The 144,179-nt window shown below is 37.8% G+C and overlaps 4 protein-coding genes across 6 annotated transcripts; 2 read left to right on the top strand and 2 right to left on the bottom strand.

The window, feature by feature from the left end:
• The first annotated feature begins 1,896 nt into the window (after positions 1–1,896).
• CTBS (chitobiase) lies at positions 1,897–29,671 on the top strand. Of its 2 annotated transcripts, none has more exons than XM_063697464.1 (7): positions 1,897–1,988; positions 13,820–13,958; positions 14,402–14,610; positions 18,528–18,699; positions 20,709–20,806; positions 21,127–21,288; positions 29,008–29,671. In XM_063697464.1, the coding sequence occupies exons 1-7, from the start codon at positions 1,923–1,925 to the stop codon at positions 29,206–29,208; spliced, it is 1,047 nt and encodes a 348-aa protein (XP_063553534.1). In that variant the 5' UTR covers positions 1,897–1,922; the 3' UTR covers positions 29,209–29,671. The 2 variants fall into 2 exon arrangements, with proteins under 2 accessions (XP_063553534.1, XP_004026102.1); XM_004026053.5 differs by lacking the exon at positions 1,897–1,988 and adding an exon at positions 10,057–10,297.
• On the bottom strand, positions 17,433–74,321 carry SPATA1 (spermatogenesis associated 1). The gene is made up of 13 exons (XM_055380474.2): positions 74,173–74,321; positions 64,300–64,471; positions 59,715–59,821; positions 57,901–58,018; positions 54,667–54,720; positions 54,340–54,571; positions 47,016–47,113; positions 40,125–40,227; positions 38,418–38,543; positions 35,238–35,416; positions 33,672–33,770; positions 31,085–31,173; positions 17,433–18,679 (listed from the first exon to the last, which is right to left on the bottom strand). Exons 2-12 carry the CDS (start codon positions 64,399–64,401, stop codon positions 31,108–31,110), a joined length of 1,284 nt encoding a protein of 427 aa, XP_055236449.2. The 5' UTR covers positions 64,402–64,471; positions 74,173–74,321; the 3' UTR covers positions 17,433–18,679; positions 31,085–31,107.
• A 20-nt stretch (positions 74,322–74,341) lies between these two features.
• Positions 74,342–82,412, top strand: GNG5 (G protein subunit gamma 5). Of its 2 annotated transcripts, XM_019022923.3 has the most exons (3): positions 74,440–74,579; positions 78,607–78,751; positions 82,192–82,412. In XM_019022923.3, exons 1-2 carry the CDS (start codon positions 74,499–74,501, stop codon positions 78,730–78,732), a joined length of 207 nt encoding a protein of 68 aa, XP_018878468.2. In that variant the 5' UTR covers positions 74,440–74,498; the 3' UTR covers positions 78,733–78,751; positions 82,192–82,412. The 2 variants fall into 2 exon arrangements, with proteins under 2 accessions (XP_055207419.1, XP_018878468.2); XM_055351444.2 differs by lacking the exon at positions 78,607–78,751 and having other exon boundaries at positions 74,342–74,579.
• RPF1 (ribosome production factor 1 homolog) lies at positions 82,398–102,244 on the bottom strand. The gene is made up of 9 exons (XM_004026048.5): positions 101,542–102,244; positions 100,038–100,094; positions 98,055–98,135; positions 91,310–91,405; positions 90,566–90,719; positions 85,276–85,358; positions 84,670–84,851; positions 84,363–84,489; positions 82,398–83,308 (listed from the first exon to the last, which is right to left on the bottom strand). The coding sequence occupies exons 1-9, from the start codon at positions 101,767–101,769 to the stop codon at positions 83,267–83,269; spliced, it is 1,050 nt and encodes a 349-aa protein (XP_004026097.1). The 5' UTR covers positions 101,770–102,244; the 3' UTR covers positions 82,398–83,266.
• Positions 102,245–144,179: the final 41,935 nt, after the last annotated feature.

Consider the following 144,179-nt stretch of genomic DNA (forward strand, 5'->3'; position numbering starts at 1 on the left):
TGGGTTTGGCAAGCCCTTCAGGAAATTCTAATGCATGCTCAGGTTTGAGAGTATTCTTCATTCAGAACATCTGGGGTGAAGACCAAGATGTGCATCTAACTGGCACCTAGGTGACACTGATGCTTCAGGTCAGGGACTACATTTTAAGAACGACTGCTGTATAGGCTCTGAGCCTCTTTTGGGGGAGCTAAGACTGACCCATATAAAAGAATTAGAGATCAGTTAAGTCTCTGAAGTTGTAGGGAGGCGCCTGAGTGCAGCAATGAGAAACGATAAAGCACAGAAGACTGAAACTAGAGTGAAGCCAAGAGGCTGAAGTGGGAGGGAGCCTCGCAGCTTGAGACACAAAGGAGGCCAAGTGCCGACCACCCCGCTGCAGAGAAGGGCCTGCAGGGTGGAAATACAGACTTGTCCAGATTAGGCCAGATCACAGAGAAATGGTAAAGTCCGGCAGAGGAATTCGGACTTGATTCAGGAGTTCCTGCTGGTTCTGAAGCAGGAAAATGACAAGTGGCCTCAGGGAATTAGAAAGGTCAGTCTTGGTAAATTTAAGAAGAAAGTGAAGCGGCTACGTTGTGTGGGGTGAATACCCGTGGTTCATTGTCTCGCACCAAGAAAATTTAGGATAGGGACACACATGAGGAGTTTAGGAGTGGAAGTTTAATACGCAAAAGAAAAAGAAAGGAGAAAGGAAAACAGCTCTCTCTAGGGAGAGAGAGGGGACTTCCCAGAGGAAAGACTGGCTGGCAGTGGACTCGCAGGATTTTATAGTCAGGCTTGAGAAGGCATTGTCTGATTTACATAGGGCTCACAGATTGGTTCAGTCAGGCGTGATGTTTACATAGTGCAGGGGAAGGCTGGTGGGCCCCACCCTAATCTTATCATGCAAATCAACTTTCCCCTTGGCCTGAGCCATCTTGTCTGCTCCTTACTGTACATATGGCTGGCAGAGAAGGGAGAAGGGAGCCACCATTCTGAACATGATTGGCACAACTGCCGGCATCTATGTCTGCAGCTTGATTTTACAGGCTGCTGTTTGTTAGAAAGGAAAATGATTTGGGGCTGCTTTTCATTAAAAGGAAAACCTTACCGAGGACTTCCATACCCTCACTATCTGCCTAAGTAATTTCTTCTTAACTCCTCTATCAAAAGCAACTGGAGAAAAGGCTGCAGTCAGGAAAGCTTGGAGGCAGCAAGCAGGATGCGGCTGTAAGAGCCTGTGCAGGCCTTGAAGTCAGCCAGATGGCACGGTGGAGGCCCAGCTTCACCATTGCGGTCACTTGCTTCTTGGGCAGTCATCCTATGTGCTTAGCTTGATTATCTGTAAAATAGGGTTGAGAATCATCCCTGCCTTACATGGCCGTTACTACCAACTAAGAAGGATTTGAATTAGCATCATAGCAGGTAATGGAGAGGAAAAAGTTAAACAAAACAAAACAAAACCCAAAATCCTCTCTAGGCACTGAGCTTAAGAATATGAAAGAATGATGATACCAACAACCACAAAGAAGACTTCAGAATGAGGAAAATAAATCCAGTTTTCTCTCAGAAACTGTATTTCAAACTACACTTTTCAAATCTACCAAAAGTAGAAATATATTAATTCATTCTTGTTTCTAGTTAGCTTAAGTATTATCTTCTCCTAAGAGAGCTAAAGTGAAATCTTTGTTTCGATAATTGGTTCTGGGAAGAGAATTTACATCTTTTAAATTTTTATTGGTGTTTGGGGGGTGTTAAAATAAATGTAAACTCATGTTGTAATTAGTATTTTAATTGTTATTATTTTCTGGGGTCTGTGGTGTTTAATTTCCTTTATAGCCATGAAGAGAATGTTTATTCCTACTGATGTTTAAAGAAGAGCATCCCCAAAGACACATAGTCACTTTCAAAATGTTCTTTTCTTCTAGGATCCACTGGTGTTGATGAATGGAGTAATCCACAAGCCAGAGGATCTGGTGGAAACATCGGTGCTCACACATCACATTCCGGTAGGAAAACGCAGTGCTCCACATGAATTTGTAATCCATGAGTTTGGACCTCTGAGCTAACTTTATTTAAATTTATTTTGTCTTTATTTTGTTTTTTACTGGGAAATCACAAAACATATTTAACTGGATATTTGGTAATGTGAAAATAATGTCATCCCATCAATTTTAAGGTTTTCTAACATCCCATTTTGAGATTTGGAAAAGAATGACCTTAAATGTGCCAAACCCAATACATTTTGAATTTCAAAAATCTTTAAATTTTACAAAAAGTAAAAACTTATTAAGCACTTATTGTGTGCCAAGCACTGTGTTGAGTCTGGGGGATACTAAGCAAGTGGTTGTAAATCACCGTCTGGGTTCTTGCAGGCTTCTGGGATGAGGAGACAGCTGATAGGTGAAAAGGCCACCTGGCTTTCCTCACTCCCTGAGCCTCTATCTACCCCGGCAGCTGGGCTTCCTTAACTCTCATGCGTTATGCTCAGTTCTGTCCTAGGCAGTGGAAGAAATCCTTCCTAGGCAAGGTGCATAAGAAGGTCTTGAGGCCGGGCGCGGTGGCTCACGCCTGTAATCCCAGCACTTTGGGAGGCCGAGGTGGGCGGATCACGAGGTCAGGAGATCGAGACCACGGTGAAACCCCATCTCTACTAAAAATACAAAAAATTAGCCGGGCGCAGTGGCGGGCGCCTGTAGTCCCAGCTACTCGGGAGGCTGAGGCAGGAGAATGGCGTGAACCCGGGAGGCGGAGCTTGCAGTGAGCCGAGATTGCACCACTGCACTCCAGCCTGGGCGACAGAGCGAAACTCCGTCTCAAAAAAAAAAAAAAAAAAAGAAGGTCTTGATGTCATGAACACTTAGGCATAGGATTCAGCCAGTGTTGCTCCTCCATTATCATGTCAGCATTGCCACTTTTTTCACTCTGACCCGCTTTGTTAGCATTCCTGATACTATTTTCCATTCCTTAAGCCATTATTTCTGAAATTAATTTTCTGAATTGTTCCTCAGGAGTTGGGCTTCCTGACCCCTGTAACCCACTGTCCCAGGGGACTGAATCTCTCACAGCTCCTGTCTGAGGTCCCAGTGCTTTTCATCCTCAAACTTTTCGTTGGTCAAATGCCACTAATTGGCCAGCTGCAGTGGCTCATATCTAGTGTTTTGGGAGGATGAGGATGGAGGATTGCTTGAGGCCAGGAGGAATTTGACACCAGCCTGGGAAACATAGTGAGACCTCCATCTCTACAAAACAAAATAAAAATTACACTAACTTTCTACCCCACTCCTACTGGGATGGTCATCTGAGATCTTGGTCCTATTTAGACTACATATAAAGGGCTTGATTCTTGCTTGTTTTTTCTTATCTTATAGAGCTCACTCTTAGACCACACTGACACCTCCACATCTGCACTCATGTCCCCATGTAGCAATTTCATTCAGCAGGAATGTTTTTACCCTCTTAGTGGCAGGTAGAGGGATAGGTGCTGGGGATAAAACTGCACCGGGATCATCTCTGCTCTCAAGCAGTGCACAGGCTAGTGGAGAAGACAGACAACATCATTGCTTTCTTTGATTATTCTTTCCTCCAACCCCCACATCTACCACATCAACGAGTCTTCCCACCTGTTCCTACAGAAGATATTCTTTATCAGCCAACATATCCAGATGACAACTGCTGCCAGCCTGGTTTGAGCCACCTTGAAATCTCATGGGAACGCTGAGAAATAATCAAAATATTTAACAACTGCTAATGGCACAGCATGGTGCCAACCAACTGCATCCAGTCAGCAAATGTTGGCCATAAAGAATCCAGGCCACAGTACCAGTATTTGCCAGCTAAATATTAGCCCTGCATCTGCACTCCAATAGCTTATCTGGTCTCTTCCACAAGCCTCTCTGTAATCATCTTTCATACACCAGTCAGAATGATCTTTTAAAAATGTAAATCAGACTAAGCTACTTCCCTGCTTAAAACCTTCCAAAGATTTTCTTCCCATTTCTCTCAGAAAAGAAAAATATAAAAAAAAATTATAAATAAATGTTTAAAAATGTACTTAGGTCTTCTTTAACGTCTTTCAGTAAGTTTTAGGATTTTCTCCATAAACATTTGCACAGATAGACATGTCATATTTGTCCCTAAGTTCCACATATATTTAGCTATTATAAATAGTATCTTTTTAATATTAATTTTATTTCGGTTTGTAGTGCATTTGATTTAGGTTGACTTAATATATAGCGACCTTGCTAAACTCTTACATCTAGTAATTTATTAAGGATTCTTTTATCTTTTAGATTTTTTATGTAGTTATTTTTATCTTTGGTGAATAATGACTATTTCTTTCTTTTCAATGTTTATGCCTTTTCTTTCTTTCACTTGTGTTCACTGGTAAGTACAATACTGATTAGAAGTGGTGATAATGAGAACCTTTACTTGTTCTTGATTTTAAGGGGAATGCTATTATGATATCCCCATTGAGTATGATGTTTACAAAATGATTTGGGTTCTTTTTCTATTGTTCCTTCTATTCTCAATTTACTAAGAATTTTTTTGGTGAACCAATACTGAATTTTATCTAATGCCTTTTCTGCATTTAAGGGATACCATGTTTCTATGTGGAGCACATACATTCATTCATTTCCATGAAGCAGAGCTGCTGGTTCATAGAGGATGTGTATCTTAAAGTTCAGTAAATAATGCCAAACTACTTTTCAAAATGATTATTTTATACTCTACCATCAGCCATGTATAAAGTTTCTGTTGTTTCACATCCTTGTCAATAGCTGGTATTACCAGTCTTTTTAATTTTAGCCATGCCAATGAGTATGTAGTGGTATCTAATTGTGGTTTTAGTTCACATTTCCCTGGTTACCAAGATTAAGCATCTTTTCATATGTTTATTGAACATACAGATATCCTCTTTTGTAAAGTGTTCTGATTTCCTAGCCATTTTCCTCTAGATTGTTTACTTTTTTCTTTGAATTTATATGAGTTCTTTATATATTCTTCACACCAGTCCATTGTTGGTTATACATTTTACAAATAATACCTTGTTCCATACTGTGGCTTTTTACTCTCTTGTGTTTTCTGATAAACAGTTCTTAAATATTGAGTAGCCAAATGTATTGATTTTTTCCCTTTGTAGTTAATAGTTTTCGGGCTTCATGTAAGGGTTTATTCTCTAGAGATCATGAAATACTCTCTATATTATTTTCTGATAACTTTGTTGTTTTGCCTTTTACATTTAAGTCTAGAAATCACCTAGAGTTGTTCGTATATGGTGTGAGGTAGAGGTCAAGTTTCAGGTTTTTTCCATATTAATATCCAGTTGTCACAACATTATCTTTTTTCTGCTGCTCTGCAGTGATTCCTTTGTCATTAATCAAGTGTATACACATGGATCTTTTGTGAGTTCTCTACTCTGTGCCATTGGTTCATTTGTTTATCCTTGTACCAATAGTGAGTGGAATTTATTACTTAATCTTTTTAAGTCTTGAGAATATGTAGAAGACTTCCCACCTTGTTCTTGAGCAATGTCACAACTATTTTTATATTTTCTTATATATTTTAGAATCAGCTTATCAAATTCCACCAAAACTAAACAGAAAAAAGAAAAATGAAATAACAATCCTCCTCCCCCAACAAATATTTCATGTTTTATTTGCTTACATCTTCTAACATTTCACTAATGTTTTATACTTTATTGAATATATACTTTTCTATGTAGAGGTCTTACATTCTTGCACATTATATTTATTCCTAAATTTTTTATATTTTATGTAGCTATTGTATATTTGTTATTTGCTCTATGGCATGCTACCATGAATCAATGGATCAACTAGATGGACATAAAGTGTTAGAATTGTGAATTTTTTTTTTTTTTTTTGACAGAGTCTCACTTTGTCACTCAGGCTGGAGTGCAGTGGCATGATCTGGGCTCACAGCACCCTCTGCCTCCCGGGTTCAAGCAATTCTCCTGCATCAGCCTCCCAAGCAGCTGGGATTACAGGCATGCACCACCACACCCAGCTAATTTTTGTATTTTTAGTAGAGATGGGGTTTCCCCATATTGGCCAGGCTGGTCACGAACTCCTGACCTTGTGATCCACCCGCCTCTGCCTCCCAAAGTGCTGGGATTACAGGTGTGAGCCACCACGCCCGGCCCACATGAATGGTTTTAATAAAGCATTTAATTAGATATGGTTAAGTTGTCAAAAACAAACATTTCTGCTTGGCTTAAAAATGTTATAACACAGGGTTGGATGCAGTGGCTCATGCCTGTAATTCCAGCACATTGGAAGGCCAAGACAGAAGGACTCCTTGAGCACAGGAGTTCCAGACCAGCCTGAGCAACATAGCAAAACCTCACCTCTACTAAAATAAATAAATAAATACATAAAAGCCAGGCATGATGGCATGTACCTGTAGTCCTAGCTACTCAGGAGGCTGAGGTGCGAGGATTGCTGGACCCCAGGAGATGGAGGCTGCTGTGAGCTTGATCAAGTCACTGCACTCTAGCCTGGGTGACAGAGACCCTGTCTGGAAAAAAAAAGTGATAACACAAAACTTGCATATGAATGTTTATAGCAGCTTTATTCATAATTTTCAAAACTTGAAAGCAACCAAGATGTCCTTCAGTAGGTGAATGGATATTGACATCAGGGGTTTTTCTGGACAAATCATACACCCAGATCACCCTACAGTGAAATTCAAAAAAGTGATAACACAAAATCCATTCAGTAGGTGAATAGATACATCAGGGGTTTTCTGGACAAATCATACACCCAGATCACCCTACAGTGAAATTCAAAGTTAAAAGCACCAGCTATCTACTTGGAGCTTCCTCTCTTTGTACTTTTTAATTTTTACTTTTAATCATGGACAGCAACCAAGAAAATCCAATAATGTAGAAGGAAGAGACCCAAACAACAGACAAAGGAATATGGAGGAAGCAGATGCTGCAGGATTGGATTAACTGTAGTACGTCCAAACAATGAAGTATTATTCAGTGCTAAAAAGAAATGAGCAATCAAGCCATGAAGGGACATGGAGGAACCATAAATGTGTATTACTAAGTGAAGGAAGCCAATCTGAAAAGCTATATACTGTAAGATTCCAACTATGTGACATTCTGGAAAAGGCAAAACTATGGAGACAGTGTAAAAATCTGTGGATGCCAGTGGTTAGCGAGGAGAGAGGAATGAATAGGTAGAGCACAGATAATTTTGAGGGCAGTGAAACTATTCTGTATGATACTATAATGCTGGATACACATCATTATACATTTGTCAAAACCCATAGAATGTACAGCACCAATATAAAATTCAATACAAATATGTAGGAATTCCTCATTTGGTTAGTATGCAGAAAAGAGTTACCATAACAGGCCTAAGACTGCTATCTTTAGAAAGGCCTGCTTCCTAAAGGTTGGCCTGTAGGTGGATTTGGGAGTGTTCCTGCTGTTCCCTGAGTCTCTAGTGAGCTTCCATGGCAGACAGCCCTTCACACATGTTACAACGTGATGCTTGTGCTTGGCTTCCTCCTGTCTTTTTCTTGTGCACTTTTCCCTTTGCTGCTTTTGCTTCATATTCTTCTGCTGTAATAAATCTTAACTGTGAGTACAACTGAGTCCTATGAGTTCTTTTAGTGCATCACTGAACCTGGAGGTGAACTTAGGGATCCCTAACACAGGTAGATATGTGTTTTCTTCTGTGTCACAGAATACAGTCTGATTCTATGAGTCAGAAGGCTCTTTTCCTTGAAAACTCGATTCAGTGCAACCATTCATGTTAAAAACACAGTTACATTTCAGTATCATGAGGGATTGGTTCCAGGACTCCCAGATACCAAAATCCATGGATGCTCAAGTCCCTTATATAAAATGGCATAATCTATGCACATCCTCCTGTACTTTAAATAATCTCTAGATTAATTATAATAATACAATGTAATGCTATGTTGACAGTGCTCTTGCCGTATTTTTATTTGCATTTTTAAATTGCTGTATTATTTGTTATTTTTAAATACTGTTATCTGACATTAGTTAAAACCATGGACGTGGAACCTCTGGTTTTGGAGGTTCAATTGTACTTTTTTTTTTTTTTTTTGAGACAGGATCTTGTTTTGTCACCCAGGCTGGAGTGCAGTGGCATGATCATAGTTCACTTCAGCCTCAACCTCCCGGCTTCAAGCAATCCTCTAATCTCAGCCTCCCGAGCAGCTGGGACTACAAGCTTTTACCACCACACTGGCACACAGGGCTAATTTTTTGCTTTTTATTTTTTGTAGAGACAGGGTCTATGTTCCCCAGCTGGTCTCAAACTCCTGCCCTCAAGTAATCCTCCTGCCTTGGCCTGCCAAAGTTATGCAATTGCAGGTGTGAGCCACAGTGCCTGGCCCAGCTTTTCATTCTGAAAACGCGTATTCTTCAGTCCTGGAGCCTTGATAATTACTTATTTCTTCTCTTTTTTTTTTTTTTTTTTGAGACAGAGTCTCACTCTGTTGCTGAGGCTGGAGTGCAGTGGTGTGATCTCTGCAACCTCCACCTCCCAGGTTCAAGCGATTCTCCTGCCTCAGCCTTCCCAGTAGCTGGGATTACAGGTGTCTGCCGCGATGCCCAGATAATTTTTGTATTTTTAGTACAGATGGGGTTTCACAATGTTGGCCAGGCTGGTCTCAAACTCCTGAGCTCAAGTGATCTGCCCACCTCGGCCTCCCACAGTGCTGGGATTACAAGCATGAACCACTGTGCCCAGCCCAAATTACTTATTTCTTCTTATTTGTACTACGCTGCTTCTCAAGCACCCTTAAGAATTATTTATTTCATCCCCTCTGTACTGCGTTTTCCAATTTTCTTATCTTTCAGAGTTTTTGCTCTACATTCCTCAGTGTTATCTTCTACTAATAGTTTTTTCACTTCTTTCTTATTTCTAGTAACTTTTAAAAATCCCCTACCCCCTTTATTGCACCCTGTTGTGGCTTCATCTTCTCTTATTTTTCTGGGGCTATTATGAGAATTTTTAAAAGTGTTCTCCCTGCAGCATCTGCTTCCTCCATATTCCTTGGTCTGTTGTTTGGGTCCCTTCTTTCTACATTATTGGATTTTTTTGGTTGCTGTCCATGATTAAAAGTAAAAATTAAAAAGTACAAAGAGAGGAAGCTCCAAGTAGATAGCTGGTGCTTTTAACTTTGAATTTCACTGTAGGGTGATCTGGGTGTATGATTTGTCCAGAAAACCCGATGTCAGTATCTTTGCTCAGCCTCTTAGGTTAATCAGATAGCGAGGGGTTTCAGTTTTCAGTAGGCATAAAGCCACTTATTCTCCGTTTTAGGTGGAATACCCACTCAGCAGAGAATTTATCCCCTTCAGGGAATTCAGCCGGGGTGGGAGCCTGTGGGTGGGAAAGAGGGGCAGCTGCCCAGAGACATGAAGCTGGAAAAAGGATCTAGCGATCAGAGTCCTTGAGCAGCCTTCGACTAATCTCCCCCTTTTCCGATTTACCTCTCATACTCATACTTGTGCTCTCCAGCTTCCAACATTTTGTTGCTGTTATCTCTTTGTCCTTGTGTTTACGTTGTTAAACTTGATTTTTAACAGGAGAGTAGGCAAAATTAGATGCTTGAATTCAAACCACGATCTTAACTAAGACCTGATATCCGTAAGAAAAAATTTTTGGTATTCCAGCTTTCTTTTGAGTAGCAAAAGAAAAACAAAGTCTTTGGGCCACTCCAACCATGTTACTCAGTAGGCCCTTCCAAAGACACCCACTTCTCCATTTTGGGGATCCCCTTGTACCTTCAGACTCCACAAGGAGTACACGACCAGCCACGACAAAACGAGATGCAGACTATTGGGAGGACTATAAACGGTAGGGGTGATACCCATTTGAGTCCACGAACGGCCCTCTCGGCGCCGCAGACACTGGCTGTCCCCCGAGACGCTCCAGCAGCCACTTAACTTCACCCACCTGTAGCGCCCGGGGGCGCTCGAAGCCCGACCTCCCACGCCCGCCCCGGAGCCCCGCCCCTCAGCCCCGCCCCTCCCCGCCCCTCCCGACTCTCCCCGCCCCTTCTGCCCCGACGCGCAGCAGGCCCCGCCCACCCAGGCGATAGGAACCCACTCCGGCCCGCTACAGCTGCTGCCATGTCCCGGCCGCAGCTTCGACGCTGGCGCCTCGTCTCTAGCCCGCCGAGCGGCGTCCCGGGTCTAGCGCTGCTGGCGCTGCTGGCGCTGCTGGCGCTGCGGCTCGCGGCCGGGACCGACTGCCCATGCCCGGAGCCTGAGCTCTGCCGCCCAATTCGCCACCATCCAGATTTCGAGGTCAGCGCCTTCCTCTGCTCCTCTAGGTCTGGGCTTCAGGGCACGAAGAGAAGTTAGGGTAGAACGGAGCCCCAAGGAGAGGTGCCGTGGGCGCCGAAACCAGCTTTGCCCACTCGATGAGGGCCTTCCTGTTTACGGATCCTTCAATTTATAGATGAGGAAGCTCGGGCTCAGAGAAGTTGAGTAACTCCTCAGGCCTCACAGCCTGTAAGTGCCTGCGTAGGCAGGCGAGTGTTCAAACCAGATCTGCCTCCTAAGGCAAGCTCCTTTCATTCCCCTGCTGTGCCTCTGCGGAAGCACTCTGGGTGTAAAAAGCAAACAAGGTAGGATAATCCATTTCTGTTTCCAAGGAACGAGGATTTCGTTTGAAAGAATCTCAGCACTCCAACAGTACATTAGAATGCAGAGTATTTTGCTTACCTTTAGTTTTCTATACCTGCTAGCCCTTTCCTTTAAAGTACCTCAAAACCACCCATGAAGAGTGGTAAAAAAAAATAGCTTTCAGTACATTTTCCTTCTATCTACATAACAATTTGTAAGGCTTCTGGCAACTTTAATCAAACACCTTCTGGAGCAATATTAAAACCACCTGACTGCCCACTTCGATGACTGAAAGCAGGAATTGGATGACATCAGGAAGGTCCAAAGGCTTAATCCAAAGAACGATTCTTTTGTAGAAATAGGCATGATTCCTAGTTCTTAATCTAGTACATTAATCTGAGGCAGAACACTTAGATGCCAGTAAAAAAGTGTATATACATGACTTAGGAGAAGAAATAAAAATGGTGAAAGTGTTTATGGAGAACCTGCCTAGTGTGGAAACCTAACATCTTATTAAAAGAAAGATTTCAGACAAAGTAGGATAACCTTTTTTATTTGAGCAAAGAACAACTTATGAATCGGCAGTACTTAAACCAGAAGGGGTTCAGAGAGGTCTGCTTTAGTAGCATGGACTTTTATAGGCTGAACAGGGAAGCAAAGGAAAATAATTACTTGGTTGGCTATGACTGTTTGCCTTATTTAGCTATGACTTGGTGGAAAATTACTAGTTAGAGGTTAGTTGGCAGTTTCTGATAGGTTAAGCTTAAGTTTCCTTTCACTGTTGACCTTGGGCTGGAGTTTGCTTAAGCAGGAAATCCAAGGCAGTTGGAGCTGTTTCAGCATAATGGCCTCCCAATTAAAATGTTTTATACAATCTGAGGCCCAGCGCGGTGGTAGAGGCAGTGGGGACAGTAGCTGTAAAAGTTAAACCAGACATTTCTTAATTTTCTCAATCTCTTTTTGAGATTGAGCAGCACTTTGTGAGGCCAAGGTGGGTGGATCACTTGAGGTCAGGAATTCGAGAACAGCCTGGCCAACAAGGTGAAACCCCGTCTCTACTAAAAATACAAAAATTAGCTGGGCGTGGTGGCGGGCACATGTAATCCGAACTACTTGGGAGGCTGAGGCAGGAGAATCGCTTGAACCTGGGAGGCGGAGCGGGAGGCGGAAGGTTGCAGTTAGCCAAGATCACGCCACTGCACTCCAGCCTGGGCGACAGAGCAAGACTATGTCTCAAAAAAGAAAAAAAAAAAAAACCTGAAAGATTTATTGTAGTACCCAATACTTAGTGGGTTAGGCAATATCTGTGGGCACTTTGAAAACCAACTATTCAAAGAAGCAAAATTATGCTTATTTGTATCTTCATGGTAAATGGTCTTTTTCTCTACTGGCGTTTTCTATGTTTTTCAAACACAAAAACTAGACTACATGGCATTTTCACCTTATATTTTCAATTAGTTCACCCAGCTTTTTTTTTTTTTAAGGGTATCTGTTATATCACAGGCTCTTAGTATTTTTTAAACAAATAGAATCTTAATTATCAGAACTAAAATAGAAGTTTTGATAGAAATATGAGTCAGAAAACAATGGGCCACTTAATTTCACATTATGAATTTTTATTATTTCAGTGGGCAATTGCTTAGCAGAAAAAATGAGTTATGCATAATTCCGAAAAGTTAAAAAAAATTAAAAAAAATTAAGAAATGCCTGGTTTAACTTTTACAGCTACTATCCCCACAGCCTCTCCCTCATTCATTCCCCTCACAAGGACCCAGTGATCTCTTTTGTAATGCATATCCCCTGAATTAAAACTCTAATTGATTCCCACTGATCCCAAGATAAAATACAACATCTTCAGTGGTCTTGGAAGTCCTACTTAATCTTTCCACTACCGACTTTAAAGGTTTTATCCAGTTCCACATACTTGCAGGATTTCTGTGCTCTACCTACATTGACCTTTTTCAGTTCCAGAATCTCAGAATTCTCCTGAGGTGTAGCGACCTTTGGGCTTTCCCTTCCCTCAGTTGAGAATGCAATCTTTTGTCCATAGGTACATCTCTTCCATCATTCTGCTGATTTCAGCCCTCTCCGAAAGTGTGTAGTCCTCAGAAAAGTTTTCGTGCTCCATCTGGCTAGCAGGTCCCCTTTATATGCTGGCATGGCCCCCTGTAACCCCTACAGTGCTTAATACCATTGTAATTAAGTAGTTAACTCCTTACTGGACCTGGTCTCTCTCATTAATCTTTATCTCCTTAGAGCCTAGCAAAATACTCTCCTTGCACCTTATTGGAAATTCAGTAAATATTTGCCAAATCAATGAATTAATGCCTTGGAATAAAATAAAAATAATCAGTGAGGCTTCTGTGCTTCTTGAATTAACTGTGGGAAGAAAATATCAGAGAAACACAACATCAGGTGCCTTAGAATTTGACCTAGGTACTATTCTAAGATGCTAGCTTCACCAAACAAACAAACAAAAAACAGTAAATGTAGTATTTATGGCTCCATCCGCAGTAGCCAGAAACTTGAGTATTATCAAACTTCTCTCCTTTGATTACTCATTCGATTAGTCACAAAGTCCTGTCAATTTTGCCTCCTTAGGATCTTCCAGATCTGTTCACTTAACTCCACTGCTCCACAATTTTAGTTGAGGTCACCATCATCTCTTACTTGGATTCCTCCAACAGTTTCTGTATTCTGCCTCCAGTTTTGGTGTCTCTTTAATCCTTTTCCCACTGCAGCTGAAAATATTTTTCTAAAATGCATACCTTCCCCTTTTAAAAATGCTTTTATTCTCTCCCTTTACCTCAGGATAAACAAGGTAGTACTAACTTCTCAACAGAGCTTATGAGGCCTTTCATGATTTAATCCATGCCTACCACTCTCTGGTCCTTCACTAATGCTCTCTCCCCAAATTCTAGACGTCGGCCATACTAAATATTTAGTTATGCAACCACCATGTTGTCTCTGCCTCCAGGCCTTGGCACTTGCCACTCTTCCTTCCTGGCCCATCCTTCCCCTCTTTCCCAGCCTGGCTAATTACCCCTGCCACCAATTATCTTGGGACCCCTATGTCTTATGCACTTGTACTCTCACTGCCACCATAGTGTTTGGTGTATGGTGATGTTTGATGAACGGTATTTTGGACGGTCAGCATAATATTCTTGGTTTAAATGATGGTGCTCATCCTTGTTCTGGCAGGTCTTTGTGTTTGATGTTGGACAGAAAACTTGGAAATCTTATGATTGGTCACAGATTACAACTGTGGCAACATTTGGAAAATATGACTCAGAACTTATGTGCTATGCTCATTCAAAAGGAGCCAGAGTAGTACTTAAAGGTATGTTGTTTCCAGATCTATGTGTCCAGCAATTGGGAAATTTATCTGTATCACTTGCTATAGTCCCGACTTTCCAAAAAATTCCTTTTATGTTTATCTGTTTTTGTTAGGATCCTATAATTAATCTTAGATACTGTGTAATTCATTTCACAAACACAGATCTTTTTAAAAGAATTAAACCACTGTATGGTTTTGAGCAAAATGTTAACTGCCAAATTAGCCTTATGACCTTTACTTAATCATAGTCCACAATTTCTGTTTCTAACTTCAGAACAATTTTACTAATGATTTATAATGGTTATTTTGGAGATTCATGAGTAATGGCTTTCTGTTACTTTGGTATATTCTTTCTCCATTTGGAAAACTTCAGTTAAGGGCTTAGTCTTCCAATATAATGAAATGTTTTTGCATACATGTTCAAAAGATATATACTTCTTCCACAGGAGATGTATCCTTAAAGGATATCATTGATCCTGCTTTCAGAGCATCCTGGATAGCTCAAAAACTTAATTTGGCCAAAACACAATATATGGATGGAATTAATATAGATATAGAGCAAGAAGTTAATTGTTTATCACCTGAATATGATGCATTAACTGCTTTAGTCAAAGAAACTACAGACTCTTTCCATCGTGAAATTGAGGGATCACAGGTAAAAACTCATTTATTTTTTGGAAACCTCATATTTTCCATATCAGAATATACTCATGAGGGTATAACTAATATAATCTTTGTTTTATAGTAATGCAATGGGAAAGAGTTTCGGCACTTATTTCCTAAAAAATTTTTCTGGAGCCTTTGGTGTTCTTATTTAAGGAATTTTAAAGCACTAAATCTATTCTCTATTCACATCAAAATACAACACTGGGATTACCCCACTACTTGCCTTGTAGCACAGTTAGAAGTGTTAGGCAATGGGAGAACAAAAATCAAGGGGGGGCCTAACCAGCTTTTACCAATGCAGGACAGAAACAACCCAGGAGTAGAGGTAGTTCTGGGGAAGTGTATCACTTGCTCCACAGTCTCTGAATTACTTGCACCCAAGGCCCAGTAAAGCTTAAAGGACTAACTACACAGAACTGTGACAGCTATAACAATAGGCAGTGTGCTTCCCCACTGCCATAATGAACATGATTAGAGCAGAAGGTAACAACACAAGCTATCTTGCCAGACAACAGATGGGTAACAGAGGATAATGTGAACCCAGATCAGTGATCCTCAAACTTGGCCACATATCAAAATAACCATAGGTCTTAAGAAAAAGTAAACATGTGTTTACTTTTCCACACACATGCACACTGTGAACTCACTCCCAGAAATGATTTTTCAAAAGGTTTTGGGTAATCCCAGAGCCCACAATTTTAAAAAAGTTTCATTGGTGATTATAGTTAAGAAGTAATAGGCTAGACAATGAGTTTTTTTGAAGACGGGGTGCAGCTCCTTGATATCTAACAGAATGCTTAAAAATGTATTCCAGTATAGAGCATTATGAGTATTGTAAACCAGTGATTCCTAAACCTGTCTCAGAATTACCTGAGAGTGCTTGTTTAAAATATCCTGAGTGTATTAGTTTGTTCTCACATTGCTATAAAGAAATACCTGAGACTGGGTAATTTATAAAGACAATAGGTTTAATTGGCTCACGGTTCTGCAGGCTATACAGGAAGCATAATGCTGACATCTGCTTGGCTTTTGGGAGGCCTCAGGAAAACTTACAGTCATGGTGGAAGGCAAAGTGGGATCAGCACTTCAAACAGCCAGAGAAGGAGAAAGAGAGAGGGTGGGGAGGTGCCACACACTTTTAAACAATCAGATCTCGTGAGAACTCTATCACAAGAACAGCACTGGAGGGGGGAAATCTGCCCCTGTAATCCAGTTACCTCCTACCAGGCCCTACCTCCAACATTGGGGATTACGATTCAACATGAGATTTGGGCGGGGACACAGATCCAAACCATATCACTGAGATTGACTCAGTAGGTCTGGGATAGAGCTTAGAGAACTGTATTTTTGCCAAGTGTCCTAGGTGATTCTGGTAGAGTTGGTCATCATGAATTTGAAAATTACAGGTAAAATAATTTGAGAATTACTGGTAAAATAATAAGCAATATGAGGACTGACATTTCTGTGGTTTTATGCAAATAGGGAAGATCTGTCAGTATGGAATTCAACTTGTCAGGAGAGTACAATGTAGATTAAGAATAGCAAATAGCTGGCATACAGGCCACAATACCCCTTCTCCTCCTCACACATTTTGGCCTCAGAAACTTTTCCTTCATTCTCTAGATAGTGATTACTAATAGGTTAGAATTGATGTGTGGAATATATGGGAAACAACCTATTTGACAATCCTGATTAAGCTGTAGTGAAAGAGCAGAGAGGAAGAGATTGAGCAAAATCCTTGCAGTAGGAATATCTCTTTCTGTCTCTTGAGAGGTGAGGAGAACAATTTGGGCTACATGTCAAGTTCATGTTAGGTGAATTAGTGGGAGGGACAGTTGCAAAGGTAGGCCAGATTGTGGAAGATCCAGAATGTCAGGCTGAGGACTGTGCATTTTATTCTGTGTGTAATGGGTTATGTGTGTAAAATAGTGTTTGGGGAAACTATTCTGTAGGAGTATGTAAAACTAGATGAGAAAGGAAGATGAGTAAGGACTGCTAACTGAACAATACAGTATCAAGGGATTTAGTTTGGATTTGGATGATGACATAATCCTAAATCAGCAAGTGTACAATAAATACATATTAAATGAATTAATTAATGGAAAGGAAGGGGCAGAACAACTGTGAGATGCCACCCAAAGGGAGACGTGAGGTTAGATTTTGGAAGTAAGGGAAGAAAGAATTAGAAAATGGCCCCAAAGTTTTTAAACTGGTAACCAACAAAAAATGACTAGATAATCTAGAGGGGGGAATGAGTTTTGGGAATAAGATAATAACTTTAGTTTACAGAATTGTGGTCACAGAATTAAAGAGCTACAAATAAATGCCTTGAAGAGTTCTTTCCACACCCTCATTTTTATAGGTGGGAAAAATTCAGATGCTTTAATTGACTTAGCAGTGATACAGACCTAACTATAAGACAGCTGACACTAGCACCCAAGTCTTTTGCTTTCTTGTCTAATATAATAATAGTACCATCTCAAAAATATGAGATTAACTGTGAGAGAAAATCCTGGTGAAAACACTCTTACAAAATGGATTTGAAATTTACTTGCTTAGAGGTAGTCATTTATTTTTCTCTATTACTATAATATACCTCTCATTTTGTAATAAGAGGCAGTGATAAAATAGGAACAGATATGTAATAATTTTATTTCATAACTTATTTTGTTGGAAAACTACTGAGCAAAGCTTATAATTGTAAAGTGCTAATATTCAGGGAATTATAAAGGGAACTTTGAAGAAGTCCTAAAAAGAGTTTTGCTAGAATAAATTGTTCAAAGTATAAAAATGTTACCTAAAGTATCTCAGTTTTTAAAATAATCAGTGTTTATTGAGTGCCTAATTAAGGGGGGAAAACAACCTTTAATGAAGTTTTAGAACATTTGTACACGTATAAAATAAGGCTAATTAATATTTGGTTAAGGCAATAAACATAAAGAGACACATTCTTGTTGAAGGCTGGCTCACTATTCAGAATGAAAGATAAGGCTGGGTGTGGTGGCTCACGCCTGTAAGCACTTTGGGAGGCTGAGGTCGGCAGATCAGCTGAGGTCAGGAGTTTGAGACCAGCCTGGGCAACATGGCAAAACCCTGTCTCTACTAAAAATACAAAAAAATTAGCTGGGCGTGGTGGCGCATGCCTGTAATCCCAGCTATGTGGGAGGCTGAGGCAGGAGAATCACTTGAACCCAGGAGGCAGAGGTTGCAGTGAGCTGAGATTGCGCCACTGCACTCCACCCTGGGTGACAGACCAAGACTCCATCCCCCCAAAAAAAGAAAGATAATACTCAAAATTTATTTGAATATTTCCATAAAATAAGATCATTTAAATGATTTATTCAACATTTTGACTTGATTAATCTATACCTGTAGGCCGTAAGACACCACTATTATCTTAACTGTAATATTGGGCCAAATCTACCATATAAGGTGATTGTGAATCGGGCTGAAACTCCTAACCCAGTCAGGTTGTGCCAACAGGTGACATATTTAACCTGCACAATATTTTAAAAACTTTTGTATTTGAATTCTTTTAGGGTGCCTTTACTCTCTAGTTGCTCAGGGGCATCACCATACCCTGTTGTCATTATACCTGCTTCTTTTAATCAGCTGAGGTACCAGCCTAGCATTTGAAGACATTTTGAGTTTGAAGGCCATCTTCTATATAGTGTCTTGCTCCTGGTCATTGTATGTCCAAATATATGTCTGACTCAGTCAAGTGTAAGCAAAAAATATTTCTTAGAATGGTTCAAGTTCTATGTGTGTCAAACCCTACATTCATATACTGTAAGCAGTTCCTTTTCCTTGTGTAGTATAAGGTAAAAAATATATATAATTTTAAAACTCTGACATAATATGCACACTTGATCATATTACATAAAATAGTAAGATTTTTTTCCACAGGTAACCTTTGATGTAGCTTGGTCTCCAAAGAACATAGACAGAAGATGCTATAATTATACTGGAATCGCAGATGCTTGTGACTTCCTCTTTGTGATGTCTTATGATGAACAAAGTCAGATCTGGTCAGAATGTATTGCAGCAGCCAATGCTCCCTATAATCAGACATTAACTGGTAAGACTCTAAACATGGTCATTTATTAATAATATTAATAATATTCTATAAATCAAAATATTAAGATGTTTTTAGTATTTCTAAGTTATATGTATACGTTTTTCAATTGTAAGGCTTGCTTCAAACATGTAAAAATCACTTAATTGAAAGCTTTAAAGTTTACAAAAAGTTTTAAAGTTTTGATTTTCACTTAATTCTTCCAACAATCTTGTGGTATAGGTATATTTCTAGATGAGATAAAAAGAATTAACTGCTCATGACTGCATAACTATTAAGTATTATATAGTTGGGGCTTAATCAGGTATTCTCATTTCTGGTCTGATATTCTTGTCATGAAATCACATGCTTATCTAGAATTTGACAGGATATTTTTGTTGAAATAACCAGTGTTAAATAATAGCAAAGATAGATATGGTTGGGCACCTTCATTGCATGATTAATAGGATAGGCATTAACTTCTTTTAGTATCTGTGATAAATTAAAAAGTATATTCCTATTAGAATTTGAGTACTTTTGACCTGTCATTCATATGATGTAGGCTTTGCATTATCCTCTTCAAAGTTTGGATTGGTTTGTATTCCATCAGTCAACTAAATAAAAGATTGCTTGTTCTTTTGTTTTTTTTTTTCAATTTTTATTTTTTTGAGCAGGATCTCACTCCATCACCCAGGCTGGAGTGCAGTGGCATGATCAGGGCTCACTGCAGCCTCAACCTCACAAGCTCAGCCTTAGCCTCCTGAGTAGCTGGGACTACGGGTGCATGCCACCATGCCCAGCTAATATTTTCATTTTTTTCTTTTTCTGAGACAGTCTTGCTTTGTTGCCCAGGCTGGAGTGCAGTGGCACTATGATAGCCCACTGTAACCTCAACCTCCTGGGCTTAAGTGATCCCCCAACCTCAGCCCCCTGAGTAGCTGGATATACAGGCATGCACCACCATGCCCAGCTAATTTACAAAAGATTTTTTTTTTAAGGAGATGGAGTCATACTATGTTGCCCAGGCTGGCCGCAAGTGATCCTCCCACCTCAGCCTCCCAAAGAGCTTCAATTACAGGCATGAGCCATTGTGCCTAGCCACATACCTATTTAAAGTTGAAAAATAACTTATTCTGTTAAAATTACGAAGTAATTATTAATTGAGGGTTCCCAAACTGTGTTTCAGGAAAGACATTATAATTATGTTCTATCAATAAAAGGTTCAAGCCTTGGGAGGCTGAGGTGGGAAGATCACATGAGGCCAGAAGTTCAAGCCAGCCTGAGCAACATAGGGATACTCTGTATCATAAATAAATCAACAACCAAACTAAATAAACCAATATGTTTGGGAACTGATACATACCCCACCCCATTTTTGGTTATTTAATAGTACATAATAACATTAAAGGCTCTAAAAAGTAATAAAGTTATTTAGCTGAACATTCTAGGTAATCTGTGAATATGTCTTGGTGGAAAAACATGTTTTGCAGCATTGGGCAAGAAAAGGACTGATAGTTCCAGGGATTTGTTCATTTTTCTCTTTGTTTCCTCCCACTATAGATGACACATTTCTTATCCCCAGCTTACTTACAGAATATTTGCAAAACATGGAACACTTGTACTTTGTAAGAAACTCTGAGACCATCACTGCTAGAAAGTTAAGATTTATAAAACTTTTTTGAAACTTTAGAATCTAGAGTATCAAGTATATCATGTCTTAGAATTAATAGATATAATTAGCATACTTTCCTGAAATGTGTCATTCTTCCTAGAATTAGATTTTGTGAATATTTTATTTCAGTATGATCTTAATTGTTTTGAATGTTTTCTCCTATTCAAAGAGAAATGGTTTAGAAAGCAAGATATAGAATTTATGGTTCTTAAGGGATGTTTTATAACATATTAAACACTATTACTCTTTTTTATAAATGTACTTGTTTTTACAAACAGATTCTGAACGGTTGCATAGCTTGTATGAACACATTGACATATGAAGAGAAACAAATATGCTTTTTCTCTCCCTGCTTGACTAGGATATAATGACTACATCAAGATGAGCATTAATCCTAAGAAACTTGTAATGGGTGTTCCTTGGTATGGTTATGATTATACCTGCCTGAATCTGTCTGAGGTAGGAACAGTCATTTGTTACATAATTTTTATTATCTATTATACTTTTTAGAGTCTCTCTGTTTTCATTAGAAATATATAAACTTTAGAATTTCTGAAATATAGTTTGAGATAAAAATTATTTATTTTTACTTAATTCTATGAAAGCTTATGATTATCATACATTTTCATTTAATAATGAAATTTATTTTAACCTTTTTTCTGTATAGTCAGGTTTTCTATGGTATATGTTTTATTTCTAAATAATTTATATATTTTTGGTTTGGCTTGTAAGAATTGCATAATTGATAATATATAACATGAGCACTTTTGCATTTCTAGGATCATGTTTGTACCATTGCAAAAGTCCCTTTCCGGGGGGCTCCTTGTAGTGACGCTGCAGGACATCAGGTGCCCTACAAAACGATCATGAAGCAAATAAATAGTTCTATTTCTGGAAACCTATGGGATAAAGATCAGCAGGCTCCTTATTATAACTATAAAGTAAGACTTTTCGTAAGTTATGAGCATTTATTCTATTAGTTTTTGTAATTATTTTCATAATTAGATGTTTGATATCAAGAATTTCTATCAGTTTTCTTTTAGGGCATAACATGCAGACTGCTATTTACATGAGTAAACTTGTCTTTGAATCTGTAATCAGGAACTTTAGTTCCCTGGCGAGCAATTGGAGTTTTGCTAATAGTGAATCTACTCTGCTTGGGCCACTTGTCATTTAGATGATGCCATAAAAATGTGCATATCACAAACAGGATTTCTGTAACAGTTGACAATTATGTTAGGATGACTGTTGATTTTGAATCGGTTTTGGGCCAAAATAGGTTACTATCTCTGAAAGCCTCCATTTCAAAGTGGCCTACAGATTCTGATGAGACTTACATAGGGAGGAATGAGGCTGAGAACAGAAGAGGTGTCATAATCGACTTTACAATGGAAAAACTATCATTTTCAATTTATTTTATAATTAAATTATAAAGCAATGTCAAAACTTACAAAAATATTACATAAAGGAAACCTGAAGAAATACACTAAGTGATTAGCAATTCTGTCAAGTAGTGTTTAATAGGAATTGCTATACCAAAATGGCAAAGAAAAGTTATAGTTTTCATAATTTACCTTTAACATTATAAAGGCTCTTCCACAGCTCAAAAATCTAAGTACAAATCCTCTTTGAATTTATTTCAGATTATGTTACTTTAAAAGGAGTACTAAAATGATATAAATGAAGTTCAGCAAGGATTTATATTCTTAATTAATGGTCTGGTACCCATTTATAAAAAAATGACTGCAAACACACTACATGTCATAAATTATAATTGATATACATGTGTATGCCTCCACAGAGAGCTTTAGTGTAGAGCTTTCTAAACTTTGGAACTGAAAGTATATACCTATTAGTGAAACTAGAGTGTATTGTAATCTTATCTTTCCTAAACAGTGTTTATATTAGTCTGTCCTGGGAACTGTTAATATTACACACACGGATGCACATGTGTGCAAAATATACACATGTGTGCCATGGCCAAATATATTTAGAAAAACACTATATACTGTACGCCCCTCTTGGAGATTTATAACAACAATTATATTAATGGGTTTGAGAAGTGCTGTAATACATAAGGCAGTTTAATTGTTTGACATATAATCTTGTTTCACAGCATTCTTAGAAACATGGAGTTCTTAGAAACAGTGTTTCATGGATATGGTTTGTTAAAAGTTATGGTATCCAATTACATATACAGGCATACCTTAGAGATATTGCAGAGTCAGTTCTAGACCACCACAATAAAGTAAATATAGCAATAAAGCAAGTGACATGAATTTTTTGTTTCCCTGTGCATATAAAAGTTATGTTTATACTATACTGTAGTCTGTTAAGTGTGTAATAGCATTATGTCTAAAAAAAGTACATACCTTAATTTAAAAATACTTTATTGCTAAAAAAAATGATAACGATCATCTGAGCCTTTAGCAAGTTATAACCTGCTTGCTGGAAGAGTGTCTTGCCTTGTCATTGATGGCTGCTGACTGATCAGGGTGGTGGTTGCTGAAGGTTGGGGTGGCTATGGCAATTTCTTAAAATAAGACAACAGTGAAGTTTGCCACGTCAATTGACTCTTCCTTTCACGAAAGATTTCTGTGTAAAACGTGATGCTATTTGATTGCATTTTACCCACAGTAGAACTTCTTTCAAAATTGGAGTCAACCCCATCAAACCCTGCTGCTGCTTTATTAATAAGTTTATAGAATATTCTAAATCCTTTGCTGTTATTTGAACAATGTTCACAGCATTTTACCAGGAATAGATTCCATTCTCAAGAAACCACTTTCTTTGCGTATTCATAAGAAGTAGCTCCTCATCTATTCAAATTTTATCATGAGATTGTAGCAATTTAGTCACATATTTAGGATTCACCTCCAATTCTAATTCTCTTGCTGTTTCCACTACCTCTACAGTTACTTCCTTCACTGAAGTCTTGAACCCCTCAATGTCATCCATGAGGGTTGTAACCCACTTCTTCCAAACTCCTGTTAATGTTGATATTTTGACCTCCTCCCATGCGTGAATCATGAATGTTCTTAATGGCATCTAGAATGGTGAATCCTTTCCAAAAAGCTTTCAGTTTAGTTTGGCCAGATCCATGAAAGGAGTTACTGTCTTTGGCTGCTACAGCCTTACAAAATCTATTTCTTAATTAATAAGAGTTAAAAGTTGAAATTACTCCTTGTTTCATGGGCTGCAGAATGGATGTTGTGTTAGCAGGCATGAAAATAACATTCATCTTGTGTTCTCCATCAGAGCTCTTGGGTGACCAAGTGCATTGTCAATGAGCAGTAATATTTTGAAAGAAATCTCTTTTTTTTCTTAGTACATCTCAGCAGTGGGCTTAAGATATTCAGTAAACAGATGTGCTGTGAGCCAGCCTTTGTTATTCCATTTATAGATCACAGGCAGAGTCAATTTAGCATAATTCTTAAGTGCCATAGGATTTTTGGAATGGTAAATGAACACTGGCTTCAACTTAAAGTTACCACCCTCATTAGTCCCTAACAAGAGAATCAGCCTGAACTTTGAGCTTTAAAGCCAGGTATTGACTTCTCCTGTCTAGCTAGCAAAGTCTTAAATGGCATCATCTTCTTCCAATATAAGATTTATTTGAAGAAAGGGATCTCTGCCTTTTAAAATGTGTTTGATCATAATTTTACCCGACATGGGAGGTTTCAGAATGAAAACCCAAAGATACAGGAAAAACTGTCCATTTTTGTGCTTAGGTTCAACGAAGTATGGACAGCTATGTAGAACTGTGATCAGAATAAAGGGCATGAGCTAATGCAAACAGACTGAGTGGGAAAACTCAGCAAGGACTGTCTGTTCAGATTTTTCTTGGCCTCTCTGTGAAGGATTTCTTCTCATGGGTATGGGGTAGGACCTCTCTGGAATGAGGGTCTTAATTTCTTTATGGCCAGCTATTACACAGAAAGGTGGTGGTGGGAAAGGTTAGAGTAACATTTTTAGACTTTATGGCTGGTTTTGGGGAAAAGAGGCTCTGGTTTCTATGACCCATTTTAGGGAAGAGGGATTCTAGTTTCTCTTTCTTTCTTTCTTTCCTTTCTTTCTTTCCTTTTTTTCTTTCTTTTTTTTTTTTTTTGAGACAGAGTCTTGCTCTGTCGCCCAGGCTGTAGTGCAGTGGCGCCCTCTGGGTTCACTGCACCCTCTGCCTCCTGGGTTCAAGCAATTCTACTCCTCAGCTTCCCCCATAGGTGGGATTACAGGTGCCCACCACTATGCCGGGCTAATTTTTATATTTTTAGTAGAGATGGAGTTTCACTATGTAGGTCAGTCTGGTCTCAAACTCCTGACCTCAAGTGATCCGCCTACCTTGGCCTCCCAAAGGCCTGAGATTACACGCATGGGCCACTGCACCTGGCCAACACATTGTTTAAGGTCTTAGAATTCAGGAAACATTTTGGTGAGCCTTGAAGGCCATTTAATGTCACTTTAGAAAACAATCTAATTATAACTGTTTTCTTTCTCTTTTTTATTCATTGCAAAATTCCCATTGTAAGGTTATTAGTCTAATTTCAATATCATTATTAAGTCTTTTTTTTCTGAGATGGAGTATCGCTCCATCACCCAGGCAGGAGTGCAGTGGCACAATCTCAGTTCACTGCAACCTCTGCCTCCTAGGTGTAAGTGAGTCTCGTGCCTTAGCCTCCCAAGTGTCTGGGGTTATAGGGATGCCCTACCATGCCCGGCTAATTTTTTGTATTTTTAGTAGAGATGTGGTTTCACCATGTTGGCCAGGCTGGTTTGAAACTCCTGACTTCAAGTGATCCTCCCATCCGGCCTTCCAAAGTGTTGGCATTACAGGTGTGAGCTACCGCGCCTAGCCAAATATTGTTATTAAGTCTTATATGGGCAGTTCATGGTGCCCACAAACAATTACAATAGTAGCATCAAAGACCACTGATTGCAGATCATCATAACAGATATAATAATAATAATGAAAAAGTTTGGAATATTTTAAGAATTGCCAAAATGTGACACAGAGACACAAAATGAGCACTTGCTGTTGGAAAAATGGCACCAGTAGACTTGTTCAATAGAGTTGCCATAAACCTTCAATTTGCAAAAAATTTAATGTCTGCAAAGCACAATAAAGCAAAGTACAATAAAATGAGGTATGCCTGTAATTTAAAAATATGTAACATAGAATCTTAGGACAGTATATACTACCATATACTGTTTCTTTGTAATCCTGACCTTAGTAATCTGTGGCTTGTTTTTTCGTTAATGAATGTGAAAATGCAGGAACACATTCTTCTTTTTTTTTTAGACGAGGTTTTGCTCTGTCACCCAGGATGGAATGCAGTGGCACAATCATGGCTCACTGCAGCCTTGACCTCTTGGGCTCAAGCAATCCTCCTGCCTCAGCCTACCAAGTAGCTAGGACCATAGGCGTGTGCCATCATGCCAGGCTGATTTTTTTACTTTTTGTAGAGACAGGGTCTTTCTATATTGCCCAGGCTGGTCTTGAACTCCTGGCCTCAAGTGATTCTCCCACCTTGGCCTCCCAAAATGCTGGGATTACAGGTGTGAGCCACTGCACTTGGCCTCTTTTTTTTTTTTTTTAATTAAAAAAAAGTTTAATGGCAGGCAAAAATTATCTGTATTTATGGTGTAGAAGATGATGTTTTGATATATCTATACATTGTGAAATGGCTAAATCAAGTTATTTAACATATGTATTACCTCACATACCATTTTTTAAATGGTAAGAACACTTAAAATCCATTCTCTTAGGAATTTTCAACATAATACATTGTTATTAACTATAGTTACCACGGGATACAGTAGATTTCTTGTATTTATTGTTCCTAATTGAAAATTTGTGTCTTTTGAAATATCTATTCTTCCCACCCCCAGCCTCTGGTAACCACCTTTTTACTCTGTTTCTATGAAGAAACACATTCTTTAGGTCTTAGAATTCAGGAAACATTTTGGTGAGCATTGAAGGCCATTTAATGCCACTTTAGAAAAAAATCTAGTTATAACTGTTTCCTTCCTCTTTTTTTTTTTTTTGAGATGGAGTCTCACTATGTTGCCCACGCTGGTGTGCAATGGCGCGATCTTGGCTCACTGCAAGCTCCGCCTCCCGGGTTCACGCCATTCTCCTGCCTCAGCCTCCCAAGTAGCTGGGACTACAGGCGCCCGCCACCAAGCCTGTTAGCCAGGATGGTCTTGATCTCCTGACCTCATGATCTGCCCACCTTGGCCTCCCAAAGGGCTGGGATTATAGGTGTGAGCCACCGCGCCCAGCCTCCTTCCTCTTTTTTTTTTTTTTTTTTTTTGAGATGGAGTTTTGTTCTTTTCGCCCAGGCTGGAGTGCAGTGGCACGATCTCGGCTGACTGTGCCCTCCGCCTCCTGGGTTCAAGCAATTCTCCTGCCTCAGCGTCCTGAGTAGCTGGGATTACAGGCATGCATCACCACACCCAGCTAATTTTTGTATTTGTAGTAGAGACAGGGTTTCACCATTTTGGCCAGGCTGGTCTTGAACTCCTGACCTCAGGTGATTCACCCATCTTGGCCTCCCAAAATGCTGGGATTACAGGCATAAACCATCGCGCCTGGCCCCCTCTTTTTTATTAATTACAAAATTCTATAGCAACATGAATCAAGTTTCTGTTTTATTTGAAGAGAATCACTCTATTGGGCTGTTTCAGCAATAGCAGCTCATCTTGGACTCAATATTCTGGAAAGCAAATATGCCTTAACCATGCATAAATTAGTCTTACATGTGCTTAGTTTTTGCCCTTTGATCCTTTACAATTTTGAGACATTTGAATTTCTTAATAATATCAAAAAGGCTCAAAGTACTAGCTAGAATGATGGCAAAATTCAAAGGTATATGTCTTTGGATTTGCCCCTGAATCTTCAATAATCTGTCATATTTAAGTACTTAAGTATTAAGTATTTAAGTAAGTTCTACAAGTTGCCTTTTAATAATGAATCACAACTATTACTAGGGCATGCATGGCTTTGTCTAGTTCTAAAAATGTTAAAGAATGGAATATAAGATATAGACTGAGATATGCTTGATTTTACAATTAGTCTACCATATTTAAATATGCCGCAGTGTATTCATTTACCAGGTGAATTATTTTCCTTCAAAGTGGTCTTTTTTTTTGAGATGGAGTCTTGCTCTGTCTCCAGGCTGGAGTGCAGTGGCGTGATCTCAGCTTACTGCAACCTCTGTCTCCTGGGTTCAAGCAATTCTCCTGCCTCAGCCTCCAGAGTAGCTGGGACTACAGGCATGCACCACCAAGCCCAGCTAATTTTTTTGTATTTTTAGTAGAGATGGGGTTTCACCATGTTGGCTAGGATGGTCTCAATCTCTCGACCTCATGATCTGCCTGCCTCGGCCTCCCAAAGTGCTGGTATTACAGGCATGAGCCACCGTGCCCGGCCCCAAAGTGGTCATCTTAAGAGACTATTCTAATTCCAGGAGTGCTGCTGTAAATATTACTGGCATTAATTCAGAAATGCCTTTAAGGAGTTTCCTAGATGTATATAAAAATAAGTAAATTATTTTTAGTCACAGGTCTTTCTATTTTTTATCTCCTATCTTTTTCACCTTCCTTTGCACTTTGTCCTAGATCTGCTCCTTTCCCTTTTCGTTTGTCTCTTATCCAATAGCTCATGTGCTGCCTGAGAGAGACTGTGTTAGTACTAGATAGAGGTAGTTGATTCTGGGCAGAAGGACTTTTTAGGGTGGAAGGTGAACATAAGACCAGAATCTAATTTATGGCTCATAATCAGGTGTATGTTAAGTCACCAATGAAGTGCAGACCTAACAGACTCTGAGAATGTATCTGTAAGACCTAGAAAAGGATGTACTTTTCTCCTCCATTGCCATTACCTTTTGATTTGGCTGATTCATCATAAACAAAATCTTCTGTAGACCTCCTAGCTAGGCACACTTCTAGCAACTACAGAGAATACAAAAAAGCACATAAACTGGTTTTAGAGGACCAGAGCATTGATTCCCCTTAACTTTGGTTGCACACCAGCATTATCTAATGAAACATTAAAACACCAAACAAATATATGCCCTAGCATTAACCCTGGAGAATTCTGATTCAATAGGTTTCATGTGGTGTGGGACCCAGGAATCTGTATTTTAAAAGCTCCGCAAGTGATTCAGATGTACGTCTTGGCTAATAATCACTGGCTAAGGGCAAGGAAAGAATCTTAGGACATGAAAAGGAGCTCAAGTAGAATCTATTAGGAGGCTCGTTTCTGTAATCTTTGCCATTGTTAAAAGTGCCATAAGCAATAATACCTAGAAAGTACAGATGTTCCTTGATTTATGATTGTATTGTGTCCTAATAAACCCATAAACATATGATAAGTTGAAAATGAACGAAATACCCTGATAAGTCCATCGTAAAGTCTAAAAATTGTAAGTTGAACCATTGTAAGTCGGGGACCATTTGTATCAAATATAGAACCATGGAATTATAGAATAGGAAAGTGTCATGCCCTAAAATTTTTATTTCATTGTATCCTTTTTGAATAACTGGATTTAGGAAACTTTTTTCCCTCTTACTGTACTGTATACTTCTTTTATTTTTCCCTTTCCTATGGTGCTGAATTGTACTAAATACTTTAAAATCTCCATTTTAATTTATTGATATAGGATCCTGGTGGCCACTTTCATCAAGTATGGTATGATAACCCTCAGAGTATTTCTTTAAAGGCAACATATATACAAAACTATCACTTACGGGGCATTGGCATGTGGAATGCAAACTGTCTTGACTACTCTGGAGATGCTGTAGCCAAACAGCAAACTGAAGAAATGTGGGAAGTCTTAAAGCCAAAGCTGTTACAGAGATGAACATCTTTTGTCAAACCATTAAGAGTTAGAAAAATGATCTGTATAAACAGATCTAGTTTCTTGCATTTTTATTATGTTGCTATATACTTTTGTTATCCGTATACTAAAAAAATAAAGAATAAATAAATGTTTTGATTGTTTGAATTTGAAAAATACACACAAATGTCCTCAGTATCCAGGAACATAAAGGCAAGAAGCAAGTCAACTTACCTATTAAATATTCCTCTATTAGATGTTTCAACACTATAATTTAATTGGGAAAAATTGCTTTCAGAATTTTATTATGCCATATTTCCCTTCATTATAGTAAAATATATGCTCACGAATCAATGCTGATTTTTAAAATATGTATAATCTGAAGTGGAAATTGTTTGCTTAGAGTTTTTAAAAACCTAGTCTTTGAAAAGCAGTTTGTACTATACTTTTCCCCCAACCCTCCAATAAATCTTAAATTTAAAACCTACAATGCAGTGTCTCCTCTTTAGGTTCATCAAACTGATGAAAATAATTTTTCTGCTTCCTGACTCCATATAGTATTTATATTCTCTGAGGTACTTGAACTAAACCTTTGGACAGTGAGTGAGAATTAAAAAGAATCCAGAAGATTAAATGTATTCACAAAATAGAAGAATGTAACAGTAATATTTTGAATTGGTAAGTTAGAACTACCTAATATTTTCCAACTACATTATTTTTATGAAGTTCATTTGTAAAATTTTTAATAATAGGAATAACTTGCAGTTGAACTTGATTCTGTTCACTGTCACACTTCTAATTATTCATTTCTTCATTTATGGACATATATAATTTATTTCTGGGCTAGCTTGCTTACATGGTTAAATTTTTCTTTCTACATCTGCAATCTATCTTTTTTATTTTTATTTTTTGTAGAGACAGGGTCTCGCTATGTTGTCCAGATGGGTCTCCAACTCCTGGGCTCAAGCACTCCTCCTGCCTTGGCTTCCTAAACAGCTGGGATTACAGGCATGAGCTGCATTGTGCTTTTAATGATCTAAAGACACTGATTAGCTTCTCAACTAGTTCTCTTTCTAAAAGATCAATTTTATACAAATAAGTTTTCTAAATGTAATAAAGTCTGTTTTCTTTCTCCAGGGAATTAAGAACAACATTGTGCTGCCCTTATTAGTTCCTAATTACAGATTAAAAATCTGTATCTTTGAACTCTAGATTTACATAAATCCTGGCTTCCCTGCACATTTTGCCCCTGTAAATTGGAATACATGATGATTGAACCATCTGTTATGAGAATATTACATTTCCTATTTACACAATTGTTTGTGACAGAGTAAAATCAACCATTTTCATAGTATATGTTGGATCACTGTTGTCTTCATATTTCTAAAATAAATCAATTAAAAATTTTAAATTCTTAGATGCTTATCTCTATCATAGCTCAGAATGCAACTTCAATACCCCCATTCTTTTATATTTCCAGATTTCTTTTAATTAAGATATAATGAACAAATTAAGTTAAATGGTCTGTATTTTCATGCAAATATATTAGTATTCATTAATATACATTTATTCTTTGCAAATAGATTTTATAGTTATATTAGCTCTTAAATTGTTAAATAAATTATTGAATTTTATTATTAAATTATTAAAATGAAAATTATAAAATTAGCACTGTAAAATAATATGTAAAGGACTTGAAATGTTAAAAATAACCAGTCATCATTTTGCTTTATATTACATCTAATATTTCCTGAAACATTTTGTAATACCCACATGGAAAGTGGAGAAAGAGAAACCTTGTGCTTTTTATAAAACATTGCCAAGGAGAATAATGGTTAAACAAATCTGTTCAAATACATATTTAAATTTTTTTACAAATAAAAGTTTTAAATTAACGTACCTAATTGAGATTGTAGAGATGTATTATTTTTTTTTCTGTGCCAGTTCAGTTTTCAATGTTCGTAAATCTGAAACTGCTTGTTTTCTCATCTATAAAAAGAATTACTTTTCAAAAATGAACTTCATCATACCCTTCTAAAAGTACATCATAGTTGTCATGTAAACAGGGTTTTTGTAACCGCTTTAACTGTCTTCTCTCATTTGGCTTCAGTGCTTTCAACTCCCACTGGATTACTACAGTAAATGTGTAGATTATGAATGCTGTTTAATAAGCATGCTTATCTACTGGTGAGATATGCTATAAGGTAACCTAGTTTATGAGTAGATAGGGACAATACAATTGAACTGTTCTAAAAACTAGAGTGAGAAAGAATTTTATGTTTTGCTTAAACTTCAAAACCTGTTGTTCTCAATGTGTAAAGAAAATAGTGAAAACAACAAGAAAACAAAATACAAAAAAACCCCTTAATTCCTAGCCCTTAGGAACTGAATAGATATTTCAGAAATATAGTGTTTACTCTGTGGCAAGCACTCTTCTAAGTGTATTAGTCTCTTATTTTTTTTTCAAAAATTTTACAGAATCAGATACTAGTATTTATCCCCATTTTACAGTTGAAATGGAGACCTTTAGAGGCTAAGTAACTTGCTCAAGATAAAAAACTAGTAAGTGAAGTGGGTACAGCCAGGATTCAAATTCAAACCACCTGGTACCAGAGCCCTTACTATTCCAAGTGTTGTCTGTGGACAGCAGCATTAGCATCAGTTGGGAGCTTGTTAGGTAGGAAGAATCTCAGGCTGCACCCAGACCTACTGAGTCAGATCCTGCATTTTTAAACAGGATCCTCAGATGATATATTAAACTTTGAGAAGCACTACTTATGCTATACTATCTCGAATGAATATGGTTGCAAGAGACTCAGGCTGGGTTTTTTTTTTTTTTGTCCCTTAGTTCTGAATCTTAAAGGTAGTGCTGTTTTGGGGAGATCATTCAGAAATCAATAAAACTTCTTAAATAATGTCTGTTATGTGTCAATCAGGCACTACGGTTAAATACAGGATTTTTCCCCCCAGCCTATAAGCTGAAAACTTTGTTCTCTTTTTTTCCCTCTTATTCCACTTGTCCTTACTGTTTTTGTATGAACAATTCTAATTTGAGTTCAAACCATGAGTGACATTTGTAATGTTAAAATATACAAAGATTACAAGTAATGCGCATGCTTTCCAGAAGAAAACAGCATGAGGGGAGTCATAATCCAAGCCTCTGGGGGCATTTTTATTACTCCTTCCTACTACCCAATTATTAAGTGTACAAGTTTACATATTGGCTTTATCTCCATATATTGAATAGACAGTTTTCCTTCATTGAACAAATTATTTTTTGAGTGCATATTTAACTGATATTTTGTTAAAAATTATCCTCTGCTCTTTTCCTTTTCTATTTTAAGTTTTAAGCTTCTCGGTGCCAAAGCAGGGCTTATTTAGCCTCGAGAATGCTGCTTGTAAAAAGAATCTAGAACTGCACTGTCCAGTATAGTAGAAGCCAGTTGCCATATGTAACTACTAAACTTAAATTAACTAAAATTAAATAAAATTTAAAATTCAGTTCCTCAGTCACACAAACTACATTTCAAGTGCTCAATATCAATAGGTGGCTAGTGGGTACCAATCTGACAGTGCAGGCATAGAACATTTCTATCATCACGTAAGTTCTGTTGGACAGTGCTAATTCTATTTTTTTATTTTTAAATTTATTTTTATTTTTATCTGAAACCGAGGACAGTACTGATTTTCTTTTTTCTTTTTCAAATTTTTTTAAAAGGAGCTAATTCTAGAATGCAGTCATTATTCTGTGTCATAAAGCTGTTTCTGATAAAGAAATGAGGGCATTCATATAATTATCATTCTCATTTTCCTGCCTTGCTATGGGTACTTGTATGAAAATGTATAATCTTCTGTTTTCTGTTCAACAAAAAAGCTTTTTAATACATATGTACTTCACAGATAATTTCTATGATGTAATTAGTTGTACACAGTTCTCACCAAATAGAGCATGCCCAGAAGCCTCTACTAAGCATCTGCTATACAAAAGGTCCCATGGGAGAAACAAAGTTAACTAAGGCATAGTCTCTGCCAGGAAGGAAACGTAACATCTAGTAGAAGACACATTATTCATATTTAAATAATAGAATACATATGAAAATAACCAGAAAAAATGAAACGATTACCCATGAAAAATTGTCAGTTCAGAGGAGAGCTCAGTGGTTTATCAGACTTAATAATTCTAATACAGGAAAACTACTTAAAAATTTTTTTGAGAATATATTGACTCACAGGTTCCTTTTCCTTTAATTCTTCCTAGTACAATTTTACTAAATTTTACTTTGGCTTTATTATATCATGCATCTTTTCACAGGTTTAGTTTTTCTTCTTGCATTTTTTTTCACCTATGCTCTTTACTGTTAAGGTAACAATTTTAATACAATCAATCCTGGCTACCCTTATATTATTGACACCCAAAGTTAAAACACCAAAATATTTTATTTCAAGATAAATGTTATAATGATCTGATTAGGAAAAATGTAAATTACCTTAACTTCTACTATGAGTTTCATTTTGTCAGTATCCAGTTTTCTCTTAAGCTGGTCAATTGCATGCTGTACCTCAGTGATCTGGATTATTAGGTAATTCTGTGTGGATAGATAGACATTTATTTAGTATAACATATAAACATTTTTATTTTTAACTGCCTTGTGAACATAAACTATGAAATGATAAAGATCAAAAGAGTAAATCATGAAAATAACCTATTCCGTAAAGTAAACTAAATTGCTTTGGAGAAATTACTGTTTGTTTCTGTTGATTTCTTGCATTTTAAGGAACACTTTCTCTAAAGTTACCATTAAATTAGCACCGTAAAAACCAACAACTATTACTATGAAAGGAATAATATCTTAGTTATTAGCAAGACTTTAAAATTGTCATAATGCTTTATCAGCTGAATCAGATTAGAATTATTTTAAAATACTTAATAATATGATACTATATTTTATATGCAAAAACTAATTTAATACAAGAAAACCTATTTAAAATAAGAAGACTTTTTGGTTTTTGTCCAGAAGAGTTTATGAGTTATAGTGGTCCTCGCTAAAGAAGTTATTTAAGAGTTTTAAACTGGTTTTGTGAAAAAATTCTTATATTGAACTGATTAAACAGTAAGATAAAGTATAAGCTATGCTAAAAAAAAAAGTACCAACTACTATGGACAAACCATTACTTAAGCCTATTTGGATTTTATATTAAATTTATTTAAAATAATAAACTTTTAATATTTCATCTTGTCTAAAGTTAAATCCTTACTTTTAATCATAGTTAACATATTTTAAAATTACTTTTGGATAAGTGGGATTGATCCAACCCAAATCAAATTGTTAAATGCCCTCTTGAATTTTTTTGTCTGTTATTTAATTATATGGTGGAATTAATAGTAAAATAAACTTCATGTCTCTGATTCAAGGCTGTGTCAAAAAAAAGAACTGATGAAAATTTCATAATTTCTTTAAATTCCTGGGTGTTATAAGCCCTCCCGCCACCACCACCAAATAACAGGACTATAGCAGACACTGTTTGTCCCCTGCCCTACTTCATCAGGTATTTGCCTCTTTCCCATAGAGTCAGGAAATGGACCCTGTCCCAGGTACAGAGGTAAATCCTAATTAGTCTGTAAGTCAGTCAGCATATAGCATTCCTTGGCAACTATTTCTTATCCAGGGGTAGGCCTAGTTGATCCCTTACCTAGGATAAAGGGAAAGATTTATATATTCCATGATTCAGAGAGAGGTTTCTCCCTGTTTGGGGATATAAAGCCCTACTTGCCACTGACCACTCTATTGCTACTATTAGAAGCAGTCTTACAATGAAATTAACACTGAAAATAACAGGAAGGAAATATCAGACCCCTTAAAGGCAACATTAAGCTGCTGACTGTATCTCCTCAGCAATGCTCCTCCTATTACCTAAGGTCATGAGTTTTTTTATTGTTTTAAGCAAGTTTAAGTCAAAGTTAGCCTAATGCATCTTGTGATACTACTAGCACTTATAAAGCATGTGTTTTGAACAGAACTTCTCTAACGGAAGGGGGACACATTTAGTAATACCTTGGAGTCTGTGATGTTTGCCAGATTCTTTGGTCTCATCTTGATCTCCCTGGCTTCAAGTTGCATGAGCAGTTTTTTATAGTAGAGTTCCAAATCTTCTCGAAGTTTTGTTAAAACCGCCTCCATTGATGCTGTAACTTTCTTTGTTTCCAAGTATTTTTTCTTCCAACCTTCGTAGGCTATTAAAAAAAAAAAAAAAAAAAGGAAAGGCCTTCGTTTGAGTATTAAAGGATTCAACTTTTCATCCTGGAAAGGATCCTAGAGCTAATGTCAATTTAAACCATTTTCCTCTTTCTCTCCTCTTCTCCTTTTTCTATATACTGAGGTCATTAGACCTGAGGAAGAAATGTTTTTTGGATTATAAGAGAACTTGTATAGAAATATAGTAATATATATATATATTTTATAGTAATATACATTACTATAAAAGTAATATATCTAAAAGTAATACATTGAATAGTAATATATATTATAAAAGCAATATATATACTTGTTATATATAGTAATCTATAACGTATATAAAACTATAACATATATACATATAACATATATAACTATAAAAGTAATATATATATGTTACTTTTTCCCATGATTATGGAAAACTAATCCAAAATTAATCGTTAGAAATTAAACACTACCAGTTTAACAAATTGCATTGATACCAATGAGATTCTAAATACAAACTTAATAGGAACACAAACTATACGCCAGTATACCGGAATTTGTTTAGTTTCTTTATCATAGAAACAAAAATCTCAAATTTAAAAATTCTACTTTATAGGGTGATTTAATTAAAATTATATAGCTACATGGAACTTTAGCTCAAGATTTTGGATATTTATCTCACGCTCTATTATCCAATCCCTTAGCAACTTCTACCGGTATTACTGCCAAAATACTTCTAGCATCTAGCACATTCCACCTTCTTCAATGCTACATCCTTAGTCAATATCATCTTTTACCAAGAAGTCTGCATTCTCTTTCTAACTGGTCTGTCTGCTTTCATTCTTGCCCCTGTACAGGGTATTCTATACAGCAGTCATTCTGATCTTTCTAAAATATTTTTTAAAATCATATAAATCCCTAGCTCAAAATCCTCTAGTGGCTTCCTACCTTGCTTAGAATAAAATCCAAAATCTTTGATTTGGCCCATTTATTCCTTGCTGACCTTTCTGATTTTATCCCCCTCTGCATTCTTCCTTACATAGTGTTTCAGTAGCACTGGTCTTATTTCAGGCCCTTAATACCACAATGTCATTCTTATTTCTTGACCTTGATATTTAGTGTTCCCTTTCTGCCTGCCTCCCTATTAATCAAATCTTAATCTTCTCAGAGATACTTTCTCTGAAAATTCTACCTAAAGCATCTCTTCCCTGCCTCATCACTCTTTACTATGCTCTTTTTAATTGAATTCTCAGCTCTGATCAAAGCTGATATTGTCTTACTTATTTGTTTATTGTCTGTCTCTTCCCATAGGGAAGCAAGCTCCTTATGGGCATGGCCATGTCTGTCTTGTTCACTGCTGTATCCCCAGCATTTAAAAGAGTGCCCGGCACATAGTAGGCTCAATAAATATTTTATGGCCAATACATACCTTTTATCTTGAAATATTCCTGTTGAAATAGGAAGTGATGGATCATTCCCATTTCATAAACAGAAAGGGTGAGGCACAAAGAGGGGAAGTAACTTGTCTAAGTAAAAGATAGATCTGGTGTTACAATACTGGTCCTGTGATTTTCAGTCCATTGTTCAAATCTGTCTGATAAAATTGCTTTTTTAACATTACCACAAGGCTGACTCATTGCCACCACTTTCAGCATAACACAGTGTAAAGCAGAATCTTGAGAAATATCTCCTGACATTGTCTATAACCTTCAATCAGTTCTAGTGCTGAAACAATTTTGCTGTAAATTGAGAATCCTAAAACCACTTAATTCCATAGATACCTTTTATCCTTATAATCCTCAAACACAACCCAAAACGGAGGCCTCTCAAATAATTTAGCAACTCTCAAGCCACCATCATGTACTGTCTTCATCCTGCCTCATCAGTCTACCAGTCCTAACAACACTGTTTCTAATTGTACTGCGAGAAAACTTACTTAACTTCCCTCATTCATTCACTTTTAAAAGCAAGGCACACACACACACATATCAAAAAATTAAGTACAGAAGAGTCCAAGGGACTCAAAGTGGGCTTCTACAGTAAGTGATATATAAGGTGATCTTGACTGACTAATAGGAAATAGGCAGGTAAACTGGGAAGAGGGTACCTCAAGGTAAGAGGAGAAGTAGATGGCAGAGGGAAAAGCATGCCCGAAGACCTAGAACCAAGAGTGTACTTCAGATCCTAGCATATCCAACACTTTTCCTGGAAGCCTCTCTTGATCTCTTCCATCTAATTTAGGTGTTCTCCCTTTGTATTCCTATCCATAGAACTTTGTAATTCCTTTATCATAGTTTTCATCAAGTTTTTTTTTTTTTTTTTGAGGCAGAGTCTTGCTTTGTCACCCATGCTGGAGTGCAGTGGCACAATCTCAGCTCACTGCAACTTCCGCCTCTGGATTCAAGCCATTCTCCTGCCTTAGCCTCTGCAGTCACTGGGGCTACAGGTGCCCACCACCACACCTGGCTAGGCTAATTTTTGTATTTTTAGTAGAGACGGAGTTTCGCCATGTTGGCCAGGCTGGTCTCGAACTCCTGACCTCAAATGATCCGCCTGCCTCGGCCTCCCAAAGTTCTGGGATTACAGGCATGAGCCACTGCGCTGGCAAGGATGTATCATTGATGCTTAACTTGCTTATCATTTCCCCACTGGACTGTAAGATCTATGTGGGCAGGGATAAGATTGTGTCTGTCTTAATAGTGTCTCCTAAGCCCCTAGAATAGTGGCCAGATTCAATAGGCATTTGATAAATGAATAGAAGAATTAATAAACAAGTTAATGAGTTTCAGTTATGAAAATATTTGAGTTTTAATTTTAAACCCTATGTAAAGCATTTATTCTATAGAGTTGCATAATAATTTCATGTTTTCTATATTGAACTTAATCATGTACCACTTAAACTAAAATAGTAAAACAGTAAATATTAATTATAACTTTATTATTTATTCTAAAAGGATCAATTCTGTAAAACTTAAGTTTTCTTTATAGTGATAAAAGGTATGTAATAAACTTTACCATGATATCGTTTTAATTTGCTTTGTTCAAATAGCTTTTCAACTGTTTTTACTAGTTCTTCTCTATTTCTTTCCAGATACCTTCTTTCTTCCTTTACTTGTTTCATTTGTTTGATAATCTTCTCTCCTAAAGAGATTATAAGTCATATTCATCAATGTCTCAAAGCTGAAAGATGGCTCATATCCTAAAATATGGAGTGTAAAACTTAAAAAATGTCTAAAGCAGCAAGAATAAATTTTATCCCAAACTGTTTTTCTTGCTACAGTATAGCATTTACCATGTGGAAAATGCAAAGGAGTCATTTCAGTTTCCAAGAGTGATATATAAGGGGATTTATAAAATAGTGTGTTTTTTCTGCATTTCATATATGTGTAGAAACTAGGTAAAGCTCAAGCAGTTATGCTGATATTCTTTGGTTTAACACTTTTGGTAAATTTATCTGGGATTCAAAATTATTGTACTTAAATCGTACATGGAAAATGTATATTTTAGGATTATATATATATGATATATATATATGATATATATATAAATATATATGATATATATAAATATATATGATATATATATAAATATATATGATATATATAAATATATATGATATATATATAAATATATATGATATATATATAAATATATATGATATATAAAAAATATATATATGATATATAAAAAAATATATATGATATATATAAAAATATATATGATATATATAAAAATATATATATAAATATATATGATATAAATATATATGATATATATATAAATATATATGATATATATATATATATATTTGAGATGGAGTCTCACTTTGTTGCTCAGGCTGGAGTGTAGTGGTGCGATACTGGCTCACTCCAACCTCTGTCTCCTGGGTTCAAGCGATTCTCCTGCCTCAGCCTTCTAAGTAGCTAGGACTATAAGCAGCTGCCACCATGCCTAATTTTTTTGTATTTTTTTGTATTTTTAGTAGAGATGGGGTTTCACCATGTTGGCCAGGCTGGTCTCGAACTCCTGATCTTGTGATCCACCCACCTCAGCCTCCCAAAGTGTGGGATTACAGGCATGAGCCACCATGCTTGGCCAGAATATATATTTTAAAATGAAATAATGTTGGTGACTAAACATATGTAGTAATAAATATAAAATCCCTGGGCCAAGTGCTGTGGCTCACACCTGTAATCCCAGCACTTTGGGAGGCCGAGATAGGTGGATCACTTGAGGCCAGGAGTTTGAGACCACCCTGGCCAACATGGTGAAATCCCGTCTCTACTAAAAATGCAAAAATTAGCCAGGCGTGGTGGTGCACGCCTGTAATCCCAGCTACTCGGGAGTCTGAGGCTGGAGAATTGCTTGAACCCGAGAGGCGGAGGTTGCAGTGAGCTGAGATCACGCCACTGCACTCTAGCCTGGGCAACAGAGTCAGACTCTGTCTAAAAAAAATAAAATAAAAATAAAATTCCTAGAATTTAACTTTTTTATTGTTGTAGAACATATTACATAACAAACTGTACCATTTAAAATATTTTTAAATGGTACAGTTCAGTGGCACAACATTCACATTGTTGTGAAACCATCACCACCACCCATCTCCAGAACTTATTTATCTTCTCAAACTGAAACTCTATACCCATTAAACAATAACTCCCCATTAACATTATTTACTTTACCTCACAGAATCATCTGAACTTACGATTGCACTATACTTACTTTCAGTTTGTAATAAAGATATATCAGTTATTCCTGAAGAAAGAACAGGTTGACAAGGAAGTGAAGGGTGATCTGGTAGGGTGATGTACTCTTTTTCAGCTATCTGTAAGCAAACATGAAAATGAGTAAGATCAGCTACACTGTCACATTCTTTTTTCACTTGCCTGTAGGTATTTGATAATGCAAACCAGAAATGCATTCTTTTTACTTAGTGGTGATGAACTCCAAATTTTGTATTTATAGCTGCAGATTCTCTCCCATGTTCTGGTCTCTGTATTCTATTACTTGGACATTATAAACAAGTACTTCAAACTTAAAATTTAAAAAAAATCTGTTATTTTTCTTTCTAAACATGATTTCCTTCCAAGATTTCTGGTCTCAGTTACCTGTTATGATAACTTTAAATATTTTCTAAGATGCCTATTAATTTTTTTTCATCTTGAGTCAATTTTGATTATATTTGCTTAGAAAATTGGTAGTTTTGTCACATGTCAAAATTTTAGCAGATAATTTTACATTTTATTCTAATATATCTTATCTCCTCTGTGTTTGTGTTTCTGTTGCCTTCATCTTTCCTAATTTTTGTGTTTCTACCTGATATGATTTGGATCTGTGTCCCCATCCAAATATCATGTCGAATTGTAATCCCTAAGTGTTGGAAGTGGGGCCTGGTGGGAGGTGATTGTATCATGGGGGCAGATTTCCCCATTGATACTGTTCTCCTGATAGTGAGTTTGTTCTTGTGAGATCTGATCATTTAAAAAGTGTGTGGCATCTCCCCCACTCCTTCCTCCTGCTCCAGCCTTGCTCCCCCTTTGCCTTCCACGGTGATTGAAAGCTCCCTGAGGCCTCCCCAGAAGCAGATGATGCCATGCTTCCTGTACAGCCTGCAGAACCATGAGCCAATTAAACCTCTTTTCTTTATAAATTACCCAGTCTCAGGTATTTTTTTATAGCAGTGTGAGAACAGACTAATATCTACCCTTTTCTGATGAATTACCTCAAGCCTTACCATGTTGATGTTTCTCCCACTATCACTTTATCGATCTTGAATTGTTTTCAATTATGCTTCGGTACCTCATTAGTTTTCACTTTTATCTTCATCAAGCTCTCACTTCTATTTTGTTTGTCTTACAGTTAGTCCCCGTTATTTGTAGCTTCACTTTCTGTGCTTTCAGTTACCCATGGTACAGTACAATAAGATACTTTTAGAGAGAGAGAGGCCACATTCACATAACTTTTATTATAGTATATTGTTATAATTGTTCTATTTTATTATTAGTTATTGTTTTTGTTATTGTTTACTGTGCCTACTTTATAAATTAAACTTTGTCATAGGTATATATGTACAGGAAAAAACACAGTATATATAGTATATATAGGGTTGAGTTCTATCTGTGTTTTCAGGCATCCACAGGGGGTCTTGGAACGACAGATAAAGGGCAGAGTACTGTATTATTTTTCTAGCTTATTTATTTTGTTATGTTATAAAGTTGAGTTCCCACAGGATAATGGCAGCCGCCTAAATTAGAATTGCTCCACAAATCTTCCAAACTACCATAAAAAGAAGCCAAGTAAAACCACCCAAATTTATGCCTACAACATAATTTGGGCACAGAATCCTTTACATATAAGTGAGGAAATAAAGACTACTAGATCAGAGTGTGGTCAGGAGTCCACATCTGAGCAGAGAGTCAGATATGGACTATGTGTCAGCACTGTACATAAATAATAGGAAACACCAATCACGAGTTAGCCTGGAAAGAGAGGGCTCTACCTGAAGTGGAAAAATAGAGCAAAGAAAAAAAACCTGGTAGATTCTATGAGGAATTCAAAAGAAAGGATTTGAAAAACACAGGGAGCCAGAGGCAGTAATCATGGGAAGACATAGCTTCTGGGAGAGAAGAAAATGCTTTGAAAGGGAGAGATGTCCTTGGGAGCCAGTTTGGTAAGAAAAAAGAAGAAAATGGCCAAGGCAAGAGCTCCACTGAACTAAGCTAGTGGAAAAGAATCCAAAGAAAACATACCCATTTCCCCAAAAGGCCCATTTACTTAAAAAAAGAAACATAAATAACTGCATTTCTTGGGAGGCCAAGGCGGGTGGATCACCTGAGGTCAGGAGTTCGAGACCAGCCCGGCCAACATGGTGAAACCCCGTCTCTACTAAAAATACAAAACTTAGCCAGGTGTGGTGTCGCACGCCTGTAATCCCAGCTACTCGGGAGGCAGGAGAATTGCTTGAACCTGGGAGACGGAGGTTGCAGGGAGCTGAGATCGTGCCATTGCAGTCAGGCCTGGGCGAGACAGCGAGACTCCATCTCAAGAAAAATGAAAATAAAACAACAACAACAAAAAACAAACAAACAAACAAACAAAAAAACCCCAAAAAACTGCATTTCACTACAGCAGCAGAAGAGGGTGCTCCTGATTTAAGAAACACAGTAAAGCCACCAAAACAACACTCCCTGTTCCTCTGTAAGAACACCTGTTATTACTGATAATGGAAAAATCCAACGCAAATAAACATGAACATCTATAAAATAATCTAGCACTCACGCAGTTACTTATGAAGAAAACCTCAAAACTGAGCAGTAAAATCAAAACAAACACGCCATGAAGCAGAGAAAAACTTAACAATGCTCCCAACATAGATTAAATATAATTAACTAAGCATTTGCAGATATTAATGAACACTATAAAACAGAAATTTTAAAATTTGTAATAAAAATGGAAAATAGGAAGGTGTGAAATGAAAATTGGCCAAACTCAAGAAATAAAGAAAAAGAAATTCTCTCAGAAATGAATAAATTAGCAGGTGTTCCAAGATGGAACATATATGACCAAAAATATAGTAAGAAAAACATAGAATAGAAATAAAAGGAGCCAAGAAAGTGAACCATAATGAAAAGAGTAAAATGGATCAGAATGAAAGTGGCAGATATAAAGGTAAAGAAGATCTAAGATAAGACTAATTGTTGCCCCTGAAAGAAAAACAAAACAAAACAATGAAACAGATCTATTTAAAATTATAATTTTAGAAAACATCCTTGAAATAAAACAATTTCTGATTTCTGATTTTCATATTGAAAGGGCCCACTGTGTACCTAGAAAAACCTGCTAAAACTATTACACATTAAAGGAATTCTCTGACCTTCCAGGCAAAAATACTCAAGTCAGTTTACAAAGAAAATCAAGTTGGCATCACACTTCTAAATTGTAACATATAAAGCAAGATATCAGTAGTGCAACGTTTACAAGAAACTCAAGGGAAATAAGCCAAGGATTTTATAGCCAGTCAAGCTATCCTTCAAGTAGTAAAGTATGAAGGCTCTAGAGCAGGAATTAGCACAGTTTTTCTGTAAAGGGCCAGAGAGTAAATAAATATGTGTGGGCCACATATGGTTTCTGTCATATATTCCTCTTTTTTTCAACTCTTTAAAAACATAAAACACCTTCCTAGCTCACAGGCCTTACTAAGCATGGTGCAGACCTTAGTCTGCCCATCCTTGCTCTACAGAAAGTTTTAAATGTGCAAGAACTAAGGGAATATTGTGCTTAGGATCTTTTCCTAGTATAGGCTGAGCATCTAACCAAGAAATCATTGAAAAATCTTCTGCAAAATAATTGGCAGTTAAGTGTTGAACATATTTAATTATAGCTCTGAGACTAAAACAAAAGTAAGGGTATAAGACTAAGTGAACGGTACAAAAAATTTATATTGTTTGACAAAGTAGAAATAACACAACTGAAAATAAACGAGAAGAAAAGGGAGGGAAAAAAGTGAAAGTAGAACAAGTTTTCTGATTGCCTCAAATATAACAAGGAGGAGTCAGAGCATAATTTTAGAGGCAGCAAACCAAAAGCAGAAGGACAAATTTTTAAAAAAGGAAAAAAGAGGGTCCAAAAATACTAGCTTAAGTGTATTACTATAAAGATAAATATTAGAACAAAAATAAAAATCTTTCTAAATACCAAGATGAAAAAAAACCCAAATAAATAGTAGAAGACACACAGTAAATATAAAATAAAATGACAAATCTGAGACTAAACATATCAGTCATATCAATTATATAAATGGACATGACTCATCTAACTAAATAAAAAAGACTTTCAGACTAGCTTACAAAGCAAAACCCAACTCTAGGCTGTACATAAGAGATACATCTAAAACAAAGTGACTCAGAAAGGCAGATAAAAAGGAGGGGAGTCGAGAATGGGAATATATCAAATAAATGCAAACAAAAAGAAAGCAGAGTATTTTGACATGCAGTAAGGAAGAATTCAGGCCAAAAAGGCATTAAATGAGCCGAAGAAAGATGCTTCATAATGCAAAAGTAATAATATTCACATAAGAACAACTTTGTGCCATATAACATATAGAAACACATAAAGCAGAAACCACAGGAGGTGTAAGCATAAATAGCAACACGGTAATAAAAGGAGATTCTAACATACCATTCTCAGTCCGAGACATAGAGAATGTGGAAAAAATTAAGAATATGGGATACTTAATGTATTCAGCAAGGTAAACCATAGACAAGCCACAAAGTAGAGGAAGATATTTGCAACACACATAAACATCAAAGGACTATCTTCCAGAGCATATTAAAAACTCCTACTAACCAGAAATAAATGGCAGACAACCCAATAGAAATACTTAAAACAGGTAATCCCCCCCCACAAAATGGTTATCAAAATGGGGTCCATACAATATAAGGGTAACCAGGGAAATTAAAAAATTCAAACCGCAGTTAAATAGCATTGAGCATCCACCAGAGTGCAAAACATTTTAAAGTATGAAGACAGTATGTATTATTGAGGATGTAGAGTAACAGGAAATGTCTTGGATTCCTAGTGGGAGCGTAAATTTGTATAATCATTTTGGAATACATTTTGGCATTATTTAAGTTATAGATAGGCATTTTCCAGCAATTCTACACATAAGTATATATTCCTCTCTTGTTTGTGTGTGCTGTTTATAATAGGTAAAATTTGGAAACAATAAAAGTATCCAGCAACAATATAACAACAATTATTTGCTGAAGATGGTATGCCTTTGCTCCCAAACCCAAGGGCTTAGAGCCGTGATTCTCCTACCAGGGCTTGTACAGACTCCATTCAGCGTTCCAATCTACTATACATCAAGCATCATTGGATAATCTGGACAGACATTAAAACACTAGTGGGCTGGGTGCAGTGGCTCATGCCTATAATCCCAACACTTTGGGAGGCTGAGGAGGGCCGATTGCTTGAGTCCAGGAATTGGAGACCAGCCTGGGCAACATGGAGAAACCCCAACTCTACAAAAAATACAAAAATTACCTGGGTGTGGTGGCATGTGTCTGTAGTCTCAGCTACTCAGGAGGCTAAGGTGGGAGGATGGATTGAGTCTGGGAGGTCAAGGCTGCAGTGAGCTGTGAACACTCCACTGCATTCCAGCCTGGGCAACAGAATGAGACCCTGTCTCAAAACAAAACCAAAACCAAAACCAATAACCCCCCAAGTGGCAGCATTGCTTGCAATCCCTCTGGGACCACCTTACGAGCCTTCTCTTGTTTAAGTCCCACTCAAAGTTGGCAGGCTTCTGATTCAGTTGGTTTAAATAAAAAATAGAGCAGCACATCCTAATGCAGTAAATCTCTCTACAAATCCCAAAAAAGGTCCACAAAGTGCTTTGTTTCATTCTCAATAGTAGCTGGGGCAAGGGGATACCTCAACATGTCGCAGACCATGGAGCTCCCTGAAATTTCTCTGAATTGATAGACTCCTAAATTTTCTTGCAGCTTATCTCCTACCCCCTAAGAAACATATGTCTTACCTAAGGTATCTAGATTATTTGGTATTTCCTGTTTATCAGGTCCAAGGGGATCATGATATGGTCAAGTTGCCTATAAACTAGATTACGACAAGGAGCCAAAATTGACACAGCCCTTAGGCAAAACAGTGAAGGTCTACTGCTATTCCTATTTGCTACTTTTGGTTTTCTCTGCTAATTGGGATGAAGAAAAAAGCATTTTCCAGATTAAGAATGGCGTAATAGGAGCATCAGGCTGTAATAATTTGTTCTAATAAAGAGACGATGTAAGGAGTAGCAGCTACAATTGTCACCACATGACACTAAGGCCCATTAATCTTCTCCACAGACCAACTAGGTGAGTTGAATGTGGCTATGACAGGAATAACCTTTTCTGCCATTTTCAAGTTTTGATCATGGCACAAAACCCACAATTCCTCCAGGAGGTTGGTAATGCTTTCTTTGGTTTACTATTTTGGTAATGAATAGGCCATTCCATCATATTTCACTTGGCCCTCTCTACTATAACATTCCTTATTGCCCATGCTGCAAGCGTCAGGGAGGCAGTATAAGGATTCTGCCATTTGCTGAGTAAGTCCTTCAAAGTACGCATTCATGAATTAAGGGAATGGCTACAGGGAGAATTTGCAAAGCCATTCAGCACACCAGAAGACTGATTTAGCTAAAACTTCACTTATTATCTGACCCCTCTAAACCTCCACCCTATTGGTGGAACACAGAGTTATTCAGGTCCCCAACGATCAGAATCACATCAAAGCCATTGCCATGAATCCTGAAAAGTATGGGTACCTCCCTTTCTCCATTGTAGTCATCTGGGTAAACAACCTCTCATCCCCTTAAGGAAGGTAAAGGAAATTTAGGAAGGTACGGAAATTTAGTCCATATTTGTGGCTGAGTGACAGGGTTTTTCCTCAAGGATACCTGGCCTCCCCTTCACTCAATAAGTTCTGGGTATGTAAACTGGCTAAGGTCTCGTAATTTAATAAGGGGATGTGAATCTTCACGTGGTTATTCAAGGTAGACGTCTATTTGTGAAGACTAAAAATAATTTTTGGTTATACAGACCAATAGCTTACTGGTAGCTTCAGTAAGCTATCCAATAGCTTATCCAATAGCTTATCCACTTCAGTCTCAGGAACATCATGATTAGTCTTAGGGACACCTTGGCAATTAACTATTGTCAAGGATTTCTTAATCATACATCCTTATGATCACTCTGGTACTGTTTTCTCTTATATAGTAAAATGCTGTAAACTGGCTTCTTCGGGGATACTGTCATCTCTAAAGAAATCAAGTAGGCCGGGCGTGGTGGCTCACGCCTGTAATTTCAGCACTTTGGGAGGCCGATGCAGGTGGATCACGAGGTCAGGAGTCCAAGACCAGCCTGGCCAAGATGGTGAAACTCTGTCTCTACTAAAACTACAAAAATTAGCTGGGCGCGGTGGCAGGTGCCTATAATCCCAGCTACTCGGCAGACTGAGGCAGGAGAATCGCTTGAACCTGGGTGGCAGAGGTTGCAGTGAGCTGAGATGGTGTCACTGCACTCCAGCCTAGGCAACAGAGTGAGACTTCGTCTCAAAAAAAAAAAAAAAGAAAAAACAAATCAAGTATAGTCCTATCTTCATTCCATGTGACACAAAACAGCCACTATAAGGTTTTTTAAAAGAATTCTGGGGTTGCCTTTCCAATATATTTCCCCAATGTCTGGTTAAAGAATTAAGTGGGCCGGGTGTGGTGACTCATGTCTGTAATCCTAGCACTTTGGGAGGCCGAGGAGGGCGGATCACGAGGTCAGGAGATCAAGACCATCCTGGCTAACACGGTGAAACACCGTCTGTACTAAAAATACAAAAAAATTAGCCAGGCGTGGTGGCGGGCACCTGTAGTCCCAACTACTCGGGAGGCTGAGGCAGGAGAATGGCGTGAACCCGGGGGGCGGAGCTTGCAGTGAGCGGACATAGCGCCACTGCACTCCAGCCTGGGCGACAGAGCGAGACTCCGTCTCAAAAGAAAAAAAAGTGGATGTAAATCTCCTCTTAACATTTTTATATCCCAGAGTCTTCGGATTTCTTGCTCTACTTTTTAACAAGAAATTCTTGGCATTCTAAATTTACTCAATATGAACCACCATATTGTCCAGGTTTCTGTCAGCCTCACTCAATTTAGCAAAATGTTTTTTACCACTCACAGTTGCTGGAGCTAGCACATTAAATCCAGAATCTCTGATAAGTGTATCCATATTATTAAACTTGAGCCAATTTAAAGTTATATTCTTTCATTCCTGCTCTGAATCTATTTCCAATAATATTTTTCTAAGTTTCTACTAGCACGAATTAACAAAATATTGCAGTTCTTTTGCAATAACCAGTCTGAGATTCTCATTTGTAAAAGTTTTTGGCCCATATCACACTTTCTGTACCAAATACTGAATCAGTTCAGTGCAGGTTTAAGCAGGAAGAAATGTAATAAAGGAAATTAAGTGTATCAGAAAGACTGGAGGAGCAGGTTCTAGGTTTGGTCTCCTAAAATGATGTTTCCATTAGTGAAATTACCATTGTTGAGGCCATCACCAGAACTATGCTGAAAGCAAGAAGCCATCATTATTATTGCCATTACAACTTCTCACACTCAGGAAGCTGGAGGAAAAAACACTTAATTCATAACAAAAATAGAAAGAAAGAGTAAAACTATTGTTATTCACAGATGACATGAATATGTACGTAGAAAGTCCTAAAGAATCTACAAAAAAAAACCTGATAGAACTAATTGAATTTAGCAAAATCTCAATAGATGAGTTCAATGTATAAAAATTAATTACATTTCTATAAACTAGCAACAATTAGAAAATAAAAATTTTAAAATACCATTCTATAGAAGCTTCAAAAATACCAAATATCTAAAAATAAATGTAATATTAAAAGATATAAGAGCAATACACTAAAACCACAGACACTGCTGAAAGAAACTAGTGACATAAATAGAGAAATATATTGTGTTCATAGATTAGAAGATTAAGTATAGTTAGGATGTAAGTTTTCCTCCCAAATTGACTGACAGATTCACGGTGATTTCACTCAAAATTCCAGTAGTCTTTTGGTAAGAAATTGACAAGCTGATTCTAAAATTTATATGAAAACACAAAGAATCTAGAATCACCAAAATGATCTTGAAAAAAAATTGACTTGGAAATCTTATGCTATCTGATAACAATAACTACTTATAAAGCCTCAGTAATGAAGATAATGTGGTATTGGCGTAAGGATTTTAAAAAATCATTGAGCAGAAAGGGAAGCTAGAAGTTGTCCTAGATCTTATAGAGTCAACTGGTTTTGAATAATGCAATAGGAAAAATAAAGTCTTAACAAATGGTGTAGGAGGTGGGTATCTGAGGATCTCAATTGAACCACAACCACAACCTCATTCTGTACATAAAATTTTGAGATTCGTGGTTCTCTTCAAATTACCTCTATTTAACAAAAATTATCACTGAGAATGCAAGAGAAAGGAGGTCCTGATTGTCTGAGGAGAAGGTATGACAGAGTTGTCTAGAAGAATAGTAATGGACCAAGAAAATGTAGTATATTTGTTGGCAGAATTAAAGACTCATTTGAAGTTTGTGATTTATTAACTATGGTTGGAATTTTGTCCAATGGGTATGAAAGACATAACCGTGGAAGAATTAATGTAACTTTCTGTGTTTTCATTTTCTCATCTGAAAATAGGGATAATAGTACCTCCACAAATAGTTGTTGAATTAAATGAATTAACATACATAAAGCATTTAGAATAGTGATTGGCTCAGTAAATGCTATCTAACTGGTTTTTGCTATGTTATTAGTAGTAGTATTTAGGTAGGTAGTTATTAAAATGGTTAAGACTGAACTCTGAAGCCAGTCTACACTATTTAGGATCTAAGCCCAGCTCTAGTACTTACTAACTATATAATATCACCTAGGAAAGCCATGGAACCTCTCTGTGCCTCAGTTTCCTCATCTGTAAAATGGGAATGATTACCATAACCTACCTCATGGAGTTTCCTTTATGGGGATTAAATGAGTCAGTATGTGTAAAATACTTAGAATAGTGCCTGGTAGTTGATGCTCATTGATAGCTATTATTTAAATTAGCATTGTTATCATTCTTAAGACTGTCCTAAATTCATCCTGCAAATATGTGCAAAATTCTCCTAGTCTTTCCATCATTTCTTGAGAATAAACTGGTAATGTGAATAGTGTTCATTAACTCGTTTAAACCAGTGCAATTCAAATTGGGTAACATATCCAAGGTCACACAGCTAGTAACTATAACATAAACAATTTACTACTATACTGCTTCTTAACACACTATATAATTCTGTTCTAAAGAGACAAGTTAATCAAGTACAGGTATTAATATATTAAATTACAAATTAGCTATGAAAGCTGCTAGTTAAGTATAGTTTGATGTACCTTTAAAACTAGTAATAAAATTTGAGAAGATAATCCAAAAAGGTGTTGGTGGATAACTTTTCCCCCATCTCATTTGGGCATATTGTTACCTTATTTATAAAAACAGAAAAATTGGACTACTATTGATTATGTTGATATTAGAAGTATGTTTCTGGAAAACTGAGACATTTTAATCTGCAGTTTCAGTTTAATCTTAGTAAAAATATTATGATGTTGCAATACCATGTTTAAACAAAAAATTTTAAATAGTACCTGATTGTCCTGTCTTCTACTGATAGATCAAAGTGTTTTCTAACAAACTGGGATATCTTCCAGGTTCCTCCTTGAACAAAGTTACACTAATTGGTCTGTGGATTGTTCCATCAGCCTCATTAAACATACAAAATTATATGTTGCACTGGCAACAGAGCGAGACTCCGTCTCAAAAAAAAAAAAAAAAAAAAAAGGCTTATTACCTGCATTCTTCCCAAACTTTATTATTTATTATAAATTTATTCTCTAAAATGTCACGTTTCAGAAGGGATAGCATCTTTTATCATTTTTGTACCATTACAGTTACTAAGAACACAGTAATTGATTATATATTATTTAATCATTGATGTTAAGACAGTTATTAATTTTCAACAAATATTTATTCAGGACTGTGGTCTAGGCACTGTGTTTGACTCTGAGTAAGCAGCAATAAATCCTTGTCCTAAAAAGAGTTTATAATATTTATAAAAATTTTTAAAAACTGGATTTCTTTCCAACAAAATGACAAACCACAGAGGAAACAAAAGCTCAAATCAAAACTATCGAAAAGAATTACTTATATTTGTTTGTGTGGTGATTTACAGATACAAAGCAGTTTCACATATGATATCCAATTTTGAACCTCACAATAAAGAATAATAATATTGAATGGGAAATCACCCTGCCAGATGTATAAAAAATATTAATGTCAGTACTAGTTCAGAAAATGGATAAAGTCTGAAAGTGGTCATGTATGTATAAGAATATATATATGAAAAAATATATATATAGTGTGGTAAAGGTGCCATTTGAAATCAGTGGGGAGGGAATGAATGATATTTTGGGATAACTGGAAATGCATTTGGAGGAAATCTATACTACCTCACTCTTTATTTTTTCCAAAATGTGGAGCAGAGAAACAAGGAGACAGAAAATATATGACATAATGGCAAGATTATGGTTCAACAGGAACTTTTAGACATTGCTGCTGGGTACTACCACTTTGGAAAACACATGGATGTTGTTTAGTGAAGTTGAACATGTACATGAACACGAACAATGAACAATGCCAATTCTCTTGCACATGCACATTTAGGACTTGTGTACAGAAATGTACATAACAGGATATTTGTAATAGTCCCAAGCTGCAAACAAACCAAATGTCCATCAGCCATAGAATAGACAAATAAATTGTAATGTAAATAAATTGTATGAGTATAAAATGGAATAGCACAACAATGAAAATAAATAGGTATGGTTGACCCTTACAATGTTGAGTAAGAGAAGCGAGTCCAAAATGATATACATAAATAAAATTCAAAACACACATAACTAAACTATATTATCAGGGATATATATCTCAGTTGTAAAACTACAAGGAATTCCTATGATCAAAAGAATCATAGAGTAAAAAGACAAACCACAAATTAAAGTTAAGAAAATAAATCAAAATAAGTACTACTACCAGCAATAAAGAGAAACATTACATGATATAGGGGTCAGTTTATCAAGAAGACATAATAATCCTAAATGTGCATGCACCTAATAACAGAGCTTCAAAATACAGAAAGCAAAAGTAAAGCAAGAAAACAACTACCACAAATATCAAAGTAGTAGTTATCTCTACTGGAGAAGGAAGAAGTGTGACCAGAGAAAAACATACAAGGTTTACAAGGTTGTTACCTTAGAAACAGCAGTTAAATTTCTAAAAATAATAATAGGACAAATGCATGAAACTGCATTTAGAAAAATGTTGCTCTGGCCTGGAGCGGTGGCTCACGCCTGTAATCCTAGCACTTTGAGAGGCCAAGGTGGGTGGATTACCTGAGGTCAGGAGTTCGAGACCACCCTGGCCAACATGGTGAAACCCTGCCTCTACTAAAAATACAAAAATTAGCTGGACATGGTGGTGTGCACCTGTAGTCCCAGGTACTTAGGGAGGCTGAGGCAGGAGATTTGCTTAAACCTGGGAGGCAGAGGCTGCAGTGAGCCGAGATTGTGCCACTGCACTCCAGCCTGGGCAACAGAGCAAGACTCCATCTCAAAAAGAAAAAAAAAATGTTGCTCATTGCACTATACATGATAGCAAAAACATTAATAAAGGGTTGGGGAAGTAAATTATGACACAGGGAATTCTATAATGACACAGATCTATATTTATTAATATGAAATGTTTATATTTTAATATAAGAGGCTTTAAGAGTCTGTATGTATCTTCATTTCTGAAAAGTAAAAATATATATTATTTATATATAAGAACTAAAAAATAATAACTGGAAGAATATACATCAGAATTCTAAGTAGTAGTAATCTCTGAGTAGTAAAATTATTGTCAGTCTTTATTTTCTTCTTTACATTTATTAGTAAAAGTATACTTTATACTTATTTTCTTCCTAATACTTACTGATGTTTCTAGAACTTTTAAAAATGAGCACACACTGGCCTCTCATTTAAAGCATACAAATAAAGCTGACTACAGTCTAAGAATCAATAGGAAAAAAATTAGTTTAACTTTTAACTTTTTTACCATATTACATTAAAAAATAAACTGTGAAGGAAAAGCAGATATACTAAACATTTACAAATGAAATGCATCCCCCAGATGTTGACTAAAGACAACATCTATTAAAGCTGTAGAATATAGTAGTTCTTAATCAGTTACATTTCTTGTATTCTAAATTTATTCTAATCCCAACAATGTTCCAAAGTTAGTACCTGCTTTCATCTTAGGTGCATTTAATATTTACTGTTTATTACTTGACACCCGTTAGATGCTCAGTGAGTTTAATTTTTATTTAAACATTTTAAATTACCTATCTTTTTTTCCTATTGATTCTTAGACTGTAGTTAGCTTTATTTATGTATTTATGAGTTTAATTTTTATTTAAAAATTTTAAATTACCTATCTTTTTTTTTTTTTTTTTTTGAGACAAAGTCTTGCTCTGTCACCCAGACTGGAGGGTGATAGTGCCATCTCAGCTCACTGCAACCTCCCCATCCCTGGCTCAAGCAATCCTCCCGCTTCAGTCTCCTGAGTAGCTGGGACTACAGGCATGTGCCACCAGACCTGGCTAACTTTTGTGTTTTTTCGTAGAGACAGGGTCTTGCCATGTTGCCCAAGCTGGTCTCAAACTCCTGGGCTCAAGTGATCCACCCACCTTGGCCTCCTAAAGTGCTTATTACAGATATAAGCCACCACTCCTGGCCCCTTATCACTTTTGAAGAATCGAGTTATTAGTAATTATTAGTAAATTGATAGGTGTAATCAGATAAAAATTTTAAAATTCTGTGAAATACGTATGTTCCCCAACATTAAAGTTTTTTTGTTGTTGTTGTTTGTTTTGGTTTGATACTGTTTTCCTGATCCTTCTGGTCTCTGAGTAATACCAAAGTTTTATGCAGTCACCTTTCCTTTCTCTTCCCCTGTAGCTTTACTTTTATCTAAAACTATTTTATTAAAAAACAAGTAAAGGTGGTGATGTTCATTTAAGTGCTGTAACTATTTTGATTTTGTTTTTATTTTAACATAGTACTTAAATTATTTTCTTTTCCTCCCATCTAGCAAAAATATTTTTTTAGAAATCCCCAAGTGGAATTGTAGCTTTCTTTTTAAACTGCCTATATTTGTAAGGCTAGGTTTGCTTAGGGTTTGCTTACAGACTTGACTGCTAAAATGTACTATAATAGCCTCTTTCTTTTTCCCATTCCAGTTTAAAATCACCTTCTTCCTGATTCTTGTTAGGAAGCTCTTTCAAAGTGTTTTCTAACAAACTGGGATCTCTTCCAGGTTCCTCCTTGAACAAAGTTACACTAATTGGTCTGTGGATTGTTCCATCAGCCTCATTAACACCATTATTAGTCTGCCGCTCATCTAAAATAACTGTTGATGATGGTGAATAAACATTTCCTAAATGGTCCATTACAGGAAGCAAATATAATTCTGGTTGAAGAGCCTAAAACATATAGGAAATTTTAAAAGTTAGTTTGCAATTAAAAGCAGTGCTCTAAGTTAAAAATTAGCATAAGTTTAAAATGTCACATTACATACATATGGAGGAGCAAATGATTTGAGTTTCAGTTCTGATTCTTGCTTTTCCTTCACCTAGAAATAAGTAATGAGAAAAAAATTAAAGCTTTTGCTACATTTTTTTCAATTATTTTTACCTCTACTTTTTTTGCAGAAGGCATGTATTTGTGGCAAATATAAAAATCAAATTTAAAAGCTATGGCTAGATTCTAGAAATGTAGAATATAATGTTACTTTTATTCACTGTACCAAACATAATAGAAATTCTATTCATTTATTAATAATAACTATGCCTATCACTTAAATGGACTTACTATGTCCCTGGCACTATTTTAAGTGCTTTACACTTAGTAAAGATTGTATACCTAGGAAATTTTCAAGTTGGGATTCAAAACCAGGTCATCTGACCCCAGAGTCCAACTTAGTAAACTTTATTTTATTTCCTACATATTCAACCCATAGAGTTCATTTGTTATTTATCTATTTATTTAACAAATATTGGGGGACTGGGCATGGTGACTCATGCCTGTAACCTCAGCACTTTGGGAGGCCAAGTTGGGCAGATTACTTGAGGTCAGGAGTTTGAGGCCAGCCTGGCCAACATGGTGAAACCCCATCTCTACTAAAAACACAAAAATTAGCCAGGTGTGGTGGCTCCCCCAGCTACTCGGGAGGCTGAGGCAGGAGAATCGCTTGAACCTGGGAGGTGGAGGCTGCAGTGAGCTGAGAGTGCACCACTGCACTCCAGCCTGGGCAACAGAGGGAGACTCTGTCTCAAAAACAAAACAAAACAAAACACAAATACTGAGGGCATACTATCTGTCAGGCAGTGTTCTACATGGTATGGATACAATGATAAATAAGGCAAAATCTCTGCTTTCATGGAGGTTATATTCTACTTGGGAAAGCAGATATTAAATAAATAAATAAACTCAATTTAGGATGGTGATACGTGTTTTATGAAAAGAAAACAGTGATGTAATAAAGAGTAACTTGAAGAAAGGTCAGGGAAGGCCTGTTAGAAAAGATAATACTTGAGCTAAGTCCTGAATTATGAAAAGAAACAGCCAGCTATGTGAAAATCAGGGAGAAGTGATTTCTAGGCAAGTGCAAGGACCAAAAATCAGAAATGAGTCTGCCATATTTGAGAACCAAAGGAAGATTTTTTTTAGCTGAAGTATGAAACCAAGGAGAAAATGGTCATAGATAAAATTTGAGAGGCAGCTTGTTCCTTAGGCCCTTATTATCTCTTGCCTGAACCACTGTAAAACTTTCTTACTGAAATTCCTGCCTCCTCACTTCAATCCATCCTTCTCAGTGAGGCCCAATTAATTTTACTGAAGGCTCTAATCATGTCACTCTTAGTCAAAAACTCATGGTTTCATGAAAAAATCCAAACTACTAATCTGGCATTCAAGACCTTCAACAAACGACTTTACAACTTGCTCTCCACTATTTCCTTTCATGTAGTCAATGCTCCATTAAAAAAATGTACCATTTATTATTTCTGAGTTGTCTGCATTTCTACTTCTGTGCTTAACCTATTTTCTCTGCTCAGAAAGCTTTTCTCACCTTTCATCTTTGCAAGAACAAATATTTTTCTTTTAGGATCCAAATTGAAATATTGCTTCTTTCTCAAAGTTTTCTACTTCCCCTCTTCCCCTGCTGGAAGTAATCTCCTTTTCTTTTGAATATATAAAATATGATATTTTATTTATTTATTTTATATATTTTAATCTTCATCACTACACTGAGCACTCTTTGAGGGCAAGATCTATATCTAGTTCTTTTTCTAGTTTTGTATATAGAAAAACATTAATAAATATCTGTTTAAAATAATAAAATATTAGAAGGATTTTAGAAATTGACCTAAATTACTTAGAAAGTCCCTTCCAATCTGGGATTCTATGACTGATATTTTGTACATTTACATACCATGAAAAGAACAAAAAATTATGAGAGTTGTTCATTTTCTTGCCTGCTTGAGGAAAGCTGACTTAATGATCAGTAAATTAATATTAATATGCCAAAAGTCATACCAAATAGAACCCTGATAACCAAAACCTCTTCAAATTTAACTACCGATCCCAAGAATCTCACACAGCAAATTATAGTAGTACTTTGGAAGAAAATGCCTATTTTTTCCATTATCATTCATGTTTTAATTTGTTCAGTGAACATTTAAACACCTCTAGTGCAAAGCACCTTGTTAGGCACTGGTTATAAATACAATGATGAATAAAATAAAGTCCCTCCCCACAAGGACCTATAATCTAATGGTAGAGTTAGATGTTAAGCAAATATTCACATAAACACATAATAATGATATAATCTGTTAATGAGAGTGAAATAAGAATATGCTGCATTTTAAAGAGTTTAAATATAGAAAATCTTGATTAAGGAAATAAAATTTATGTAGATATGAGAGACCAGAAACTTTGAGATCTGATGGCTTGTTAGATTTGAAACTTAAGCTAGGAATACTCTCTACTCAGAGTATCCTGCCCACTAAGTCATAGAAACTACAAATAGGAGTGTTCAGTAAATAATAGTTGACACCAGTCAGGCAAGGTGGCTCATGCTTGTAATCCCAGCACTTTGGGAGGCTGAGGCAGGGAGATCACCTGAAGTCAGGAATTTGAGACCAGTCTGGCCAACATGGTGAAACTCTGTCTCTACTAAAAATACAAAACTTAGCCGGGCGTGGTGTCGCATGCCTGTAATCCCAGCTACTCGGGAGGCAGGAGAATTGCTTGAACCTGGGAGGTGGAGGTTGCGGTGAGCCAAGATCACACCACAGCACTCTAGCCAGGGTGACAGAGCAAGACTCCGTCTTGGAAAAAAAAAAAAAAGTTGACACCAAAAAAATATGTTGGAGCCATATCATTTTCACATCAAATGAGTCTAGTTGTGGCACAAGTGATGAGAACCCCATTTTTTCCCAGAACTCAAGTACCTGTTTAAAACACTTAAAAACTTTCATTTAAATTCAAGAACTTATATGATCACATTTTAAATTGGTATTTCTTTGCTTTGCAAGGAAATTCACACACAAAACCCATCATTTTCATGCCCAATAACATGCTATGCAACCTATCTTTGTTGATCTGTATGTTTAATGATATTTCCATTTCATTTTGATTGAGATTACATATCTAATAATATCTTAAGGAGCTGAGTTGATAAGCATTTAAGAAATGTAATTTGAGAAGGTATGGTCTTTCTCAATCAGAAAGAAAAAAAAAGAAAACTTACCACAGCTAAATTATTTCCAATGCATTTCAGAAATAAAAATTTTTCTGCAATAGCATCTTCACCCAGGAACTCACCAAGACACTCCCTCAGGGCTCGTAAAGTAAGTTGAGGAGATACTCTGAAATATTATAAAATTGCCTTATAATATAAAATGAAATAGATTTTGGATATACTAATGATTCAATAACTTTAGTCAGCTATCTCAAACACAAAGGTTGATTTAATGTGTCAGATATAGCTTAACATATTATGTTTCCACATTGCCGGCATTTTGTAGGTCTTCCATAAATATCTCTTAAAATAAATAATTAAAAGTCTGCCTTTAAAATTATGCAAATAAACACTGTTTATAAATGTTTTGTACTGAAAAGGAAAACAACTGTCTCTTTGCTAATTTACTTCCAAATTTTATTGTTAAAATTTGCTGTGGAATAGATGTACTTTTATACATATACCAATGAATGATTTAGCCACAGATATTTATTTTGGAAGTTTGGCAGGAGTAGCTAGTGCTTAAAATTTTTTTAAATAATCTAACATTGTCAGAGTCCACATCTTTGCTTATTAGGGATACTTTGCTCCTGAATATCTAAAATTTAAAGCCATCACTTACGCTATCATCTGAGTTATTGTTTTTCTGGGACCTTATGAGAAATATTAGGTAATTCATTCAATCAACACATATTTATTGAGCATCTACTATGTGTCAGACATTGTTCCAAGGGATGTGAATATGGCAGTCAACAAAATAAAAGTCTCTGCCCTCATGGACTTTACATATAATCTAGTGGTGGGACAGAAAAATTAATGAAGTAAATAAGTAAAAAAATGTAATTCATAAGACACTACTAAGTACCACAGAGAAAAATAAGGCAGGGAAGGGAGAAAGGGACTGTATGAATGATTTAAAATACAGTGATTAGAGAATATCCACACAAAAAGGTAATATGTGAGTAAAGACCTGAAGGAGATGGGAGAGCATATGGTTAGGGCAGAAAACTCATTCTAGACAAAAGGAACAGAAAGTACAAGGGTCCTGAGGTAGGGCTATGTGTTCCAGAACAGAAAGGAGGCTGATGTGGTTGAAGAAAGTGATGATGAAGATTAGAAAGAGAGGTATGCGTAAGGGGTAACAACAGGCAGTCAGATCACATAGTATTATGTGTCTTTTTGTGAATTTGAAAATACACATCTACATACATATAAACACATGTTCTTTGTTTATATTTTTAAACAGGTCAGAGAAAGAGGCGTTGTAGATATATTGCTTTAACTGCTATTCTCAGATCAGCAGTTTTCCCTCCCTCCCTTCCTTCTGTTCTTTTTTCCTTCCTTCCTTCCTTCCTCTTTCTCTCTCCCTCTTTCTTTTTCCCTCTTTCTCTCTCTCTTTTTTGTTTTTGGCAGAGTCTCACTCTGTTGCCCAGACTAGAGTGCAGTGCTGCAATCATGGCTCACTGCAGCCTTGACTTCTGGGCCTCAAAGCAATCCTCCCACCTTAGCCTCCTGAGTAGTTTAGCAGATTTTTAATTTTAGATAACTTCTCTCTTAATTCACTTTGTGTATAACCATAATAATACACAGGTTACATACTGTTTTCTGGGTGGTAGTATTATGGCCAAGTGAGCTATTCCTACAGAACTGATTTAATTGTTACATAGCACTATATATTGATAGTATTCATTGTTAGGAAATGGATCTATCACGTGGACAAAATATTTTTCACTTATAGTTTTTAAATTTCCAAAAAGCATTTTTCTCTGAAGAAAAAAGATTCTTCTTTCAGGCATATTGTTACATGACTACACAACACTTGCCTTAGAAATCCAGCTGAAATGAATTTGTTAACAACTTCTGTTGAAATGGTATTTAGCTTATAGTTCCATGATCCTTCAGGGACATAAAAAACATGAAGTTCCACCAACTGAATAAATTGAGAAGAACATCGGTTAAAATATTTTTAAAGTGAAAAAAAAATCAATTGATGTCCTATAGAATTAAGTTTAATAAACACAATAGAAAAAAACATGGAATACATATATCCCTCTGAACAAACAAAAACCAAAATGAACTAAAAATTTGTTCTTAAGTTGGCCAGTTGGCACTTGGAGTACATTTTCCCTTGGCAACAATGTTATAGATGTGGCTATGAGATTAGCTCAACATCTTTGGCATATGGTGTTTTTTCTGTGGCCTGCAGTAAGAATCCTAGGGCACCAAGACTAGTTTTCTTAACATCAACTTTACCTCACCTCACTCCCCACCTACTCAGTTCCATTGGGGTGAACCTGTGGAATCTTTATCCTTTGTATATTTTCTCCCTATTACAGTTCTGATGATTGCTAGCCCTCAGCACCTGCAAAAAGTTTAATACTGTGGTTTGGGGAATGTACTTATTCCCCAGAATTCCAGGAAGAACCTATTCCTGACCAATGAGAAAGGAATGATTGTTCTTACATTGGGCATGTCTATGCTTCTATGTAACTATCCACTTTTCCACTGATGTTTTGTTATGACCTTGATTAGAATCCTTCTATTTAGAAGAATATTTATATAACCACAACAGAAACAGAATGATTGCAAATATAGTCTTATCTTTTAGTCAAATTAAGTTTGATACTCCCTGCATATTAAAAGTCAAAGCATTTAAATGAATATTCTCGAATGCAATATTAAATATCTGAGAAACCTTTAAAAGTTTGAATATGACCTACTGTTAATATTAGTAATTTCATAGGAGATAAAAATAGTTCCTGAGCATAAGGTTTTCTTCAAGTTGTTTTTATAAATCAAGAAAATTACTTCTATGCTTTTGATGATGATTATTAACTAACAATTTAAAATGTCTGTATAGATCTGACAGTGAAGTTTTCTATACGTTGCATTTTGAACACTAGAGCACTTAAAAGATTAACCCCTAGCTATACTATTAAATATTTGCAAAACCTTAAGAAATTTGAAGTAAATATGACCTTATCTTTATATAAATGTATTAATATTTTACAGGAGGAAACTATTTCTTGAACTAAATATTTATATATATGCTTCTTAAAAAAGACATTTTAATGGCTTTTTTCCAGAACAACAAAGTAGTTGAATCCCAGCACTTTGGGAGGCCGAGGCGGGCGGATCACGAGGTCAGGAGATCGAGACCATCCTGGCTAACACGGTGAAACCCCGTCTCTACTAAAAATACAAAAAATTAGCCGGGCGTGGTAGTGGGCGCCTGTAGTCCCAGCTACTCGGGAGGCTGAGGCAGGAGAATGGCGTGAACCCGGGAGGTGGAGCTTGCAGTGAGCCGAGATCGCGCCACTGCACTCCAGCCTGGGCGACAAAGCGAGACTCCGTCTCAAAAAAAAAAAAAAAAAAAAAAAAAAAAAAAAGTAGTTGAAAAAATATTGAAAAATTTTAAAGTACATATTAAATCTGACAATATTATTTTAAGGTTAAATATTCTATTTACACTCAAACCCTAATTTATTATAATCTTACCTTCCTGACTTTAATGGAAGCTACTCATCAATAACATTTTCATTAAAACCATTAGCTATTTTAAAAATACATTACAAGGTATGGCACATACTTTTTCTTTTGTCCCAAGTTTCAAAATGATTAGAGATGGCACTGTTGGATCCTGTCTCTATTTAAAATATGGATATCTTGTTCATCATGGATTTTTTTGCATTAATTTTACAAAAAAATTTTTTGGTAGCCCCTTAAATTTTTCATCTGTGGCAAGTACCTCATTTGCCTCAGACTAGTCCTGGCTCTGTGAGAAATATAGCCAATAAACAATAAATACTGACTTCTAAGAAGTACAATTTTTAAAATTTTTTAAAAATTAAAAAACAATAAACATAAAACACTAATAGGTAACATACTATATTATAAAGTGGTAATTGCTAGGAAAAAATAATAAGTAGGGCAGGGTAAAGAAGAATGGGAAGATATGGGATGGAGAAGTTTTCAGTTTTAAATAGTCAGGGTAGGTATCACGGAAAAGGTGAGATCTGAGTAAAGACCTAAGGGAAAAGAAGGAATTAGCCAAGTGAAGATCTAGAGGGAAAGAGTTCCAGAAAGAGATAAAATAAAGGTATTAAGGTGAGAGCATGCCAGTATGATTGAAGCAGAGAGAGTAGGGGAGAGAGTAGAAGATAAGTTCAGAAAAATAAGGAGGTAGAGGGGAAACATACAGCACCTTCTGGGCCATTTTCACCTACAAAATGGGAAGCTAATGCATGGTTTTAAGAGCAACATTAAAATCTGACATATATTTTTATTTAATATGAAAAATTTTAAACATACATATAAATAAAAAGAGTAATTCTCTCCCTCTGAATAAAACATTCAAAGTAAATAGGACATCATGACACTATATCCCTAAATTATTTGGCATCCATATTCTAAAAATAAGGACCTCTGTAACATAATCACAATCTCATTTTCACATCTAAAAAAATTAAAATTCCTTAATGTCAATTAATATCCAGTCCATATTTAAATTTTCCCAATTTTCCTCGAAATATTTTCTTAATCTGGAATTCAAACAAGGATCACACAATGCATTTGGTTGTTACGTTTTTTAAAACTTTCATCTTGAAGAGTTCCCAAACCTATTTTTTTGCTTTTTATTTTTAACTTGGCATTGACTTTTTAAAAGATATTGGGTCAGTTGTCTTATAGAATGTTCTACATTCTGAATATACTTCATTATCTCTAAGGTGTCATTTAACTTGTTTCTCCAACCTCTTATCTCCTGTAAACAGTTAACTATATAGCCTTCAAGTGACACAGGTTACTACTTGGGGCAATAATATTTCATAAGTGGTGTCCTGTATTTTATATTGCATTATATCAGGATATACATAATGCTTTACTTAATTAGTTGAGTGATGGGAATCATAGCTAGAACAGACTATAAGAGGCAAGAAAAGAGAATTTGTTATGAAGCTACTGGAATAATTACAGTCTGAGACAATGGTGACTCACGTGCTAGCAGTAAAGGTTATTAAAAAGTAGTCAGATTTTGTATATATTTAAAAGCTGGAGTCAATCCATTGGAAGTGGAGTTTAAGAGTCAAGTAGAAGAGTCAGAGTCAATCTATTGGAAGTGGAGTTTGAAAGAAGAGTCAAGTAGAAGATTCAAGTATGCAAGAAGAATCAAGTATAACTCCAAGGCATTTGGCCTCAGATACTGAAAGGATAGATCTGACATCACCTGAGATGGCAAAAGTCATGGGTAGTGCAAGTTTTAGGGAAGGGAAAAAAATCCAGTTTCAGACATATTAAGATGAGATATCTATTAGCCATCCAAGCGGCGATGTCAGTTAGTCAGTTGAATATAGGCCTACGTGAATCTGGAATTTGGGAATGAGGACTGAGATGAGGATATAAATTTGGAAATCCTTGGCATAAAGTTGGTATTTAAATCTGTTAGACTAGATGAGATCACCAAGGAATGAGCGCAGGTAGAGAAGAGAACAAAGAGCTGAACCCTGATGTATTCCAAAATTAAGAGGTCAGGAGGAAGATGAAGGCCCAGTAAAGATGACTGAGAATGAACAACCAGGGAGGTAAGAAGAAAACAAACATAATATGTATGCTAGAAGCCTAGTGAAGCCTATGTCAAGGAAGAGAAAGTGATTAATGGTGTCAACTGTTGTGCACACATAGATCAAGAATGTTTAGGATAAGAATTAACCAACAGATTTAGTAATGAAAGGTGAATTTAATGAGAATAGTTTTGGTGGAATAATGGAGGTGAAATCTTGACTGCAGTTGGTTTAAGAGAAAATAGAGAGAAGGTATTGGGGGTCTGAGATGGTATGACATACTTGTTTAGAAGAGTGAAAGATTGAATTAATGAGTGGCAGATAGTAAGACTGCCCACCAGAAAAAGATTCCACTTGAAATTCATGGTCATGAATTTAAAGTGAGAATGGTACTTATGATGGTATACATTTTTTTTCTCTAGCCATGTTCAGCTGCTCAGGTGTAGGTATAGAATAGATGGAGAAATGCATTAACCATGTTTGTTGTTTTGCCAAGCAGCACAATGAAGTGAGAGAGGGGCAAGGAGTCAAAAGTATGTGCAAAGGAGTGATCATGACTGCTCTATGGAACTTAAGCTAGATATGGAGGGTACCAACCTCAATCATACAATTGAGAAATAGTGAAAAAGGTGATAGGATCAATGCACTGGGGATCCCAATATGCTTGGGGTAGAGGAAGTGAGCTAGAGACACGAGAAGTGTAATCAGGCAATGGGATACATGAAGTTGGGATCATGGTGGAGTCAATATCTAATACTTTATATAATCTATGTTTTTGCTTTTATAAAACTTTTCAAAAACAGTGATAAGCAGGTCTTTCTTATATTTTAGTATAAAAAGATTTTCTTACCTCTGATGAGGAAGGTCGACTTGGATTGAGTGACATATTCACTAATGTCTGAATGGGATAATTATCAATTGGAATTTTGTTTCTTTTTTTATCTTTCTTCATTTAAGTAGTACTAAATAAAAATTATAATAGTTTTTTTGGCTTAAGATAGCATTCCACTCATTTCTGGTCTCTGATTTGTTCAAGAAATAAAAAGGAAAACACAAAAGCATTAAATAAACTAAAAATGAAAACTTAGAAATATATACAATCTTTATTATTCTAACTCAAAAGGACATATTACTAGTAAATAGGACTGTGTAATAAAATGAGCATAAATCTATACAACTAAGTAACATGACAAATTACATTATAATGGACTTGTGACCAGGACATATTTTACTATTCTAAATAATTCATCTTTTCTTGGTCAAAAATTAAGGTTAAATATATAGCATTTTACATGAAGTAGAAATACACGTTTGGAAGTAGAAAGGCAGAATTTATGATACTTGGTTAGTATCAACTACAAATTCTAAGCATGCCTAAAGTTTTAGTTAGCCTCTTGGCTAGTTAAAATGGCTATAGAATGATGAAAACTGTTATATCATATACATTTCTTCCTGGGCTTTGATGCCTCAATAATAAAAAACGTGAACAATCATTCCAGGTGAAAATGCCAGTCTTTAAATATATCAGGCTTCATTTGTGTATTATTTCCTGTGTTTTTCCTCAGGATTTATGGCAGTTTACAAGAATGTATGATACAATTAAAAATATATAATGTATATAAGAAAAACTAAAAAATGAGGTAGCTGAATTATTACTCTAACAGGAATTATCAAAGCAGGATAATTCTTAAGGATACATTAATCATACCAACACAAGAGCTGAAGCTCTTCTAGATTTCAAAGCATTGCTCTTCCTTGATTTATGTTAAAATAAGGATTTAAATCCAACAAAACTTAAAATTCCTCTGATCTGGTACTGATTACAGCTCTACAAAACCCTAACAAGTACCACTAATTGTTTTAATAGTATCAAAATTAAAAGATTATTTCCTGAAATATACAATCTCCTTAAATTAGTTTTACACATTACTTTCCATATGTCTTAAAATAATTAAAACTTAGAATGTGATTTGCCATTTTGACCATGTCTTAAGTACACATTAGTACTTTAAGAAAGTATTTATATATCTATCCAAAAACTCTGTATGCCGTTGTATTAATATTAGCCTCTATTACGAACCTAAGTGAAAGATGACTCAGATACATATATGGTCACTTCATTATTAGATAAGAATTAGTTAATAATCTATAATAATTATAGCATATGGGCATTCATTGATTCACTGGTATGCAAATTAGTAGGCTAAAAGTTTTAATTTGTTACATATTAAAATGTGATATTTTAATTCAGAACAATTTTTTTTCTTTTTTTTGAGACAGAGTCTCCCTGTGTTGCCCAGGCTGGAGTGCAGTGGCGCAGTCTTGGCTCACTGCAGCCTCTGCCTCCCAGGTTCAAGCGATTCTCCTGCCTCAGCCTCCCAAGTAGCTGAGATTACAGGCGTGTGCCTCCACTTCCAGTTAATTTTTGTATTTTTAATAGAGACAGGTTTTCACCATGTTGGCCAGGCTGGTCTCAAACCACTGAACTCAAGTGATTCGCCCGTCTCGGCCTCCCAAAGTGCTGGGATTACAGGCATCAGCCACCACTGTGCCCATCCCAGAACAAATTTTTAATTAAACAAACTCAAGATAGATCAGTCAAGACCTGCTTTATTGTTGTCCTGAGGTAAACCTATACAGGACCCCACTATACAGGTTGAGTATCCGTAATTTTAAAATCTGAAATCTGGAATGCTCAAAAATCTGAAACTATTTGAATGCTGACATGATGCTCCAAAGAAATGCTCATTGGAGCATTTTGGATTTGGATTAGGATTGTTTAACCGATATAATGCAAATATCCCAAAATTTGAAAAAATCTGAAATCTGAAACATTTCTGACCCCAAACGTTTTGGATAAGGAATACTCAACCTATAGTATCCCTTCTAAAGTAATGGCAAAGAAGCCATGTTTGGGATTTTAAGAACTCCCTTTATCATTTCTGATGAGACCAATGCTGGAGACCAAATCCTGGGCTGGCTAGAAACAAACAAAATGTTCTGATGTAAAAAGATGAGCCCTTGGGGATTAGACCTGGGAAAAGAGCTCAAGATGCAAGCATTAGTAGACATTACTAATAAGAATATAGAAAAGAGAGCCGGGCGTGGTGGCTTGTGCCTATAATCCCAGCACTTTGGGAGGCCGAGAGGGGCGGATTGCCTGAGGTCAGGAGTTTGAGACCAGTCTGGCCAACATGGTGAAACCCCGTCTCTATTAAAAATACAAAAAAAATGAGCCAGGTGTGGTGGTGTGTGCCTGTAATCCCAGCTACTCAAGAGGGTGAGGCAGGGGAATTGCTTGAACCAGGGAGGTGGACGTTGCAGTGAGCCGAGATCGTGCCACTGCACTCCAGCCTGGGTGACAGAGTGAGACTCCGTCTCACAAAAAAAAAAAAAAAAAAAAGAATATAGAAAAGAGAGGTCATCAGTTAGTATCATAGCCATGAGGCAAGCCCATGTTATGGGAAAGCTATACTTATTTATAAAGAGATAGAAAAAGATAAAGAACGGAGAAAATGACTAAGTTAACTGGTAGTGAGAAGCAAACTGAGGAAGTAACATAGCTGATTCATATTTATAACTAAGCACTAGAGAGGAATCAAGAATTCTTGGGGCTGGTCTCTAGCCTTGGATCTACTTCCAGTTTGACCTATTAGCGTGACAGTTTGTGTTTTGGGATTTACAAGGGATATGTGCCTCCACTGCTGCTCTATGTTGCTCTTTACAATAATCTCCTCATTGCTTGTGCTAACTTGAGTAAGCCTTTGCTATTGAAACCATGAGAAGCCAATTAAAACTTTAGGCATGCATGGCTGGCACTGTGGCTCACGCCTGTAATCCCAACACTTTGGGAGGCCGAGGCAGGCAGATCACCTGTGGTCGGGAGTTTGAGACCAGCCTGACCAACATGGAGAAACCCCGTCTCTACTAAAAATACAAAATTAGCTGGGCATGGTGGCGCATGCCTGTAATCCCAGCTACTCCAGAGACTGAGGCAGAAGAATTGCCTGAACCCGGGAGACGGAGGGTGCGGAGAGCCGAGATTGCGCCGAGCCGAGATTGTGCCATTGCACTCTAGCCTGGGCAACAAGAGCGAAACTCCGTAACAAAAAACAAAACAAAACAAAACAAAAAAAACCTTTAGGCATGCTTAGAATTTGTAGTTGATCCTAACCAAATCATATACTAAATCCTAACATATAACATGTGGGATTTTCACATTTTTTACCTATTACTAATTAGCTAATGAACAAAATGATGCCAACAATTCAAATGAAAGGAGACTGATATCTCAATAACCAAAAATAAAGTGACTATGAAGTTCCTGTCTAATCTTTCATTTACTACATAATTTTGCTTCACAACTCTACTGCCAGGAATGGAAAATCAATTTTATCTTGCATGCTAATTCCCATCAACTGGTACTGACTATCTAAAAGTGAATTACTAAGTAGGATCCCAAGGCTACATCTCAGTAGGAAACAGTACAGAAATGAATTATCACAGTAAACTATGGGTTTGAGAAGGAGTAACTGTTGGTAGATGTATCACCTATCTACCATCTCTGATCTGGTCCTTCCTTTCAAAATAGCTACCCATCATGTTTTCTCTGCACTTTTCCAAAATGATTTTCAGTGTCAGTAGCAGAGCTGAAAATCAAGCTTAAGAAATTCTGATACTTATTCTGTGTCTAGAAATAAGGATTCTCGTAATTTTTATTTCCTGTCTGATTTGATAATATGGCGTACAAAGATTGCTCAATGTACTTTAGAAAATCCTAAATGCTGACATGGGCTATGTTTAAATATACCAATAAAGTAGAATCTCACACAAGGTAATCACATCGATTGGGAGCCAGAAAAGCAGATTTCTAGTCCCTTATAACCTATACAACCATTCACTGGTCTGAGTGTGAGTTTCTTAGTGGTAAGTGACTTGAACTCTTCAAGATCCTTTGCAGCTCTAAAATGTTTTGATTACTTGATTGCTCAAGGAATGCAACAAGTGAAAGGGAAACTTACATTCTGGAATAAAAAAAATCAGAATACAGTTAACTTTATGACAGATGATGGGAGTATTTTTTGACATAATTCCTGATTCTTAAATCACCAAGGCGTGAAGTCTATCTGATCAGGATAAATTCAGATTACGTATATGTCCTGGGAGTTCTGCTTTATCTGGTTCCTGGTTAAGCTGTAAATAAAATTCTAATCAATTTAAAGGTTAACCTGTCTTAGGTAAATAGATTAAAATGCCTGAAATGAGGCCAGGCACGGTGGCTGACACCTATAATCCCAGCACTTTGGGAGGCCGAGGCGGGTGGATCCCCTGAGGTCGGGAGTTTGAGACCAGCCTGACCAACTATGGTGAAACCCCATCTCTGATAAAAATACAAAATTGGCCGGGCACAGTGGCCCATGCCTATAATCCCAGCTACTGGGGAGGCTGAGGCAGGAGACTTGCTTGAACCCAGGAGGCAGAGGTTGCAGTGAGCCGAGATCACGCCATTGCACTCTAGCCTGGGCAACAAGAGCAAAACTCTGTCTCAAAAAAAAAAAAAAAAAAAAAAAAAAAAAGCCTGAAATGCCTGAGGGCACTCCAGAATCCACAAACATTTATAGTAGTTAGACTTCTAGAGCCAATTGAGGAATGAGGTTTGTTTTCTAGACACGTCCTAGTGTTGACAAAATGGCATACTTGTCTTGAGTTGAAAAGTTCTCAGGATATATGAGGACATTTTAGGGAGTGGGAGGGTCTCCCAGAGAGTAACAGAATGATATAGAATCAGAATCTATGTTGGAAAAGGAATTATAGAGTTAGGTTTCTTTTACTTTGTAATTTTTGTGGGCATGTAGTAGGTGTATATATTTATGGGTACATGAAATATTTTGATACAGGCATACAATGTGTGAAAAGCACATCAGGGTAAATAGGGTATACATGACCTCAAGCATTTATTGTTTGTTTTACCAAAAATCCAATTATACTCTTATTTTAAAATGTATAATAAATTATTGTTGGCTATAATCACCCTTTTGTGCTATCAAATACTAGATTTTATTCACTTTATCTAACTTATATTTCTGTACCCATTAACCATCCCCAGTCCCCACCCCACTACCCTTCCCAGCCTCTGGTAACCATCATTCTACTATCTCCATGAGTTCAACTGTTTCAATATTTACTGCCAAATAAGTGAGAACATGTGAAGTTTGTGTTTCTGTGCCTGGCTTTTTCACTTAACATAATGACATCCAGTTCTATCCATGTTGTTGCAAATGAGATGATCTCATTCTTTTTTATGGCGGAACGGTGTTTATTTGTACCACATTTTCTTTACTCATTCATTCATCTGTTGATAGACACTTAGGTTGCTTTTAAATCTTGGCTATTGTGAATAGTGCTGCAGTAAACAAGGGAGTGCTGATACCTCGATATACTGGTTTCTTTTCTTTTGGGTCTATAGCTAGCAGTGGGATTCCTGGGACATACTGAAGCTCCATTTTTAGTTTTTTTTGAGGAACCTCCAAGTTGGTCTCCATAGTGGTGGTACTAATTTACATTCTCACCAACAGTGTACAAGAGTTCCCTTTTCTCCACATCCTCACCAGCATTTGTTATTGTCTATCTTTTGCATAAAAGCCACTTTAATTGGGGAGAGATGATATCTCATTGTAGTTTTGATTTGCATTTCTCCTGATGATCGGTGATGTTGAATACCTTTTCATATACCTGTTTGCCATTTGTAAGTCTTCTTTTGAAAAATGTTTATTCAGCTTTTTTGCCCATTTTTAAAGTGGATTATTAGATTTTTTTCCTATATAGTTGAGCTCCTTATATATTCTGGTTATAAATCCCTTATCAGATGGATAGTTTGCAAATATTTCTTCCCATTCTGTGAGTTGTCTCTTCACTTTGCTGATTATTTCCTTTGTAATGCAGGTTTTTATTTTTATTTTTTGAGACAGGGCTTCTCTGTTGCCCATGCTGGAGTGCAGTGGCATGATCACAGCTCACTGCAGCCTTGACCTCTGCAGGTTCCCAAGTAGCTGGGACCACAGATACATGCTACCACGTCCAGCTTTTTGTATTTTTGTCAAGATGGGGTTTTGGCTTTGCCTTGTTGCCCAGGCTGTTATACAACTCCTGGGTTCAAGAAATCCACCTGCTTCAGCCTCCCAAAGTGCTGGGATTACAAGCGTAAGCCACCGTGCCTGGCCCTGTGCAGGTTTTTAACTTGATGTAATCCCATTCGTTCATTTTTGCTTTGGTTGCCTGTGCTTGTAGGGCATTATTCAAAAAATCTTTACCCAATCCAATGTCCTGCAAAGTTTCTGCACTGTTTTCTTTTCTTTTTTTGAGAGATGGGTCTCACTCTGTCACCCCGGCTGGAGTGCAATGGCGTGATCTCCGCTTACTGCAATCTCTGCCTCCCGGATTCAAGTGATTCTCCTGCCTCAGCTTCCCAAGTAGCTGCGACTACAGGCATGTGCCACTACGCCCAGCTAATTTTTGTATTCTTAGTAGAGACAGGATTTCACTATATGTTGGCCAGGCTGGCCTGAAACTCCTGACCTCAGGTGATCCACCTGCCTCGGCCTCCTAAAGTGCTGGGATTACAGGTGTAAGCCACCATGCCCCAACTCCAATGTTTTCTTATAGACGTTTCATAGTTTGAGGTCTTAGATTTAAGTCTTTAACCCATTTTGATTTGATTTTGGTATACGAGGAGAGAGAGAGACATCTAGTTTCATTCTTCTAATACGGATATTCAGTTTTCCCAGCACCATTTACTGGAGGGACTGTCCTTTCTCCAATGTATGTTCTTGGCACCTTCATAAAAAACGAGTTCACTGTAGGTGAATGAATTTGTTTCTGGGTTCTCTATTCTGTTCTACTGGTCTATGTTTTTTTTTTTTTTAATGCCAGTACCATGCTGTTTTGGTTACTATAGCTCTGTTGTATAATTTGAGGTCAGGTAACATGATTCCTCCGTTTTTATTCTTTTGGCTCAGGGTAACTTTGGTGACTCTGGGTCTTTTATGGTTCTGTATAAGTTTTAGGATTGTTTTTAATACTTCTGTGAAGAATGTCATTGGTATTTTGATAGAGATTGCACTGAATCTGTAGATTGCTTTGGGTATTAGAGACATTTTAACTATATTGAATCTTCCAATACATGAACATGGAGTATCTTCTCATTTTTTTGTGTCCTCTTCAATTTCTTGCATCAGTGTTTTATGGTTTTCTTTGTAGAGATCTTTAACTTCCTTGGTTAATTCCTAAGTATTTTATTTGTAGCTATTGTATATATTTTTTTCTCCAAACTTCAATTTCCTTAGCCATTATAAAAACAGAATAAGCTCATTCTTTGAGAAAGAAGTCAGAATTGTGAAATCCCCCTTTGAAGAGATTCAGCTTTTAGTTAAACTACAAAGTACAGCATGTGACTCTTATTTATTCAAATTCTGAATTTAGACCTAGTGAACTAAAGAACTTAGGGTACTAATTAATTGAATGAGGTGAAGATCTCAGGTAAATTTAAATTGACAGTGCTCTGCTGACAAAACATAAAGTGACAGATTACTTGGTGGTCTTTTCTTGGCATTTATTGCTAAAAGAATCCTCTTGGTGACAAATTGTTTTTACAACAGGCCAGTCTTCAACCAACTAAACAGTGAGCATCCATGTCTGTACAGTTGGTAACATGTTTGAAATGTCTTAGATCATTGTGGAAGGTCAAAGAACATCTAAACAAAAGTTTAAGAGATACAGATAATTCATAAACTATATTTACTGGTAATCACTTCAGATGCAACTGAACTTAAAGTTATCTCAATAGTTTTGTTTTTTTTTTTTGAGACGGAGTCTCATTCTGTCGCCAGGCTGGAGTGCAGTGGTGCCATCTCGGCTCACTGCAACCTCTGCCTCCCAGGTTCAAGCGAATCTCCTGCATCAAGCCTCCTGGGCAGCTGGGACTCCTGGGTGGCGCGCACCACCACGCCCAGCTAATTTTTGTATTTTTTAGTAGAGACGAGGTTTCCCCACGTTGGCCAGGATGGTCTCGATCTCTTGACCTCGTGATCTGCTCGCCTCAGCCTGCTAAAGTGCTGGGATTACAGGCGTGAGCCACCATACCAGGCCTCAATGTTTTATTTTTCTTTTGTATCCTAAATAGAATCTTTAAACACACGCTACAAAAAAATAACACCTGGTGTTTGAGACAGCACTCCAGTCTGTGGTTTCCCAATGCAGCAGTTAATAAAAAAGCAACAATTTTTTTTTTTTCTGAAACTGTTTCGGCCTAAAACACTGCTTATTCCTCAACAGTCTCCCTCACAGAAGTAATTATTGGACCATATATTCCCTAAAATCTCTTCCAGCATTAACATTCCACGGTTCTAAGAGTTCAGTGATATATTTTACAACTACTGTAAAACAGATCATTCTTTGAATAGATACTTGTGTTTGATCTTACAAATCTGTAAAGTATGAATGACGTTTTAGCATTATACGGTCAACAAAGCACCAAAGGTGAAATAATTACAATACCTTTTGGGAAAAGACAATATTTATTGAGATAGCTTTCACATTCTTTTTACATACAATGTCATTTCATTCTGAAAAACAACTCTACGAAGCTGTATAATTTACTTTGAAATAAGGAAATAAAGCCTCAGTAACTTAAGTGGCTTGCCCAAGAATACCATAAGTAGCAGAGCCAGAATTCAAACCCTGGTTTTAACCCCAATCATTACATCCGTATGAATTAAAATGCTAAACTTACGATGTACATTTTTGCGAACTGATATAAACTGTTGAGTAAATAAATTAGATTTTGTTGACCAGTGCAATTACACATGCTTCCCTAATAAAAAATTTGAAATCCATTAATGATAAAATTATTAACATTAATGGAAAACATCAGCGCATTCGGAGATTGACTACCCGAAAAGAAATAGGAAACATCTGCCCTTAGTGCTGTGACATAACACACATATTTCCATGGATGAAAGAAAGACCTACTGGCTGAGCCTATTTTGTTTGGTTAGATCCTACCCTCTCTCCTAAAAACTCCTTTGGTACTCAATTTCAAGCAGGAGGTAATAAATTACAACGGAAATACTAAAGAGCAAACTTTCCGGAAACACAAAAATAAGTTTTATTTTAAAAAGCACAATAAGCATTAATTCTCCAGAGTAAATGGGTATAACCGAGCAGACAGGTGTAATCTTCAGCCAGCACCTTGGCTTCTTCACAATCTCCTTCAGAAAAACCGATTCAAGAGCTAAGAAGCCAGTAAAGTCAAACCTCGAGAAGATCCCTTCTCCAGCGAATCAGCGCCCCTGCTCCCCGCCCGCCCGGCTCCGCTGGGTAGGCGACAGCGACCTCGGCGCCTGCTTTCCGCCTCGGGTCAGCGGGGCTGGGGGTTGGGGGTGGAACTGAAAATGCCTGTTGGCCAAACTCGGGTCACAGAGAGACACGCCTGTACGGGGCGGGGGTGTGCGGGTGACTCACGCCGGGTGCACAGTAGCTCCTACGCCTCAGCCGGTATCTCCCCTCGCTTCCCTCAACCCTTCCCACAAACTGGGAGGAAAACTGAGACCTCCTGGTCACCCGCCGCCGGGCCTTTTAGAAACTCCCACAAGCTCTGCTTTCCCACCCTGGTCCTCTTCAGACCCCCTCTTAGTTCTTCGCGGCTAACGGTAAGCTCTCTCCTTACCTCTCCCTAATCGCCCCTCTGGAGAGGAAAGGAGAACTTAAGAGTCGTGACGCGCTAGCCTCCAGCAGCCGCCGCGCCCACTGACTGCTCCGCCCCTTCTCCTCCCCCTCCTCCAGGCTCGCGCTCGGGGCCGGGTGTGGAGCTGGAACAGAGGGCTGGCAAGGCGCGCATGCGCACCGAGGGTGGAGCCGCTGAGCACAGAACCGGAAACTTAGAGACAAAGTTCGGAGCCCCGCCCCCGCCGCGCGCCGCTGAGTTGTCTGGCCCCGCCGACCCACGGCCCACGACCCACCGACCCACGAATCGGCCCGGCCGTCGCGTGCACCATGTCTGGCTCCTCCAGCGTCGCCGCTATGAAGAAAGTGGTTCAACAGCTCCGGCTGGAGGCCGGACTCAACCGCGTAAAAGTGAGCGGGGGCGGGCGGCCGAGGCGGGAGGAAGGCGGCGGCGGCGGGTGGGATCCGGCGGCCCAGCTGGCGGGGGCGGGCGGGACACGCGCCGGCCCTCGCTTCCCCTGGAGAGGACGCGCGCTCGGCGGCGGCGATTGGGGAGCGGCCAGCTTTAGAGCAGGCGCCGCGTGGGTCTACGCTGTGTTTTAGGGGGACGATTAGTTTGCCTTTCCGCCCCAGAACTTTCCGAGGCGGGCTGGCCCCTGGGTTGAACCGTGGCCGGCATTCCGGTCCTCCTCCGTCTCTACCTCCCTTGGCAGCCTTCTCGGCTGGTCTCGCCAACAGCTGCGCCTCCGCGCGCTGTCCGCACCCTTCCTTTCCCACTTTGCCAGCCTCCTGTTTCTCATCGGACAGGGTATTTTCCGACTTTTGATTCAGAGCAGACTTTTCTCCCCCCATTTTATCTTTCCCAAACCTGCTTCCTTTAGTATTAAATTCTTACCTTCAACTTCTCTTGTCCGTTGAACACATACTTTTAAGCGAATTATTGCATAACTTAAACTGTGGATTAAATAAGCATTTTTCGAAACGATCGTGGAGTGTAAAGTTCCGGTCAGTGCCCCGTACAACCTCGAACAAAGCGTGCATTTCATACCTATGGCACAGTTTGCTCGTATTTGACCTTGGGGATATCGACTGGTCCGCATGCCGGAGAAAATGATTATTGTGGGTAATTACTGGTCTTATTTTGGCGTCTGATTAGTATTTGCCTTGTCTTGGGGTACTTTGGGAGAAAAAGCCTTTTGTCTGTGTTGATAGAATAACTTGACATTCAAGTGCTGTTCTAAGTATTTCCTGATTTTTACAGTCCTAAATGGATTGGCTTCTTTCTGGTACAATAGGTCAGGCTACATGTGAAACACTTCTGCAGTTAAAAAAAGAAACAAGAATGTAAATCATGTGCCCTGTTAAAAGCAGCCAGTTCCTAAGATGATTTGATTTTATACTCATCAGGCTAGTCTTTATTACTTCCCGAAATGTTTTGTGAACTGAGAGGTTCTCTAAGGTTTCTTAACTAGAAGTGTCAGAGACCTAGCTTACTCAGTTGTGGTCACCTCAGAAGGGAAGGGAAATTCTCATTCGTCTTGGTGCAGGATCCTCCTGAGAGAGAGTCTCCCATTTAGTTTTGTTAACTAGAAATGTCAGGGACCTAGCTTACTCAGTTGTGGTCAACTCAGAAGGGAAGGGAATTCTCATTCGTCTTGGTGTGGGATCCCCCTCACGTCCAGTCCTTGAAATGCTGTAGACCTCACTGCAGTTTGGAATCCATTTCTCTACTCTCCCAATTCTTACCTCATCACAGTGGTTTCTAGTCAGTCTTGGCTGGATTTGGCTCTGAAATTCGAAATCATTTATTTCTTAACCATTAAATGTCATTCAGGTGTGCCTTTATCATAGATAGGATGGACCAAGAAAAAAAAATGGGGGTGGGATAGTGAAAGCAATAAATTGTACATCTTTAGTCTCCAAAGAAAATGACATGAGGTTCTCAGACTTTGAACCTTTGAAAACCCTAGCTGCTGCTCCCCTAACCCCCCAAAACTGATCCTACCTAAATCTTCAGTAGACTTCTGGTTCTGTTCGGGATCATTAAAGGCACCAGACATGATTTGGTTTTGGAGTTACTGCCTGATGTTAAGGCTGTAGCAAGGAGGGGAGCATCCCCTTTTGTACTTTTTAATGAGCTTTTCTTTAGACATGTTGCTAAATGTGGTTTAACATTGTGTATCTGTTTTATCAATGACTGGGCTAGGTGATTTTTTTGTGAGATTTTTAAACTAGCACAATCTTACTTTTAACCTTTATGTGTGAGTACAATTGATAGAACTTAACATAAGTGCTTGACAAACTGTCATAGGTAGGTCAGGACATTTTTGAGAGTGAGAAGGGGCACTAATAATTAGGACAGGATTACAGGGTTTCAACCTCCTGGATGGTGATTGTTACAGTGCCTTAGGGGCTAGCAGCTTGTTCCAGTTTTAGAGTCTTTGTCTCAGCTTTCCTCACTGTTTGGAATGCTGTTTCTCACTGATGGTTATTTGGCTGGATCTCTTGTCATTGAGATCTCAGCTTCAGTGTCACCTCAGACACCTTCCCTTAGGTGGGCACCCAGTCACCATCTAAAAGATTATTCATTTTACTACAGAGCACCTTGTCTGTCATTTTCTCTGAACTGTTAGCTCCATAACAACAGGGCTCTGGCTGTTCTTATGTATTCTTAGTGCCTGTAAGTATATGCGGCACATAGTGGTGCTTGAAAATTGTGAAAGGGAGTTACATTGGACCCCACCTACACTTTAAATAGAAAATTAACAGGTACTCTTTATGCTTCCTGCTGGTTAATATGAATGAAAACACTAAACACGGTTACACTATTTGGTGAAAAATGACACCATTGTTACCCTACTTTAGCTACACTTCTTTTGGAAGGCGGGGGATGAGGGGGTGTAGTCATTTGTAAAAATACTTCTTTTACAAGGAGCTAATAAACCTATGGAACTCATTACCCTGGACTGCTGTATAAGCAAAACACACAAATAGATTCGATAAGCATTTAGATTCATCTTAGGATGATGAATTATTAGGTTGGAGGTGCAGCTGTAATCTGCAGGGGTTCTTGGTATAGAGAGCATTTGTGATGCTATTAATTCCCTGAGGCCACATATCCAGCTGGATGGACTGGACACCTGCTCCCAGCCTACTTGCGGATAAAGACTGAGAATAAAATAAATGAGTATTTCTCCCACTTTTTAAATCTCAGTTCAAGACTTCAGATATTAGATGCCTTTGGGGCATGTTTTTGTCATTCATGTTCCACGTCTGAACGGTTCCGTTAATGTTATTAAACTAGACAGTGACAGATTTCTGCCCAGTGTCATGTGACTGAAAGGCTGATAGCAAACTTCAATTTAACAGTTTTTCTGAGCAGCCTGCCTTTAAGAAACTATTGCCTTAAATATGATTTGTTAATATACATATACAGAGCCACCCAAACAGGACTTAAGGAACTTCAATGGCTTTATGGTTATTTTGTTTATATCCTACATCACCTTAGCAGTATATATATAGAAATAGTAGATGTCTAAGTGAATGAATGCATGCCTCTTTTGTTTTAGTTTAAATGCAAGACAGTATAAGGGTCTGATAAATTTGAGGATCAGTATACTGAATGCATTCTTAGTGTTTGCTTTTCTAAATTACGTGCTAGTTATCCCACATTATGTTCATTCACAGTAGCATTTTTCCACTAATACTGCTTTCAAGACAAAATAATAGTTTGCTAGAATGTTATTGCTTTTTGTTTAACCCTTAATGTTTTTAATAAGAAACAAGATGTTAAGTACCCTCAGGTTTGCACTTGAACAGCCTATTATTAATAAGCAAGATGTGCTATGCTTTGCAAAAATAAACATAATTCTACTGTTTGTACTCAGTCATCTGATGCTTCTAGTAACCAAGCAAAAGAAAACATAATTAAATCAGTCTTATTTGCAAGCACTGGTTTTAAGTATTAAGAGCTCACTAGGCTGGGCGTGGTGGTTCACACCTGTCATCTCAGCACTTTGGGAGGCCGAGGTGGGCGGATCACGAGGTCAAGAGATAGAGACCATCTTGGCCAACATGGTGAAACCCCGTCTCTACTAAAAATAGGAAAACTAGTTGGACGTGGTGACGTGCGCCTGTAGTCCCAGCTACTCAGGAGGCTGAGGCAGGAGAATAGCTTGAACCGAGGCGGAGGTTGCAGTGAGCCGAGATCGCACCACTGTACTCCAGCCTGGCAACAGAGTGAGACTCCGTCTCAAAAAAAAAAAAAAAAAAAAAAGAGTCACTATTTGATTTAAGTCTTCAATTATTATATAGTATCTTCTTTTGAAGCAAGAGAAGTACTGTTTTATTGTAACTACAATATTTCCAAAGATTGAGAAAACCTTCATTAAAATGTTCTCACCATCTGGCACTTCCCCCTGCTCTTTGTTATGTATAGGTTTCCCAGGCAGCTGCAGACTTGAAACAGTTCTGTCTGCAGAATGCTCAACATGACCCTCTGCTGACTGGAGTATCTTCAAGTACAAATCCCTTCAGACCCCAGAAAGTCTGTTCCTTTTTGTAGTAAAATGAATCTTTCAAAGGTAAGTTTCCTTAAATTTAAAACAAAAACCCACACTGTAGGAATAACTAGTCTTCTCTTTCTTTGCAGCACTTAAAAGATCATCCCATGCCCTTTCCTTTGGCTCTCCATTTCCAGTATTTTTCTGTTTTGCAAGGAAAGTGAGGATTCATGAAACTTGCTGACTTAGTAGCCATGAAGGCTAATCGTTTCTATTTTACCATAAAGAAGGTTAAGTAGAGGATTTAATAACCATAAAGACGGTATAGGAGAGTTACTACAAAATCCCACTGCTGTAACAAGCCATGTGTTACTTTTTAGAGCATTGGCCTAATGGAGTCCCCAAGTACTAGTTTTGTTTTTGTGTACCTGGCAAATATTTAGACAGTTTTTTAAAAATCTGCAATGTTTATGGGGATAACTTAAAGTACTGCCAACTGATTTGGATTAACTCTTGATGTTATTGCTCTAACTGAACCCAGTATAGTTATATTGCTATAACTGCCCAGTAGAGCAGTATAGCAAAGATTGGGAATTGGAAATGCAAGAGAAAGTCAGACGTAATTTTGAGTAAGCCAGTGTGGTAGAGGCGTTTGGACTGAGGTAGAACAGACTTTATATTTTGTTTTCACTTGTTAGATTAAAGATAAAACATGAAGGAAATGCAGTATATAAGTTCTTGGTGGCAAACAGACAGTGGACTGAATTTCAGAGAATTAAAAACTAAAGACCCTGTTGGCTTTATTAAAGCATGCTTCAGTACATTAATTTGTGCCTTCCTGATCAAATGTCATGTGTACAAAATGTATGTTAGTTTAAGAGATGTGACCAAAAACGTTTTGGATCATTTAAAATGTAACTGAAGGGTGCTGCCTTTTATAAATTCTTAGTACTTTAGTTCGGGAATGTACTCATTAGTATTGACCTATGAGAAGCAAACTTAAACTAATAGTACTTTTTTAAAAAAGATTTTGTATATGGCACACACCCCTTACTAACTTTCTGACTCTCCAAAGTCCAGGAAGCTGCTTCCTAAAATACCTTGTTACATAGTTGTGCCCTCCTTAATTAAGCTTAGTAGACCTGGGAGTGTCCAGGAAGTCTGTATAAGTACATGTTTCCAGTAAATACAATGATTGGTTAAGATGTTTAAGTTTTTTGAAATACCAGGGGGAAAAAAAGCCCTTTGAAAACAGGTGTCATGTGCACAAAAATGCACATGAAGAAGTAATTCACTTTCATATTTAACAGTTTATTATAATATCCTTTGTTTCTGGTACTATTCATTTAATTCTTCATGATAGTTTTTGGAAGTTTCATATTTTTATGGTTTATTAATGATTGTTTTTTTAACCTCAGTTCTTGTATTCACTTTACAGTGGTTTATTTTCATTTGAATAAAATACTGGGCAGCTGTTAATAGTTTTACTTCATAGGAATCTACAGATAAGTGTTTAAATGAATTGCTCAAGTTTAAAAATATGGCTGGGGTAAGAACCCAGAAGGTAAAATAATGTCTATTAATCCCAGCAGTATAAGAAAACAGCTTTGTGGATATTAAGATTCGAAGCAGTTTGGGCTAGGAGAAGAATAATTGGGCATCAAAGCATTGCTTCTCAAGCTTGAATATATGCAAATCACTTTGTTAAAATGCAAATTCTAATTCAGAAGGTCTGAGGTGAGTCCCTAGAACTTGCATTTCTTACAACTGCCCACCTACACTGATGCTGACAGTACTGGACCTACACCGAGTGGCATGAATGTAAAGAATCTACATTGGAGTTATGTATATAAATATAGTTTTATCGCTGGAGTGCAATGGCGCAGTCTCAGCTCACTGCAACCTCTGCCTCCAAGGTTCAAGTGCTCCTGCCTCAGCTTCCTGAGTAGCTGGGATTACAGGTGCACACCACCACGCCCGGCTAATTTTTGTATTTTTAGTAGAGACGGGGTTTCTCCATGTTGGTCAGGCTGGTCTCGAATGCCTGACCTCAGGTGATCTGCCCACCTCAGCCTCCCAAAATGCTGAGATTACAGGCATGAGCCACCGTGCCTGGCCCTGTATTTCCTTTTAAGAGGAAATTTTACTATTTTTTTTTGAGATTCCAGCTTTTGAAATTTTTCCTCTTTTACACAAAACAAAATAGAAGAAATAATACAGGATTAAAAACTGTTAATCAGTAGAACATGTATGCACAAAAAATGCAGATAAGACGACAGGCTTATTGACAATGAGGAAACACATGTAAAATTAAGGTAGTTTTTGTACGAAACATTTTAAAAAACATAGGCAACAATGGGTGCCATGAAAATGTTTCAATTAAAAAAAATTAAGGATCAGTATTTGCCGTTTTTCGTTCTGCCTTTTTTAAATGGTGAATTTATTTCATTAAATATTCTTTGTAAACAAGATATTTAATGGTTGTACTAAACTATGATGGAATTATACTTCATTGAATATTTAAGTTTCCAAAATTTGAGGTTACAGTGAGGTGAAGATTTTGGTGAACATCTATATATTCTTAGTACCTCTATTAAGTTTCTAGAAGTAAAAAGGAGTGAACGTTTAACATTTTTACAACGTTGTACTTGATATCCCCTGGCAATATAATACTTTGGCCTTCCACTAGAAACATGAGAATGTTTTTTCCTTGAGTCCTAACAAACCTTAGTCTTTTTTGTTACTATTTTAGGTGAGATTAAACATTTTTCACAGCATTCTGTTTATGCTTTTTCAACATTTTTGTCACAGAATATCTCAGATTAACACTTTTGTACCTTTCCATATCAATAACTAATCCTAAAGTTAGTATGCTCATGTTTTAATTTTTTAGTACACTTTTTTTCAATTTAATGTTTTGATTTTTTAAATATTTTAGTTTATACTCTATTAAACTGAAATATTATGGTTTGAAAACATAACTTATTTTTTAAGGCATAACTTACAATAGCTTTGTATTCCATCATATGTAGAAACTTTCGTTTATCCATTCTCATACGGAGTTATATTTAGGCTGTTTCAGTTCTTTGCTGTTAAAATACTAATACAGTCAGTATCCTTGTACATGTTTCTCTATGTCTGGGTTTATCTAGGTAACTAGAAGTGTGGTTGCATCTTTTACTTCACTAGATACTGCCAAACTGCCCTGCTAAATAAATACTCTTGCTCATTTTTCTAAGGATGTTCGGATTTTTGATTTAAGAGAGTTTTATTAACCTTTTTTATTATATACAGAATGTATTTTGGCAGTAATCTTAGCAAGTTAATCTGTAAGTCTGTTTATAAAACAGGAATGACTTACACATCAGAGTGGTTGTGAAAATTAAGGGAAAGATTTTACTCTTACTGCACCATAGGCATTTCCCATCCTGTTTCTCTTACGTTATTCATGAAAAAAATTAAAAACTATGTTCTTTGATACTTTACCCTAACTCACCTTTTTTTTTTTTTTCCCATCTTAGGTTTCCCAAACCACTCCTTATGATCCAGTGAATATTCAAGAGAGCTACATTTGAAGCCTGTACAAAAGCTTATCCCTGTAACACATGTGCCATAATATACAAACTTCTTTCATCAGTCCTTAACATCTACCTCTCTGAATTTTCATGAATTTCTATTTCACAAGGGTAATTGTTTTATATACACTGGCAGCAGCATACAATAAAACTTAGTATGAAACTTTTATTTTGCATTATTATTGGTATTAAATACATGGTATATTAATCTGTTCTGAACACCTGAAGGGGTTAAGTTTGTACAGTTTTTTCCACCTACTCTTCTCACATGACTTTATGCCATACATCTGGCAAGACTGCTAGGGAATTAAAGGTAAACTGTGAACCTTTATTCTTTTAAGGTCAGGAGGAGGCTGTTAAGTTCTATGGGTTTCCATCCATGAGTTACTTATAGGGTTAACTTTGTTTCAGTGCCTGAATGGAGTACTACAGCACCATGTAATGAGGTAAAAAAAAGCTCCCCACAACGTGGCCACAAAAAACCAAAAACCTCAAAATCAGGAAGCAAAGATTAGCTTCAGTAATTTGCAACTTTGCTTTGAACCCTGGTAGATCATTTTGCTTTAAACTTTTTACCCTTCTGAAGGCTTAAGAGAATGTTAAAACATCCAGAAACCTGGCCTCCATTTAAGCTATTAAAACTGTGCCAGACACTGGGAATCCAAGATTAATCTGGTATAAAAATCAAGGGTTAGCCAATATTTACCAACCATTTTATTCCTCTCATATGTTCTATGCAAATAGGAAAGTTAATCTGAATCTTGATTCCAACTTAATTATTCACAGTTACCCAAAAACAAGAGAACTAAGTTTAAGGAAACCTAAGCCATCAAAATAACTTTTACTTGTATTTTCTACATAAACATACAGTGGCAATTCATGGCATTTGGTAATTCGTCCAGACGTGAAAGGTTTTTGAAATCAGCAAACGCCATTTTGAAAAGAGTATTCTGTCAAAAATAATTTACCAAAGTTCAAGATAGGCCTGTTCAGCAAAATCCAATGTTATTCTCTCAGTACTTTATAAATGGAATTTTCTTCTACTTGTATCCATTTCCCGGGGCTGAAAGTGGAAAGCAAGGGAGTGGAGGAAGAAAACAAAACAAAAATATAATTAACAATTCAGGTAAGATAGTAAGTTAACGTCCCTAGATCTTCATAAGTAACACTAGCGCTGAAAAACTGGGTTTGTGTGAGACCCTGAATTAGTCAGTCTTCGGTCTATTATAAAAGATGTTGGCAGTTACTCTGTGTGTGTGATTTTAAAATAAAATGTTACTAAGTGAAGTACTGCTTATACTAGATAGAAAAGGATGTTTTAGGCCATGCGCGGTGGCTCACACCTGTAATCCCAACACTTTGGGGGGCTGAGGCAGGCAGAGCATGAGGTCAGGAGATCAAGACCATCCTGGCTAACGCGGGGAAACCCCTTCTCTACTAAAAATACAAAAGATTAGCCGGTGTGGTGGTGCACACTTGTAATCCCAGCTACTCGGGAGGCTGAGGCAGGAGAATAGCTTGAACCTGGGAGGCGGAGGTTGCAGTGAGTCGAGATGGCGCCCCTGCACTCCAGCCTGGGCAACAAAGCTGAGACTCGTCCAAAACAAAACAACAACAACAAAAAAGTTTTCATTTATGATTTAAGATGATGATCTCCAAACTTCTAAGAAAACTATCAATAGTTCTCAAGAAACATGTAGTAGAGTCACATATAACACAGGCTTATAAGCAGACTGCTGCTGGGCCCCACCCCCTAAATTGCTGATCGAGTAGGTCTGCGGGCCAAAGAATTTTCATTCCTAATAGGTTCCTAGGTAATGGTGCTGGTCCCGCTTTGAGAACCACTAATGTTTACACTTCAGATGAGCCAAGGTTAATCACCAGACCCAGATGTTGTTTTTTTTTTTTTTTTTTTTTTTTTAGTTCAAGGGTATATGTGCAGGATGTGCAGGTTTGTTACATAGGTAAACGTGCTATAGTGGTTTGCTGCACAGATCATTTCATCACCTAGGTATTAAGCCCAACATCCATTAGCTATTCCTGATGCTCTCTCTCCTCCCACCCTCTTATCCCATACTTTAAAAATTACTTAGTCTTTTTAAACAATAAGCACATACCTTATGGACCCATTCATACTCTCCATATTTAGAATCAAAGGTTCCTTTCTGAAGAGACCTTAATTTTAAGGTAAAACGTGGTCCAAGTTCCTGAATTCCCACTTTCTTTTCACTCCTGAATATGTATCTTCAAAGATAAAAAGAGTTAAATTAGTCTGAATGAGCTATTGTTTAACATTATGACAGGGTTCAAAAGATAATTCATTTTATCTTGTATGATACTTGCTACAATATGTTGGAAAATTAGTTCATGTTGAAAATATATTTCATAATTGAAATCAAAGTTCAACGAGTTTACCTTCCTCACCTGTGAAATCTGAAGAATATATAATCCCGTTGATTGTGGAATGTGGCAACCTGCCTTCCGATAAATTGAGGATTATGAGGAAAGAGAGATGCAAACATACGTCCAATTGAATGACCCAGCCGTGTTGTAAAATTATTCAGAATTATTTCAGGTATGTGTTCTGTGGGGTCCTTGCCTCTTCTCTAGAAAAATAATGAAAAATAAATATCACAATGAGCTAAGCTAATTGGCAATACGTCCCAATGCAATTTCAAGTATCAAAATTTACATGACAAATTTGAAAAATTTATCTTTTAGTGACAAACTACCACAGATGGCTTATCAAACCCATGAAATAAGATGTATCTAAAATTATTTTAATATGCACTGAATGCAACAACAAAAAAATCCTATTAGAAAATCAACGTGCTTCATAGTAATGAAGACTATTGCTTGCCGGCTGTAACTTAACCACAGTCTCCCAAGAGAACTGATAGATTAAAAACTGCTCTAATCAGGAGAACAAATGCTATTATTAAAATAAATTAGAGCTATAAGATACAGCATCTATTAATCAAATAAATTGTGAAGAGATCAATGCCAATCAAGGAAATGTATAAAACTTACCTTAATTTCTTTACGAAGACGAACACTGCTCATTTTAAAATGAGCAGTTGGGCCATTTGGCAAGTGACTCAAAATAAGTCCATCTGTTCATAAAAGTTAAGAAAAACACATTGAACTCTGTAATCTAAATCTATTTGTTTAAATAACTGGTCCTCTACATCCAAAGGCCCCTAAAATCTGTACCCAAGTGAATAGGCAGATGTACATATTCCTCTGAAGTGACATTTTCCTACCATATCAAAAGCTCAAAATCAGTCAAAATCTTTCAAGAATATAGACTAACCTAGAGTAGTCCTTTTTTTCTCTTTTTACAATATAATAGTTAATCACGCTCAATAGGGTATCTTAAGGTACCCTAAACTAAAGTAGGTGAAAAAAAGCTATTTAATTGACCACTACTCTTAGGAGTAAAATAGGATGTGATTCTACAATCATGTAACACTGCAAATAGAGTATGAGTTTACCTCCACGTTCTAAAGATGTATAACCCCAAAATGTCACTTTTATACATTTGTATGGTCACGATATATGCTGTCAACTTTGAATAACATCCCATGAGACCAGACTCCTAAACTTTCTTCTATGAAATTAAGGTTATTAGTATTTTGCAAGAGATCACCCCTTACTTAGGATTACTGTACCCCAAATTATAATCAACGAACCAATTAATAGCCATTCACTGACTGTCATTTCCCATGAACTGAGAATTATGCTAGACACGCTAAACTACAAATGAAATGTGAGATCACCTACCTACAACCAGCAGGACTAGGAGCCCAAGGACTCTAGAAGTCCTGGGTGCTGCAAACTAAGGTTGCTACCTATATAATATTCTTCAAGTTTGTGGCACAATCTGACCTTCACTTGAAACACCTTTACTTTTCATGAGTAATTCTTGGCTATTGCTTAATGGCATTACAAGCAGGCATATTAATGACAATAGACAGGGCTTTCACTTTGTATTATGCTTTTCTAGTTTAGGAGAAATTTTCAAACACATTTCATCTGATTCAACAACTTAAATAGGCCAGAATCAGATGGTTTCAAGTCTATCTGCATTTAATATGTATCTTTCAAAGCAGATGTTGCCATCTTTTTACAATGGCATCAACACTCATTCCTCCAGATTAGAAGCTATGGCATCTTCAACTTCTCCCTCTCCCACCAAATCTTAACTGCTTTTACCTTCAGAAGTTCTCACTTAGCATCCTCTTTACCCTTATTGTCTTAGTGAGGTCCTCAAGATTTTCCACGTAGATTATTAAGGTAGTATTGAGGTTGGTCTGACCTTTTTCTCACCATCTCAAGTACATCTCCTAATGCAGACTGTAAAATCAAGTCTGGACTTAGGCCTTGGTTCTATAAGTAACCAGCTATGGGACTCAGCTGTTTCATTATATCTGTACCATAGTTTCTCACATGCTAAGTGAAAAACAAACTAGATACCTTCACAGTCTTGACAGCTGTAGCTAATTTCATACTACTCTCATCACAGACTCATCTACAGAAAAAAGACATTAGTATCAGACTCATAATGTGGCCACAAATTACCTTTTCAACCTATTTACCCTATGCCCATATCAAGCCTGTTTCCTAACTGGTAGGCACTCACAGTCTTATGTACTATATATGTGAATCCTAGCATGCATTTTTTGCTTCTGCTATTTTGAATACCTGCAACGTTTTACTCATCTATTATGGTCTACTTCAAATGTCACCTTTTTATGTAGTCAGAATTAAGATCTAAATCTTCTCAGTTCTGTTACCACGGCACTCATCACTTATTTGAGTTAGGAAAACACCTTTCTTCCCAACTAATGTATTAAAACTTAGGTAGGGATGGGAATTTTTTTTTGTTTTTTTTTTTTTTGAGACGGTCTCACTCTGCAGCCCAGGCTGAAGTGCAATGGCATGACCATGGGTCACTGCAGCCTCAACCTCTCGGGCTCAAGCAATCCTCCCACCTCAACCTCCCAAGTAAATGGGACTACAGGCATCATGCCCAGCTAATTTTTGTAGAGAAAGGGTTTTGCCATGTTGCCCAGGCTGGTCTCAAGCGATCCACCTGCCTTAGCCTCCCAAAGTGCTGGGACTGCAGGCAGATCTTTTTTTTTTTTTTTTTGATAGTAGTGCCTACCATGTATCAGATTATCAGCAAACGTTTGAATTCTATCATTTTAAAAGATTCACCACAGGCTAAACTTCATGAAATACAGCCAAAAGTATTTATTAAGGGGTCTAGGAGATATAAAAGTCATTTCTTCCAACGCCCAAATCAAGGCTTAGTTTCTAGAACATTCCCACTAAATTGTGGTCTGTGTCAAAAGCAAAGTACAAAACCCAAACTTACCAGTTTCTAAATAACTTCTTTTCCCATGTACCTGCATTGTGCAAGAGGCTTTATTTACATTACTGCTAATCCCTAACACAAATCACATAAAACAGGAGTCATCATGCCTATTTCAGTAATGAGGAAAAGAGGCTGAAGAGGGTCAAGTAAATTAGCCTAAGTAAATCAGACTAAGGCAACTGCGGATCTCAACCACGGTGGGACTGCACCTAGCTTAAGCCCTCGGCTGATAGCTGCTCACATTTGGAAATGTACAGAGGCATTTTGTTTGTCAGTATGACTGAGGTGTTACTGGCATTTAGAATCCAAAGGCCAGGAATGCAAACCATCTTGGAAGCTGCCAAGAGTGTAGCACAAGTAATTACCCTACCTCAAATACCAGTAGTTCCCCATTTAGAAATAATGAATAGAGGATGTAGGTCTGTACAGATAAAGTTTACATGCTTCTCACTATACCACATTTACTAAAATGCCTACCATGTGCCAGACACTATGCTTTATAAACATAATACATTTAATGTGATCTTTGTGGGAACTCTAAAGATAGGTATTATTTCCCACATTTAAAAAATGAGGAAATTGAGTGGCTAAGAAACTTGACTAAAATCACAAAACTAGAAAATAATGGAATCTGTATTTGATATCACAGCTGCCCTGACTCAAAGCCACTACTAGGTTTCTACAGTTTAGACAGCTGATGAAATTCTATTTTAGAATAAGTCAAAAAAGTATATCCCTTTAACTTTCACCATTCAGCACTACTCTTCCACACAGTAGCCCCTCCAATGGTCTTTAGAAAGACGCCATGTTCCTAGAATCTACTTTCCCACAGGCTAAATCCTGTTTTTTCAACTTTCCCCCCATATGTCATCATTAGGAGTTGTGATTTTTATTCCTGAACCCATGCTAAGTCTCTAGGAATCACCATTTTTTTTTTTTTTGACAGAGTCTTGCCCTGTCACCCAGGCTGGAGTGCAGTGGCACCATCTCTGCTCATGGCAACCTTTGCCTCCCAGGTTCAAGTAATTCTAGTGCATCAGCCTCCCAAGTAGGTGGGATTACAGGCATGCACCAACATGCCCAACTAATTTTTGCATTTTTAGTAGAGATGGGATTTTGCCGTGTTGGCTAGGCTGGTCTCAAACTCCTGACCTCAAGCAATCTGCTGGCCTAGGCCTCCCAAAGTGCTGGGACTGCAGGTGTGAGCCACTGCACCCGGCCAGAAAATGTAAACTTTTTAAAGGCAATAGATGGTACAAGTGAAATTTGTGTGACTATATAAAACACCCTGGATAAAATAGTCATAGAACATTTATTGAATTGATGAATGCCTGCTTCTTAGCAGAGTTACTAGTGGCCTCAAAGTGATAACAGTTGTTTTTTAACTGCCAAAAATAAAAAGAGGAAAACAGACCTTGCCACTTTGTGGAGGCAGTTTAAAAAAAGAAAAAGAGGCAGCAACTACCTTAAAAATAATTTTTTTCTGGAGTAGTTAAGTATTCCAGAGATTTTAGATATTTTGGTACATTAATCCAGTTAAGCCAAATTATAATATGGACAACAAAACACATTACAAAGCTTGTTATAGTAGTTCCTGGAAAGCTACTAGTACAAGTGGATGTAGTAAGTTATATTGATAACAATTAAAGTCATAAAAGTTAGATTTTTTAAAAACAGCCTTTTAAACCACTAATTTAAAAAGAAGAGGCCGGGCGCGGTGGCTCACGCCTGTAATCCCAGCACTTTGGGAGGCCGAGGCGGGTGGATCACGAGGTCAGGAGATCGAGACCATCCTGGCTAACACGGTGAAACCCCGTCTCTACTAAAAATACTAAAAATTAGCCGGGCGTGGTGGCGGGCACCTGTAGTCCCAGCTACTCAGGAGGCTGAGGCAGGAGAATGGCGTGAACCCAGGAGGCGGAGCTTGCAGTGAGCCGAGATCGCGTCACTGCACTCCAGCCTGGGCGACAGAGCGAGACTCTGCCTCAAAAAAAAAAAAAAAAAAAAAAGAGAAGAGTGTTCACTGATATTAGAAATAAAATGTTATTCTGGCAGCACAGAAAGTCTTGTCCCTATTTTGTAAATTCTTTATAATTTTATTTTAATGAAATTAAAAATCATAAAGATGACTCATTCAATTGGTCATCTTTAAAGTTACTGAACTCATAGCCATCATTCAATAAATAAATAAAACAACAATAACAACAAACCTAGATATCCTTTATCAAATCTCTTATCTCAACAGGAAGAAATACCTTGGGTTCAGGTGACACATTCATCTCAGGTCTGAGACTCACAGAAAAAGTTTTAGACTGGAACACACACATAACATGGGCCCAAGTCTCTACCTCAAAAACTTAATCCTGTGATACCACCTCTGGCAATGTAAAATCTAGCCACAACAAACCATATGCAGATCCCCAACTAGGTCAGCCCTTTCCTTCCTCTCTTTCCAAATGGAGTCCCTCTGCACTGAGTGCTTTTCTCTGCCTTATTCCCCTCCTTCACCCTCATCCATCTAGATCCAGCTTCAGCATCTCTTTCTATGGGAAGTCCTTCCTCCCAGGGCAGACTTTGTACCAGTCACAGGGTCCCCACTATATCCTGCATTTCTCTATTTAATTGTACCATCCACACTATATTTTGTCAGTTTACATATCCATTTACTCCACCTATGAATTTCCTGGTTGTCTCTTGTTTTATCTCTGCATCTTTTACTAAGAGTTACAACAATCTCTTGGCTGTAGCATGTGCCTGATAAATGTTTGGTGAATACAAAGGAAAAATCAGTTTATAAAGTCTTGGAAAGAGATACAATTTTCTGATAAAAAAATTATTTTCTGAAAGTTATAGGCAATATTTCCTTATTCTTTTAAATATATTTTTAAGGGGGGTGAGGGAGAGGACAGGAAAACCTCCTTAAAAAAAAAAAAAGGATACTTGGGGTTTTACGATCTTCATTAATAACAATCAGGTCTGTGAAATCTCTTGCAATGCACTGTGGAATAATTTTTTTCAGAGCCAGTCCTCTTCTGTAATAAACATGTGAGTTTGGTATAACTGTGGAGAGCTGTTCACAGAGTCGTACTGTTCTCTGCAAAACAAAATAACAAAAATTTTGAATAGTTTTCAAAAAAGAATAAAAATCTTATGTGGTACATATTCATAAGGAAAGAAATAATTATTATTATGATTAATAGAAAGCAACATTGAGGAAAGCATGAAACTCGAACAGTGTGTCCTCTTTTATCAAAGGCTGATCATCCTAAAGCAGTGGTTCTCACTTAGGGGCGATTCTGCTCCATCAGAGGACACATTTGGCAATGTCTGGAGACATTTTTGATGGTTATGACTGATGGTAGTGGTAGTGGTGTGTGGTTGCTACTGGCACCTAAAGCACAGAGGCCAGGCAAGCTGCTAAACATCCTGTAACGAACAGGATAGCTCACCATAACAAAGAATTCTCCAGCTAAAATGTTAACAATGTTGATGTTGAGAAATCCTATCTTGAAGAATCATGTTTAGTAAACCTACATCATATTACCAGAGCTACGTTTTATTTACTTAGTGACAGGCATTCTTTAAGGCAATTAACTAATGGTTTAACTCTTCTGAACAGAGTACTTTAAATAGAAGTAATAAGAAAATTAAGAATTCAAGAACTAAATTAATCAATGTGTTTACCCCATGAGGTCTATCTGATGTTGTGATGAGAATCTTGGGAGAAGTCTGTTTGTTGAAGTAAGAAGCAAATTCATCTGTAGCTTCATCATAAGCAACCTGAGAACAGAGAAGAGGAATAATTTTACATCAAAGAAATACTCTACTGGGCCAGAATTCTAAAAGTAGCATCAGCAGGACTGTTGGACACTGAGTACCTAGCTGACAGGGGCTTTAAAGACAGACTAGGAAGGACTGACATTAATGGACACATGAAGAGGATGGATGAGTGGATTTCTCCTGTGTAAAATACAAGTACAAAACTGAATAAAATTGTCAGAAATCACTTCAGGGCAGAAACTGAGATGTGTTTACTCTTGAACTACTTTCATTTCCCTCATCAACTTGGTTAGTAAAAACAATAACCACAAAAAAACAAAACAAACAAAAAAAGAACCAAAAAAAACTAATGAAATTACGAGAAGACAAATCTTCCATTGAGAGACACTCAGATTTAAACATTAGTGAAAGTAGTACCTTTTAAAATTTGTGGACTATACCAAAAGTGGTAGTCTGAAAGAGTTTTATGGCTATACCTGCTCATATTAGAAAAAATATATATTGAGCAAATCAATAAATACAGAATAAACTCAAAGGAAGCAGAAGAAAATAATAAAGATAAAAGGAGATATAAATGAATTAGAAAACAAAGATTAAACAGGATCAAAGAAGAAAGTACTCAGAAAAGATTAAGAGAATAGATAGCTTGGTAAAAACTGATTTAAAAAAGAGAAAAAGCCAAAATAAAATAATATTAGGAATGAAAAGTGGACATTACTGTAGTCTCACTCATGAACACAGATATAATTAATTCTAAGCAAAGAATTAATAAATCCAATTTGGTTATGACGTTTAATGCAGTAAGAGAAAAGCCACATAATCACCTCAATATTTGCAAAGAAAATATCTAATAACATTCTACATTCATTCATGACAAACAAAACAAAAAAAAAATCATAAGAATAAGTAAAATTTACTTAACCCTTAACTCATAATAATCTATCTCTAGTGACAAATATTAATGATGACTCATTGGAAGTATTCTTTTGAAAATCAGGAACGTGGCAAAGATGGCACTATTGATTTTTCTATTTATTTGACATTAGGCTAGAAGTTCTAGAAGGCACAAAAATGGGAGAAAAATGGGTCAAAATAAGAAAACTGTCATTTGCAGAAATGGTTATCTAAACAGAAAAATGAAAATGATATCCCAACAAATTAGAAATGAATTTAGGTAGGCTACTGGTTAGAACATCACTATTCAAAAATCCATTGCATTTTTATAAATTGGCAAACAAAACAATTTTCAAAGACATGCAGTTTACACCAACAAAAACTGTAAGGTACCCAGGAATAGCTCTAGCAAGATTTAGGTGTCAACTTCCATGAAGAGAATTACGAAATACATGAAATACATTTCACGATTTAAAGGAGACTTAAGTAAAGAAATATATATTATATACATACATACGTATCCCCAAATTGATCTGATTTAGTGCCATTTATAATTTATATGGAGGAGCAAAGGCCTAGGAAAAGCCAAAACACATCTGAAGAGAGGGGATTTAGGGGCAGGAGTGGAAGAAGCATTTTGCCCTTATAGATATGAAGACTTATTATGAAGCTAAATAATTAAGTAATGATGCAGTGACAAACTGACCAAGCAAATAGCCCAGAAAAAGACCAAGCATATATAGATATTTGATATATATCATGGCATTACAATTCATTGTGGGGAAAGCCTGCACTACTCCAAAAATATAACTACCGGTTATATATAACTACTGGTTATATATAACCAGTACTGGATAAACTGGTTATATATAAATGAACTGTTAAGAAGTAGAACACAGAATTGTAAGAGTACATTAAAACTAATTCAAAAAATATATATGCAAAAGGACAGGTTGGGGTGGGAGACAGGAAGGAAAGTAACTGGTTTCCATTCTCACACCAAACAGAAAACAATTCCTGACAATTAAGTAAATAAATACGAGAGGCAACTCTTTAATTATTTTAGAAGGAAAGAAGAACTTATGATCACAGGAAAGAGAAAAGTTTCTTAAATATTACATAAAAAGCTTTAAATGCTAATTTTTCAAAAACTCAACTACATCAAGAACTTCTGGTCCTGGTCCTCCAAAGACACCATAGAAAATAAAAAGAGAATTCATGAATTGGAAGATTCCTTTAATATGTATGAAGAATTGGTATCCAAATTATATAGAGAAGTTCCACAAATGCGTAAAATATACTACTTGATAGAAAACTGGGCAAAAGACATGAACTGGCTTATCTCTAAAGAAAACAACTTATATTAAATGATGCTCAACATTAGAAAACAAGGAAATACAAATTCAAACCACAATGAGACAGCCTTTTATCATTAGTCTGAACACATCATGAGTTGGTTAGAATGTGGATGAGCAGGAACACTACTCTTGTACCACAAAAGTATAAAATGATACAACCACTACTTTGAAAAATATTTTGGTACAATCATGTAAAGTTAAACATTTACACATTCCATGACTCAAAATTATCCTACGGTAGGTAAACATTCTAGGGAAACCTTTAAGTACACACACCCTTGATATGCCTGTTACCCCCAAATTTATCTCCAGTCAAGACCTCTTTCCTGAATTCCAAGCTCACATCCCAACTACCTGCTTGACATCTCTTCTAAAAACTCTTGAGTCATCTCAAACATAATATATGCAAAACTGAACTCTTGATTTCCCCTTAAATCTCCTTCACTCAGTCTTCCACATCTAGTCAATGACCATTTCATCCTTCTAATTTGCTCAGTCTAAAACCTTAATACCATCTCTGAATCCTCTATTTATCTCATACTCCGCATCCAATTTGTCAGGAAATTGAAGCAGCTCTGATTTCAAAATATACCCAGGGGAAAAAATATTTAGAATCAGATCAAATCTCACCACTTTCATTGTAACCACCCTGGCCCAGGTCATGATGAAAGCCCATCATTTCTTTCCTGGATTTGTTTAGTAGCTTCCTTTCTCTACTTACCTCTCCAGCTACATTCTCAGTAAAGCAGCCAACTACTTTTAAAAATTAAGTCTGATCACATCATTCTCCTATTCTTTTTTTTTTTTTTTTGAGACGGAGTCTTGCTCTGTCGCCCATGCTGGAGTGCAGTGGCGTGATCTCGGCTCACTGCAAGCTCTGCCTCCCAGGTTCACGCCATTCTCCTGCTACAGCCTCCCGAGTAGCTGGGACTACAGGTGCCCGCCACCGCACCTGGCTAATTTTTTGTATTTTTAGTAGAGATGGGGCTTTACCATGTTAGCCAGGATGGTCTCAATCTCCTAACTTCGTGATCCACCCGTCTTGGCCTCCCAAAGTGCTGGGATTACAGGCGTGAGCTACTGTGCCTGGCCACATCATTCTTCTATTCTAACCCACCCAATGGCTCTTCATTTCACTAAGTATAAAACCAAAGTCCTCATACCGGCCAACAAAGTCACTGATCTGGTCTTTCCTCTTCATCATACTTTCCTAGGACCTCTTCTACAATTCTCTCCCTTGCTTGATTTCAGTCACAATGGCCTCCTTGTTATTCTTAAAAAGCATATTTGATACACTCCTGCCTTGGAGCTTGTGCACTGGGTGTTCTCTCATTCTGGGGCTCTTTTTGCCCAAAGATGGCTAATTTCCTCACATCCTTCAAGTCTTTGCTAAAAGGTCAATTTCTCAATAAAGCCTACCCTGACTTTCCTATATAAAATCACTACCCAGTAGAAAAATGGGCAAGAGACACAATCAATCAATCGAGGGGAAAAAATATGAAAAGATGTTCAACCTCATTCAAAATGAGAACTGCAAATTAAAACTACAGTGATATACAATTTCTCACTTATCAAACTGGAAAAAATGATTTACAATGAGTGTAAGTTGAGGAGTAACATTCAAGTTATCTCCTCCCCAAATACTTACTTATCATACAAAGGGAAAAACAGTAAATTCAGAGTGGAGAAACCTGGCAGGCACCACCTTAACCAAGTGATCAAGGTAAACATAACCAGTATGAGAAAATTATCAGGTGACTCTTGGTAAGAAGTACTGAAAAAGGACTTAACATAATATTCATGGCACAGGTTAGCCTCCCTAATCCAAAAACACCCAAAACCTGAAATATTACAAAATTCAAAACTTTTTGATAAAGCACCAACATGGCGCCACAAGTGGGGAATTCCACACCTCACCTCATGTGATGGGGTCACAGTCAAAAGTTCGTGTCATGCACAAAATCATTAAAAATATTGTATAAAAGTTACCTTTACGCCAGGCGGGGTGGCTCATGCCTGTAATCCTAACACTTTGGGAGGCCAAGGTGGGAGGATCGCCTGAGCTCAGGGGTTCAAGACCAGCCTGGGCAACATGGTGAAACCCCGTCTCTACTAAAATACAAAAAATTAGCTGGGTGTGGCGGTGTGAGCCTGTAGTCCCAGCTATTCCAGAGGCAGCAGAATTGCTTGAACCAGGGAAGTGGAGGTTGCAGTGAGCAGAGATTGTGCCACTGCACTCCAGCCTGGGCAACAGAGCGAGACTCCATCTCCAAAAATAAAAAAGTTACCTTTAGGCTATGTGTATAAGATGTATATGAAACATAAATAAATGCTGTGTTCAGACTTGGGTCCAATCATCAAGATACCTCATTATCTATCACAAATATTCCAAAGTCTGAAATCCAAAAAGACTTCTGGTCCAGCTAAGTACGGTGGCTCACGCCCGTAATCCCAGCACTTTGGGAGGCTGAGGCAGGTGGATCACGAGGTCAGGAGTTTGAGACCAACCTGGCCAACATGGTGAAACCCTGTCTCTACTAAAAATACAAAAATTAGCTGGGTGCCTGTAATCCTAGCTACTTGGGAGGCTGAGGCAGGAGAATCGCTTGAACCTGGGAGGCAGAGGCTGCAGTGAGCTGAGATCATGCCACTGCACTCCAGCCTGGGTAACAGAGCAAGTCTCCATCTCGGAGAAAAAAAAAAAAACAAAAAAGACTTCTGGTCCCAAGCATTTCAGGCAAGGGACACTCAACCTGTATTTCTGTCAAAAGTACATAAACTGAATATAATCAGAGGAAACCCCAGGCGAACTCATATTAAGGTACATTCTATAGAATATCTGGTCTATACTATTCAAAAAATCTCAATGTCACAAAAAGCAAACGACTGAGGAATTGTTCTAAATTTAAGGAAGTTAAAGAGTAATTACAATGGAATGTATGACCTGGGACTTTTTTTTTGCTAAAAAGGACATTATTGGAACAGCTAGTGACATCTGAGTAAGATCTATAGAACAGATAATATTGAATACCAATATCAATGTCTGATTTTGCTAACTGTGCTCATAAAAAACAAAATGAGATATATAGGAATAAAGGGGCGCCATGTCTGCCACTTACTCTTATTTAAGAGGGAATATTTAGGAAGTCTGGGTGAAGGGTATGTACAAATTCCTACTTTTCTATTAAGTCTGAAATAATGTCAAAATAAATTAAAATGCATACACACACAAACACCTTACTTACATAAAATTGCAAACCCTCTCTACTCCAGGTAGTCCTGAATCTCCTTTATCCTATTTTCTTTTAGTAAGCTATCACTGGCTAACATATGTCTAACTTATTTATTTCATTATGTTTACTGTTTGTCTCCCTTCCTAGAATGTAAGCTCTGGGTGGGTAGAAGTTGTGTGTGTGTATGTGTATGTGTGTGACTATTCTGTGTACTGATGGATCTCAAATCCCTAAAACAGATTCTAATACGATGCAGGTAAATCCATAAACATTTGCTGAAAGAATGACAGAAATCAGTGTATGACTATACCAGGAGATATGAGAAAGAATGTTGATAGCAGCACTGTTTCAAAGCAAACAGACATTCGAAACCAAATTTCCTTTACAAAACTTTTAAAAATATAGTTTTAAAATCTTGCTTCTTTTTCTGCACTGTTGCAAACTATCTAAGGAGAATATGCAAAGTGAAAGATTATCTTGAAACTAAGATTTATGAGAATACAAAAAATAGCATCAAATGTTATTCTTAGGTATCAAAATGTCTAACAAATACTATAAAAGTCTATAGTACGAGGAATTCTTTTAAAACCACCAGGCCAGGCACGGTGGCTCACACCTGTAATCCCAGCACTTTTGGAGGCCAAGGCGGGCAGATCACCTGTGATCAGGAGTTCGAGACCCGCCTGGCCAACATGGTGAAACCCCATCTCTACTAAAAATACAAAAATTAGCCAGGCGTGGTGGCAGGTGCCTGTAATCCCATCTACTCAGGAGGCTGAGGCAGAAGAATTGCTTGAACCTGGGAGGCAGAGGGTGCAGTGAGCCGAGATCACACCACTGCACTCCAGCGTGGGCGACAGAGCAAGACTCTGTCTCAACAAAATCAAAAACAAAAACAAAAACAAACCCTCCAAAATACCATTCAGGGATTACATGACAAATGTAAAAGTTTACCTAGAATTTTTATAGAATTTTTCTATAGCATTATTGGGAAATTCAATTACGAAATAATCTACACCAAATAATAAGATAATATGCCAACATTTTAGCTGAATCAGTCCATTATGCAACTTGGCCAGCCAGCACTTTAAATATCAACATAAAAACATATAATTTATCAATTATATGTGATCATTCAAACTAATTTAAGACTTCTAACATTACCTCTTCATCATTAGGGTCTACTGTGGTTTCATCATACACTCGCTGGTTGTCAATGGTCTTGGGTACAGGCTTTGGTGGAGCCTAAGTAAAAGAGAAGGGATTACATTTTAGAAGGATTTTACCTTAATTATATTACGGTTGGAGAAAAATAACAGAAAGCTACAAACAACCCCAAACTCAATCTGTTCCTCATATCAATCCACTTCTATTGCTACATCAATTCTAATAACAATATTGAACAAGAGGTTTTTTTTTTTTTTTTTTTTTTTTAACAATCTGGGCAGAGACACACACATACTAGAAGAATGGCCAACACTGAATGAAAAGGCTTAAAACTGTGCAGAAGTAACAAGGAGAAGAAATAGAGATCAAGATAAGTATCTAGTAGGGGGAAACACATCAAACAGCAGAAAAATAAAAGAAAAAAATAACAAAGCGACATCTGTACATGACTTTGTTCCAATACTTTCGGGAAGCTACTCAGAAATATTTAACAAAAGTCTAGTTGTTATCCATTGACCTAGTAATTTTACTTTGGGGTATTTATGTTCAGGAATGTAAATGGGGGAGAAATTTGAACAAAGAAATACATAGTATCCCTATTTATAATGCAAATAAACAGCAAACAGGGCAAATGTTCAACAAGGTAATGACTAAACATACTACGGTACATCAACATTATGGAATACTGTTAGGATCAGCAATCATGCATACTCAGCTTAGACCAAGAAATGGTGTAAATGAATTGCTAAGAAGTAGAACACAGAATTGTAAGAGTACATTAAAACTAATTCAAAATATATGTACACTAGCAGAGCTATGAAGAAAATACAAACTGAAACTAGCATTTATTACTCTATGAAACAAATATTACATTTTAAGCATTTTTTAAAGGAGGCAATTTTAAGAAGTTATCTTTCATCTCAAAAAACAAGAATGGTGGTATTTTCAAATGGTGATCATAACATTAATTTGCTGTAACAGACTGATAACAAGAGTTAAAAAGAGACTAACATGCTTGACATACTAGGATACTGCAGGTCAAAACAGTCTACCATTGACAATTTTCTATGGTTTAACCTAATACTATTCAAAGAATGTATGAAATAGTAGAATGTTTAGTTTGTATACAGTCTTTACATTTTTTTCCCTTCCTCAAACACCCTTATTTGGTAACTTACTTGAATGGGAGGCGGAGACATGAATGTTTTCAAAATTTTGCAAAAATAAATCATAACCTAGGAGTAACTATAAATACACTGAAAATAAAAATAACTTAGCTATGCAATAATGTATGAGCATTTAGTAGTTTAAAAAATTTTTTCAATAAAGACTTCACTTCTTATGAGTACCACAAATACAACCAAATTCTTTCTTGATGCATTATCTGCTCTTTTCTTTGCCATAATCCTCACCGTCCTCCCACTCCCCATTCTCACTTTTCACAGGTTCCTATCCTCTGTACCAGCTCTAAAGCTTAACACACCCTTATCACCCTACTCCAGAAGAGGATCTGTCCTGCCTTTCCCCAGCCTTGCCCGACCAAAAATCTTTGCTTCACATGACAAGAGCCAAGCTCCAGGCCTAACCTGGGGAGCTTCCCCATTCCCAAAGTCAGGGAGAGGTGTTGACCTCTGAAACACAAAGTTATATGCAAAATACCACCACTGTGTTACTGTATAGGTACACAAACATACATAGTAAAGGTAAAAGAAGTGCATGGAAAAAATAATCAAAAATTTCACGAGTGGTTATCTTCGGAGGGAAAAGCAATTATGAAGCAGACGAGGGGCTTCCAACATTCTTTGCTAATGCATTATTTCTTAAGCTGGGTAAATGATACAAAGAGGTTTATTATATTACTTTTGTATTTCTTCATACATCTGAAATATGTAATAATAAATTTTAAAAGAAAGTAATTCAACTTAAATATCAGGAAGGATTCCCTAATATAGAAAGCAAACAGCTAAAAATTTTATTTACCTTATCGCCAAGAGCCTCTCTTTCTTTTTTAAGTTTTTTCTTAGCTGCCAACTTTTCCTAAAGGGTTAAAAAAAGAGAGAACAATACTGAGAAACAACCAGTTATATCACAAACACATACTGAAACTACAAATTACTAATGCTATGAATACTCGAACTGGGCGGTCTTTGTAATCTATTGAAATAAGCATCTGGACATGGAGTTTTCTACCTAAATTACTGTAAGCCAAATGAGCTGGCTAATCAATAAGATTTCTTTAACAAAGACTTGCTCCTTAAAAAAAATCTAAACTGGCAAGTTCGAACATTTAAAATTTGAGTAGCTTAATCTTTTTCCATAAAGCCTCAAATTAGTTAAAGTACAAAATGTGATGGTTTCCGTTGTGTTTTGTTTTGCCTAACTGGTTGCATCCTAAAGACGACCATGGTTATGCTGCTTGCCTCTCTTGAAAAGCACTAAAAATAGGAATGGGAGCTGAGTTTTCAGGTTGTTTTCCATAAAACCATCACCCGTTATTCACATATTTTATAATCAAAATATACTTCTAAAATTTAGTAAGAGCTTGCAAGGTGGATTAAGATTATCTGTATTTGTATTGTCAATCTATATATTCTTCTGGAGATTTCTAGATAGAATGCTTGACAAAATAAAAAATATTTTTTCCCCAGCACCTACTGATCCTCAATCCACCAGGTTTCAGATTAGAAATCATAGCTCCAATAAGTCTTCCAGGACATCCCTCCCCAATACGTGCATACCAGAATGAGTTAAACGCCCCTTGTATGTATTGAAACAGCACCTTGACACTGAACATGAGTAAGAACCAGTCCCGGGCCTCAGAAAGGCCAGTAAGAGGAGGCAGACACATAATAATAATATTGTGTGAACTTCTACGATGTGCAAGAATAAGCAAACGTTTTCTTCCAATTGCAATTTAACCAGAAATGGGCACTGCGACCTTGGCAAGTCGTTTAAACCTCTTTACATTTCAGTTTGTTTACCTACCAGAAACGTATAAGGATAAGGCTGAAAAGAACAAATACAATTACCAGAAACTTTACAGTACTAATTTCGGTAAGGAGCTGCTGCAGGAATCAGAGAAGCAGTATTTTGGATTTATTACGTATTGCCTCCATTTCAGATTCTGCAAATTAACCAACGCTACCCAGACGGACCAAAGGGCTGAGACTTTTGCCTTCTGGGCTAGGAGGGCGTAGTTTTCACTACTAAGCCAACTGGCCTTACAGCTTTCCTTGTGAATCTAGCGTCCTAGGAAAAAGCCTATCAAGAAAATCTTCCACCTTGACGCTCAGGCAAAAGGCTGAACCTAGAGTCTCCAAACTAGGGCGAGGGGACCAGAACATGTGGGCCGCGACGCCACCCTTCCCACGGAGCCACAGAGAACACTTTGAGACCAGCAGACAACCACAGATGTGCGCCCCGCGACCGCCCTAAGCGTCAGGAACAACGCGCAAGCGCCCGGCAGCCCCCGCCTCTCGCGTACCTTCCGCTGCTGCTGTTTCCACCGCGTGAACATTAAGTGTCGCCGCTGTTTGTTTTTAATCTCCGAAATGCTAAAGCCTGGCGGAAAGGCAGCCGCTTTCGGGGGTTGGACCCCGTTTTCCGTCGCCCCATCCCCAGCGCCTGCAGCCTCCTGAAGTTCTTCGGCAGCGGCTTTCCGTTTTAGACTTTTCTTCCCGCCGCTGCTGCTCTTATCCCCGGCTTTCGCCATGGTGTCGGCTCCTTTGCTTCCGTACGGAAACGGAAATAGCCTTCTCCTGTGAACCCCTTCCTTAACCTTTTACTTCCGGGGTCGCAAAGTTTTTGACGCTAGATGTGTTTTGTGAGTTTTAGCCATTCAAGAAAATAGTAAAGCTGAGGCTTGAGGAAACTTTAGGCAGTTTGCCCAGCTGTATAAAGAGTGAGATGATGAGTTTGGGCACTCCTTGCGCATCTATGTGCCCAGCCCTCAAAATAATGGAACAACAACAAAAACCGTGCCTGGATTAGTTTACGTTTTACTTGAGGGAAACCTAAAATGAGCATACAAATAAATTATGGTGAGCTACAGAGTAAGACATGGTATGGAAACAAAATAGAACAGGATAAAAGAAGATGAAGAGACATTCATCTTTTTGAGACGGAACCTTGCTTTAATGCCCAGGCTGGAGTGCAGTGGCAGGATCTCCGATCACTGCAAACTCCTCCTCCTGAGTAGCTGGGACTACAAACGCGTGCCACCATGCCCGGCTAATTTTTGTATTTTTGCAGAGATGGAGTTTCACCATGTTGGCCAGGCTGGTCTTGTACTCTTGATTTCAGGTGATCTGTCCGCCCTGGACTCCCAAAGTACGTTGCAATTTTAAATAGGATTCTCAGAGTAGGCTTCATTGAAAACGTTACACTGAGCCAAGATTTGAAGGAGGTAATGGGCTAAACTAGTTATCTGAGGGAAGAGCTGTTAATCTGAGAAAAGCTGGTTATCAAGGAGAAAAGCTGTCCTGGCAAAGCAAACAGCCAGCTCCAATGCTTCTAGTCAGTAGCAAGCCAGGAAAGGCAAGAAGTGTTGAGATTGGACAGGTGGTGTAGAGTTTTGTAAGGACTTTGGCTTTTATTTTGTATGAGATGCAGATCTCTTATAGAATTTTGAGGAAAAGAATGGTATGATCTTAACATCTTAAAAGTATCAGGCTGGTGCAGTGGCCCATGCCTGTAATTTTAGCACTTTGGGAGGCCAAGGCAGGAGGATTGCTTGAGCCTGGGAGTTCAAGACTAGCTTGGGCAACACTGTGAGACCCCATGTCTACAAAAAGTAAAAAAAAATATATATATGTTTGGGCATGGTGTACATCTGTGGTCCCAGCTACTCAGGAGGCTGAGGCAGTAGGATCCATTGAGCCTGGAAGGCTAGGTTGCAATGAGCCATGTTGGTGCCACTGCATTCCAGCCTGGGGGAGAGGGTGAGACCCTCTCAAAAAAATAAATAAAAATAAAGTAAAAGTGTCATTCAGAATCTTCTTTTGAGAAGAGCCTATGCAGGGGCAGGGTGTGTGGAAGAAGGGAAGAAATGATAGTGGCGTGAACCAGGGTAAGTCTTGTGTAGGTGGTTGAGAAGTGATTCTTCTGGAAGGTAAAGTTACTGATGGAACTGAAGGGAGGACATGAAAGAGTCAAGGATGACTCCAAGACTTTCGACCTGAGTGATTCAAAGGATGGAGTTACCATCAGGTGAAATGCGGGAAAGTTCAGATGGAACAAATCTGAGAGGTAAGATCAAGATTTCAGTTTTGGAAATGTTAAGTTTGAGATACTTTTTAGTGATCTGATTGGTGGTGTCAACTAGTCAGTTGGGATGTATGATTCTGCAGCAGGACAGAGAGGTGTGGGCTAAAGATCAAACTTTGGAAGTAATTGGCACATAGATAGTATTTCAAACCATTAGAATGAGCGTAGATAGAAAACTGAAAAAGAAGATCAAGGACTGAACCCTGGAGGAGTCCTGCATGAAGAGATGGAAAGAGAAGGAGGACCCAGCAAAGGAGAAGGAGAAGAGAAAATCAAGAGAGTAGAATGTCATGGAAGGCAAGTGAAGAAAGTGTTTTCCTAGTGGTTAAATTTGCTGTATTCTTCATTTTAATTTTATGAAAATGCTTTCCAAATAGCAACAAAAAATCCCTTTTGATTTACTGTTAGGAGTCAGTTTTCCAGAATCTGCCTTAATTTCAAATCTTATGTACCAATATCTATATTTAGTGTTTTGAGAATCCAATATGTTTTTGTCCACATTTCATTTTTCACCCGTTCAAGTTCTATTTAACAATAGCAGGATATTAAAAGCATCAAAACTGTGTCTTCCAGAACACAAGCCCCATCCAAACCTGCTATTAGACCACAAATTGAAAATTGTTGTTAAAAAACTTAAAATCATTATGTTTAGATCCAAAATTGGATTTAAGTTATATAATACAAAAAAAAAAAGGAAAAAAATAGCATTGAGTTTTAAAATCACTGACATATAGATTTGGCTGCAGTAAATCATAAAATTTTTCTGGACATGGTGGCTCATGCCTGTAATCCCAGCACTTTGGGAGGCTGAGGTGGGTGGATCACTTGAAGTCAGGAGTTCGAGACCAGCCTGGCCAACATGGTGAAACCCCATCTCTACTAAAAATAGAAAAATTAGCTGGGTGTGGTGACGGTTGCCTGTAATCCCAACTACTCAGGAGGCTGAGACAGGAGAATCGCTTGAACCTGGGAGGCAGAGGTTACAGTGAGCCGAGATGGTGCCATTGCACTCCAGCCTGGGTGACAGAGTGAGACTCCATCTCAAAAACAAAACAAAACGAAAAGAAACCAAAACCATAAAATTTCATATATAGTTTATTTAAAGGGGGGTAATCAAGTCAAAAAGGAAGAGTAGTCCTGGGGCTGTGGCTCATGCCTGTAATCCCAACACTTTGATAGGCCAAGGTGGGAGAATAGCTTAAGCCCAGGAATTCAAGCTTGCAGTGAGCTGTGATTGCATCACTGCACTCCAGCCTGGGTGACAGAAGGACCCTGTCTCAAAAATGAATAAATAAATAAATAAATAAAAGAACAAGAGGAGGGGGAGAAGAAGAAGAAGGAGAATAAGTAAATCTCCATCCTGAAAATACAGACTAAGAAAATATTTTGAAAGTCTCTTCTAACTGTAACATTTTATCTCCCTACATATAATATTTCCTTTTCTCATAAGAATACAAAATAATTTTGAAATAGATTTAGATAACAGTGTTAAATTTATTTAGAAGCACCATACAAATGAGATCATTAACTCCTTAACTTAGACTTCCTTTTTTTTCTTCATGCCGTATTTATAATAACAATTGTATGAGTTGAATGAAAGGATTTCTATAATCAGAATAAGTCCTTATTCTTAAGTCACAAAAACATTGATTAATTCAACAAATATGTATTAAGTGCTACTCTGTAAATGAATAGGGTGGGTTGTGTTCAGATCTTGGCTCAATCACTTAGATGCTATAAAATCTCAGTTAAATCATAAAATGTCTGTGGGTCTCAATTTGTCTGTAAACTGGGGCTAATTATACTGCCACATAGGATGTATAGAGAGGAGTAAAGATAATGTGTATTAAAGAACCAGACACACTCAATAAATGCTAGCTAGCTATTTTTACCATTTATTGGTGTCAGAGACTGTTCTAATTAGTGTGGAAGAAAAAGGCATCATGTTTGCCATTAAGTAGTGTACAATTTTAGAAGAAGATGAAACACAAGAATAGAGGTCACTGTAGAGTGCTTTACGAGGTTCATTTCAGCCATTCGCTTTCTCTCACCAATTCTTTCATTGCCCATTATTTTCCAGGCCCACTTCCAATAGAGTATATGTTATTTTAAAATAAAGCACTTACTTTTAATACTTAATACAATTTTTGCCTATTTGTTTTGATTCTGACATTTGGGGCACGCTGGAATACAACTCTTAGGCACCAGGTGAGTTCAGTGATCCAAATCAAGATTCTCTTCAGAAAATTTGACCTATTATTTTACAGTATGACTTAAGCTTTTTACATCACAGAAACCCATTCCGAAGGCACAAAATATGAATCCATTGCATCAGAATAAGGAATAACCAATTTGGTTGTTGGCAAATTTTTTATTTACAATGTTATATAGGCCTTTGACAAACATAAAGTAAATTAAAGCTTTCTGACTTGAATTATTCCCTACACTCTACTGGTGGGAATAACAGAACTATTATAGAACTAACCTCTCATCTGTGGATGCTTCAGTAGTACCCAAGAGCTATTGTTGGCATTTAAACCACTTATCCTAAGAAGTTCTGAGAGTTCTTTTTTTTGTTTATTGTATTATTTAAGTTATCTTAATGACTAACAAGGTTTGTTTCTCAGGGTTTACTGACCCAGGAAGTACGTTGAAATGTTATTACAGGGATTCATAGTGTCAATTAGATTCTCACAATGTCAGCTCTCCTTTGAAATAGACACATAGACTGATAAAACAGAATAGAGAGCCCAGAAAGAAACCCTAGGGTCAACTAATCTTCAACAAGGGTGCCAAGAATATGCAATGGAGAAAAGATAGTCTCTTCAATAAACAGTGTTGGGAAAACTGACAATCCACATGCAAAAGAATGAAATTGGACCTTTTTCTTACACAATACACAAAAACCAACTCAAAATGGATTACAGAATTAAACATAAGACCTGAAACTATAAAGGTTCCAGAAGAAAACCTAGAGAAAAAGCTCCTTGACGTTGATCTTAACAATAGTTTTCTGGATATGATACCAAAACACAGGTAATAAAAGCAAAAATAACTAAATGGGACTATTTCAAACCAAAAACTTCTGCACAGCAAAGGAAAAACAATCAACAAAAAAAGCAACCAATGGAATGGGAGAAAATATTTGCAAATCATATTATTTGATAAGGGGTAAATATCCAAAATATATAAGGAACTCATACAATTCAATAGCAAAAAACCAAATACAGTAGTCCCCTGTTAGCCACAGTTTCCTTAAGTTGCCCTCAGTCAACTACAGTCCAAAATATTAAATGGAAAATTCTGGAAATAAACAATTTATTTTTTAAAACAGAGTCTCTCTCTTTCACCCAGGCTGGAGTGCAGTGGCGTGATCTCAGCTCACTGCAAGCTCTGCCTCCCAGGTTCAAGCGATTCTCCTGCCTCAGCCTCCCAAGTAGCTGGGATTACAGGCATGTGCCACCACAACTGGCTAATTTTTATATTTTTAGTAGAGATAGGGTTTCACCATGTTGGCCAGGCTGGTCTCGAACTCCTGACTTCGTGATCCACCCACCTCTGCCTCCCAAAGTGCTGGGATTACAGGCGCGAGCCACTGTGCTCAGCCATAAACAATTTATAAGTTTTAAATTTTGCACCATTTTGAGTAGTATGATGAAATATCATGCCATCCTGCCCTGCCTGATGAAATAGCCGTTTCGGTTATTAAATGGATTGGCATAGTGTATATAGGGTTGGATACCATCTGCAGTTTCAGCTATCAAGTGGAAGTCTTGGAAGGTATCCCCTTCAGGTAAGAGGGGACTGTTATAATCTGACTAAAAAGCAGGAAAACTATCTGAAAAGATGTTTTCCTAAAAAAGACATACAGATGGCCACCAGGCATATGAAAAGGTGCTCAGCATCACTAATCATTAAGGAAATGCAATCAAAACCACAATGAGATATCACCTTACACCTATTATACACTATTATTATATTATACTATATTTACTATATACACTATTATACTAATATTATACACTATTATTAAAACAAAAGGTAACAAGTATTGGTGAGGATGTGGAGAAAAGGGAACACTGGTACGCTGTTGGTGGGAAGAAAACTGGTATAGCCATTATGGAAAACAGTATGGAGATTTCTCAAAAAATTAAAAATGAAACTACCATATTATCCAGTAATTCTACTTCTGGGTGTTTATCCAAAGGAACTGAAATCTGGATCTTAAAGAGATAACCACACTCTCATTTATTGCAGCATTATTCACAATAGCCAAGATTTTGGAACAACCTAAATGTCCGTCGATGGATGAATTGACAAACAAAATGTGTTATATACATTCAATGGAATATTATTCAGCCTTAAAAAGAAGGAGACCCTGCCCTTTGGGACAACATGGATTGACCTGGAGCACATTATGCTGAGTAAAATAAGCCAGATACAGAAAGACAAATATTGTATGGTTTTACTTCTGTATGGACTCAAAAAAGTCAAACTCATAGAAGCAGCAAGTAGACTGGTGGTTGAGTAGTAGAGGTTGAGGGGAGAGAAAAATGGGGATATTTTGAACAAGGATATGGATTCTCCATTATGAGATGAATAAGTTCCAAAGATCTAATTATAGCATGATGACTATAGGTAAAAATGCTGTACTGTAAACTTGTAATTGACTAAGAAGGTAGAAGCATTCTTTTTTCCTTTTTTTTTTTTTGAGATGGAGTCTCGCTGTGTCACCCAGGCTGGAGTGCAGTGGCTCGATCTTGGCTCACCACAACCTCCGCCTCCCAGGTTCAAGTGATTCTCCTACTTCAGCCTCCCTAGTAGCTGAGATTACAGGCATATGCCACCATGTCCGGCTCATTTTTGTATTTTTTTAGTAGAAATGGGGTTTCACCATATTGGCCAGGCTGGTCTCGAACTCTTGACCACCTGATCCTCCTGTCTGGGCCTCCCTAAGTGCTGGGATTACAGGTGTGAGTCACCTGCCTGGCCAAGAAGGTAGAAGCATTCTTAATGTAGGGGGATAAAAAAGTAGCTGTGTGAGGTGATGGATATGTTAATTAGCTTGATTATGGTGGTTATTTCACTATATATGTGTATTAAATCATCAAGGTGTACATATAACCTTCAATATATACAATTTAAGAAGTTAAAGTTGGCTGGGCATGGTGGTTCATGCTTGGCCAGCATGGTGAAACCCCATCTCTACTAAAAATACAAAAATTAGCTGGGCATGGTGGCACATGGCTGTAATCCCAGCTAATCGGGAGTCTGAGGCACCAGAATTGCTTGAACCCAGGAGGCAGAGGTTGCAGTGAGCCTAGATCGTGCCTTGCACTCCAGCCTGGCTGATAAAGTGAGATTCTGTCTCAAAAAAACAAACAAAAAAAGTGAAGTCAACAAGAGTAGAATTAATACAATTTTATGAGGAGGCATTGGAGTCACACAACCTCCCACCCAAAGCTGAATTGGAGTGCTATTCAGATATTGAAAACCTGGGAAATAATTGTATGCTGAATACAGTTATCTCTATATACTCCGTGCTATGAAACAGACATAATACATGTGCTGGCTTTTTAGAAACCAAAATTATATTAGCAAACCAACAGGTCTTCATATTATGTCTTTGGTATAGTTTCCAATCATTTCCTTCAGGCGTTTTACTTTTTTCAGGAGACCCTAAACTTGGCCATGATGGTAAAGGATGCAAGGACAATCCTCCAAATATTTTCCAGGTAGCTTGATTGCTACCAACAAGGTGAGCCATTTAGATAAATGGGAATTTTTATGCCTGTTAATATTTCCAGAAAGTGCATAGTTCCACACGAGTCTTCTCAGGTGATCCAAATTTCTGAGCAGAGAAAGAGCAGGGCAACAATCACATTGCAGTTTCACTAAAATATCATCTCTTAAAAGAATTTCTGGTTGTATGAGTCCATCAAAGGAGCTTCTATTTATATCTTTGGAATGTGTATGGTGCCTCTGGCTGGTGTTTCTGACTATAGGACTATAGATCAACCATAAATATAATTTAAATATCAATCTGGAATGGCTTTTTGGTGTCTAAGTATTTATTTTGTTGATTTATTCATTAAGCAAATATTTCAGTCATTCTTGTCCTCTGGATGTAGCAGTCAAAAAGACAGCACTCCCTACCCCTGAGGAATTCCAGTACACTAGCAAGTGCAAAAAAGAGGTTATTTAACTGCCATCTTGTTGTATAATCAAGAACAAATTTAGAATTACAACTTCCTAGTGCCTTCTTCAAAGAGCCAGAGTAGGTATATTTGTAAGTTCCTTTTTGGTAGTTCAGTTATATATTTTCCACAGAAATTCACCTATGTGTAGTGATTAGATCATCCAGTCCAGAGACACAAATATTTAAAACACAAGGTAATAAAGCATAGTCCTTAGCTTAGTCTAGTAGTCCTCAAATTTTTTGTCTTATAACCTCTGCACATTATTAAAAATTATTGAGGACACCCAAAGAGCTTTTGTTTGTGTGGGTTATATCTGTTAATATTTGCCATGTAGACCTTAAAACTGAGAAAAAATTAAATATGCATTTATTTAAATATAATCAAATAAAACCATTATAAAACGTATATACTTTGTGAAAATTACTGTATTTTCTTTTTCAATTTTTTTCTGCCCTCTGTAAACAAAGAAAATGACTATATTTTCCAAAATAAAAAGATGAGAAAAATAACATTAAAAATATCTCTTCAAGTCTCTTTTATAATTAATAGAAAATAGCTGGATTTATATCTGACTCTGCATTTAATCTGTTGTGATATACCACTTTGGTTGAAGTATATGAAGAAACTCTGACCTCAAACAAGTACGTGGTAGGACAAAGGAGGAGTATTTAAGAGCTCTTTCAGGTAATTGTGAATATTCTTCTTTGATACTGCATCAAAATGTGAGAAATGGTAAGTTTCTTAGATGTTAGTTGCAATGTGGAATATGAAATAATGTCAATGAGTTTCCCTGTTCTATTACATTAAAATCTATTGGTCTATCTTGCATTTTGAATGGACCTTTTACCCATGCATAGTTTTATAACAACATGCATTCATTGGTTATTTGGAAAATACTGGTTCGCAGAGTTTTACGTATCTTCTAAAAGTTGACACGTTCATTATATAGTTTCAAGAAATCACATTAAAAAATTACTACTAATTTTATCAGGGAAGTCTGGAAGTGCTGGTAAATTGTCAAGCTAACAGTGATGGATACAGCTTTTCTTACTTAATCCCTAGGTTGCATAGAGATTTTCACTTGAATAAGGGCTTTCTTGGCTCCAGGTCACTGATAGTGGTTCTCTGCAATGCAGGGTGTGGAGGTGGGAATTTAAGGGACTGAGGAGTTTGGGGTGGTAAGGGCCTCTTGCTGATGTAAACTTTCCAGGGCTATTTTTCAGGCTAGGCCATCTCTCAATTATCTTCTTTCATGTGTGGATCCCTGAAAATTGGGATACTTACATTTCCATTACTACCCATTAGTTAACAAGAGCAACCTTACATAAAGCCTTAATATATTCTGGGAGATTGTTTAGGGAGGCAATCTGAGGAATGTTTTGTGGCGGTCCTTCCACTCTACTCAGTTGTGCAGGATGGAAGTCACCATCTCACTGTATGATAGATCCTAGGGCAGCATCTTGGGAGAGTCAAAGTTTATATACCATTTGTTGTTTCTGGCCAAGGTTTTTCTTTTTTGCTGGCCCACTATAGAAAATAATGTTTTCTCAAGGCCTGTTCTCTTATCCTTGAGACAATCAATAAACTTTTTCATTTTTTTCTGAAGTTTTTTTTTTTCCTGTAAGGCAAAAAGGCTCCTCATCCCTTATCTCTTTATACTCCAACAGTGATAAGGTTCTATACAATGTGGATCTTTGACTCAACGAAAAAATTGGAAAAAAGTTAAGCTTCATTTAAGGGGAATAATGAAATTTAATAGCTTTCTTGGAATTCCCATCACAAGAGCCAAGAGGGCTTCCTTGGCAAAGGGAAAGGTAAGGAGAGGAAGAGCAGTCTGAGGAACTGAAGATGTGTATGGGATCAGCATTAACAGTGGTGATACCGTCAGAATACAGAATTGGATGACTTTTCCTATTTTTTTTCCCTATGTTACTGTTACTAGACTGATACTAGAGTGAAGAAGTAGGGATTATATAAAGGACTTCTCAGTAAGTGATTAGGTTCTAAAAGTTTCTATTATATTCCAGTACACTCCAGGGAGATTTTGTTGACTTAGTTTCCCTAAAATTATTCCTTTTTTATTCTAAAACCTAGAGTTCAGGATAGAGACCAGCATATCCCAAAATCTGCCTTGGTCAAAGGCATTAAATAATGCCCATAACTGAGACATGGTAGAAATTTCCAGACATCACTAGGTGCTAGAAGATCTTGCACTTGCTAAAATCTTGCCAAAGCCCTATAGAGCTGTTTTAAGTATGATCCATGGACGAACAGTAATGGCATTATCTGGAATTTTAGGAGAAATGCAAAATCTTGGGGCTCACCCCCAGACCGACTGAAAGATCCCCAGGTGGTTCATAAACACATTAAAGTTTGATAAGCATTATTGAAGAAGATGTGTCTTACATCCCTTATCCCCACTAATTTCTGTTTATCAATCAGAAGCCTTGTTTTGGTCCAAACATTTGTGATTGATTTTAAACTATAGTTATTTTATTGTTGTTAAAAATGGTATTTTATTATTTTAAATATGATTGCATTACCTAAAAGGAAGACAGACTGGTAAAACTATTGTGAGAAACTAATATATTTGTTATGTTTTCTCATTTACTCCTTGCACAGATTTGGAATGAGATTTAACAGATCCCTGATCTAACTGGTAGGCAACATGTCAATTCAGGGACCCATGATTATACGTTGTAAGAAAAATGGCTTTATTTTTCTTTCAGTCAATTATCCATGAAGGTTAACTTAGGGAAGTTCTAGAATAGTGATCCTCAAAGTGTAGTCCTTGGATCAGCAGCATCGGCATCACCTGGGAATTTGCTAGAAATGCAGATGCCTGGGCTCTACGGAATCAGAGGCTCTGGGGATGGGACTTATAAATCTGGATTTTAATAAAGCCTCCAGGTGATCTTGATGCATGCTCAATGGTCTTGATCCATTATTATCTTCCGATATCCGTAAGCTGACCATTTAGGGCTTTGTTTCTGTGGTGTCTATGTTAAGCCTTCCTAATGGGCAGATTTCATAACCAAATCAGCCTCTTTTCATGTACTTATGTAGGAAAATCTAGGTGTTCACACTAGTTCCCACTACTCTAGCAATGGTGGTAGAGCTTGATATAATCAGCACCTTTAACTAAATAAAGTAGACATTAATGACTGATTACAAAATCATGTTAATTTTTCCTGAAGTTAGTTAAAAATCTGACACTATGGTATGCCCAGGTGGCTCTTGGACTGTTATTCATATTTATTCCTGCTCATATTAATATCTAACACTGATTAGCTGCATTGTTCAGAAATAGCTGATTTTTAAATCTCAGCAATAAGACATTAGAGTCTTTTCCTCCCAAATGCAATGTGGTATCCTAGATTGAATCCTGGAACAGAAAAAAAAACAACCCAAAAACAGTAGTAGAAAATGGATGAAATCGGAATAAAGTCCAAAGTTTATCTAATAGTAATGTACCAATGTTGATTCTTAGTGTTGAAAAATGTACTTTGGCCATATAAGATGTTAACATTAGGGGAAACTGAGTGAGAGTGTATAGGAATTCTTTGTATTATTTTTGCAACTTTTCTGTAAATGTAAAATTATTCCAAAATAAAAAAATATTTAAAAAAGTCTCTTCCTGATTCTTCACTTAAGAAAGCCCTTGACATATTACCAGGTAAAGGAACTTAAAGAACTGCCTTACATCAACTCAGGCTGCCTATTTGTAGGTAGACCAACAATTGTTTAATTTGTTTTGTTGGAGTGCTTGCAAACCTATTAACAATCACAAAACGCATTTGCTAAATATATAGGACTGGCAATTAAAGCAGGGTTGGTGCTTTCTTTACCCTTCATTCCTTGTACTTTCATGTATAGAGTTTCTGCTGAAATACTTTGTTCTTGGTGATATGTTGTTTTAATAATAATCCTTAAATCATTTTATGGGTGACTGTTCCCATCCACCCCCGTCCTCCTCCAGAGCACTTAATGCAGTGTGCTGCAGGAAGTAGGTATTCACAGAGCTCAGATCTCTCTGACTAACTGACTGACTCAATGTGCTACCTGTAATTATATTTTAAAATTTAATCAGGGCAGGTCTAGGAACTCAAGGGGATAAAGTCAAAATCAACTATTCAAGTTAGGTGTGCATAAATTGTCTAGAATGAATAGGCTTCATCAAAACTTGTCAAAATGCAGAGTTTGTCAGTGGCAACCAGAATATAAAAAATTTAAATCATGCTTGTGAAATACACTCAAGACTGAAGGTGAATAGTTCGTGGTGAAGTTAACATTTCTAGAATAAATTTTGGGCTAAACACAAAGTTAGCAGTCTTCTTTCATGCTTGTTATTTTATTTCATTTTGCTTTTTGTGATAATCAAGAATCATAAATATGTCTTGCTGTGGTTGTTGCCATGTCTTGAGAAATTCTGCAAAGAGCTGTAATAGAAAGGACCATGTATCTCTCTTATCTTCCTCTATAGTATTATGTGAACTAAAGCCAAAGCTATGTAAAGATATCCAGAATTGGGACTGAGTTCTGTGTAAAACAGAAAAATAAAAATAAAAAAGATACCAAGAATTTGATACATCTAACATTAGAGATTCTCAAAGTGTTTCTAATTTATCTTCTCAATCTTTCTAAAATTCCTGTAAAATAGATGCAAGGCAGGAATTATCATCATTTTCCAGTGGGAAAATGGAAATTCAAAGAGATTAAAAATAGTACCCAGATTAAACTACAAATTGTAATTTTTAATCACTGCTTTTTAAACTAATCATGTGGCATATCTTTAGATCCGTATTATTTAAATTATTAAATGAATACATCCCCATACATGTGCATATAACTCATTTTCTTAATTCTGTTAAGGAAGAAAGCTGAGCTCTGGGCCATATGGATCCTTTAAAAGAGACAGATGCATGAAGTTTGGAGCAGTGAATGTAAGAGCAATATTTGTTTTTCATTTAATGATTTTGATTTTTTATTGTAGAGACAGTAGAGCTTGATATAGTTTTGGCAAAATGAATTTAAGAAAAATTTTATATTTGATCTATCATTTCCTATTTCTGTAATTAAACTAGGGAGATTTACCTCAGGGGTTTCCAATTATAAAAAGTGGGAAAATTATCTTTGATTTCCTGTGGGGAAGTAATAAATTGGAAATTATTTGGTTGACACAATTACAATATCGTTGGTCAGAGGCCAGAAAAATTATTGATTTTTCTTCCAGGTTTCCTTCTCAGGAATAAAATAGTTTTCAAATACCTGAGTAAGATTTTACATTCAAATCATTCACAGGAAGTTTTAATATTTGAGCTGGTAAAAGGAGGTTACCATTTGAGTTACATTGAACTGCCAGAAAACTGTGCCTTCTAGCCTTCTACAAAGTGAAGATGTAACCTAACATACTTTACATATCTGATAAAATATACCATCTATTTTATATTCTGTCTCAAATCTAACGTGAACATTTCTGCATTTGTTGTGAAACCAACATTTAACATAAAGAGGTCATAAGGTTTGTTGTTCTAGATAAGGAGATACAGTGTGTAATCATTTCCATGGGCACATTATATTATTATATTCCATATTAAAATAGGAGTCACAGTATTGATCCACAGGCATCTTCATTAAAAACAGAAATCTCCCTAAACCTGGAATTGTGTTTAATGAATATAGCATATTTCATCCATATAAGCTATTAAGTGAGATTGTTCTGGTACTCATATATTGATTCATACTATAAATATTTTTGAGCACTCAAACCAGAAATGGACCTTATAAGGAAACCAAAGATGCACAGCACAGTAAAGACCCCTCTCTGCAAAGAACTTAACATCTAATGAAGAACCAAAATATACAAACATTAAATCTTAGATCTCAGTCCAGGCATTGAATGGCATTGGAAAAGAACAGTGCTGTAGAAGTCAGAAGATTGTCTCTACCAGTAAATGCTGAGTAAGTGCTATGATCTTAAGTAAAGAGAGATCCCTGTGTTTTGGAAGCTGTGTTTTATAATGGTTAAGAACACAGGTTTTAGAGTCAGCCATATTTGGGTTCCAGTCCCAGCTCATCCTCAGTAGCTGTGTGATCTTGGGCAAGTCCCTTAACTTCTCTAGGCACCTGTTTCTTTCTTCTGTAAAAATGTAGATAATAAAATCACCTAGCCTATGGGGTTGTTGTCAGGAATAGATGAGATCAACAATGCACAGAAAAGCTCTTAGCATAATCTATCTAGCACTCACATGCTCTCACTAAATACCTCCAATTATCAGTGTTTATTATTGTAATCAGAAGATTTCCCAAAGAAAACAAGAACTAAGGTGGACCTGCCTCGTGTTTGAGCTGAGGGCAAGCCCTACCTCATTTGGTGCTGATACTCGGGATAAGAGAAGATCAGTGATGCCTCAGTTGGAGACCTACTCATAACTTTGAGTAAATGCATGTAATTTCACTTATGTATTTATTCATCAAATATTTCTTGTGTGCATTCTCATTGATGGCTCATGTGCTATTTACCAGGAATATAAAGGTAAGTAACAACACTTGGAGTCTTACTTCAGACTGCTGGAAAAGACAGACATCTGAAAAATGATTATATAAAGATACATGATTATTATAATTGGTATTATGAAGGAGACTGCTGTGTCTTCAGAGTCTATAATAAGGAAACACCTGCTTAGTTCAGGGAAGAATTTCCTGAGAAAGTGATTTATGAACTGAAATCGAATGGACTGGATAGGATGGGAGAAGTAGGAAAGGATGTTTTGGCAGGTGGAACAGCATATGTGAAGGCTCAATTTGGTATGCCTGAGGCCCTGAGAAACCAATGTGGATGGAGTACAGAGAGAGTGGAGGCAGATCCATGAGTCTGTAAGCAGAGCTTTGGGGTAGTGGAAGGACTGAGATCTTTATCCTAGGTATGTTAATGGTATACCATTACAAGAGTTTAAGTAGGGGCATGACATGGTCAGATCTGTGTCTGAAGGGTTTAAGTAGGGGCATGACATGGTCAGATCTGTGTCTGAAAAAGCACTCTAGCTGTAGTATGGGGAGGACCAATAGTACTATTAGAGAGGTGTCTCTGTGATTGTGTAACCAAGTGATTGAAGGGACTGAACTCAGTGGAGTTTAAACATAAAAATATTCTACTTTTATTGCTGACCACAATCTTCAAATGTGCTGATAATATTTCCCTTCAAATTCCTTAAAATCTTCAGCAGATTATTGTAGCTTCCATATTACTTTCTGTTATTAAAAGTCCAGTCTGAGCTAGTCCAATCTTACATGTCCAACTTAAACCTTTCCCTCACCCTTCCCTCAGTGTCCTACCAGTCCAATCATGTGTCAAGGACTGAGGGGCATCCTTGGAAGTGGAGTTGGCAGATGGTCTGTGCTTTTACTTTTCTCTATTATAAATAGGTTTTGCTTTGTTCCCTGGCCTGTGGAGCTGAGTGGAGGACTGGGGACAAGTCACAAATGTCTCCCACTTAATGTGAGCTGCTGTTGATATACTTGGTTTGGTAGGCATCCCCATGCTGCCTCTGATGAGGCATTCTTCAGGAAGCCATACAAGGGCCTCTGCACAGTTCCCTTATGTGGGACAGACCACCTCTTCTGATACCTTCCTTAGCAATGAGCTCCCTAGCCTCTTGGTGTTGGGGTCCCATCACTTGGTGCACAGCCCCCTTGGGCAGGTACCAGCAATTAACTTCAAGCTTGGCTTTCTTCTTCAGTGTCTTCTGGAAAATCCAAGCATCTTGCTCCGATCCAAGTAGCATCTCAACTGGTGCCACTTCTTTTTGTTCTCCAATACTTGTTTTTCTCCTGTTCAGGTTAGTGATGAGAGCAGATTAGCAACTCCACTGCCTACATAGATGTCCAACCCAACAATGAGACGCTTTTATCTCCTTCTTATGGGTATATCTAGTCCTTACAAGTAATTTTACTGGGTTCTTTAACTACTTGGCTTTGAGGGAGAAGAAGAGCCACATTACTTGTCCCCAGTGACTCCCATGTGTTCCTCTAGTCTACATACAACACATAATATGTAGATAACGCAGTAGGGAGGAGGAAAGGATGGGAGACTAATGCTTGGAGGAGGAACGCCAGTTCTGTTGCCTCTCAGTAGCCCACTGGTTCTCTTTAAATGATGGGGGTTCCTTGATGTATATTGTCTTCAGCTTTGGAGCATTGATGGCAATTCTGAAAACATGGAAAGAGAACAGTTTACCATCCTGAATTATTAAATGTGGGAGAAGAGAGTCAATGATGATTCCCCATTTCTGACCAAGAAAATGGAAAGATGGTGAGATAGGGAAAAGTCAAGAGGATTAAGTTGTTAGGATAGAAGGGAAGCCCTGAATTTGATTTTGCACGTTTCAAGTGTGAGGTACCTTTTGACCATATAACTAAAATTATAAATAGGCACTTGGACATGTAGCCTGGAGCTCCAAGAAGTCTGAGCAAGAGGTATAACTGTAGGAGTTATTGGTGTATAGATAATTATCAAAAGCATCAATAGGCATATAACTCCCTAAGGAGAGCATAGAGTAAGAAGAACAGTAGGTCTAGTATTAAGGAGTTCCAACAATTAAAGGCTGAAGAGAGGAGGAAAAGTTGGCAAAAGAAACTAAGAAAGAGTGATAGAAGGTAATCAAGGAGGGTGCTGAAAGGTCAGGTAAGCTGAGGACTAAATATCCATCGGATTTAACAACCTGGAGACCATGTGGCCATCTTAGTGACAGTCAGTTCAGGCAAGTGGAAATGGAAGTTAGATCAAAGTGAGTTTAAAAACAAATGTGGGCCAGGCACGGTGGCTCACGCCTGTAATCCCAGCACTTTGGGAGGCCGAGGAGGGTGGATCACGAGGTCAGAAGTTTGAGACGAGCCTGGCCAACATGATGAAACCCCATCTCTACTAAAAATACAGAAATAAGCCGGGTGTGGTGGCGCACGCCTGTAATTGCAGTGGTGGTGCATGCCTGTAATTGCAGCCACTTGGGAGGCTGAGGCAGGAGAACTGCTTGAATCCTGGAGGCAGAGATTACAGTGAACTGAGATCACACCACTGCACTCCAGCCTCGGTGGCAGAGCAAGACTCTGTCTCAAAAATAAAAATAAATAAATAAATAAAAGTGTAGTGAGAAAAAGAAGGCAGAGAGTAGACACACTCTTTATGTTTGTCTGTGGAGGGGAGGACAGAGATAGGGTGGCAGCAAAAGGAGGAAGTGGGGTTAGGGAGTATCTTTATGGAACTGAATATGTTTGAAAGCTGATAGGAAGGATCCAGTATGGGGGGCCAGGAGGAGCAGGAATTGAACATGCAAGAGAGAAGACAGGTAGGGTGGAATCCAGAGCACAGCAGGAGAAACTGGCCTTAGGGAAAAAGGAAAGCAGGAAAGGGTTGGTACAATTTTGTGTAGATGTATACGTTTCAGTTTGTGGAAATTGAGGGAGTTTCTGACCCATTTGTATAGTAGAGGTGAAGTTTTAGGGAGAGATTTTAGCTACACTAAAAAAGAGCATTCATTATTACTGCTTTATGGTCATCTTAAAAGCCTTCAGATTTCAAATTCCATTTGACCCATGACATTTTCCAAGGTAACATGTCTCTTTCCCCATGTATTGTTCCAAATTTGCTGAAATAGGCCAGGTGCAGTGACTCACACCTGCAATCACAGCACTTTGGGAGGCCAAGGCAGGAGGATCACTTGAGGCTGAGAGTGCAAGACCAGCTTCAAGTGAGGCTGTGTCTACCACAATATAGCGAGACCCTGTGTCTACCAAAACAAATTTTTTTTTAGCTGGGTGTGGTGGTTTACACCTGTGGTCCTAGCTACTCAGGAGGTTGAGGCAGGAGAATCGCTTGAGTTTGAGGCTGCAGTGAGCTATGATCACACCACTACACTCCAGTCTGGGCAACAGAGAAATATCCTGTTTTAAACATAAATGAAGATTTAAAACATTTTAAATGCTAAAACAGAGGTTTTTTTTTTTGTAGTCAGTATTAGTTTACTCATTAATACATATCCCAACAAAAGCTAACCGTATAAGATTAGGAAGGAGGGCAAAGTATTTCAGTGATCTCAGTAGTTTAAAGGCTTGGTTCTAAGATCACTTTATCTTTGACCATAGACTTTAGTGCCAGGGCTTATTTTCATGACTACCATAAAATACAATGTCCTTAGTCAACTTGTAATAAGCAAAAACTACAGAATAAGTTTGGATTTCTAAGCATCTTCCCATAGAAATAAAGTTGGAAACTCCTGAATAACTATAACATATCTCGTTATTAAACATCAGAGTGACCAGCATGCCCAGAAAACCAGGACAGTGAGTTTTGTATGGCCCCAATTTCAACTGGACTTACAGACCTAGTGGTGAAAGGACAAATTATTTAAATTTTCTTTAACAGAAGTCAGTTTCTGAGGACAGTAGTCTTCTCTTATCTGTGATTTTGCTTTCTACACTTTCATTTACCTGAAGTCAACCATGGTCTGAAAATGGGTGAATACAGCATAAGATATTTTGAGAGAGAGGGAGACCACATTTTCATTACTTTTATTATAGTATATTGTTATAATTGTTCTATCTTATTAGTTATTGTTGTTAGTCTCTTACTGTGCCTAATTTGTAATTAAATTTTACCAAAGTTATGTATGAATTTAAAAAACCAGTGTATATAGGGTTTGGTACTATCTGCAGTTTCAGGCATTCACTGGGGGTCTTGGAAAGTATCCCCAATATAAGGGGGGGACTATTATAAATGAGATGGGACTCTCTGACATATATCTGATTAGTAAACCTTGTAGTTCTGATCCCAAGAAATAAGACTGACTGAGAACATAAATAATAATTCATGAAGTAAGTGGACTCATTAATTAGTTCTAATTCCCCAAGCTATGTGGGGCAATAAGTTGTTTTTCACAAAGTTCAAGACTTTTTTTTTGTGGGGAAGGGGGTGGGGAAGATGGAGTCTCGCTGTATTGCCCAGGCTGGAGTACAGTGGTGTGATCTCAGCTCAGGGCAGCCTTGACCTTGCAAGCTCAAGCAATCCTCCCACCTCAGTGGTGTAGTCAGGACTACAAGTGCATGCCACCATGCCCTGCTAATTTTTTTCCCCCATGGAGACAGGGTTTTGCCATGTTGGCCAGGCTGGTCTTGAGCTCCCAAGCTCAAATGATCTGCCCACCTCAACATTCCAGCGTGCTGGGATTACAGGTGTAAGCCATTGCTCCCAGCCGAGACTCTTTTAACTGCTGCTTTCCTCCTAAACTAAAGGGCAGTTCCCTTCCTCTCTCGTTACTTCAGATTAGGTAACCTCTTTTGAATCATATTTAATTATTTCCCCCTTACTGACCTCTTGCACAAAAAGGTGTGTTGAAATGTTGCTGGGTAGATGGGTGTTCTCTTTATCCTATTTCCCTCATTCATTTATTGATTCCTTAAGGGTCATTCTCTATTGCAGTGGTTTTGAATTGTTTCTTATGTCCTGAAAATTACTTCACTAAAGAACTTGGATCCTACTATGGTGGCAACAAATAAAACTCCTGCTTACATACATTCTGTTATTATACTTCTCATTTGCTGGATTATTGTAATGATTAAAAAATTGTGATACTATGGTAGGGAGTACATTTTATTGGAATAATAATGGCAGCTAGTATTTATTACATTTTATTGGAATAATAATGGCAGCTAGTATTTATTTAGCTATTTTTAAAGTCAAACAATGTTCTCTGTGCTTTCCATCTATTACTGATTTAATCCTCTCACCAATCTAATGGGTTGGGTACTATTATCGGCCTCATTTTTATAGATTAGGTATCTGAGGCACAGAGAGGTTAAATATTTTGTGGAGTCATGCAACCAGAGCCAGTATCTACACCCAGGCCATCTGGTTCATGAGCCCATATTCTTAGGGGCTATGCTATGAAATGATTCACTATATAAAACCAAGTATTTCATTAGTAATTAAACATATAATATTTTGGAGTATAGGTTTTATCACTACAGATCTGAAATGAAGATAGATAAAAATTTGCAGAAACAATATGAGCAAATAAGGGAGGCAGAGGCATAATGGTACATTATGCTTGCAAGTGAACATGGGGATTAAGGAGAGTGAATATTTGGAAATTTTAATGAAACCATGTGTCCCTCCCCACTGACGATCTGCCTACCCCTGGCAGTGAACTACTGCTTTAGTAAACATTCTTCCTTACTACACCTGCTACGTATGATTCCAGGCAAAGTGGGCCCTTGGGGAATGTTGGTATCTGCTATAACTTGGTTTATCTGACTCCTTCAAACCTCTGGTTGAAGTTTGATTCTCAGGGTTGGAGGTGGAGCCTATTGGGAGGTGTTTGGGTCATTGAGATTGATCCCTTATGAATGGCTTGGTGCTATCTTCATGGTAATGAATGAGTCCTCACTCCCTTAGTTTCCAGGAGAGCTGGTTGTTGAACATGGCCTCTCCCTTTCCTCTCTCTTGCTTCCTTTCTTGCTTCTCTCAACATGTGATCTCTGCACAGCTGGCTCCCCTTTACCTTCTACTATGAGTGGAAACAAGCTGAAGCCCTCACCAGAAAGAGACACCATCACCATGCTTCTTGTACAACCTGCAGAACCGTGAGGCAAATCAACTTCTTTTTAAAATAAATTACCCAGGCCGGGTGCAATGGCTCACGCCTGTAATGCCAACACTTTGAGAGGCTGAGGTGGGCAGATGACTTGAGGTCAGGAGTTTGAGACCAGCCTGGCCAACCTGGTGAAACCCTGTCTCTGCTAAAAATACAAAAATTAGCTGAGTGTGGTGGTGGATGCCTGTAGTCCCAGCTACTCAGGGGGCTGAGGCAGGAAGATGGCTTGAACCTGGGGGGTGGAGGTTGCAGTGAGCCAAGATCACTGCATTCCAGCCAGGGCGACAGAGCCAGACTCTGTCTCAAAAATAAATAAATAAAATAAAATAAATTACCCAGCCTCAGATATTCCTTTATAGTAACCCAAATGGACTAAGACAGTGTCTGATTGGAAAGTTCATTAGTTCTTTCACTCACTTAACACTCATTTTTTCAGAACCTGTCCCTAAAAGCTCACAGACTTGTAGGGGAGACAAACATATAAACAAATAATTACAACACAGTAAAATAAAAAATAGAGGCATGTGCAAGATATACAGTGGGGAAACTGAGATGAAGAAAAAAAGTGGTGAGGGAAAACAGTGTTTTAGGGAGAAAAGGGTACCCTGGAAGTTTCCCTAAGGAGGAGGTGTTTGGATTGAGTAAGTTCTCCAGGAAGACAAGGAATAGGGAGGGAGATTCGAAACAGAGAGAGCAGCATGTGTAAAGAGTCATAGATATGATACAGGATAATGTGTTCAAGGAAATGCAAATCCCTTAATATTATGGGGATATAGGTGCAGGCAAGGAAGAGAATTAAAGTTGAGAACGGTTGACTAGGAGAGACTAGAAGAATATGAAGGAATTTGGAGCTTTACTGGAGGTAATGGTGAGCCAATAAGTAGTTAGAAGCAGGAATGACACAATGAATTCAGTGTTCAGACAAATTGAACTCCAACTTCTTCCAATTGATTATCACACATAAGCAATGTATTTAAAAGTAATTAAATATATGAGATTTTTATATCTCTAAAGTGGCCGTTTGCAGTGAGCATATGTTTTTATGCCTACCCAGCATCCATTCTTTTTTTTTTTGTAATAGCACCTGATTTTCTTTTGGGGACTTACCCACCCCCAATGCCTACAGTGTCCTATCACTATGAAATAAATTGTTTTACCCTCCTTGGCTGAAGGTTGGGAAAGGGATGTAAGAAAGGGTCCTCCAACTCCTTCAGAAATTTAAATTTTGTGAGCGGTGACTCAAGGATAGGACTCAAGGATACCAGATAGATTTGATCCATCTGGTATCAGCACCCCGAAGGGATGGTGCTGCACTTTTGGTTATCCAGGTTACCAAAGTGATTTCACTTTCTGAAGCTAGGTGTTCCCAGATTGCCTTTGATTTCCTGAACTTCTCCATAATCTTCCTGTAAATTCCATGTTTGCTTGAGGTAACAAATTCTGCTCAAGTCAGGTGCAGTTTGCTTCTAAGCTAAGTACCTTAATTTATATATCACCTGGGAGGATGATCAGCTTACTTTTATCTGCTGAAAATTGCTGGAAAATTTGTACTAAGGTTGTTGTACTCCTATCAGCATAGACAAAGCAGGCAGCCTTTCTCTCTCTGGGTCTTGGTGCTGAACCTGTGTGCTGGCAAGAAATGGGCTCACATTTGCTTTGCTCTCAGAACCTGTAGACCTTCTTCACTCTCCTTCTCTTCTCCCCTCAGCCACCAACCTGAAACAGGAGGAATCTCTACTTGTGAAAGTCCTTTTAATTTTATATTTCTGATCATGACACTTTTTTATGTTTAGTATAGAAACATCTCCTTCACAAAAACACCCATGTTATCCCAAGACTTTGGAAGAAGAATGAAAAAGACTTGCAGCCCTCTTCTGCTTCCCATCCTGCCGCAAAGCTACTCAGAGGCCATAAACACATAATTATCTATGTGCTTGAATGTTGGGGGATGGGAGGTGCAGGTTGAAGATAGAACAAAAATGAAAAGGCACAAGGAAAGAAAATAAAGCAAGTTAACAATTCACAATACCTCAGTAGCTTAGTAATAAAAATAATGGTGCATTTCAACATATCTTTATTATCATTCTTTATAATCATTTTGTTTTTGTGTTTTGTCTTATATTTTACCCACAGATGGAGAGTATAAATTTACTACTTCATATACTGGGTTGCTTTCCTGGGTGCATAGTAGCTCTTTTAGTCACTGTAATATCAGCAATGATGATGCTTGTATCTGAAGATGAACAATATTCGTGCATTTTCCAAATCATCTGAAAGAGCTATTGGAAGCCACACTTCCCATCACACAGCCTGTCCATCTTCAACACTGGCTTTTCAGTCACTGGCTAGGGGTTATTTAGTCAACTTTTTCATGCACACCTTCGACTTCTGGCATGCAAAGCTTTCTGCATGCTTTTATGTAATGTGAATCCAGATGGTGGATTGTATGTGGGTGCAATAAATGACTGAATGTTTTCAGATGTTTCTTGGCTGGAATTTATAATGGTGGAGTTTCTTTCCTAAGCCTCCATGACTGCCACATTCTGCAATAATTTTCACCAGATTACATAGATGTTCTGATAGAATCAGGAACCAAGGAAGCTAAAATGGTTCTTCCTCTAATCCTGATCACCTCTCCTCAGCTAATTTATTTCTCTGCTACAGAAACTTGGAACTTTTCAGTACAGAGAAGACTGAGGCAAACAGGGAGAATAAACGCACTGAAAGGAAGGGAAAGCCAGTAAAGGAAGTTGGAGAGAGAATTGAAAATTTGAAAGAGAAGGTGGAATCAATACCCTTAAAATATTTTTAAGTATTCAAAAGCAAACAATTAGAATTAGTGAATGACAACAATAAAATACTAAAAAAGGGGCACTTATGCCTCCTCTCCTCATACACCTGCACCCCCGTTCCCCCATCCATTTCCCCTTCCCAAGCCATACTGATACATGATGTTTCAGCTGCATGTTGTGTTAGAGGCCATTTCACAAAAGTCGCAATGGTCTTGAATGTTATTTTAATATGCATCTTAGAGCTATTGCTCATTTTTACAGTATTTGGATTCCTCTAATAAACAGAGAACTGCTTTGTCATTACTAAGCAGTGAAGTTATCCCTCTTACAGGGGACTGCTTGAGAAGATAACCAAAGACGGGAATCGAGATTTGGACCTACCTCTTACCACTATCCTCATGATGGAGGTAACTTATATTCTGGACCCTATAGAACCACTTTGTATTCTTGTTCATGTTTATAGTTTACTTGCTGTGATTTCTTTTGTGAGATGAGGTCCCACTTTGTCACCCAGGTTGGAGTGGAGTGGTTTGATAATGGCTTACTGCAGCCTTGACCCCTGGGCTCAAGCAATCCTTCTGCCTCAGCCTCCTCCTGAGTAGATGGGACTACAGGCACATGCCACCATGCCTGGCTAAATTTTTTTTTCTTTAAAGGACTGGGTTTCCCAGTGTTACCCAGGCTGGTCTCAAACTCCTGGATTCAAGTCGATCCTCTCACCTTGGCCTCCCAATGTTCTGGGATTACAGGTGCAAGCTACCGCTCCCAGCCTGTGATTTCTTTTTACCTGTATATCCTTGGTAGTATTTGAAAACTTGTGTTTGACTTCATCTGTTTTCTTTGGATATGAATGTAGCTGGTAGTAATATAAATGGTAGTTTGCTTGACTGGTGGCAAAGAAAGCCTATTTCATTCCTTTTATTATAGGTTTGCCTTCTAAGTGGAAGCTACCTTGAGATGAATTTAGCATTATTTTTGCTAGCAAATGCTTGTGTCATTCTGATGTTTCTTCTCTCTCTCTCTCTTTTTGATTTCCTGATAAAATAATAAATCCCTTTATTCTTTCATCCAGTCAGCTTAGAAGGGGAATGTGAAAGATGACTTCATCCATTTTTTTTCTTTGGAGATTTGCTTTACTAATTACCCAGGCTTTGATGTCCACATTTCTGCAATTGTTACCATTCCTTGGTGCTATAGTGGATTTCTCTCATAATCTCTTATCCTTTTAACTTTACTTCCCAGAGGCAAAGGACTTGCTCTGTACCTGACTGCATTATGAAACACCTATTTGCCTGACCCACCCCTCCTCAGGCTGCACCACCCAGGACACTATGAAAATGAAGTTGCAACTGACTGGAAGTCAGCAGTACTACACCGGGTCCAGATGAACGTAAACCAACATGGAACCCCAAGGCCATGCTCTAGAGGGTCAGCTCTGAACCTCCTTGAAGTAAGTGTTCAGCCAGGTTATTAATTCGTTTAGTGTTGGTTTTTGAAATACTACTTTATTGGGTCTTTAAAAATTTGATGCTTGGCATAGAGGACAAGGTCTCTAAATGTAGGGCTTCACTGAATGAAGGTGATCACTACCAGGCTGTCTCTCTTTTTTCTGTTTATAAGGGCCTCTCTCTCTTTTGTTGGCTTTTTTTTTTTTTTTTTTGACAGAGTCTTGCCCTGTCACCCAGGCTGGAGTGCAATGGTGTGATCTTGGCTCACTGCAACCTCCGCTTCCCGGGTTCAAACGATTCTCCTGCCTCAGCCTCCTGAGTAGTTGGGATTACAGGTGCCCACCACCACGCCCAGCTAATTTTTGTATTTTTAGTAGAGACGGGATTTCACCATGTTAGCCAGGCTGGTCTGAAACTCCTGACCTCGTGATCTGCCCGCCTTGGCCTCCCAAAGTGCTGGGATTACAGGTGTGAGCCACTGTGACCGGCCTTGTTGATATTTTATACTCTGTGCCTTGGAAGAAATACTTCCTAGGAAATTATTTTATTTTACAGCAGGCTGGCAAAAATGAAAAAGAGACTTGACAGGAAATGGAGATAAAAATTCAAGGATTAATTAAATTCATACATTTTGTCTTAGATTTTATATGGCTCACAGACAATCTGTATAATTTGTCTGATTCTCACAGATTATCCCAAATGTTATTTATTATTCATTCAACAAGCATTTATTTATTTATTTATTTATTTTTGAGATGGAGTTTTGCTCTTGTTACCCAGGCTGGAGTACAGTGGAGCGATCTCAGCTCACCACAACCTCTACCTCCCAGGTTCAAGCGATTCTCCTGCCTCAGCCTCCCAAGTAGCTGGGATTACAGGCGCATGCCACCATGCCCAGCTAATTTTTTATTTTTAGTAGAGACAGGATTTCTCCATGTTGGTCAGGCTGGTCTCGAACTCCCAACCTCAGGTGATCTGCCCGCCTCAGCCTCTCAAAGTGCTGGGATTACAGGCGTGAGCCACGGCGCCTGGGCTAACAAGCATTTATGAAATTGAGCACTTTGAAAATAAAGAGGGAGAGATTTGAACTAGAAAGTGAGCTCCATGAGCACAGGATTTTTGTTTATTTTGTTCACTGCTCTATTCCTAGCACTTAGAACAGTGCCTGGCACGTAGGTGATACTCAATAAATATTTGCTGATATATAAATAAATGAATGAACACTACTGTGATTTAAAAATATTCATTTTAGAATAAGAGGTGTGTTATGTACATCAGATGTAGGATTGTGAATATAATAAAGCCTATCAATTAGAAAAGGGCCCTAGAAAGACTTGACGTGCAAGTGTCAGAGGAGATATGCTCCTTTGTGTTCAGAGTGGGCAGTTATTTGATGGTCCAGATGGTTTTACCTCAAAGGAAGAATGTGGTTAAATTTTTGTTGTTGTTGTCGTTGTTGTTGTTTTTGGAGACAGAGTTTTGCTCTTGTTGCCCAGGCTGGAGTGCAATGGCGTGATCTCCACTCACCACAACCTCCGCCTCCTGGGTTCAAGCAATTCTTTTGCCTTAGCCTCCCGAGTAGCTGGGATTACAGGCATGTGCCACCATGCCCGGCTACTTTTGTATTTTAGTAGACATGGAGTTTCTCCATGTTGGTCAGGCTGGTCTTGAACTCCCAACCTCAGGTGATTTGCCCGCCTTGGCCTCCCAAAGTGCTGGAATTACAGGCGTGAGCCACCGTGCCTGGCCGAATGTGGTTAAATTTATCTTTTTCATTTTTACTCCTATTTAGAAGGTAAAAAGACTTATTTATAAAAACAATGAATTAGTTCTATTTATTAGTCTTTCTGTGTTCATTTAATGCCTGTGTCTAAGGAACCTAAGGCATTGACCAGGGGATCTTATTAAACCTCACAGCTCAGCAAGGAAGTTGTGAGCAGAGCCAGCTCTTGGGGTAGGCAGTGTGTACTTCTGCCTACGGCAGAAGCTCCTACGGCAGTGCCATGCCAACTCTCACTACAGTTTCTGTTTTTGAATTTTGTGTTTGCTGTTCCTCTATTTCTGTATGTTTCTTAGAACCAGAGGTAAAGAGATGGGGAATTAGAGATGGAGATCTGCAACGCTGCTGAAGGACTTGGCTGGCACCCTCCCTCACCCCCCTTCTTTCCTCTCTACCTAGCTCTGAGCATCTTTTTCCTCCTTTGATCCTCCAGTGGCAAAGTCAAAGTGGGCACCAAATGCAGACTTGGCCAAGTGAGCTACCCAGGCTGGGGGGGCACCATCACCTCTTTTTTGTTGTCTCAGGATTCACAACTTCAGAGTAACCTTTTGGAAGTTAGGCTGTGTCTATGGCAGTAAGAACAGAAGTTCTGCCTTAGGCTTTAGCCATTATACTGTGCTATAAAGAGCATGTAACATAGCCTAATACTTTATGTTGCAGTTGAAGTGTTACAGGATTTTATTTTATAAGAACTTAAATCCAACACATAAATCTCTCTCAGATCAGCCAGGCTTTGTGTTTTTTCCTTTTGTAACTCATTCTGAGTTGATCTAAGACAAACATTCCTAAACTAGCTGGGTAGAAAGGACACTGTGGTGTAGCGGGAAAAGCCCAAGAAGGCAAATCAGGGCTCAGTTCTAGATTGGACTTGGTTGCTAACTAGCTTTTTATCCACAGTGAGTCAAGATTCTGGGCCTCACTTTCTTGGTTTATAAACTAAGAGAATTGCATGAAATGAACTATAGCACTGCTTTCAGCTCTCATCTATTTAGGCTCAAGACCTTTTGCCCCTTCTTTCTACCATTTTGAATAATGGAATATAAAGTGTTGGAAAGAATCCTAGCATTGGCTGAGTAAATGTTAGTTAAATCTGAGTTAAATTGAATATAGCCAACCCACTCAAGTTAATAGAGGAGGGAATTACATGAGTACAGAAAAATCAAGTTACTTGCTTAGGTCACACAACTAATTAATGGCAGAAACCTGACGTTCTAACCACAAATCACGAGTTTTTTTTCTCAGAAAAAACTTTGGTGATCATGGTGGGTGTAGAGGAAGCAGTAGTTTTCATAAAGGTGTTAAATTCTTATTTCTGCTAAGTTGGTTAGCATTGCCTATTGTGACAATCCATGAATATCTTGTGCCAAAATGCTGCTGGCTGTTGTGCAGAGACATGTGTTGGTTGCTTTAGAATTAAGCACAGACCAGAAACTCCTGGAGAAAAAAGGCCACCCCTTTTTTAATCACTCTCTTTAATTTTTCCTTCTGACTTAACTTTTAAAATTGGGCTGATTGTTCAAATAGTAGAAGAGGTCAGAAAAATCTGTTCAGGAAGACAAGAACCAGGAGTTGTAGTCCAGTCTCTACGTGGGGTTTGGAGAATCTGGGTGGCCGAGTGGCATAAACTAACATGAAATTGGTAGCTCTCTTCTCCATACACTATTTCCCTGCTTAGAAATGAGTGTTGTCTAAGTAGGAATTCATCTTCCTCTCCGAGGCTGGGCTCTTTCTGACCTCCCTGTTTCTTTGAACAGTGTCACTTCTTCAAGTTACTCACCCTTCAAACCTTAGTAATCTCTGACTCCTCCCCTTTCTCTGATACACTGAAACAGTTGCTAAACTTCATGGATTCCTCCTTCACAATGTGTCCTGCATTGGTTTTACTTCTTCATTCCTATTATTGTTCACATATGTCACTTAAAGTCATATCTTGTGAGTAGTTAAGAATGTGAGTTTGGAATCAGGTAGAACTGGGTTTGAGTCCTAGCTCTGCCACTTACTACCTGGTGTCATTGCTTAATCTCTGTTCCTTAATTACTTTATCTTTCAAATGGAAATAATAATTGTGTTGATCTCAAAGAATTGTGAGAATTAAAGAACATATGTAAAATACTTAGTACAGTGCCTAGCATATAAGTGTTCTAGTTTTTTGGTTTTTTTTTGAGATGGAGTCTTGCTCTGTCGCCCAGGCTGGATTGCAGTGGCACCATCTGGGTTCACTGCACCCTCTGCCTCCTGGGTTCAAGCAGTTCTACTCCTCAGCTTCCCACATAGCTAGGATTACAAGCTCCTGCCACCATGCCTGGCTAACTTTTGTATTTTTAGTAGAGATGGGGTTTCACCATGTTGGCCAGGCTGGTCTCAAACTCCTGACCTCAAGAGATCCGCCTGCCTCGGCCTCCCAAAGTGCTGGGATTACACGCATGGGCCACTGCACCCAGCCCTGGATTCTAGTTTCTAGACTAGGCTTGACTAGGGGGAGGATGAGGGGTGAGAGACAGGAGGGCAGGAGAAGGTCAGAGAGAGATTTTGCTCTGAGGCTGCTTCTTAGGCCTTCACTTTGGGGTATTTTTTTTGAGCCCCAACATTAGGCAAGAGCATATGGTTAAAGCTATCTTATTTGTGTATAATAGAAAAAAATTATATCTAACCTCAATGAACTTTGAAGTATCTTGAGTTTTCAATTAAAAAGATTCTGCTTTTAATAACAAAGCATGCTCAGGTTACCCTGATATCCGAAAAGTTTTCTGCAATCTACTTTTCATCAAATTCAAATATATGTCAACATTGATTTGATATAGATGGGAGAATTGAAAAAGAAATAATGTGTAACAGTTGGAAGAGGGATCTTTGGATATACTTTATAAGAGTCTAGGGAGAGCTCTGCACACACTCCTGTTCTCCAGAAACTAATTTGTGAAAATGCAACTCGTTGGGTCACCCAGCCTCCTGGATTAGGCTTTAGGAGTACACCAAGAGAAATATCATCTATCTTCAAAAAAGATATAATTCTATTAGCAATCAGTTTTTGTTATCATAAATAGTAGGACTGTGGTGCTAATTATTCAAAACTTTGAACCAGTAGCTTGTTTGGACTTGGGATGCATTGCATTATTGTCCAGTAGCAGATTTTCCCTTCTAATTTTGATCTGTTTTAGGCAGATGGCGTTTAAAATGACTTTACTTTGGGGAGCACCCACCATCTGAGAAGAGAGTAAGTGGGTTTGGGAGAAAGCTAATAGCAGAAGAAAGCCAGCTTGTTATTAATGTTCTATGCAGAAAATATACCTAGTAGTAATAACTCAGAGTTAATTTTGCAAGCACAACTCATTACTCCAGCTGATTTCTGAGTTTGTTGAGTTGTAACTCTAATCTCCCTGGCACACCTTGTCAATACCTTTATGTCTAAGGGTGAGTTAATCAGATATTGATAGAATTCCAGAAGGAAGATACTGGGTACTCACAGTGGGCAAAGCCCTGGACACCTGCAGATTCCATTTAAATGAAGTAAAGACTTGAATTACTGCTGAAACAAGTTTAACATTTCAAAAGTTGTAGATTTATTTTTGTAGACATACATTTTTATTTCTTTGTGGTAGACAGGTAGGAGTGAAACTGCTAGGTCATATGGTAAATGTGTCTTTTTAAAATTATACTTTGAAGTTCTGGGATACATGTACAGAATGTGCAGGTTTGTTACAAACATATACACATGCCATGGTGGTTTGCTGCACCCATCAACCCGTCATCTACATTAGGTATTTCTCCTAATGCTTTCCCTCCCCTAGCCCCCCAGCCCCTGACAGGCCCTGGTGTGTGATGTCCTCCTCCCTGTGTCCATGTGTTCTCATTGTTCAACTCCCACTTATGAGTAAGAACATGCAGTATTTGGTTTTCCATTCCTGTGTTAGTTTGCTGAGAATGATGGTTTCCAGCTTCATCCATGTCCTTGCAAAGGACATGAACTCATCCTTGTTTATGGCTGCGTGATATTCCATGGTATATATGTGCCACATTTTCTTTATCCAGTATATCATTGGTGGGCATTTGGGTTGGTTCCAAGTCTTTGCTATTGTGAACAGTGCTGCAATAAACATGTGTCTTTATAGTAATTTATAATCCTTTGGGTATATACCCAGTAATGGGATTGCTGGGTCAAATAGTATTTCTGGTTCTAGATCCTTGAGGAATTGCCACACTGTCTTCCACAATGGTTGAGCTAATTTACACTCCCACCAACAGCGTAAAAGTGTTCCTATTTCTCCACATCCTCTCCAGCATCTGTTGTTTCCTGACTTTTTTTTTTTTTGCTATAGTCTTTTTAATGACTGCCATTCTAACTGACATGAGATGGTATCTCATTGTGGCTTTGATTTGCATTTCTCTAATGACCAGTGATGATGAGCTTTTTTCATATGTTTGTTGGCTGCATAAATGTCTTCTTTTGAGAAGTGTCTGTTGATACTCTTTGCCCACTTTTTGATGGTGTTATTTTTTTTTTCTTGTAAATTTGTTTAAGTTCTTTGTAGATTCTGGATATTAGCCCTTTGTCAGATGGATAGATTGCAAAAATTTTCTCCCATTCTGTAGGTTGCCTGTTTACTCTGATGATTGTTTCTTTTGCTGTGCAGAAGCTCTTTGGTTTAATTAAATTCCATTTGTCAATTTTGACTTTTGTTGCCATTGCTTTTGGTGTTTTAGTCATGAAGTCTTTGCCCATGCCTATGTCCTGAATGGTATTGGCTAGGTTTTCTTCTAGGGTTTTTATGGTTTTAGATCTTACCTTTAAGTCTTTAATCCATCTTGAGTTAATTTTTCTATAAGGTGTAAGGAAGGGGTCTAGTTTCAGTTTTTTGAATATGGCTATCCAGTTTTCCCAACACCATTTATTAAATAGGGAATCCTTTCCCCGTTGCTTGTTTTTGTCAGGTTTGTCAAAGATCAGATGGTTGTAGATGTGTGGTATTATTTCTGAGGCCTCTCTTCTGTTCCATTGGTCTATATATCTGTTTTGGTACCAGTACCATGCTGTTTTGGTTACTGTAGACAATTAGTAGAGTTTGAAGTCAGATAGTGTGATGCCTCCAGCTTTGTTCTTTTTGCTTAGGATTGTCTTGGCTATACGGGCTCTCTTTTGGCTCCATATGAAATTTAAAGTAGTTTTTTTTCTAATTCTGTGAAGAAAGTTAATGGTAGCTTGATGAGGATAGCACTGAATCTATAAATTACTTTGGTCAGTATGGCCATTTTCACATTATTGATTCTTCCTATCCATGAGCATGGAATGTTTTTCCATTTGTGTGTGTTCTCTCTTATTTCCTTGAGCAGTAGTTTGTAGTTCTCCTTAAAAACGTCCTTGCATCCCTTGTAAGTTGTATTCCTAGGTATTTTATTATCTGTGTAGCAATTGTGAATGGGAGTTCACTCATGATTTGGCTCTTTCTTTGTCTATTATTGGTGTATAGGAATGCTTGTGATTTTTGCACATTGATTTTGTGCAATCACTGAAGTTTCTTATCAGCTGAAGTTGCTTATCAGCTTAAGGAGATTTTGGGCTGAGATGATGGGGTTTTCTAAATATACAGTAATGTCATCTGCAAACAGAGACAATTTGACTTTATCTCTTCCTATTTGAATACCCTTTATTTCTTTCTCTTACCTGATTGCTCTGGCCAGAACTTTGAATACTATGTCTAGTAGGAGTGGTGAGAGAGGACATCCTTGTCTTGTGCTGGTTTTCAAAGGGAATGCTTCCAGCTTTTGCTCATTCAGTACGATATTGGCTGTGGGTTTGTCATAAATAGCTCTTATTATTTTGAGATATGTTCCATCAATATCTAGTTTATTGAGAGATTATAGCATGAAGAGGTGTTGAATTTTTTCAAAGGCCTTTTCTGCATCTATTGAGATAATCATGTGGTTTTTGTCATTGGTTCTGTTTGTGTGATCGATTATGTTTATTGATTTGTGTATGTTGAACCAGTCTTGCATCCCAGGGATGAAGCCAACTTGATCATGGCAAATAAGCTTTTTGATGTGCTGTTGGATTCAGTTTGCCAGTATTTTATTGAGGATTTTAGCATCGATATTCATCAGGGATATTGGCCTGAAATTTTCTTTTTGTGTTGTGTCTCTGCCAGGTTTTGGTATCAGGATGATGCTAGCCTCATAAAATGAGTTAGAGAGGATTCCCTCTTTTTCTATTGTTTGGAATAGTTTCACAAGGAATGGTATCAGTTCCTCTTTTTACCTCTAGTAGAATTCAGCTGTGAATCCATCTGGTCCTAGGCTTTTTTTGGTTAGTAGGCTATTAATTACTGCCTTAATTTCAGAACTTGTTATTGGTCTATTCAAGGATTCGTCTTCTTCCTGGTTTAGTCTTGGGAGGGTGTATGTGTCCAGGAATTTATCAATTTCTTCTAGATTTTCTAGTTTATTTGCATAGTGGTGTTTATTCTCTAAGGGTATTTTGTATTTCTGTGGGATCAGTGGTGATTTCCCCTTTATCATTTTTTATTATGTCTATTTGATTCTTCTCTCTTTTCTTCTTTATTAGTCTGGCTAGTGGTCTATCTATTTTGTTCATCTTTTCAAAAAACCAGCTCCTGGATTCATTGTTTCTTTGAAGGGGTTTTCGTGTCTCTATCTCCTTCAGTTCTGCTCTGATCTTAGTTATTTCTTGTCTTCTGCTAGCTTTTGAATTTGTTTGCTCTTGCTTCTCTAGTTCTTTTAATTGTGATGTTAGGATGTCGATTTTAGATCTTTCCTGCTTTCTCTTGTGGGCATTTAGTGCTATAAATTTCCCTCTAAACACTGCTTTAGCTGTGTCCCAGAGATTCTGGTATGTTGTGTCTTTGTTCTCATTGGTTTCAAAGAGCTTATTTATTTCTGCCTTAATTTTGTTATTTACCCAGTAGTCATTCAGGAGCACGTTGTTCAGTTTCCATGTAGTTGTGCAGTTTTGAGTGAGTTTCTGAATCCTGAGTGCTAATTTGATTGCACTGTGGTCTGAGAAACTGTTATGATTTCCATTCTTTTGCATTTGCTGAGGAGTGTTTTACTTCCAATTATAAGGTCAATTTTAGAATATGTGTGATGTGGTGCTGAGAAGAATGTGTATTCTGTTGCTTTGGGGTGTAGAGTTCTGTAGATGTCTATTAGGTCCACTTAGTTCAGAGCTGAGTTCAGGTCCTGAATACCTTTGTTAATTTTCTGTCCTGTTGATCTGTCTAATATTGACAATGGGGTGTTAACAGTCTCCCACTATTATTGTGTGGGAGTCTAAGTCTGTTTGTAGGCCTCTAAGAACTTGCTTTATGAATCTGGGTGCTCCTGTATTGGGTATATATATACATTTATATATTTAGAATACCTAGCTCTTCTTGTTGTGTTGATCCCTTTACCATTATGCAGTGCCCTTCTTTATCTTTTTTGATCTTTGTTGGTTTAAAATCTTTTTTATCAGAGACTAGGATTGCAACCCCTGCTTTTTTTTTGCTTTCCATTTGCTTGGTTAATATGTCTCCATCCCTTTATTTTGAGCCTATGTGTGTCTTTGCACATGAGATGGATCTCCTGAATACAGCACACCAATGGGTCTTGACTCTTTATCCCATTTGCCAGTCTGTGTCTTTTAATTGGGACATTTATATTTAAGGTTAATATTGTTATGTGTGAATTTGATCCTGTCATTATGATGCTAGCTGGTTATCTTGCCTGTTAGTTGATGCGGTTTCTTCATAGTGTTGATGGTCTTTACAATTTGGTATGTTTTTGCAGTGGCTGGTACTGGTTTTTCCTTTCCATGTTTAGTGCTTCCTTCAGGAGCTCTTGTAAGGCAGGCCTGGTGGTGACAAACTCTCTCAGCATTTGCTTGTCTGTAAAGGATTTTATTTCTTCTTCACTTATGAAGCTTAGTTTGGCTGGATATGAATTCTGGGTTGAAAATTCTTTTCTTTAAGAATGTTGAATATCGGCCCCCACTCTCTTCTGGCTTGTAGGGTTTCTGCAGAGACCTGCTGTTAGTCTGATGGGCTTCCCTTTGTGGGTAACCCGACCTCTCTCTCTTGCTGCCCTTAACATTTTTTCCTTCATTTCAACCTTGGTGAATCTGATGATTATGTGTATTGGGGTTGCTCTTCTCGAGGAGTATATTTGTGATGTTCTCTGTATTTCCTGAATTTCAATGTTGGCCTGTCTTTCTAGGTTGGGGAAGTTATCCTGGATAATATCCTGACGAGTGTTTCCAACTTGGTTCCATTCTCCTCATCACTTTCAGGTACACCAATCAAATGTAGATTTGGTCTTTTCACATAGTCCTATATTTCTTGGAGGCTTTGTTCATTCCTTTTCATTCTTTCTTCTCTAATCTTGTCTTCACGCTTTATTTCATTAAGGTGATCTTCAATCTCTGATATCCTTTCTTCTGCTTGATCGATTCAGCTGTTGATACTTGTGTATGCTTCACTAAGTTCTCGTGCTGTGTTTTTCAGCTCCATCAGGTTATTTATGTTCTTCTCTAAACTGGTTATTCTAGTTAGCAATTCCTCTAACCTTTTTTTAAGGGTCTTAACTTCCTTGCATTGGGTTAGAACATGCTCCTTTAGCTCGGAGGAGTTTGTTATTACCCACCTTCTGAAGCCTACTTCTGTGAATTCGTCAAACTCACTCTCTGTCCAGTTTTTTTCCCTTGCTGATGAGGAGTTGTGATCCTTTGGAGAAGAGGTGTTCTGGTTTTTGGAATTTTCAGCCTTTTTGTACTGGTTTTTCCTCATATTTGTGGATTTATCTACCTTTGGTCTTTGATGTTGGCGACCTTTGGATGGGGTTTATGTGTGGACGTCCTTTTTGTTGATATTGATGCTATTCCTTTCTGTTTGTTAGTTTTCCTTCTAACAGTCAGGCCCCTCTGCTGCAGGTCTGCTAGAGTTTGCTGGAGGTCCACTCCAGACCCTGTGTGCCTGGGTATCACCAGTGGAGGCTGCAGAACAGCAAAGATTGCTGCCTGTTCCTTCCTCTAGAAGCTTCGTCCCAGAGGGGCACCTGCCAGATGCCAGCCAGAGCTCTCCTGTATGAGGTGTCTGTCAACCCAGTGCTGGGAGGTGTCTCCCTGTCAGGAGGCACAGGGGCCAGGGACCCATTTGAGGAGGCAGTATGTCCCTTAGCAGAGCGCAAGCACTGTGCTGGGAGATCTACTTCTGTCTTCAGAACCAGCAGGCAGGAAGGTTTAAGTCTGCTGAAGCTGCACCCACAGCTGCCCCTTCCCGCAGGTGCTCTGTCCCAGGGAGATGGGAGTTTTATCTATAAGACCCTGACTGGGGCTGCTGCCTTTCTTTCAGAGATGCCCTGCCCAGAGAGGAGGAATCTAGAGAGACAGTATGACTATAGTGGCTTTGCCCAGCTGCAGTGGGCTCCACCCAGTTCAAACTTCCTGGTGGCTTTGTTTACACTGTGAGGGGAAAACTGCCTACTCAAGCCTCAGTAATGGCAGACGCTTCTCCGCCTGCCAAGCTCAAGCATCCCAGATTGACTTCAGACCGCTGTGCTGGCAGTGAGAATTTCAAGCTAGTGGATCTTAGCTTGCTGGGCTCCATGGGGGTGGGATCTGCTGAGCTAGACCAGTTGGCTCCCTGGCCTCAGCCCCCTTTCCAGGGGAGCGAACGGTTCTGTCTTGCTGGCGTTCCAGGCACCACTGGGGTATGAAAAACTACTCCTGCAGCTAGCTTGGTGTCTGCCCAAACAGCCGCCCAGTTTTGTGCTTGAAACCCAGGGCCCTGGTGGCATAGGCCCCAAGGGGATCTCCTGGTCTGTGGGTTGTGAAGACCATGGGAAAATAATAATAACTGGGCTGGAGTGCACCATCCCTCATGGCACAGTCCCTCATGGCTTCCCTTGGCTAGGGGAGGGAGTTCCCCCAACCTTTATGCTTCCTGGGTGAGGTAATGCCCCACCCTGCCTTGGCACGCCCTCCATGGGCTACACCCGCTGTCTAACCAGTCCCAATGAGATGAGCCAGGTACTTCAGTTGAAAATGCAGAAATCACCCACCTTCTGCATTGATCTTGCTGGGAGCTGCACACCGGAGCTGTTACTATTCGGCCATCTTGCCAGCCACCCAAAAGTTGTAGAATTTAAATGGTGATAGGAAACCATCACTTTTTTTACATTTAAAGTTACCTTCTTAAAAGCTTTTGCAAAAAAAATCTTGTGGAAGTTCCTACAGAAGGCAAAATCTTGACCTGAAGCAAGATTGCATTCTTAGTGCATATTCACACAGAATACCTTCCAGTGGGGTTTTATAAATGCATCTGTGTTGGGTTTCTTGCAACATCAACTTTCATTGAGAAGATAATTTTGGAGAAGTTGTACCAATAGTCATATGGAAAATTATGCTGTTTTTTTCTTTAGTGGTTTTGGGTTGATGGTGATGATTCATGTCTGTGACTTAGCTAAGGAAGTAGAATCTTTGGTTTTTCTGCACAACACTGCCTCCTTGTGTAATGAGAATTATCTTCTAGTCCTTGAGTGTGTATATATACGTGTATCTGTGTACATACGTATGTATCTATATATATATATGTATATCCATTGTAATTCAGTGGCTTCAGCAGCTGAAACCAGATAGGTTGCCTCTTTAAAGAAAATTCGTGTTGTGCCCACACTTGATAATTTCCATTGATAAGACAAAATGTCTTTTTTTCTGAGATTGTTTGCCCAATTTGACATTATCTATATTTTTTGCTCTTACTCCTAATCTCTCTTACTGTACCTTTAAGTTGGTGTTGAGGAATAGACACAGTGGATGAAAAGCAAAGCACTACTTTTGCTATTTACTACATCATCTTTGGGAGGTTTTGTGGGATAGAAGATAGAAACCTTTGGATAAATGAAAAAATCCATGAATCAGAGGATGTGATTTATGTAAGTGTTTTAATTTTATCAAAAGCAATTGGTTGGCCAGGTGTGGTGGCTCATGCCTGCATTCCTAGCACTTTCGGAGGCCAAGGCAGGAGGACCACTTGAGGCCAGGAGTTTGAGACTAGCCTGGGCAATATAGTGAGAACTCGTCTCTACAAAACTAAAACATTACTAAGTCACAGTGGCATGTTCCTGTAGTCCTAGCTTCTCGGGAGGCTGAGGTGAGAAGATTGCTTGAGCCCAGCAATTCAAGGCTACAGTGAGCTATGATCATGTCAGTGCACTCTCGCCTGGGTAACAGAGAGAGACCCTGTTTAAAAAAAAAAAAAAAAAAAAAGGCATGGGCAAGGACTTCATGTCTAAAACACCAAAAGCAATGGCAACAAAAGCCAAAATTGACAAATGGGATCTAATTAAACTAAAGAGCTTCTACACAGCAAAAGAAACTACCATCAGAATGAACAGGCAACCTACAGAATGGGAGAAAATTTTTGCAATCTACTCATCTGACAAAGGGCTAATATCCAGAATCTACAATGAACTCAAACAAGTTTACAAGAAAAACAAACAAACAACCCCATCAAAAAGTGGGCAAAGGATATGAACAGACACTTCTCAAAAGAAGACATTTATGCAGCCAAAAAACACATGAAAAAATGCTCGTCATCACTGGCCATCAGAGAAATGCAAATCAAAACCACAATGAGATACCATCTCACACCAGTTAGAATGGTGATCATTAAAAAGTCAGGAAATGCTGGAGAGGATGTGGAGAAATAGGAACACTTTTACACTGTTGGTGGGACTGTAAACTAGTTCAACCATTGTGGAAGTCAGTGTGGTGATTCCTCAGGGATCTAGAACTAGAAATACCATTTGACCCAGCAATCCCATTACTGGGTATATACCCAAAGGATTATAAATCATGCTGCTATAAAGACACATGCACACGTATGTTTATAGCGGCACTATTCACAATAGCAAAGACTTGGAACCAACCCAAATGTCCAACAGTGATAGACTGGATTAAGAAAATGTGGCACATATACACCATGGAATACTATGCAGCCATAAAAAATGGTGAGTTCATGTCCTTTGTAGGGACATGGATGAAGCTGGAAACCATCATTCTCAGCAAACTATCCCAAGGACGAAAAACAAACACCGCATGTTCTCACTCATAGGTGGGAATTGAACAATGAGAACACATGGACACAGTAAGGGGAACATCACACACCAGGGCCTGTTGTGGGGTGGGGGGAGGGGGGAGCGATAGCGTTAGGAGATATACCTAATGTTAAATGACGAGTTAATGGGTGCAGCACACCAATGTGGCACACGTATACATATGTAACTAACCAGCACGTTGTGCACATGTACCCTAAAACTTAAAGTATAATTTTTTTTAAAAAAGCAGTTGGTACAAAGTAGTAAAGCTTAATGAATTTGTTACATATTTTTTCACTTTTTCCTATTTATTTTTGGTTCAGGCAGTTGGTGCTATTTGGCTTCATTCAATTCATTCAACAAATATTTGTACCTGTTTAGGAAACAGGCACTCTTTTACTGCAGAGAACAAAATAGAAACACCCTGCCCTCATATAGCTTATTTTCTAGTTGGGAGGACTGACAAAGATACTGAAATAACATATATATTATGTAAGATGGTGATAAGTGCTAAGGAGAAAAAATAAAACAGAGAAAAGGGAGAGGTAATGTCCATAATGGGGAGTAATACTATAGTGTTAGATAGAGTGGCAGGAAATCCCTTACCTAAGAGGTGAAATATTTGAGTGAAATTGTTGAGGAGTCGGAGAGCAAACCATGGGGATGTATGGAAGAAGAATGTTCCATGCACAGTTAATAGCACTTGCAAAGATCCTGACTAGAAAATATGTACTCTACTCCAGCTATGCTATGCAGTACACATGGGGTAGAGTCATAGAAGATGAAGCCAGACAGGATCTAAGAGACTCTATAAAGATTTGGCATTTTAGGTATTGTGCAGTTTTGAGTAAAGAAGTGAAACGTTCTCTTTTTTTTTTAAATAGGCTGTAGTGCTAATAATGGAATTAAAGAGGGCAAGGGTGAAAATAGAGTAGATGTCTAGAGGACTGGATTTTGATTTTTTCTTTTTTTTTTTTTTTTTTTAGACAGAGTCTTGCTCTGTCACCCAGGCTGGAGTGCAATGGCGCGATCTCGGCTCTCTGCAACCTCTGCTTCCTGAGTTCAGGCGATTCTCCTGCCTTAGCCTCCTGAGTAGCTGGGATTACAGGTGCCTGGCACCACGCCTGGGGCTAAGTTTTGTATTTTTAGTAGAGCTGGGGTTTCCCCATGTTGGCCAGGGTAGTCTGGAACTCCTGACCTCAGGTAATCCACCCGGCTTGGCCTCCCAAAGTGCTGGGATTACAGACGTGAGCCACTGTGCCCGGCCTGGATTTTGATTTTATAATCACCCCATCATTTACTCTGGAATATGCATGCCCTCATGAACTGAGAATTTGTTACTAATTTCCAGAGGTATTTGTCACGATTATGGTTTGTTATTAATAATGAGTTAACATATAGTAAAAAAGTTGAACACAAAGTAGGGAATCCTTTCTAGAAATTGAACCATTGGCTGAATAGTAGTCATCAAGGAGATTTTTATTTAAAAAACAAGTGATCAGATTTGGGAATAGAAATACAATCATGATTCTAATTAATATTATGTGTTTTTAAAAACATCCCATGTTACGAAATTGTGACATGTAGAATGAATTTAGGACATTTAGATGGAAAAGAGCAGTTTGTTCCTGACTGTATTAATGTAGGTTCACACGATTTCAACTAGGAAGATCTGTTGACAAGAAACAATGTTAAAAGATGCTTTCTTTACTTTTATATATAGAAACTCACACCAGTCACACAGCTGGTGTGAAACTTACACCAGCTTTCGCACCAGTCCTACTTTCCAGAAAAATCTTTATTTACATTGCACTGTTTGTGTTTTCCTAGAATTATATTAAATGCACTCGACTGCACTGCATTGCTATCATACTGAATTCACTTTATTTTTTGTAATTAATGCTTGGAAAACTTTAACATTATTACTCCCCAAACTAGTCCCTGACAGCAGACTGCGGTTTCTATATATACTGTAAGAGGTTTAGCATATTTTTTAATTTGCAGAGATTCCTTATGGCACCCTTTCACACAGGTATCATTAGAGTCTTAAAATCTATAATAGTGTTGAAGATGTTCCACTAACACGGAGATGAGAGCTCCCAAGGATCCACCTTCCCCCACCACCCACCACCAAGAGACTCTATCCAATGGCTTGACACTCACAAAAATCTTTCATTATTTGTTCATTCAACATACATCTGTTGAACACTTACTACATGCAGGCTGCTGTGGGAGGATGAAGATTTTCAAGAGTCAAAAGAAATAGCCTAGTGAATGTATAGATTGCCTCCCATTTATACTTTTCTACTAATAGCAACTGTCCTTAGGTGTTATTAGCCATAAACTAAAAATGAATCCTAGCTACATAAAATATTACAAATATGTGTAGAACATCACCTTTTCTTTATTGACCATGGATTTGAGTATCACTGTCTTATCTCTTCCTCAGGCTTAGAATAGACAAGGATCTGTTTTCATTTATCCTTCTACTTCCCATCCATTTCCAAAGTTCTTAAACATTTATTTCACCTTGTCTTATTATAGATGCTAATTCCCTCTCATTAGCCAAGCTTGTTAGTTTGACACAAACCCAGTATTCAGACCTTGAGGAATAGCTCTGTCAATTCTAGGAAGGATTATCACCTGTGTTTCCTTAATTATGTTTCCCTTGATACCGGAAAGAATCCCAGCTTTTTGCCTACTCTGGGTTTAGGGCCAGTTTTAGTTGCAGTGTGGAATTTTCCTAAGCACTCCATAGTCTTGTTCAAGGCCCCTCTCCTTTACAGGCCCTCAGGGCCCCCCACACTGCCCTTTGACTCCTTGAGTTCCCTCAGGATCACTTGACAGACCCCCTTCATCCCAAGAGCACTCTGGGTCTCTCCTAGCCACCTTTCCTTCTTCAATCCTCCATCTAGAATTTTACAGGATAGATTTTTGAACAAACAGATCCTTATGGATCTCCTTAAACCATGGCAAATATCAGCGTTCCACCTTTAGGGTAGCTGCTTCATAGAATTATGATCATAGCATATTTTTAGAACTAGAAAGAATGTTGGAGCTTATCTGTGTTTTTTTGTTTGTTTGTTTTGTTTAATCAGCATGATATTTGCTTAAAAGAAACCTTATTTGGATATCTAGTTTATAAAACAAGTAAGAGTGGAGCTGTGCTGGATGGAGGGGCAGTGTGTCCCCACTGTCCTTCAACTTCTCACCTCTGAATTCCCAGAACAGCCTACACATGCCATCAACATAGTACTCTACAGAAGACCTCCGAAAACTGCCTGATTTGCTAGATGAAGATAGCCAAAGAGTTTCACTTTGTACTTCCTCCTTCCCCTTGGAGGTCTGATCTCTGTTCTCATGAACTTGAGACTATTGTCTGCCTGCCTCCAACCTACTTAGAGGGTCTCACGCCAGCTGCCTGCCAGTCACAGGCTTAACAACACTTTGCAGCAGTGAGTGTCATGAGGCTAGGTTTCATTGACGAGGGTCCTTGAAAATATTCCAAGAGCCTGTACACAAGTGCTAAGTTTTCTCTTATTATAACATTACACTCTTAAAAATATTTAGCAAAAATAGAGACTTGTGAAAATGTTCTCCCTTCCAGTGACTGTGGTGAGAAAGTACTTCCCTGGGAGTCTGCAAAGACACAAAACATTTCTTGTTCTCACTTCAGCTTTTGACCAGCAAAATCCAGCTGAATTTTCTTTCATATCAATTGTTTCTGTCCTCAGAGGCATCTAGATGCATTTGCATTACTTTAGTGGAAGCAGAGGGAGGATTGGCATGAAACTGGTAGTTGTGATAGTTTCTGGAAAGGTCCATGTTAGAGAAGAACAGATTGTTTTATTTACGTGCTCCATATGACAATTTAGGACAGATAGAAGATAACCAGGAAGGCTTGAT

Source organism: Gorilla gorilla, chromosome 1, assembly GCF_029281585.2.
Source record: "Gorilla gorilla gorilla isolate KB3781 chromosome 1, NHGRI_mGorGor1-v2.1_pri, whole genome shotgun sequence".
NCBI lineage: Eukaryota > Metazoa > Chordata > Mammalia > Primates > Hominidae > Gorilla > Gorilla gorilla.

Excerpts from the sequence above, each read along its gene's own strand:
- CTBS (XM_004026053.5), top strand. The coding sequence starts at position 10,121 with ATGTCCCGGCCGCAGCTTCGACGCTGGCGCCTCGTCTCTAGCCCGCCG. Across the intron at positions 13,959-14,401 it reads AGCCAGAGTAGTACTTAAAG|GAGATGTATCCTTAAAGGAT; the intron begins GTATGTTGTTTC and ends CTTCTTCCACAG. Across the intron at positions 18,700-20,708 it reads CTATAATCAGACATTAACTG|GATATAATGACTACATCAAG; the intron begins GTAAGACTCTAA and ends CTGCTTGACTAG.
- SPATA1 (XM_055380474.2), bottom strand. The coding sequence starts at position 64,401 with ATGAAGAAAGATAAAAAAAGAAACAAAATTCCAATTGATAATTATCCC. Across the intron at positions 58,019-59,714 it reads ATTTCAGCTGGATTTCTAAG|AGTATCTCCTCAACTTACTT; the intron begins GCAAGTGTTGTG and ends ATAATATTTCAG. Across the intron at positions 47,114-54,339 it reads TAACAAGAATCAGGAAGAAG|TTAATTGCCAAGGTGTCCCT; the intron begins GTGATTTTAAAC and ends CCTTGACAATAG.
- GNG5 (XM_055351444.2), top strand. The coding sequence starts at position 74,342 with ATGCGCACCGAGGGTGGAGCCGCTGAGCACAGAACCGGAAACTTAGAG. Across the intron at positions 74,580-82,191 it reads CCGGACTCAACCGCGTAAAA|GTTTCCCAAACCACTCCTTA; the intron begins GTGAGCGGGGGC and ends TTCCCATCTTAG.
- RPF1 (XM_004026048.5), bottom strand. The coding sequence starts at position 101,769 with ATGGCGAAAGCCGGGGATAAGAGCAGCAGCGGCGGGAAGAAAAGTCTA. Across the intron at positions 98,136-100,037 it reads GAGAGGCTCTTGGCGATAAG|GCTCCACCAAAGCCTGTACC; the intron begins GTAAATAAAATT and ends TCTTTTACTTAG. Across the intron at positions 84,852-85,275 it reads GTCTTCGTAAAGAAATTAAG|AGAAGAGGCAAGGACCCCAC; the intron begins GTAAGTTTTATA and ends TTATTTTTCTAG.